This window comes from Mobula birostris, chromosome 7, assembly GCF_030028105.1.
Source record: "Mobula birostris isolate sMobBir1 chromosome 7, sMobBir1.hap1, whole genome shotgun sequence".
Classification (NCBI taxonomy): Eukaryota; Metazoa; Chordata; class Chondrichthyes; order Myliobatiformes; family Myliobatidae; genus Mobula; species Mobula birostris.
Window position 1 is genome coordinate 122,117,026 of NC_092376.1, and position 144,179 is coordinate 122,261,204.

The following is a 144,179-nucleotide window of genomic DNA, read 5'->3' on the forward strand; positions in this document are numbered from 1 at the left end:
AACAGCTACAGCACTACTGACATTGTTGTAGATAAGCCATAATTACTGTAACTAAATATGAATTTATTTCATTAAACACAAGAATGATACTGTCCTCAACCCTGGCTTCCAGATCAGTTTAAAACAGATGACCCACAACTTCAATATTCTTTTTGAGTGACTAATGATTGAAACCCACCACCTAGTTTATAAAATTCATCCATTTCCATCTTTGCATCTGTGCTTGCCTCCATTAGGGAGTTTCAAGATAACAGTTTTCAGTTTGAGACTGCAGTTATACTATCTTACTATAATTCTGTTACTTTTGCAATAGGTAATACCAGTTTTATTGTTCGAGAATTTGTAAATATCGTGCGATCCAACAATCGGCAGTCAGTGTTAGTGAGGCTGAAAAAGATTAGTATTTATCAAAACTGATAGAAAGACTTCAAAGAACTCTTAAATGAGGGTAGATTGATCTGCAATCAAATTCACAGCAGACATGGTTAATATAATTGGATTTACTTCTGATTTTACAGAGCCTTTTACAATGAGATCTACATTTCTTACAATGAATTTCATGAAAAAGGATTCTGTAGCATCCAAGAGGAATGATAGCACTCTGCTACATTAATTTATGATATTGTAATCTGTCAATATTTCATACAATTCAAGTATGGTTTTTACAAGCCAAACTCCAAAACAGATTTGTTGTGCATGAAACTGCTGCCAACTAGTCATTAATGTAGTAAGTATTCAGTACTGTATCACGATCTCAAGAAATGATATGACAACTCTATTTAAAAATTTAAAGCCATGTGCTTAAATTAACCATGTTTGTGAACATTTATAAACATTTTCATAAGTTGCTAAGAATCCTTCAAGTAAATCAGTTTGCTTTTTGTCCCAGGCCTCTACCTATGGTTAATGTTATTGTGAAGCAAGCTGCTATTTGGAATGATGTAGCAATCTCAAGGCTGGATTTGGGAACAACTAACTGCAACACTTACCATTTCATTTTAATTTTATATCCAGATAGATTGAAAATCTGAGTGTTTGGGTCACGGATTTCTCTTTTTCTAGTGGCATAGATGAAAATTTATTACGGGAAGAATGTCAAAGAATATGCATTATGCTTCATCTCTGCTGAAGGCTCATGCACTTTGTATTCCAGGAATCACCTTTTTAGCAGTAACTTCTACTCTTGCTTTATGCCATTTACGAAATTAGCTATATAAATCACTATCGATTCATTGGGAACATTACTTGAGTAAGATTTGCTCTTTTTATATTTTTGACTTGAATGAACTGAACAGTAGAATTATTCTGCATACATTTACAGTACATGATAGGCAGAACATCAAGATATTCCTCACCTCCACCCACTGCAGACGTTCAGTAACATTGATTGAAGTGGGGCAGGAGACCAACCTTATAAATGAGATATTTTGTACAGTTACTGTTCCATTTTATCACTTGATATAAATTGGTCTCCTATTTGCTTTGTTATCTAAATACATACAGCACCTAGAATTCAGTTCCATCAATATTCCTGCAAAAGGCATTGCAACTTAAATGCAAGAAACATTTTAATCTTGAATAATAAACTGCTCTAAAATATACACTGTAATTCTTAATTACTTACAAATGAATAGTTTAACATTGTTATTTTTCCTTGTCTTTCAATATTAGTTTTAATTTTCATTTGCTAATGGAAAATCTAGTATATAGTCGAGAATTGATTTAAGAAAGGCATTTATACCTGACCACAAATATATGCAAAATGTTATGTAGAATAGTCTCCAGTTGGTTGTATATCCTTCCCTGTTCCGGGTTTATTCTCTGAACCCAAAAGTAAATAAGAAGGATCTCTTATTGAGCATGTTGTAAATGATTCTGCTCTTTATTTGGATATAAACAAAGATATGCCTGGCTTCCAACCTGTAACTGAATTACAAGTGAAAATTGATATAAAATCATGAATTATAACTTTTAAATTCTAAATACATAGCAAGGCATGGAAAACAAAAGTAGTGAAAGTAGTAAAAATACACATTTATCTGGAAGATCCAACTGTTGGGGAGTCAGTATCTTGGCAAAAACTGCACCATTAAGACAAAAGAACAGTCAAAGGAACTCCAGGATTATTGAAAAGCACAAGCCAGGAAATGGATACAAGAAAATTTCCAAGGCACTGAATATCCCTTGGAGTACAGTTGTCAATCATCAAAAAATGGAAAGAATATGGCACAACTGTAAATCTGCCTAGAACAGGCTGTCCTCAAAACTGAGAGACCATGCAAGAAGGGGACTAATGAGGGAGGTCACCAAGAGACCTATGACAACTCTAGAGGAGTTACAAGCTTCAGTAGCTGAAATGGGAGAGACCGCACAGACAACAACTGCTGCCGAGGTGCTTCACCAGTCACAGCTATATGGGAGAATGGCAAAGAGAAAGCCACTGTTGAAAAAACTCACTTGAAATCTCACCTAGAGTTCCCAGAAGTATGTGGGAGACTCTGGAGTCAGCTGGAAGGTGGTTCTATAGTCTGATGAAAATAAAATTGAGCTTTTTGGCCATCAGACTAAATGGTATGCACATCATCAAAAACACACCATCCCTATCATGAAGCATGGTGATGCTTCACTGCAGCAGGCTTGTGAAGGTAGAGGGTAAAATTAATGCAGCAAAATACAGGGAAGTCCTGGTGGAAAACCTGATACAGTCTGTAAGAGAACCGGACTTAGGAGATTTGTCTTCCAGCAAGACAATAACCCCAAGCAAAAAGCCAAAGCTGCACATGAATGGCTTAAAAACAACCAAGTTAATATTCTGGAGTGGAGAGTCCAGACCTCAATCCAACTGAGAATTTGTGGCTGGGCTTTAAAAGGGCTGTTCACTCACAATCCCCATGCAATCTCACAGAGCTTGAGCAGTTTGTAAAGAATAGGGGAAAATTGCAGTATCCAGAAGTGCAAAGTTGATAGGGTTCTATCCACACAGCCTCAAGGCTATAATTGCTGCCAAAGGTGCATCTACTAAATACTGACTTGAAGGGGATGAATATTTATGCAATCAATTATTTTGTGTCATTATTTTAATTAATTTAGATCACTTCACAGAGATTTGTGTTCATTTTAACATGGAAGATTCTTTTTCTGTTGGATCAGTGTCAAAAAAGCCCGATTAAATACACCGCAATTCAATGTTGTAAAACAGTAAAACCACTGGAGGGTGGAGAGTACATTTTATAGACACCATATCAGGTAGATAGGATAACAGTTGAGTAAAATAAATTCCTAGAAGATTAATAGCAAGTAAAATCAATTTGCATTCTCCCACATACTACAATTGTTCAGCTACATTTACGTACACCTGGCAGCAAAATATCTTACTGCTAAGGAACCTTTTATCACCTGATCTGGAAATAAAACTACCTTTAATCACTGGAATGAGGACTAAAATTAATATGCAGTATTCATTAGTTCAAAAATACTTTTGCCCCTTCCCCATTCTTTTCCCTACCCCACTTCCAATTGAAAGTTACCAGGGTAAATCAAAACCATTCCAGTTTGAAGTCTATGACTGTAATCTTCTAGGTAAGACACATTTAATGATATCCATAAAAATCAATCTACATTTGATTGGGTAATATACCCTTAAAATCAGCAGGACTACTGTTGTTTTATATCACCTGTCAAAATTTCATGAAATTAGGGTCTGCAGTTTGCATGAAAAGAAATAATAAAGCTTGGCTTCATTATATTTTACCATTTCCTTTTAGTGAATCTTTTTTTCTCTAAAAGTCTGCATTCATCGTTTCAGGAGGATTTAAATGATGTCAATTATTTCTGTAATCTATCAATTTACACAACATTTTATGCTATTTTTAAAGACAAATCTTTTTTGCTAATACGTGAACCAACAGCTTCTATTACCCTAATGATATCTGGTTTGATCAGAAACTGAATGTAAAATTCAAATAGGTTTATGTTACAATACCATTTTATTTAAAATGATGGTTCATTGTGTTATGTTGCAGATTTCAACATTTAATACTGACAAGAAATGGACAAGGTTTCTTGGCCTACATTATTACCCACTATTCTGCAGGAGTGTTCCATTAATAATACTAAAATGATTAAGTATTTTAGTATTCTTCAAATTACAATCAAAGTGAATTTGTAATTTCAGATCTATCACCTGGAAGAAGTCAAATCATAATTTCAGAATTATATGTGCACAAGTCTTATAAATAAAATGACTGTTCTCTTAAAAGTGAACAACTAATGCCCTTCAAATTACTTACAAATTTAATTCAAATACCATAATTTGATTAGTTTAAACAATATACATCTTAATTTAAAGCAATCAAACAATCTTAATAGGTTGAACAAGTTTTTAAAAAGGGAGCAAATTTGGGTTTTTGTCATAATTTGTAGTTTTTTATTCTAATGTTGATTATCTTGCTCAATCCATAATTAGGACTAATTGGCTGATGTGTGAAACAATTGTACAGCGATAAGCCTAACAATTTTTGTGTAACAGTATATAATTCAATGGATCCATATTATCTGAACATTAAGATTCTAAACATTATCTTCCAAAATAGATCCTGTGTATTCTATCACAATTTTGAAAGTTTAGTGCTTTATATACGACACTCATCATAATAACTGATTTAAGATACAAGGTTTATATTTGTTCTACATTATTCAGAACTATAAAGGCCCATATTTTGTCTTCCACCAGCAACTGCACTTGAGCTAACTTCATAGCTGAACTTACCTGTTGCTAGTGCAGAATACTCCATCTTGCTTAGATTGAACTGTCCCAGTCTCGAAAAGGGAGACTTGAATGACAGGGGGACTCAAAGCAGCATGATGGATAAACCCATTTCCATAAGCTCTCTTAAAAATGTCGACTCCTTGCAAAACCTCATCTCTAATTTTGCTGGTTATAAATTCAAAATGAAACATTGAAAACAGATTTTTTGCATTAACACAAAAATTAAAATCAAATAACAAATATTTTAATGCATTAAAATAAGCTTCTCTTTTTAACAGCCTTACCATCCAGGAAGATGCAGCTTCACAAATTGCTCTAGTGGGGAATTTCAGCAGTGCAAGCAATGGCAAATGTAAGTCTTGTTTATATAGGGGTACCAGGAAGACTTAAGATTTGCTGCCGAAGAGACACATGTCAATAGTTCTGAATATTTATCAGCAAAATCTGATCACAAATCTCTTGATTTGTTCATTCTGTTTCAAGTTTTGCATGTAGGCTGAATGCCTAATTATTTTAAATGTGCTGCAAATGTAAGATAATCAGTTGCATCTTAAAAAATTCCTCTACAATCGACCCTAAGGACTATGAGAGAGGCAAGCAGGAACACTAAAATGACCTTCAATAAAACAAGGAAGCTGTATTGGGTACATTTCGAGATTCAATACATAGAAGCAGCATTGGTAATGGTTACCTAGCTAACCAAATGAAATAAATTAATGAAAAATAAATTGCAGACCAGTATTAGTATAAAGCTGAGACATTTACAGTACATTGAAACACTTTAATCATTCAACATTTCACATTACAAATATTTAAAAATTACTGAGCGTTATAAATAGTTGGCATAAAACTTAACAACATTTTTTTACTATCACTTCAACAAACAAGCTGTAAAAAGGGACATTTTTGAGGGGGTACATAAAATAAAATCAAAAAAGGTGAACCAATATTAATAAAAATGAGTTTCCTTTATTTAAAATTGTTAATCACTACAACCTCCCCAAACACAGTGAAAAGCACAAGGAATTCAGCTACAGAGTGTCACCACTGATGGCTGACTTCCAGAAATAACTATTCTTCTTATGAATATTTGCCATACAGTGTTGAATACATAAGCTTTCAATAAAAACTAGACATTTTAAAATATTAAAAAAGCTGCACATCCAAAAAATATTACAACATAAAAAATCTCAATGGTCAAAATGATAAAAAACTAATTATACATTTCAATTTAAAATACCAAAAAATAAAAATGCTGGACAGGATATTGACCCAATTATTATAATGCTGCTGAGAAAAGTAGTCTTTGCTACTTTTTAAAGTAAGGTAACAAAAATAAGCAAACAAGCACATTTTTCCTTTAGTCCATATCTAAAAATAACTTCAATTATTTATATTAGTACAAAGATCATATTCTGAATTTACAAATATCAGTAAGATAAAAGGGAATATAATAACAGTAGAAAATGACATTGTGGACAACATACTAATCTGAATGTTTGCAATTAAAAAAAATCGCATTAAAGGTTTACACTGTAAAGTTTTTTCAGAAGTTAGAAAAAAAGTATTGCACATAACAATATGACATTAACTTTTCACAATTTACCACATTCAAGTCTTCTGTAACTTTGTAAGAAATTCTTAAAATCCAGACACAAAGAATAAATTATCAAGTCCTTCCAATGGCATTCATAAAATCTTTTCCTTCTTGAACCATAAGATCAGATTTAAAATCATGCATTCTGCAGAGGTCTGTTTATGAGGATATATTTGCCATGCTATGGGCAAGTGAGAAATGAAATTTAACCTTTGTAAACAACTTTACAACACACAATAAACAAGTTTTGAATTTTACATATTGTTTTTGTTTGTTCGCATGCATGCTTTTAATAATTTTAACTTTGCACACTATTTAGAACTGAGGTAACTTGATGGCATTTCAAACCAGTTTTTGCCCATTGAAAACAGGTAAATCCAATTTTAAAACCATCAAACACCTAAGAATCCATACGTTCAAGTTTACTGCTAAATTCTTTTGTGTGCATTTTGTATTGTGAGTTGTGGCAGGCCTGCTACTATACCACAAATGCAGGAGCTGAAAGAAAGTCTATATGAATATTTTCACTGAATATTAGCTGTAAATGCAATGTAATATTGGAAGAAACTGGAACCCACATTTAGACTTCAAGGTTTGGGCTGAGATTGCAGTTTGGCCCTAATATCTACTGTATCATTATTCAGATGTGAACAATATTTTTGCTGGAGTTAGGAGGGTTAATACTTCTTATATCTGTTTTTTTGTCTGAATCTGCAGTTTTATCAATAGCATTGCTGATCCCTACCATTCATGATATTTATATTTCATTTTGCCTTCAAATGCTAAAAGGAAACAAAAAGTGAAAATAAAACTGATTGCTTCAACTCATTCTTGTTGCACAATTAAGTTAGCTATATGTGCAAATCTTTGAATAATAAACATAGAAAAATTATTCATCTCTTTAGATTATGAAAAATCGAGGTATTGCAAAAAGAGATGTCATCTGTGAAAAAGTGAGCTTAAAAATATTAACTGTTGGAAAAATCAAGATATATAAAAGTAGTGCACAACAAATGTTGGTATATGTTTTTATAAAAGGAAAACAAAATAAGGGAACAAAAAGCCAGTTAGAGAAATAATGTCCCAAAATGTTCAAAGGCAGATTATGTAAAAAGGGATTTAACTACGAGTAAAAAAGTTATTTTTCAGTGTCAAATTTTAAAAATGTTAGTTCACTACATCTACAAACATTAGAATTGGGCATGAATGGCACAAAAGCACACCAGTTCACCTAGAAAGGATGATAACCAACACTTCCTATAGTTTAAAAATTGCCACTAAGAATTACATTTTTTTTTACTTTAACAGTAAATCCCTGACGAGCTATGGTAAGCACCCTCACAACTCTCTGCTGCTGTTCCTTTATCACTGCTGTGGCAGAACATGGAGATCAAATTTAAATTCTAAATTTGATCTTTTCACAGCAAATGTCTCCATTTTGACTAGGTTTAACTCTTTAAAGCCTTTTACTCCAAAGCAATAGTTACACTGCTCATTATCATTGTGTTACTTGTGGGTCACAAGTCAGCAATCAGCAGTGAATAATCCAGTCTTTGGTTCGCAGGAGTTTGAAGATGCTATGAACTGTATCAGAAAAAAAACAGCAAAAGTGAGGAGAAATAACTTTTCACATATATATTTTTAAAAATTACACACGGAAACATAACCACCTTTGGCTGAATCACGCAATACTTATAAGGAATGAATTCCTTCAATGCAGTCCAGCACCTATATTGCCACTGCAAGGCAGTACCACTTAAAGCCAACCTGCATAGTTTACACTTATAGTGTTGTGACACCACATGCTAACCTATAGAAATACAGAAACATGCACATTGGCACTCTCAAATGAACTTCAGTGTTTCCTTTTTTTCTATGACATTTACATTTTGAAAATGTAACTTTTCTAAACAAAGTTTATAGGCAGAATATAAGTACTGTGGATAGTGGGAAAATGTATGAATATATAGTGCATGCAAAATAGGTGTACAAGTAAACATTCAATCATTCATACTATTCCACATAAAAAATAAAATAAAAAATCTTAGGCAGATGAAGCCATAGCCTGTGCTACACATAGTTGTGTTGTAATGTAGCCTTTTACTTTGTTATTTTCCAATTCCCATTTTTACTGGAAAAGACATGGTATTTTATATTACCATTTAAACAGCAGCAAGGCCTTTATTGTCTCTTGCAATTAAATAGCATTACTAAAAATAAAAAAATATAAATCAAGGCTACATTTGAGGTATTACTTTTGTGTGTCAAAATGGAGAGCAAAAGCTGACACATGACAATATATTAGTAGATCAAGTGGACTTTGTAAATAGCAACATCAAAAAAATAAAGGTATAAAATCTCTTCCAGCAACGAAAATGCCTCTCTACAATTAGATTTGTGTCAATCTCAACAACTTTGGTAAACTTTTAGGGGTAGCAGATCTTCAAATTGTGGTTTTCCTTTTCTGAAATAAGTGCACACTTCAACCATAGCAGCAAACTAAACCCCCTTTTCTAAAATCATTTATTTTGGGGAGGTGAAGAAGGGATATGGGAAAAGCACGAAAAGCATTTACCCCGCATATTTGTTAGTGAAGCCTGTAGTGTGTCAGAAACAACTTTTTAAAACCACACTGATAGGTTTATGTTTGAACAATATTGGGATTTGTATTGTTTCAGGCTATTTTTTCTTATGTGCTCTTCCTGTACTTTAGATTCAACTCAATTGAAACAAAAACACAGAAGGGGCTGCAGTTAAACTTCACATTAATTTTAGTTTCTGTCTATAGAACAATAAAACTGATTCTCTGTTGTCAATTTCATTAACTTAACATTTTTCTCAAATACAAAAGCAAGCTGTGCAAATATGTTTTCCAGAAATACCAATCATACATTCCATTAAGATAAGGATCACATATCCAGTGTTACCACGAGTAATTCAATGTTATGAACAACATTGAAACTGGAGATCAATTTAACTATTTTAAATGAATTTAGAAACTATGTTTTGAAATATGGGATGAGGCAGTAGAAGAATGCACTTATTTATTATTCCTAGCTAGTCTGGTGTCTGCAGCCCTAGAACACACTTATCCTGCCACTAGAATCATATGTGATTATTTGTTAGTTCCAACGGAAAGGAACCTGACGTGGACGGTCTCCTCCTTCTTTGACAAGTGGCTTGTGGAACTCTCTCCCAGCACGAGAATGTATGGCAGCCCAGCAGTATTCACAGTAATACTGCAGACATGTGACATTGGCACAGAAAAACGGAGCAAATTTCCCACCACAACGGGTACCCTGGCATTCATCACATAGCTGATCATCAAGGACATATGGCTTCACTTCCACCTAAAAGTTAACATCAGATTTCCATTAGTAGATTCAGAGATAAATATTAAACAAGTGTAAAACAAGCTTTTAGATTGATGCACATAATGCCTGAAACTGGTATCTGACATCTGCATTTTCTGCTCAACAGTAATATAGGGTGATATTTTACCCAGTTACTTTAATTACATTATTGAAAAATATAAAATGATTATTTAATTTGTACAACAAATATTAACTAATTATTTCTAAACAACACATTATTTCTGAAAGATAGTCACTATTGTATGGAGAAGAACAAACAATATTCAGAACAAATAAAAAACAGAAAATATTTGACATATTTTGTTATTTGCTATTTTCACTGAAGGTGAAATGTAGTTAAAATACCAATAAGCCTCTTTTCTGTCCTGTACCTACCTTAACAGGCAGAGAAGACCAAAGTTAATGTTTAGTTCAAAAGACAAGGATTTATCTGCAAGTCTGCAGTTTGGATAAAACTGAGTCTATCACTACGATTATATTAAATACCAAATTAAATAACTAATAGATAATTAAATAAATAACCAAACAACAACTAAATTAATACTGATTAGCATCTGGAATTGAAAGTAGTAGCTGAACCACAAAAATGTTTATTACTTGTCATTACCACAATCAGGAAGGAGGCAAAGGAGCCTGAAGACCCACTCTTAATTTTCAGGGAAGTTTCTCCCCAGTCATTACATTTCTGAATAGTCCATGAACCCGAGGATACTATTTCATATTTTTTTGCACTATTTATTTTGTAACTTATAGTAAATGTTATCTCTTTTCACTGGACTGCTGCCACAAAACAACAAATTACACATCATATAAGATGGTGATAAAACTGATTCTGATGAAATTGCTGCTATTAAGTTATCACTATTTGTTTCTGACCACTTCTTCTTGGGTTAAATTACATGAAAAATGAAATCAAAGCAAAATCTTTATTCCAAAGAAAAAAAATTGAAAATACAGGGACCAAAACATTTTTTTTCCCTGAAATTAAACTCTTAACTAAATTCTTGGCAAAGGTAACACCAAACCAAACTTTTAATCTTGACTTTGCAGGAATGTAGCTGACCCCTCTGCTTATACTCATGTATATTAACATGGGATATGAAATAGCACAACATAGAAACAGGGAATTTAGCCCACCATGTCTGCAACCAAAATGATGCCAATCTAAACTAATCTCATCTGCCTGCACGTTGTCTTAAAGCCTCTATTCCTTGCCTATTCATGTCTGTCTAAGTACTTAAACATTGCTATGTTATCTACTTCTACCATCTCTACTGGCAGTATATTCTAAAATTCTAAACCATTTTCTGTGTAAAAATAAAGAAATGCTTGCCAGTAAATCTTTAAACTTTCTCCCCTCACCTTAAAGCTATGCCCTCTAGTAGTTGATATTTCCACCCTGGAAAAAATGACTATCTACTCTTCCTGTGTCTCTTATTATCTTATATATTTCTATCAGATTGTTCCTCAGCCTCTAGGACTGCAAGGAAAACAAACCAAGATTATCCAACATATACTTGTAGTTAATGCACTATAAACCAGGCAACATCCTGGAGGATCTCTTCTGTACCCTCTTGTCTTCACATCCTTCTACCTTATCTAATCTCCTCTGTTGTACAGCAAAGATCTAGCTTCCCCAGTTTTTCCTCATAATTGAAACACTCCATCCCAGACTACATTCTAGTGAATCTCCTCTGCACCTTCTCAAGCACTATCACATCCTTCCTACAGTATGGTAATCAGAACTGCACACAATACTCCAACAATTTTATTTACAGTAGCTGCAACATGACTTGCCCAATGCCCTGACAGATGAGAACAAGCATCTTTAACACCCTTTCCACTTGTTGCCACTTTCAGGAAGCTATGAATTATACCCTAAGATCTTTCTGTATATCAGTGTTCATAAGGATCCTGCAGTAGATGTTGCATTGATCTCTCAAAATGCATTACCTCACACTTGTTCAGATTAAACTCCATCTGCCATTACTCTGCCCATATTTTATTTACAAATGATCTATATGCTGATGTATCCTTTGACAACCTTCCTTGCTAGAACAGCTCCACAAAATTATGTCATCTGCACACTTACTAATCAGACTACTTGTATGCAACCAAATGTGAGACAGGATTTTTCCTGCATAAATTCTCTTTTAATATTTTAAAAACATGTTTGGTGATTTTCACTTACCCGTTTATCAATGTCTCCATGCTGTAACTGGACAAAGCGAGCACTGATAGCAGCAATATAGCTTTGTTGATTTGAGAAAGCCACACGGCCTGCACCTTTTGGATATTTTAACTCTGGATCTGTGTCAATGCCAGCATAGCATACTCCGCCATACAGCCTGTCCATGATCATTGCCAGCTCCACTGCAATGCAAGAATCATGACAATAAGATAAGCAGAACAATTACGAAGTGCTAAATGTATTAATACAAAAGAATTTCATCGAAAAATTGTAAAAAAAAAGGGTACAGTCTTACTTGTATTTTTCTTTTCATGAATTGCAGAGATCGCTCTCTCTGTGATTCACTTGTCCATTCGTCCCTCTCCACTGACCTCAGATCTGGCACTTACAAAATGCCTTGTAAAAGTATTCAGCCCCAACTGTTTGTTCACATGAATGACTATTACAACCAGGGATTTTGATCAATTTAACTGATAATTTTTATCCGTTTTTGCCCCGTAGAGCCCAAAAAATGAAAATTTAAAAAATCCAAAACTGAAATGTCAGCAGTTCAAAAGTATTCATCCCCCTTTGCTCAGTACTCTTTTTCAAAAGTCTCTATTAGCTTTGCACAATGTGATGAGAGCAAGATTTTCCCATGCAAAATTGCTCAAACTGTGCTAGGTTAGTTGGGGAACAGCACTGGACAGCAATTTTGAGGTTTTGTCAGGTTAAGGTCAGGATACTGAGTGGGCCACTCAAGGACATCAATTTTCTTTATTTGAAGTCATGGTTGTTCTGGCAGTATATTTTGGGTTGTTGTCCTGCTAAAAAGGCAAACTTCCTCCCCAGTTTAAGCTTTCTGGCAGAGGTTAGCAAGTTTTCATCCAGCATCTCTGTGTATTTAGCAGCATTCATCTTCCCATCGATCCTGACCATGATGCTACCTCCACCGTACTTTAAAGTAGAGATGGTGTTAACTGACTGATATGCAGTATTAAGACTTATGCCACACATACCACTTAGTATTGAGGCCAAAATGTTCCACAAGCTTTCTTCCTAATCTTTATAGTATCTTCTAAGTGATACTTTGCAAAGTCACAGGCAAGGATATGCTTCTTTTCTTTTAGGCAGGGCTTCTTTCTTGCTGCTCTTCCACAAATACCTTTTCTGTGCAAGGCCTTAGAGATTGTGGAGCCAGGAACTTCATCTCCAGTTGCAGCTACTGACTTCTACAGCTCACACAGAATGACTGTTGGCATCACAGTAGCCTCTCTTACAAGTGCTATTCTTTTCTAGCAACTAAGTTTAGAGGAGCAGCCTGACCTAGGCAGCGTGGCCACAGTTTCATATTTTTTCCCAGTTTTTTTTGCAATGGACTGCATTGAGCTCCGAAGTATGTTCAGTGCCTTTGAGGTGGTCCTGTAACTTTTTGCAGATTTCTGCTTCTCTATTATTATATCCATGACTTGTCTTGAATAATCTTTTTGTCTTCACTTTGGTTTGGGTCTGTTGGAAATCTACTATACTGTTGGATCTTACAGAGAGAGGGGTTATTTATTCTTATGAATTTATTGAAAACAGGTGATCCTCCAATTTTCTACATCAACAAATTTGGTAAGTTGGTAAGATAATATACAATATTTCACCTGAGGAAAGTTAGCATAGTAATTACAAAGGGGATGAATACTTCTTCTGCCTCAAAATTTTGGTTTATAATTTTTAAAGAATTGTTGACAGGTTTTGGAATTTTTCTTTTGATTTAACATGATGGATGATGTTTTGTAGATTAGCTCAAAAATCATACTTCAAGATATTTTAAATTTAGAAAATGAGACAGTAAAATGTGAAAATAGTTGTGGAGGCTGAATACCTTTTCAAGGCAATGTATCCCTACAAGTGGAAACTTAACCCGCCCATTCACCTCCTTCATCACCTCCATTCAGGACCCCGAACAGTCCTTCCAGGTGAGGCAACACTTTACATGCAAACCTGTCAGAGTCATCTACTGTATCTGGTGCACCTGGTGAGGCCTCCTATAGACGTAGATTGGGGCCCACTTTGTAGAGCACCTTCACTCCTTCTGCAACACAGAATTTCCCAGTGGCCAACGATTTTAATTCCAATCCCCATTCTGATATGTCAGTCCACGGACTCCTCTACTGCTATGATGAGGCTGCCCTCAGGTTGGAGGAGCAACGTCCCATTGAATGTCTGGGTAGCCCCCAACCTGATGAGAGGAACATTGATTCATTAACTTCCAGTAATTTGCACCCACCCCCTTTCTCTCTTCTTTCGTTTCCCATTTTGGCTCTTCTCATACCTCTTCCTCTTCTCCTCACCTGCCTATCATCTCCCCCACTACCTTTCCCCCTCCTCTTTCTCCCATTATCCACTTTCTTATCAGAATCCTTCTTCAGCCTTTTACCTTTTCTGCCCAACACCTCCCAGTTTCATTCCACTTCCCCGGCATTACCCATCACTTTCTAGCTTGTACTCCTTCCTCTCCCCTCACCTTCTTATTCTGGCTTCGCCCCCCCCCTTCCTTTTCAGTCCTGAAGAAGGGTCTCTGCCCAAAATGTCAATTCTTTATTCCTTTCCATAGATGCTGCCTGACCTGCTGTGCTCCTCCAGCATTTTGTATGTGTTGCTCACAATCTTAGTTTCTAGATTTTTATGAACTAACTGCTGCTTTTTATAGTAGTTATTATCTGAACCCAAAACTGGTCTTGGGAAGAACTAAATTTTTCATGTCAGATCCTGGATAGAGTATTGGCAGGATTTTATAATCTGAAAACTTTACCCTATTTAGCCTGATATCATCCTCCTTAATACAAACATAACCATGATTTTGTAGATGTTATCACACTGAACAAGCATAATAATCCTGGTATGGTAATTCTCTTCCAACAATCCACCGTGTACACCAATTCTAACACCTTTTCTGCCAAGCTAAATGGGAATATAAATGGGCATCCTATCCAATCAGAACTACAATGATAACTTGACTGTTCAATATTTGACAAATGTGGAAAAGGCTGGGGTTTGAACCCAATATATTTGATCCATATAATTTGTGTGGCTCTTTCTTAAAACTAAACGGGGCAGCTATTTTCTCTCTTTATAACACCCACTCTTTCAAATATTTATTCATTTCTCTTTCACTGCAAGTGTCTCAATAGCTATTTAAAAATATCATAAACTCACTCCTCAACTAGTTATAACCATCTTAAATTGATGACCACTCAGCACTGAATCCATATCCACAAATGTTGCAGTCTTTAAGCCACTGGTAATAATTTTACTATCTCCATTATTTCTGATATCATCTTGCTAAATACCCTCTGAACACATTCAACGACCTTAACATTCTTTCTTACAACCCTGCATGCATCTCAGCCATGCACTTGTCTAAATATATCAGATTTATTCTTGTACGTTGTAACACAAATGCTAAAGAAAACACAAAATGCTGAAGTACATTGTATGTTAAGCAAATAAACAGGTCATGAATTCTGTGCAATTGTTTATATTGTACTCCATATGTGGCAACTACAATCTACATCTGATGTTCAGCATATTTTTTATTTCTATTTCTCTCATGAACATTTCTAGTTCCCTTAAACTGTTAGTCGCAATAATAACTTGACTGATCACACCAAGTAAGGAAACAACCCATTTTTCTATTGGATTTATTTGTATATTCATGGCTCCAGATAATGAAATTGGTCATAAACTAAAGAATTCTCTTTACTTCTATCTTCTATTAAAAAAAAACTATAATCTTGTTTTCTCCAAATCATTCCTTTTGAATGAAAACCTGTTCAATCTCTTGCAATAATTATCTTTTTGGTCTTAGTATCCTCTCACCCCAGTGATTTTCTGTTCTCTTCCCTTCCACTGGGCAGAAGATGCACAAGCTGGCAAACATGCTTGAAAAAGGCCAGGTTCAAGGTAGCTTCTGTTGTGTTTGATATTGAGGGATAGTGCAGAGCACACCATGATGCCAACATGTAGGATATTCAACTCAACTTTATTGATCCCCCTGCTTGTACAGTATGTGAACTCCTTTCATGTGGGAGTGGCATAGGAATAACACTATTAACTACCACTACATTTCCTACGTTGTTAGGAAAAACATACTAGGTATGTACTTTTTGTCCATAGAACTGCATTGAAATTATAGTCACTGAAATAGAGTGATTCTGCGCACTTTACCCATAGCATGTAACTTATGCTCCTTACATAAACAAAAAAAAAATTGCCAAAATTAAAACTGTCTTTTTTTACTTTAATAGTCTCCCTCCCTCCTTTCATCAACTCTTTTTTGGTTAAAGAACAGCCTCATTTTGTGAAATACTTTCAACATTACAACACTCTTTAAAAAAGACACTATATTTAATGGAGATCAGAGTAGACTACCTGAACACACTGATGAACTGAGAGGATTACTCTGCCTCTTTAGTCACTTGTCCTAAGCTATCAGGTTATGGCACGTATCTCTGTGGTGCGACAGATAAATGACCCGATCTGGCACAAGTTTCTGGAAGTGTTGGCGTGAATGGAGATTCCTGAGCAGGTGTGCCCACCTCAGGTAAATGGTCCTCATCATAAGGATCAGGCCACTCTATTTCTTCCTCTACCTTCTGTGGACTTTGAAGGCGTACGAGCACATGCCTGTTCCACCTCGATTCCACCTCGTGATATTCTGATCACAAGCGATTGTGGTGCATGCATGTTATTATTCCTTCAGTGAATTGATCTGAAACCCAAACAGCTTTACCACTCCTGAGTGGTGACAAAGCTTTTACTTTGTATCTGAAATCATGCATGCTCCTCATTTTCTCACTCTGTATTGTCTCAAAATTTCTCACTTTGTCCAAGTCCAGTAAGTGAGGTTGGAAAAGGGAAGAAAGAGTGGGCAGGCGTGTTCTCAGTCTCTGGCCCATTGACAGCTCTGATGAGCTGTAGCCATTCACAGCAGGTGTGGAGTGATTAGCTTCGTAGTGATCTTTTGCCTTCAGAATGAGACTCTTAACAGGTTGCACTACTCTTTCCACTTCTCCATTTGCCTATGGGTACCGAAGGTTGCTTGACTGGTGTTTGAACTCAGTCCCCAGCAAATGGTTTAAATTCTGAACAGCTGAATTGTGGACCATTGTCTGACACAAGTGTCTCTAGTATTCCATGGCGAATGAATACAGCTTTCAGGTGCTGTATACCTTCTGCTGAGGATGCAAAGGACAGCTTGGACACCTCAACATTCCATGAGTAGTAATCCACAGTGAGAAGATATGTCTTTTCTCAGCTCGAAAATGTCTGTGCCTACAATTTGCCATGTAAAGTTTGGGAATTCTGTGGGACAGAGAGGTTCAGCATGATTTTTGTGCAGTTTTCTGCATGCTTCATATTGCTTTACATAATTTCCCAGTTGTGTCGTCAGACCAAGACACCACATGGATTGCCTTGTTCTTAGGGAACATTTTTTGATGCCTTAATGTCCTGGGAAGATTTGACTGATGATTCTGGCATGCATAGAAGAAGGAGCGATGAGTCTAGAGTCCTTTAGCAGCAAACCATCAAGAATGGGGAGTGTGTCCCTTGCAAGCCAGTAACATCTGAATTTGTGAACTCCTTCTGGAACAGCTGGCCATCCATGCTCACAGTACTGCATGACCTCGCTGCAGACTTGGTCCTTTTTCAACTCAGTGCGAATTTCGTCCAGTTTACTCTTTGATGCAGGAAAGTGAACACACAACTGAGCTAAGTAGACATCAATATCTTCCATAAGGGCAGAGTCAGTTTCTAACCACTCACTTTTGTATGGCAACCTCAGAAGAATGTCTGGTGTTGTGAAAGATTTGCTGGGGACACGTTAGTCATAACAGTATCGCATAAGCCTCATTCTGAACGTTTGCAAGTGTAGAGGCAAGTAGCTTGTGGTCTGTTTCAAGTTGGAACTTAGTGCCAATCAAGCAGCAGCTGAAGTGTTCACAAGCCTATGAGAGCCAGCATCTCCTTTTCAACTTGGGCGTAACACCGTTCAGTAGGAGTCAGTGCTCTTGATGCACATTTCACTGGTTTCCATATGCCACTGCAGTTTTGCACGAACACTCGCCCTAGGCCAAAGGACGAGGTGTCTGCTAAGACCACGGTTGTTTTGTTTGGATCAAAGAACACCCATATTGGTGGAGAGATAAGCTCTGCTTTAAGTGATGAGAATGACTTTTCTTGTGCTGTGTGCCAGGTCCAAATGTTTCTCTGAGAGAGGAGGTCACGTAGTGGCTTTGTTTTCTCTGCCAAATCTAAAACGAACTTTCCCAGTTGGTATAACATGCCAAGGAAACTGCAGATCTCTGATACATCCGTAGGTTGTTCCTTGTTCCGAACTCCTGTCGGTTTGTCTAAATCTGGTTGCACTCCCTCTAAGGAGAGTTGGTGGCCTACAAACTTTGCCTCCAAATTTGCTAATTTACATTTCTCTTTGTTCAGGATTATTCCAGCCTGTTTCAATTTCTCCAAGGCAGCTTCCACTCTTTCATCATGTTCCACACTTTGACCCTCCAAAGAAGAGTATATTCCATGTGGCAGACTACTCCTTCCAGTCCCTCCAAAATTTGGTTCGTCCTCATCTGAAAGTGTTCAGGGGATAATGACATAACAAAAGGGAGTCTCTTGAAGGCATAGCACCCACATGGCGTGATAAAGATTGTGAGCTTCTGTGACTCAGGAACTAAATGGATCTGCCAGACCCTGAGTTTGCTTCTAGTTTGGTGAAAAACTTTGCTCCACCCAGCATACCCAATGTGTGCACAACAGGGCAGAATAAACTTCTCCCACCTCACTGCACTATTCAGTTTTGTTAGATTAACACAGATCTTCACTGTGTCGTTTGGCTTGGGAACATTCACTCTTGTTATGATGTCAAGCACTCCATTCGCTCAAGTTCAGCTTTGTCTTTGTTCCACAGTGGGACTGATACACGCTCCACTGCGGTCAGAAAGTTGAACGTCACTCCTGACCTCAGTGGGATAAGGTACTTTTCTTTCAGTACCCTCAGGCCTGCGAACAATTTGGGGTACATCTGCCACTAAACATTATTTAGCCAATCCCAGTTTGCATTGAATTTGTCCTGCACTGTTTTGTGCTCCTTTTTCTGAGCATCTGTCAGTCCTAATCCACCAATGATGTCATCTGGTTTGTCACCCACGCAGTATATCAGTGTGCTTACTCGATGCCCTTCTGAACCCTGAGTGAGATTGCGTGCAACCCTAAATCTCTCAAAGTTTCTGAACCATCTCTCAAAGTCCCCTGGCTTAGAAAATCAAAATGTCTCGGGGGCTTAATTAAGTAAGTAGATGTTGGTACTGCAGGTATTCACTCCATTTTCCTGTTTGTTTGAGTCTATTTATTATATTATTTATTTGGACCACAAATGTCTTCTTTTCTCTCCCTGAGAGTTTGACTGATTTCTCTGCTGTGTCTGTGTCTCTGTGCACTTCCCCAGGCTAGTAGCCCACAGATTACTAGAATGCATCCATTTTTGGGAATAGCCTGAAGGCTATACCTAGCAACCCTGGCCAGTACTCAGCTCATGCAGTGCATACAATTAGCAACTAGCATAGGCAGTTTAGGTTGTTAAGTCTCTGGATATTTTTCATAGATATATGCAAGCAAGAACAGCTCACTGTAAATTCTTGCTTGCTGGGAACCTCACTTGGTCTGTAGCACCAATTCATCGATAATCAACCACCTCTGACACCATGTTGTGTTTGATATTGAGGGATAGTGCAGAACACACCAGAATGCCAGCACATAGAATATTCAACTCAACTTTATTGATTCCCCGCTTGTACAGTATGTGAACTCCTCCCATGTGAGGGTGGCTAACTGGCATAGGATTATCACTAACTACAACAACAGTTCTATCCTGCTCTTATCAGGCTCTTCAATGAATCTTCTTGTATTTTATTTGTTTATATATTCAGCTACAGCACAGAATATACTCTTCCTGCCCTTCAAGCCACACAACCCAGCAATCCCTGACTTAACCCTAGCCTAATCGCAGGACAGTTTACAATGACCAATTAACCTACCAACCGGTATATGTTTGGACTGTGGGAGGACATTGGAGCACTGGGAGGAAACCCACAGGGCCACGGGGAAAACATACAAATTCCTTACAGGCAGCGGTGGGAATTGAACTTAGGTCACCTATACTGTAAAGTGACATGCTAACCACTACTCTACAGTATGACAAAGATGAACTCTCTATCTCTGAAAATTACCTCGTTGTGGCCTTGCATCTTATTGTATACATCTGCTGTACTTTCTGGGTATTCTGTTATTGCTTTTCCCATTGAACTATCTTGGTGTACACATGTTTTAAAATATTCTGTTGGAATGGCATGCAAAACAAAGATTTTCCACCTTAGTTTGGTACATGTGATAACAATAAATCAATTACCAATCCTTGTAAATCTTTTTTGCTGTTTTCCCAAAGCTTCTATGCCCGCTTTAATGCATAGTGATTTAAACTATGCACAGTATAATAGTGTAGCCAGTTTTAACCCACGCAAATTTAATGAAACATAGAAGAGTACAGCACAGGAACAGGCCCTTTGACCCACCATGTCCATGTTGAACATGATGCCAAACTAAACTAATCCCATTTGCCTGTACATGATGTTCTTCCATTCCCTGCCTGTTTAGTGTCTGAATAAATGTCTCTTAAACATTGTTATCCTATCACCTTCCACCATCTCACCTGGCAGTGCATTCCAGGAACTAATCCCTACAAGTAGAACAGTCCTTCCAGGTGAGGCAACACTTCATCTGTGAGTCTGTTTGGGTTATCTACTGTATCAATGAGACATAATGTAGACTGGGAGACCACTTCATTGAGCACCCTTGCTCTGTCTGTCACAAAAACCAGGACTTCCTGGTGGCCATTCCCATTCTGACATGTAAATCCATGGCCTCTGAAACTGCCATGATAACGCCATGTTCAGGTTGGGGGAGAACATCTTGTATTCTGCTTGGGTAGTCTCCAACTTGATAGGACGAACATCGACTTATCAAACTTCCGGTAATGTCATTCTTCTCTCCCTTAGCATTTCTCATTCTTGTTTCCCTCTCACACCTTCTCTCCTTATCTGCCCATCACCTTCCTCTGGTGCTCCTCTGCTTCTTTCTTCCATGATCCTCTGTCTTTTTCTATCAAACTCCTCCTTCTCCAGCCCTTTATCTCTTTCACTAATCATCTTCCCAGCTCTTTACTTCACCCCGCCCCCGATTTCACTTATCATCTGCCACCTTGTACTTCTTCCTCCACTCCACCCATCATCTTATTCTGACTTCTTCCCCCTTCCTTTCCAGTCCTGATGAAGGGTCTTGGCCTGAAACACTGACTGTTTATTCCTATCCATAGATGCTGCCTGTCCAGTACACTGTGTGTTTTGTCCCAGGAATCTCTCTCTCTCACACCCACAACCTCTCTCAATCTCTCTAGACCTCTCCCTCCCACTCCATCTCTCAATCTCTCCCTGTGGCAATCGCTTTCTCTCTATCTCCCTAGTCCCTTTCTCTATCTTTCTCACAATCCCTCACTCTCTCTCAATCTCCCTCTCTCTCCACTCACAATCTCTCACTCCCATCTCTGACCCTCTCAATCTCTTTCTCCCCTCTCTCTATCCCCCATCTCAATATCTCTTTCCCTCTCCCAATCTCCCCCTTTCTCAATCACCCTCTCCCTCTTTCAATCTCTATCAATCAGCTTCTCTGCCAAACTCTCTGTCCTCTCTCTTTCTCAAACTCTGCCACACTCTGTCAAACTCTTCCTCTCTCTTTCTCAAACTCTTCTCGCTCTCAAACTTCCTCCCTCTCTCGAACTCTCCCTCTCCCTCAAACTCACTCCGACTCCCTTTCTCAAACTCTCCCTCTCAATTTCTATCAATTTGCTTCTCTCAGTCACCCTCTCCCAATCTCTATTAATCTGCTTATCTCACAATCACACCCTCTCGATGTTTCTCAATCTTTCTCTATATTTCTCTCTCTATCTGTCAATCTCAATCTCTTCCTAGCAATCTCCCCCCTCTCTTTCTCAATCACCATCTCCCAATCTCTCTCTCTATCTCTCCTTTCTGCAGCTTATTTTGATCCCGCACAGTAGTACTCCCACACCAGATGGTGATGCAGCCAGTTAGAATGCTCTCCACAGTACACCTGTAGAAATTTGCAAGACTCTTCGGTGACGTACCAAATCTCCTCAAATTCCTAATGAATTATAGCCACCATCGTGCTTTTTTGTAACTGCATCAATATGTTGGGCCCAGGACAGATCCTCAGAGATGTTGACACCCAGGAACTTAAAATTGCTCACTCTTTCCACTTCTGATCCCACAATGAGGACTGGTGTGTGTTCCCTCGTCTTACCCTTTCTGAAGTCCACAATCAGTTCTCTGGCCTTACTGACATCGAGTGCAAGGTTGTTGCTGTGACACCATTCAGCTAGCTGATACATCTCGTTCCTGTACGCATTCTCGTCACCATCTGAAATTCTGCCAACAATAGTTATTTGACAGAAAATTTATAGATGGCATTTGAACTATGTCAGCAAGGCGGAGATGCTATTTGTAATCCGTACAGATTGTGGTCTTCTGGTTAGGAAGTCGAGGATTCAGTTGCAGAGGGAGATACAAAGGCCCAGATTTTGGAGCTTTTTGAACAGAACTGTAGAAATGATTGTGTTAAAACGCTGAGCTGTAGTCAACAAACAGCATCCTAACAAAGTATTAGTTTTGTCCAGGTGATTCAAGGCCACGTGAAGAGCCAATGTGATTGCTGCAGACCTATTGTGGGTCCAGGTCCTTGCTGAGTCAGGAGTAGGTATTAGGTATAACCAACCTCTCAAATCTCTCACAGCACTTTATCACCGTAGACGTGGATGGTAGTCATTAAGACAGCTCACACTGCTCTTCTTGGGCACTGGTATGATTGTTGCCCTTTTGAAGCAGGTGGGAACTTCTGACTGTAGCAATGCAAGATTGAAAATATCTTTGAGCATACCCACCAGTTGGTTGGCATAGGTTTTAACAGCCCTACCACGTACTCCATCAGGGCCTGTCACCTTGCAAAGCTTCACCCTCTTGAAAGACAATCTAGCTTCGGCCTCTGAGACAGAGATCACAGGGTCACCAGGTGGTGGAAGGATCCTCATAGCTGTAGTTTTATTCTCCCTTTCAAAGTGTGATCAGGTGATCAGACTTTCCACAGTGTAGGTGTGGGATGGCATGGTAAGCGCTCTTGATGGTAGTAAACAGTGGTCCAGGATGTTGGCTTCTCTAGTTTCACAAGTGATATGTTGGTATAATTATTTGGAGACTTTTTCAAGCTGGCCTGGCTAAAATCCCCCAAAATGATGGGGAAGAAATCAGGGTACGTCAATTCATGCCTGCTCCCCTATCTCTCAATCTCTCTCTCCACACCCCCCATCTCTCTCATTCTCTAGTCTCCCTCGCTCTCTCAATCTCCTAATTCTCTCTGTGTAATACAAAACTTGTCTGATAAATCTCTATTCAAGTTTCCCCTCTCACTTTAAAGTAGTGGCATTTGATACCTTCACCCTAGAATATTGACCATCTTTTCTGTCTACACCTCTAATAACTTTATAAAATTCCAATGGTTTATCCCCTCAGTTTCTGATACTCTAGAGAAAACAATCCAAGTTTGCCCAACCTATTTATTGCTTATACTCACTAATTCAGGCAACATCTTCATAAACCTTTTCTGCACCTTCTCCAAAACTCCACATCCTTTTTGTACGCAGCAACCAGAATTCCACACAATACTGCAATTGTGGTCTAGCTAAAGTTTTATACAGCTGCAACATGACTTCCCAGTTTAATACTCAATATTCCAACTGATCAATGCAGGTATGCTATGTACCTTCTTTAACTCCACTTTCAGGGAGCTATGGTGTTTCTTTGTATTTACTGTGAATTCCTGCAAGAAAATGAATCTCAGTGTTGTATATGGTGACATATATGTACTTTGATAACAAATTTACTTTTTGAACTTTGAACAATGGATTTGCACCCCAAGATCCCTCAACACATCAATACATATAAAGGTCCAACCATTTACTGTATACCTTCTTCTTCCATTTGACCTTCCAAAGTGCAACACCAGGTACCTATCTGGACTAAATTCCACCTGCCATTCCTCTGTACAAATTTTTATCTGGTCTACATCCTGCTGAATCCTTTAGAACCATCGTCACTACCCACAACTTTCCCAATTTCTGTGCTATCTAAAGGTTACTAATCAGCCCCCTATACATCACAACCAACTAAGGTCTGAGCACTGATCGTTGCAGAACTTCACTGGTCATTGTCTTCCAGTCAGAATAATACCTCCCTCCCTCACCACAAATATAGACACCTCCTATCTTCTCTGCTCAAGCCAATTTCGAATCAAATCTACCATGCATCAATGGATCCCATGGACCTCAATCCTCTGGATCAAACTACCATCAGGGATGCTGTCAAAAGCTTTACTAAAGTTCACGGTATACAGCATCCACTGCCCTGCCCTCAATCATCTTTGTCACTTCAAAATGACTCAATCACATTTGTGAGACATGAACTCCTATGGACAAACATATATTGACTATTCTTATTAAGTGTCTACTCTTTTCAAGATGCAAGTAGATGCAAGTAAAGGCGGGAGAAGAGAGAGCAGCGCACCGCGTGTGTGCAGCCCTCCAGTGAAAAATGATATCGTATCCGTTAAATAGGGGCCGTGGACAATTCTGATTTGATGGAGATAGCCGTGAAAGCACAGAGGAACATCTGGAGAAATTTCTGAAACACCAGTTCGCAATTCAGAAAAAAAAGATTCCCTTGAAACTTATTTCTTTGGACATGTTTTTAATGTTTTCAATGGCCTTTTTCATCAATTTGCTTTAATTTATTTTGTCCGATTACCAGTTGTAATGTATATTGGTACATTCACCTTTAACGTATTTTATATAAGATGTACAAATAGAGACTGCTTATTTTAATTTGTTGTTTTATTACTTGATAATCTCTTTTTGCTATTTCACGTCATGTATAATGCTGTTGAGGTAATGCAACTTAAAACACCTTTGGAGATCTGCAACTCCTAGGATGATTTTTGTAGAAAGTATACATTACTCTACCATTAATAAAAATAAAAAGCCTGATAATTATTAAATATGATCATTGCTAAGTACCACATTAGTTAGCCTTAACAATGTTGTTAAATTGAATTGATAATTTTAAAACATGATCAAGAAGCATTGATATTTTGTGCAATTTCAACAGTTCTATACTCTCAAAATACATTATAAACATGAATAAAATGTAAAAGAGAAAGTAGTTTTTAATTGAATCCTTTATGAGATCACTAGTTCTAACTAAGAATAGAAACCACTACACATAATTAGTGAACTTTATTGGCATTTTAGCTTACCAGCTCTAAGAGGTCTGGGAACACCACCTACGAAGATAGTCTTCCGTGGATCAAGTGGCTGAGAACCATCCATTACAAAATCACTGTCATTGAGATTCCATGGGCGTATCTGAACCTACATTTAGAATTATGTACACTTAAGACTTCTTGAATTTCAAAAATAAGATAACAAAATATATAGATCTTTTCATATACCCAAATAGTTAGCTGAAGCATTAGAAATTTAAAAAAGGCACCACCTGTGGCATTTGATTACAAGTTAGAATTCAGCTTTTTATATTTTTACTTAAATGATTATTTTTTTTAAACAACAACTTTGTGGTTTTCCTTCTCAACTGTTTTCCTTTCTCTCTGTACTTAGAAATATGAATATAATGTTACTGGAATAAATAGGTGAGCTTATAAAATGTAGAAAGTGACATTGTTTCTCTGTCAAACACAAATAAGATTCCCATGAAAGCTTAATTGCAGATACAAAAAGGGACAAAATTATGTACTTGCAGAGCAGCATAGCTAGAGTTCCTATCCAAGGACACTAAACACAATCTAAGTCTCTTCCTAATTGTTAAGTACAATATATCAAAATTTGATGCTTTGTTATTAGATACACATCTGCTTACTGGTTTATCCTTGATAGTTGGACTTGATACACAAAGATACAGCTTTCCTTCCTCTTCAATGCAAGCATCAATTAAAGCTTGCACAGAACCTTCCTCCTGAAACAGCAGAAACGCATAGCCTGCAAAAGAAGATAAAGAGTAAGTTGATTCATTTCAACTAGTGTAGTTGCTTAGGCACCTTGTATTTTGCACATTATGAGAATACATACTCAGCTGCCACTTTATTAGATACACCTGTACATTAATACACACATCTAATCAGGAAATCACATGGCAGCAACTCAATGCAGAAAAACATGCAGATATGGTCAAGAGGTTCAGTTGTTCAGACCGAATATCAGAATGGGCAAGAAATGTGACCCAAGTAAGTTTGACCGTGGAATGACTGTTGGTGCCAGATGGGGTGGTTTGAGCATCTTAGAAACTGCTGACTTTTTGGGATTTTCATGCACAACGGTCTCTAGAATGATGCACAAAACAAAAAAAATCCAGTGGGTGGAAATGTTTGTTAATGAGAAGGGCCAGAGGAGAATGGTCAGACTGGATCAAGTTGACAGGAAGGTGCCAGAAAAACAAATAACCATGCACACAACAGTGGTGTGCAGAGGAGCAACTCTGAACACACATGTCAAACCTTGAAGCTGATGGGTTACAGCAATAGAAGACCACAGACACACACTTAGTGGCCACTTTATTAGATACAGGAGGTACCTAGCAAAGTGGGCACTGAATATTGATTTTAGATTTTATGCAGTGGTATGATCATTGCTACAAATAATTATTTTACCTTTTTATGAAGAGGCATTTACCATGCTTCATTTTAGCAGAATAAACATCCTTCAAAAATCTAGCAAATTAATAAATGAACATTCTTGAAAAACTTTCAAGATATAAAAATTGAGCTCTGACAGTCATTGCTAGCTATTGAGAGACTGCTAGAAAACCAGAATAATGCTACTTCTCTTTCCGAATGGTTCTGTTAGCAATACATGTTCTAATTATTTTATTTATATTGAAAATAAGCTATTTATTGATTGGTAGACACAAGTCTTTTGTTAAATCTTAAGGCATCAACAATGAAACAATCCTTAAAATTAAAGAAAAAACTTAATTGTCCACAGTGCTACTACAGGGAGGAATAGAGAAAAAAAAGTTTAAGCTGATACTTAGAAGAACTCACAGCATGTACTGTACTTCTGAGTTTCATGATGATCCAGGGAAAAGTAGGGTTATTATGGCAAGAAGGAAAGCAAGGAGACTGATAGATTTTCTTGAAGTGCTGAATGGCTCCCATTCTTGCACTGCATCACATTTTAAATTCACTTACTTATAATGAAATTCTGATGAGGTAGAAGTTCATTCTCCCTGCTGCCTGATTCTGGAAGTAAGTCCTCAGATCCCTGGTTAGCAATAGCTGTGGGTGGTGCTGTAAAGCCAAGGTATGTATTCTACCCCACGATTATACTGTAAATTAAAACCTTGGTGGGAACCATTACAATGAAACTTGGGGAAATCAATTTGCCTATGTGATATATGTACTTGACAATAGGCATTGGGCCCACTGAAATACACAAGGTCATCAGTTACAAATAGCTCCCAGAGATAGTGATAGGGATAGTGATTCATTGGTTAAGTGAAGACAGAATATTCTGTGGATGAGAATGAGACTCCCAGATGACATGTTGCCTCCTAGTTCCAGGGTCAGACATGTCTCAGATCACATCTACAGCATTCTTAAGGTGGAGGGTGAGCAGTCAGAAAACGTAATACACATTGGCACCAATGACAAAGATGGGAAAAGGGTTGAAGTACTGATGAGTGAAAATAGGCAGTTAGAAAGGAAGCAAAGAATCAGGACCTCAATGATAGTAATCTCTGGGTTGCTGCCTGTGCCACATGCCAGTGAGAGCAAATGTAGGAAGATATGGAAGACGAATGTGTGGGTGAAGGGTTGGTGCAGGGGGCAGGATCTATGAATCATGGGGATCTATTTCAGATCTATGAATCACGGGGATCTCTCTGGAGAAGGTACAACAGGATGGGTTACACCAGAACTCAAGACAGGCCAATGTCCTCGTGGTCAGGTTTGCTAGAGCTGTTGGGGAAGGCTTAAATTAGGTTGGTAGTGGGTTGGGAACCAGATAACTATAGGTCAGATGACAGAACAATTGGTGTAAAGGTAGAGAGAGGGTAGAACTGCACAGGGATAAAGGGGAAAACGTGCCTGGAGGTGGAGGAGGTAGGGGATGTCCTTAATGAAAACATTGCTTCAACATTCACCAGAGGGACTTTAGATGAATGTGAGGTCAGTGTAAAACAGGTTAATGGGCTGAACCATGTTGATGTTAAGTAGCGTTGAGAGCTTCTGAAAAACATTAAGATAGATACACTCAGTAGTTACTTTATTAGGTGCTTTCTGTACCTAATAAAATAGCTATTGAGTGTATGTTCTTGGTCTTTTGCTGCTGTAGCCCATCCGCTTCAAGGTTTGATGTGATGCGATTTCAGAGATGCTCTTCTATATACTACTGTTGCAATGCATTGTTATTTTAGTTACTGTAGCCTTCCAGTCAGCTTGAACCAGTCTAGCTATTCACTGGATTTTTTTTTGCTTTTTACACCATTCTCTGCAAACTCTAGAGGCTGTTTTGCGTGAAAATCCCAGGAGATCAGCAATTTCTGAGATACTCAAACCATTCTGTCTGATACCAATAATCATTCTATGGTTAAAGTAACTTAGATCACACTCCTTGCCCATTCTGATGTTTGGTTTGAACAAATGAACCTCTTGGCCATATCTGCATACTTTCATGTACTGAATTGCTGCCACATGATTGGTTAACTAGATATCTGCAATAATGAGCAGGTGTATAAGTGTACTTAATAAAGTGGCCACTGAGGGTGTCACCAAGGATCCCAGCTTACTACAGAAAGCAAGGGGAGAGATTGTTGGGTATTGATGATGCTCTTTGCATCCACCCTAGCTATACGATTCGTACCAGAGGATTTGAGGTTGGCAAATGTTGTTCCATTGTTCAAGAAAGGTAATAGGGATAATCTTGGGAATTATAGACCAGTGAGTTTTCCAACAGCGATGGGAAAATTATTGGAGAGGATTCTTAGGGACAGGATTTATGAGCATTTAGAGAATCATAGTCTTATTAGGTGTAATTAATTTAGCTTCGTGAGGGGCAGATCATGCCTCGCAAGCCTTAACTGAGATATTTGAGATGTCAAAACAATTGAGATTTACCATGACAAAACAAATTGATGGAGAGTAGTAGATGTGGTGTATATGGACTTCAGTAGGCATTTGACAGTTTCCTATGATAGACTCATCCATGAAGTCATGAAGCATGGGATCCCTTGAAATTTGGCAGTGTGGATTTGAAATTGGCTTGCCCACATAAGCAGATAGTGGTAGTAGATTAAGCATATTCTGCATGGAGGTTGGTAACTAGTCATTCGCAGAGATCTGTTCTGGGACCCATGCTTTTTGTGATTTTTATAAATAATTTGGATGAGGAAGTGGAGGGGGTGGGTTAGTAAGTTTGCAGATGACACGAAAGCTGGAGATGTGGGTAGTATAGAAGGTTATCACAGATTGCAGTTGGATATACAGGTAGACAGGATGCAGTGCTAAACTTCGGAAGATTGAACTTGAAGGTAGAATACAAAGTTAATTTCAAGGTACTTACTAGTGTGGAGTAACAGAGAGATCTTGGGGTTCAAGTGCCTACAGAATTTGCTGCAGAGGTTTATAGAATGATTAAGAAGGTGTATGGTGCGTTGGCCTTCATCAGTCAGAGGATCGAGTTCAAGAGCTGCGTGTCATGTTACAGCTCTATAAAACTCTGGTTAGACCATACTTGGAGCACTGTGTTTCGGTCACCTCCTCATAGGAATGATATGGAAGCTTTAGAGGGGGTGCAGTAGAGATTTACCAGGATGCTGCTTGGATTAGAGAACACATCTTATAAGGAAAGGTTGAGCAAGCTAGGGCTTTTCTCTTTGGAGCAAAGGATGAGAGGTGACTTGACAGAGTTGAAAAAAAATTATCGAAGGCATAGAAGGAGTGGACAGAAAGCATCTTTTTTCCCCACAGCAGCAATGGCCAACACCAGAGGATATCTGCCTAAGGTGAATGAAGTAAAGTGTAGGGTGAATGTCAGACATAATTCTTCCCCCCTCCCCCCCTCCAATATGCACAGAACGGTGGCTACCTGGAACGTACTGCTAGGATTGGCAGTAGAGGCCGATATAACAGGGACATTTAAAAGATTCTAAGATAGGCACATGGACGTAAGGAAAATGGAGTGTAGGATGGAAGAGTTAGATTGACCTTGGAGGTTTATAGGGGTCAGCACAACATTGTGGGCTGAAGAGCTCATACTGTGCTGTACCGTTCTATGTCCTAGATAGCTATAAATGTACCTATGAGTTCAGCAAAATCTTGACCAAATGTCCAATTGAATAAGAACTGTTTGACTGATTACTATGTTATCAGTGCACACAAAATTATGCTGAAAAATATTGATTTTTACTTTAAGCCTTTGATTGTATTTGTGATCACTACTGTGCACTCCATCCAAGCACAGAATGAAGGTAAAGCATTTTAGTAAAACTGTTCCTTAAATCTTGTTAACATTGTGACTACTTAAGTATACAAATTTGAAACTCCATTTGTATCATACTCATATAGATCCCAAAGCTGCTGTAAATCAGAATTATAATCCTGGTGGGCTCAGCTGTAATTGCATTTCACTTCCTTTCTTTTGTAATTCAATTCACATCATCAGTATATAATTCATCCTTCTAAACATCCTGTATATCAATAGCAACATTAAGTTTAGTTTTTTCAATTAATATAGATAGATAGATCTTGGTTGGCATGAAACTGGTAGGCCTAAAGATCTGTTTGTACGCTTTATTACTTTTATGCTTCTTAAAATTTTACGGTGCTATCCTCAACATCGTCAATAAGCATACAGCCTGAAAGTAAAATATCAGAAAATATTCTTACGAACTGATATCATGGTAACAAGTTTTTGTCTGCATTTTTTAAATCATCTGTCTATGGCAGTATTTAGACTAAAGCTAATTAAAATTGCTTCTTTTTAATGATGAAAAACTTATTTTTTATAATCATCAGCTCTTTTTCCATTATGCATGCTGAACATTCCAACAATAAATATACTGGACAGTTTTATGTTTTTCTCAGTTAGGTACACCATGAATTGCTATGAAATCAAAAGCAAAATCGCGTGTTAAATACAATCTGGCTTACCTTTTGGTGGAAAATATGACTTGCTCTCTGCTTTGTGAGGCCAATCAACAACCAGGGAACCAAAACGACGAAAACTAGCTGTGATTTCATCTGTTTGAATGAAGTACATTTTCTATCTTACTGTTGATAATTTTGTAGGTTCAAATCAACTATACCCCTCATTTACAAATATGGAAGAAAATCATGCACAGCCTTTGGGCCCAAATTGCCCAGTTGCATACTGTATATGTGAAGATGTTTCTCATGATATAGTTTATATGATATACAGTACTGTGCAGAAGTCTTAGGCACCCTAACTATATATACGTGCCTAAGACTTTTGCACAGTACTGTATACAAATGATATATAAACAGATGCATTGTAGACAGCATCTAAATATCTGTTTACTTTAGCAAGTTAAAAATGATTTTCTTATTTAGTGTTTATAACAAAATGGAGGCCATTCTCATCCTAAGCTTATCATTCTATCATTGAGATTGATACAAATTTTTTGTATATTTAGTTTCAAATTTTGTGCCAACAAAACAATTTTAAAACTACTACCTTACCTTCATCAATATCAGGTGGCAGACCACCAACAAATACTTTGCGGGAATATCGTTCCACTCGTTCACCATTTTGGTGAGGAAAACAATGAGGAGAATTTATGCCACTATGAAGAGTTTGATCACCACGTCCATCATCAAGGAAACCATCTTCAACTGGGAAGAGGGATGAATGACCTGGATGAAATCAAATATTAAACAATTATAAAAATACACAAATATTACTCTTCAAAGAAGTTTTAGTTCAAACTTGTTCATCCAAGAACCTTATTTACTTCTTCTGTGACTGATTTTAATTGCATCCTTTCAATGCAGAACGTTGAAATCTATGTTCACACTGGAACTTTCTCATTCAAGTTTGGAAGTACAGCAAAGTTAAACAAATAGAGATGCAGAATAAAAATAAATTGGCCGACATAACTGGCCATCTGTACCTAAGTAAAGGTTAATATTTGTGTTAAGGATTTAACAGAATCATTTTCAAGTTCTATCGTGTAAAATCCTATGGTTAATGCCACCTGGAAAACATACCGACAGCTGCCTCAGCCATGTCTGCAGTTCAGTCAGCTGTTAAAGACTAACAGTTAATTATTAACAACATTTTAAAATCTTCTAAAATTAAGAAATATCCCTAAACTTCACTGCTTGGAGATTAGCTTTATTTGTTTCATGTACATTGAAGCATATGGTAAAATGCATTGTTTGTGTCAATGACCAACACAGTCCATGGACTGTGTTGGGGCAGCCCAAGAGTGTATCCACGCCTCTGGCACCAACATAGCGTGCCTACAACTCAATAACCCTAACTGTACACCTTTGGAATTTAGCAAGAAACTGAACACCCAGCGGAAGCCCACATGGTCATGGGAAGAACATATAAACTCCATACAGACAGCAGATGGAATCGAACATTGACGAGTGATAACTGGCACTATAAAGAGATTGCCTTAACTTGCTACACTACCATTTTGTTTCCTATTCGTTATAAACTTCACAAGTTTCTAAATGAATAAATATATTTATGAACAGAGAAACAATGATATTTATAAACTAAAACAATTCAAAGGATTACTGAAGTGTAGAAGTTGTGGATGCTATTGAAGATCCTCAGTGGTTTTGGGAGAGGTACCAGGGGTTTTTTTGAAAACAAAAGGGTAAATGGATAATCCTATAGATCAGTTGACCTAATACCAATCGTGGAGAAACTTCAGAATGCTATAAATGAATAAATTAAAGACAAATGGTGTTTGATCAATTTCTCTTAAGTGGTGACAAAGAAAATTAATGAAGCTAACGTCCTGTTTGACATTTTATCATTTGGAGATTTCCAAGCAAATTAATGTCTTGGGTTAAAGGTATATTGGTAATATGGATATAAAATTGGCTTTGTAACACTAAGTCATGGCCAGTGAAAAACGTTTATTTTTCCAGAATAGATGGATATTTACAGAGGTAATTCATCTTGTTTTCACTTAATGACTTGGGCATTTTTTCCCTATTTTTCTTTACAAAACTGCTCAAGCACTGATAGATTGCGTGGGGATTGTGAGTTAACAGCCCTTTTCAAGTCCAGCCACAAATTCACAATTGGGTTGAGGTTTGGACTCTGACTTGGCCACTTCAGGACATTAACTTTGTTACTTTTAAACTATTCCTGTGTAGCTTTGGTTTCATGCTTGGGGTCACTGCCTTGTTGGAAAACAAATCTTCTCCCAAGTCGCAGTTCTCTTGCAGACTGCATCAGGTTTTCCTCCAGGATTTTCCTGTATTTTACTGCATTCATTTTACTCTCTACCTTAACAAATCTATTCCTGTCCCGTTCTCAACCAAGTGTCTGTTATGGCTATGGTATCATAGTTCCATGTACTGATCCATGCTCTTAAGTTCATGGCCCCTACTAGCACCAAAATACCCAGACTTCAATCTTCCTGCTCCATCATGAATATTACATTGCTCCTGCATGTTCTTACTTATCATGACATCCACCTTCCTTTCAATTCCACCACTTCCTGAGCTGGTGCTCTGGTTTCCATCCCCCTGCGAAACTAGTTTAAGTACCCCTCGCTAAATATTCTTCACATAATTCAAGTGTTTTTCTTATTATTTGCCAAAATGGACAAACTTACATCTCTCCACATTATATTCCATTTCCTGGATCTTCATCCTCTTATTCAACCTGCCCATATCCCTTATGTCCTCAGCAAAGCTTACTTTCCTACTTTGTGTTATCAGCACATTATCTCTGACTTAATTTGTTATGCCCTATCATTTCACAAGTCTGTTTCAGCTCTTAGTGTTCATTTCATTTGGTTACTAACTTAAAAACCATACTAATTTCATTCACAAGCCTTCTGGGCCCTGCTGAAGTGAGGCATTCCCAGAGCATGATGCAGCCACCACTATGTTTCATGGTAAGGATGGTGTTTTTGATGATGTGTAGTGTTTGGCTTACACCAGAGTGTTTAGTTTAATGGCCAAAAAGCTCAATTTCATCAGACCATATAACCTTCTTCCAGCTGACTTTGGAGTCTCCCACATGCCTTCTGGCAAACTCTAGCCAAGATTTCATGTGGACTTTCTTTCTGACATTCTCCAATAAAGCTGCCACTGGTGAAGCACCTGGGCAACAGTTGCTGTATGCACAGCCTCATCCATCTCTGCCACTGAAGCTTGTAACACCTCCAGGGTTGTCATAGGTTTCTTGGTGGCCTTCCTCGCAAGTCCCCTGCTTGCACGGTCACTTCCTTTTTGAGGACAGCCTGCTCTAAGCAGATTTACAGCTATGACATATTCTTTCCATTTCTTGATGACTGACTTAACTGTACTCCAAGTGATAATCAGTGTCTTGGAAATTTTCTTGCATCCATCTCCTGACTCGTGCTTTTCAATAACATTTTCGCAGAGTTGCTTGGAGTGTTCTTTTGTCTTCATGGTGTAGTTTCTGCTGGGATACTGACTTACTAGCAGTTGGACCTTCCAGATACAGGTGTATTTTTACTACAATCAATTGAAATGCCTTGACTGCACATAGGTCTCCAAAAAGAGATTTCCATTTAACTAATTTACGTAACTTCTAAAACCAATTGGTTGCACATTAAACAGGGTGAATACTTATGCAAACAATTATTTCTGATTTATATTTGTAATTAAGTTAGATTACTTTGTAGAGATGTGTTTCTACTTTAACATAAAAGAGTCTTTTTCTGTTGATCAATGTAAAAAAAAAAGCCAAATTAAATCTACTGTGATTCAATGTTGTAAAACAATAAAACACAAAAACTTCTGGGGTGGGGGGAGAGAAACACTTTTTAACACTTTTTATAGACCTAGAGTGCTGCGTCTTTTGAAGAACATTAAGGTGGAAAAATCCCTAGGGCCTGATATATTATTGAGAGAGGCAAGAGATGATATTGCCGGGGCCTTGACCAATATCTTCACTTTCTCTTCAGCCAGAGCAAGGTCCCAGAGGACTGACAAGTAGCTAATGTTGTGTCATCATCCAAGAAGGGAAATGGGGATAATCCTGGAAACTACAGACCGGCGAGTCTCACAGCAGTAGTCGAGGTGACCGGAGATTATTCTTAAGGATAGGATTTATAAGCATTTAGAATTTCATAGCATAATTGGAGATAGTCAGCATAACTTTCATTGGGGCAAATTTTGTCTTAAAATCGAGTTTTTAACAGGAGATGACAAAGGTGATTGATGAAGCTAGACGTGTGGATGTTGTCTACATGTATTTTAATAAGGCATTTGACAAGGTCCCTCATGGGAGGCTATCCAGAAGATTAAGATGCATGGACACAGTGAATTGGCTACTTGCATTCAGAATTAGCTTATCATAGAAGATAGAAGGTAGTAATCGATGGAACTTATCCTGGCTGGAGGTCTGTAAACAATTAAGTGACCTTAATGAAAACAGAGAAGGGTGGATAAGTTAGTTTGCAGATGATATGAAGATTCATGGTATTTTGGATAGTGTAGTGGACTGCCAGAGAATATAGATCAATTTCAGATATGGATGGAGAAATGCAGATGGCGTTTAACATGGTCAAATATGAAGAATTGTACTTCGGGAGATCAAATGTAAAGGGATGGTACACTGTTAATAGCAAGAACCTTAACAGTGTGGATGTGCACAATAATCTTGGGGTCCAAGTTCATAACTCCCTAGAGGTGGCCACACAGATAGCTACTGTGGTAAACATGGCATATGGCACACTCAATAGTTGAGAAACTGAGTTCAATAGATGGGAAGTTAAGTTGCAGCTTTATAAAACTACATCTGGCATATTGCATTGAATTCTGGTCCCTCCATTATAGGAAGGAGAGTATTGGAGAGGGTGCAGAAGAGATTTACTAGGATCCTACCTGGATTAGAGAGTATGTGCTATAGAGAGAGGACAGACAAACTTCGGTTTTCTCTGAAGTGAAGATCAAGATTAGAATTGATTGAGGTTTATAAAATGGTATGAGAGGCACCGATCGACAGCCAGTATTTTACCAGGGGGCATGAATTTAAAATAACAGAGGTAAGTTTCAAGGAGATATACTGGGGATGAGGCACCTTTTGATAGAAAATACTGTGGTGCTGCCTGGAATGAGGGTAACTTTTCATATTAAAAAACACAATGGTGGGTACCTGGAATGTGTTGCCAGGGCAGGTGATGGAGCCAAATATGACAAAGGCATTCAAGAAGCTCTTAATTAAGCACACAAGTTTGCAGGATATGGAAGGTTGTGGATATTGTGTAGACAGAAGGGATTAGTTTAGTTGAGCATTTGATTACCAATTTAATTAATTCAGCACAACATCGGGGTTGAAGTGTCTGTTCCTGTGCTGTATTTTTCTATGCTCTATCTAAATATCTGAGTGATGAGAGATTACAGATATCTGAAATGCAGAGGGACCTGGGTGTTCTGATACATGCATCATAAGACTAGTATTCAGATAGAGGAAGCAATGAGGAATGTTAAAAGAATGTAATAATTTATTGCTAGGATAAGTGAATACAAAAGTTGGAAAGTAATACAGTAAGCCCCCGGGTTAAGAACGTCCCGACTTACGGACAACTCGTACTTACGAATGGACTGCTATAAAGCCTATTATATTAAAAATTTGAAAACATTGCATGGCTTCAGCGTTTCGTCGGCTCAAGGAAGGAGATGCTGTCCGCCATTTGAAGTTGGATCACGTTGCCGTTAACACTGTGTTGAGTGTGTAACTTTGTATTTGGCTAAAATTTTTCTTTTATTTACCTGCCCCCAAAGCATAAATTCCATGCAAGTGCTGGTGATGCATCAAAGAAAAGGAAAACGACCATGATTGAAAATAAAGTGGAAACAATAAAGCAATCGGAAAGAGGTGAAACGCCATCGGTCATTGAAAAAGCACTAGGCTACAGTCGGCCAACTATCATAACAATTTTAAAGGATAAAGTGAGAATAGTGGAGCATGTGAAAGGCCCTGCCCTGATGAAAGCTACAATTATTACTAAGCAATGCAGTGGTTTAATTATTGAAATGGAAAGGCTATTGATAATTTGGTTAACGATCGAAATCAGCTTAATATGCCTATTAGCCATACTTCAGTGCAAGAAAAGGCTTGAAGCCTTTTCAATGATTTAAAAGCTGCACGCGCAGCAAGTGAAGGTGATTGTGATGAAGAATTTGTTGCGAGTAGGAGTTGGTTCAATCGTTTCAAAGTGAGGGCAAATTTACATAATATTAAAGTACAAGGTGAAGCAGCGAAAGCTGATGTAAGTGCTGTGAGTGATTTTCCTGAAATGTTGAAAAAAATTATTGAGGAGGGAGGTTATTTGCCAGACCAAATATCTAATGTAGATGAGATTGGCTTATTTTGGAAAAAAAAATGCCAGAAAGGACCTACACTTCAGAAGAGGAAAACAGTGCACCAGGGCATAAGGCATCGAAGGACAGGCTAACGTTATTTGCTAGGGGGTAACGCATCCAGGGATTTCAAGCCTTTGCTTGTGCGTCGCCCCCTAAATCCGAGGGTACTTCACCATATCGTTAATGTATCTCTTCCCGTTATTTGGAAAGCAAATGCAAAGGTTTGGGCATAGGAAAGTAAAATATATACTAAGGCAAACATTTGACTAAATTGACGCTAAATAAGAACCGTATGTACCTGTTCCAACTTACCTACAAATTTGACTTAAAGACAGACTCAGGAACGGATCTCATTTGTAACCCGGGGACTGCCTGTACTTCAAATATATACGGCATTGGAAAACTATTCATAAAATTGTTTTTCTTACTTAAGAAAGGATGTTAATGCATTAAAGCAATTTAGGGACGGTTTACTTGATTAATGCCTGTAATAAGTGCACACTCTTAGGAAGAAAGGTTGGACAGACTTTGCTTGCATCCACTGGGAGTTCAGGAGGACAAGGGGGAACTTGATTAAAAAAAAAGGACTCTGATGGGTCCTGACAGGATGGACATGGAAAAATTCTCTTTTCGGAAAATCTAGAATAAGGGTTCATAGTTTAAAAATAAGGAGGGGCTACCCATTTAAGACAAAACAATTTCTCCTGTGAAAGTCTGAATATTTTTAAGCCAGGGGTTAATCAAGATGGGGAAAAATTATCAGGGGTAGGTGAAAGTGTAAATTTGAGTGTACAACAAGATCAGCTGTGCCCTTATTAAACTTGGAAAAGGGATGAAGTGCTGAGTAGCCTGCTACTGTTCCAAATAAAATCAAAGAAACCCTTTGGTTTCTCATTAAAAACCCTGGGAGAGAAGGATTAACTGCTCCATCAAAGAATCAGCACGGGCATGATGAGGTTTATAACCTTGATCACTTCGAGCTCTCATGTTGTGATAATTTTTTTCAATGCTCCCTAAATCTGAGGACATCGTAACTTTCATAGAATAATTTTAGGAAAAGCAACACTTCCTTAATACTAGGAGAAAAAGAGGAAGTTAACTTAGTGAAATTGCTGGTCAAACTGCTATTAAAGTATGGCAAAACAAGGATAAAATGCAATACACAATTTAGATGTTGATTTTACAATAAAAACTGCCATTATGCTTTAGATACAAAAATAACTCCTTAGGATATAAGCAGTACTGAATGGGTCACTTGCTACTCGAAGGTAGCGATATACTGTATTGTGATGAGAAACTGAAATGAGAATCACTATGTAGGGATAGTATGTAGAAGTGTTTGCTCTTTTCCCCACCTTCCCTAAGCTTCCAAATGTAATCATAGTAAAATATGATACAACCCATTCATTTCATAGAAACATAGAAACATAGAAAATAGGTGCAGGAGTAGGCCATTTGGCCCTTCGAGCCTGCACCGCCATTTATTATGATCATGGCTGATCATCCAACTCAGAACCCCGCCCCAGCCTTCCCTCCATACCCCCTGACCCCCATAGCCACAAGGGCCATATCTAACTCATATTTCATGGTCTCCATGCTGCTTTAAGAACTACCAAACACAATTCCACATTCCAGCTACTACAGCTCTCAGACCATACTGACAGCTTTGAAGATCAGGTAGACTGAGATATGTGTGTGTGGGGGTGGGGTGGGGGGGGGAGAGGAGTGGGTGTGGAGACTTGCAGGCTGTCAAAGCAGTAGTTCTGACTCCAGTAGGCTATGCCAACTGATGGGAGTCAGCCTTCCAAAGGAAGACAATGCTCCTAGCAACTAAGCCGGAACAAGCAGCACTCTATGGAGACAAGTGTTAGTGATTTCAGGGCAACAGAAAATCTGTTCTTTTGTCTCTCATTTTGTTGAACAATCCATTTTCCTCTGAAGCAAAGAACACAAGAAAATACAAGTAGACTCTTCAAGCCTGCCTTACTGATCAATAGGATCATAATTAACCTATCACCACCTTACATATTTATTTAGAGATACAGCATGGAACAGACCCTTCCTGCCCAATGAGCTGCAACGCCCAGCAACCCACCTATTTACCCTACCCTAATCACAGGATAATTTACCATGACCAATTAACTACTAACCGGTACGTCTTTGGAATGTAGGAGGGAAGAAACTGGTGTGTCCGGAGGAAATTCATGAGCTCATAGGAAGGATATACAAACTTCTTAAAGTCGACTTTGGAATTGAACTCTGAATTCTGAAGCCTCAAGCTGTAGTAGGATCACGCTAACTGCTACATTATCATGGTGCCCTGGTATATATCCAGTGATCTGGTTTCCACCATCACTGGGGTGGGAGAATTCCAGAAATTCTCTTCCCTCTGAGAGAAGAAATTTCTATGCACCTCAGTTCTAGATGACCAGCACCTACTTTATAATTATGCCCCCTTGTTTGTGACCCTTCCATTGGTGAAAACATCTCAATATTTACCTTGTCAAGCCCGTTTAGGATATCATTTTATCATTTGTTTAAGGTCACACCTTATTCTTTTTCTAAAGAAATACAAACTCAAATCTGTCTAGTCACTCATGATAGTACATCCTTTATCCTGTGAATTAGCCTGGTGGATAATCCAGTCCTTGTTCAATCCTTGGGGATTGTATCCTTTTTATGCAAGGGAACTGAAGAGCACAGTATATTCCAGGGGTGGTCTCACCAACACTGTAACAAAACCTCCCTACTCTTAAACTCCAACCCATTTGTTATGAACATTAACATACTGTTTGCTTTTGCAAAGCCATAGAACACTGCACAAAGAAACAGGCCTTTCAATCATCTAGTCTGTGCCAAATTATTATTCTATCTAATCCCATCAACTCACACCTAGACCATAGTTCCCCACACACCTCCCATCCATATACTTATCCAAACTTCTTCAAATGTCGCATTATACGTATATACACCACTTCCATGGGCAGCTTATTCCAGTCGCATCATCCTCGAGTGTAGAAGTTTCCCCTCAGGTTCCCCTTAAATATTTCACCTTTTACCCTTAACCTACTGTCCCTAGTTCTAGTCTCATCCAACTTCAGTGGAATGAGCCTGCTTGTATTTAATCCATCTATAATCCTCCTAGTTTTGTATACCTCTATCAACTCTCCCCTCATTTTCCTATGTTCCAACAAATAAAGTCTCAACCTATTCAACCTTTCTGTACAAGTCATCAAGTGCCTGCAATATCCTTGTAAGTTTTCTCCTTACCCTTTCAATTTTATTGCTATCTTTCTTATAGGTAGGTGACCAGAACTGAATATAATATTCCAAATTAGGCCTCACCAACATCTTAAAACAACTTTAACGTAACATCTCAACTCCTGTACTCAAAAAACTTTGATTTATGAAGGTCAATGATCCAAAAGTTCTCTTTATGACCCTATCTACCTGTGATGCCACTTTCAAGGAACTATGGATCTGTATTTCCAGATCCCTTTGTTTTACTGCACTCCTCAGTGCTCTACCATTGATTATGCAAGCCTTACCCTGATTTGTCTTCCCAAAGTGCAAAACCTCACATTTAACTGCATTAAATTTCACCTGTCATTTTATAGCCCTTTTGTTCCAGCTAGTTTGGATCCCACTGTGTGCTTTGAAAGCCTTCATTGCTGTCCACTATGTCCCCAATCTTGGTGCCATCCACAAATTTGTTGATCCATGTTACCACATTATCATCCAGATTGTTGATACAGATAACAATGAACACAGTACACCCCTTCTGCACACCCCTACTGACAGGCCTCTAATCAGAGAGGCAGCCATCTATTTCTCTTGCTAAACTAATGTTGAATCCAATTGACTACTTCATACTGAATGCTAAGCAACTGAACTTTCTAGACCAGCCTCCCATGCGTGACATTGTCAAAGGTCATTGCCAAAAATCCGTCTTTCCTTCAACAGTTGTGTATGTAAAACTCTGCAAGATTGGTTAGTCAAGATCCATCATACATAAAGACACATTAAATGTTATGCACTTTAACTCCAAAAACTAATCATAAGAAAAACACCACAGCTGGGGAAAACATGTCTATTAGCTTTACTTTAGTGAGGTGCACACATACAACATGGATTATGTATAAAAAGAATGCTTAATCAAACTTTACATTTACAATATTACTGAAATATTAAATAAACACCCCTCTCAGCTTAGTTATAAATTCCAACTCAATATAGAATGCATCTCAACTATATATATCAAATATGAAGCAAACTTGGTGAAATTACATCTGGTCAAACTGCTATTAAAGTATGGCAAAATAAGGATAAAATGCAATACACAATTTAGATGTTGCTTTTACAATAAAAACTGCAGCTATGCTTCAGACATTAAAAATAACTTCTCCTTAGGATATGAGCAGCGCTGACAGGGTCACTTGCTATTCGAGAGCAGCAATACACAGCGACCATGTACACTTTGTAAGTTGAAGGTTATGTTTTATTGTTTTACAACAGTGAATCACAGAGGATTTAATTTGGCTTTTTTGAGGCTGATCAACAGAAAAAGACTCTTTCGTGTCAACGTAGAAACAGATCTCCGCAATGAAAATAATTGATTGCATAAGTATTCACCCCCTTTACCGTGACATACCAAATCTTCACTGGTGCAGCCAATTGGTTTTAGAAGTCACATAATTTGTTAAATGGAGATTTGCTTTTGGAGACCAGTGTGCAGTCAAGGTATTTCAATTGAATGAAGTAAAAATAAACCAGTATCTAGAAGGTCCAACTGCTAGCGAGTCAGTATCCTGGCAAAAACTACACCATGAAGACAAAAGAACACTTCAAGCAACTCCGTGAAAAGGTTATTGAAAAGCACAAGTCAGGAGATGGATATAAGAAAATTTCCAAGTCACTGAATATCCCTTGGAGTACAGTTAAGTCAATCATCAAGAAATGGAAAGAATATGGCAGAGATGTAAATCTGCACAGAGCAGGCCATCATCAAAAATCAAGAGACCGTGCAAGGGGACTACTGAAGGAGGCCACCAAGAGACCTATGCCAAATCTGGAGGAGTTACAAGCTTCAGTGGCTGAGATAGGAAACTGTGCATGCAACAACGGCTGCCTGGGTGCTTCACCAGTCGCAGCTTTATGGAAGAGTGGCAAACAGAAAGCCACTGTTGAAAAAAAAGCCCGAATGAAATCTCGGCTAGAGTTTGCCGAAGGCATGTGGGAGACTCTGAAGTCAGCTGGAAGAAGGTTCTATTGTCTGATGAAACCAAATTTTAGCTTTTTGTCCATCAGGATATGCTCTGTTTGGTGTAAGCCAAACACCACACTTCATCAAAAACACACCATTACTACCGTGAAGCATGGTGGTAGCTACATCATGCTGTGAGGATGCTTCACTGTAGCAGGCCCTGAAAAACTTCTGAAGTTAGAGGGTAAAATGAATGCATCAAAATAGAACGAAATCCTGGAGGAAAATCTGATGCTGCCTGTAAAGGAACTGCGAGTTGGAAGAAGATTTGTTTACCAGCAAGACAATGACTCCAAGCATAAAGCTAAAGCTACACAGGAATGGCTTAAAAAACAACAAAGTTAATATCCTGGAGTGGCCAAGTTAAGAGTCCAAACCTCAATCCAATTGAGAATTTGTGGCTAGACTTGAAAAGGCCTGTTCACTCATGATTCTCATGCAATCTGAGAGAGCTTGAGCAATTTTTACAGACGAATGAGGAAAAATTGCAGTGTCCACATGTGCAAAGCTGATAGAGTCCTATCCACACAGAATCAAGGCTGTAATTGTTGCCAAAGGTGCATCCACTAAATACTGATTTGATGAGGATGTGTAATTATGCAATCAATTTTTTTGTGTTTACTAATTGTAATAAATTTAGATCAATTTGTAGAAATTTGTTTTCATTTTGACATGAAAGAGTCTTTTCTGTAGATCAGGGTTAAAAAAATGCAAATACACACACACAAAGAGTGTACTATACAAGTACTTTATAGATATTGACAGAATAATAAACTTCAAAGTATCCCATTCACGCCTAAAAATTTAATTGCTGTGGAGGATTTCTTACTTCTAGGGACGTCTTTCCTGACAAGGGAGGTCCCTCTACTTGACAGGAGCGATTTTCGGCTGTGAAACAATCTTAGGTTCTGGGGCCGCCTCTGTGGTAGCTGTAGTTGACGACTCTGGAGTGGCAGGAAGTGGTTCACCTTTCTTCTCTAACAAATGATTCTGCTCTCAACTTATTGATGTCTCCTCTCCAGATGACATCAGCTGCAATCTTCACTGTGTTCCGTCCTTAAACTTTCCAAGTACCCACTTTTGATCACCTCTAGTCCCTCACCAGGTCTGCTTAACCATAAGTGAAACTTCGATCCTTCTTGTTTGAGGAACCCTCAATTTGTCCTGCCAATGCCTTCAGAAATTGGGTTTGAGGAGATTCATGCATTAGCGCAAGGGATGACCTACAAAGAGCATAGCTGGTGGGCTGTTGGTTATGGAGTGTATTGCACTGTGATATGCAAGGAGGAAATTGGTGAACTTCTAATTCAATGTCAGTGTAGTGTGTTCTGCTGACATTGCTCAAAGTGCATTCTTTAGATTTTGGACAAAGCTTTCCGCCATTTATAGCTGGGTAGTATTACACCTGCACCATGCGTCTTATTCCATTCATTTTTCAGAATGACTGAAACTGTTCGGCAACAAACTGTGGCCCGTTGCTGCTGACTAAGTGTTCTGGAACACCAACCCTCGAGAAAAGGCTTCTCATCACCATCAATGCAGTGTGAGGCTGTAGTGGAGGCTATTGGGAATACTTCTGGCCACTTTGTAGCTGCATCAACAACTTGAGATTTGTGCCCATGAATAGCCCAGCAGAATCTACATGAATCCTCTGCCAGAGCGGTACAGGCTATTCCCACTAAGGGAGAAGCACTGCTCCTGGCATCTTCTGGTCATGTTGGAATGCCAAACAATGCATGGTGAACCTCTCAATCTGCTGATCTATCCCAGGCCACCAGTCAAAGCTTCGAGCCAAAGCTTTCATTTTGATCATACCTCGATGACCAGCGTGTACGTCTCAGCTTGGATAGTACAACTCTCAATCTCCACATAAGCCAAACGCCAAAAATGACAAGTTCATCCCAGTGCTGGTAAATTTGGGGGAACTGAAAATTCTGCTGCAGGTTGCAGCCATTTTGGGTTGCCATGTATACCTGAAGCAGTGTAGGACTTTTCTCATTTCCTTCTGGATCATCTCTGCTGTAACAGGGAGACTTTCAATTTGCATTAGTGAGAAAATGTCAAGAGGAGTGTCTTCTTTTGTAAATTTTTCAGATATTTATTTTTCCAAGGGTAAATGGAACAATCTATCAGCATTTCCATGATTAATAGTCCTCTTGAATTCAATCTTGTAATTGTGTCCCCCAAGAAACAGAGCCCATCTCTGCATTTTTACTGGTGCTGTTAGTGGACCACCCTTCTGTGAACTGAAAATGGACACTAGTTATTGATAATCAGTAATAAGGGTAAACTCTCTCCCATACAAGTACGGGTTGAAACATTTTACACCCCAAACCAGACTCAATGCCTCTGTCAATCCATGTGTAAATTTTCTCTGCAGCAGTAAGGAAACATGATTGCACCTATACCATAAGGCAAGGCGACACAGGCAAGCTTCACTGGACAATGTGGAATGTGCCTGATGTCACCATTTACTTTGCCTTTTGAAAAGCCACCTCACACTACTTTGTCCATTACTACAGATCAGGAAGAAATGGCAATGAGTTCAAGGGGTGAAGCACAGTAGCCAAGTTTGGCAAGAACCTATTAAAGTAATTGACATATCCTAAAAAGGACTGCAACTGTGACACGTCTTGTAGCCTTGGGGCATCCACCAGTGCTTGATTTTTCTTTCAGCAGACTTGTGTAAATCTTGTGTGTCAATGTGTGACCACATTAAGTGATGCTTGGTTTAAAGGATTCGCACTTGTTGCATCATGCTCCAAGCCCATAACCTTCTTCAAAGATTCAAAGTACACTTATTACCAAAGAGTGTATAAATTATATAACCTTGAGATTTGTTTGCTGGCAGTTAACGCTGTCAAGATTTTGAAGATCATCCTCATCGGTATAATGTCATCCAAGTAAATCTGAGTGCCTGGGGTAGCCTTGCAGCACCTGGTCCACAGCTTTCTGCCAGACTGCAGATGCAACTCCAAAAATAAGTCTATTATATTGATAAAGCCCTTTGTGAGTGCTTATGGTGAGAAACACTTTGGACTCTTCTTCAAACTCCATCTATAGGTAGGCCTCAGTTAAGTTCACTTTGCTGAAGCATTTCCCTCCAGAGAGGTTTTCGAAGGTATTCTCTATCCTGGGTAGATAGTATTGATCTATTTTAAGTAAAGGGTTGATGGTGACCTTAAAATGACCACAAATCCTGACAGAACCATCCCTTTTGGCTACCAGGACTACTGGCGTTGCCCGTTGGCTCCACTCAACCTTGGAAAGAACTCCTTCAACCTCCATGCAATCTCGCTCACTCGCTCCTTTACATAGATGGTACAAGGAACCAGATGGGCTTTTTACGAGCATGTGGCATTTTCATTTAACACCATTTTACTCTTGATATGTTTGAGTTTTCCAGTGCCATCTTTGAACACTGCTATGGCATCATCCAGCACCTTTCTTAATTCACTTTCAGTTGATTCTATCGCAGGGAATGTGGAATGCAAATTGTGCATGGATCTTCAATCGTTGTGATTGGCAGAGACAACTACATTTCCTGTTTTTAAATCACATACAAGCCCAATGTAGCTTTTGGCTGTTGTTTTCTCTGTTATGAATGTCATTTCCACAGTACAAGTTCTCAAATGGATATCCACAGGCTTTGGTTCAGTATCTCTGAAATACTGTTCAAAGTCATTTTGTGTAATGACTGAAACAGCTGAGCGAATGTCCAATTCCATCTCAATTAATTTGCCATTCACTTCAGGTGTGAACCATATTGTTTGTCTCATTAGTTTTCACATTGTAAATCCCAAGGCTACCCAGTCCAGTATCATTCTCATTATTATCAGATGTTTCATCAACAGCACGCAGATTAGTGCTCTTGTTGAAACTGCAACTTGACTCTTTTACTTCTGTGTAGTCCATTTATTTTTGTCTGCTCAACATGCTCTTTGTATGTATCCTAATTTATTGTATTTTCTGTAAGTTTCACCTTTAAATCTGCATTGGTCTGGTGCACGCGAGCCCTGCCATAACAGTAACCTAATTTGTGCAGCCAGGCTGGTTTCTATTTAGACTTTACAATTTTGTTCATGCTCACTTTCATTCTGACTGCAATTCACTTGCATCTCTGGCTGCTGATTTTAAAATGAGAGTTGCGCTTCAGTTCAGAGCCATTTTTGAATTTTTTTTTGTTACAGAAACTAAACGATCTCTCAGTGCATCAGCAAGCCCATTATTGAACTGGTAATGCTCAGATAATTGTTTCAATTCAGTCTTACCAGCTGAAATGGAGCCCCTGCCTTTTGATTCTACTTAAGAAACTTAAAAGTGTTCTGCAATCTACAATGTTTTTTGTTCTAAATGTTCCTGCATTACATTCACAATATCATCAGCATTCTAACTTCCAAGTAAACTGTACACTCTTCCATCAATTGTACTCAGCAAAACTGACACTCGTTTCTCATCAGCGATTCCACTTTAAAATGCAGCTCAATTTCCTCAATATACAACAGCCAGTTATGTGTTGTGCAATTGACCATGTCTATCCTTCCACTGTAGCCAGCTATTTCTGCTTTTCTTTATCACTGGGCACTGTATACAACCCATGAATTTCATTTGTATTGTCTTTTTTTTTTACTTGAATGTCTGTCTCCCCTTGTAAAGAAACATGTGCTGTGCTTCTCAGATTCATTTTAAAACAACTTGTTCGCCACTATTACGCTGTGTGACTCAGAAAAACTAATCAAAGGAAAAACATGGGAGCCAGTAAATGTTTACTTAGTTTTACTTTATTTGAAGCGCGCAAATATGACGAGGTGGCATAGAGATGTATGCCATTCACGTATTTCTTACATAAAACCCGTAATGAATTATGTAAACAAAGAATGCTTAATCAAACAATATATTTACAATAGTATTCAAATATTTCTGAAATATTAAATACACAGCATTAAGTATCCCTAATTAGGCCCCATTTATCCAAATGCTTGTACATTCTGTCCTTCAGAATACCTTCCAATAATTTACCCACTACTGCTGTCAGGCTTACTAGTCTAGAATTCCCTGGCTTAGTCTTAGAGCCTTGCTTGAACAGAACAACATTAGATATCTTCAAGTCCTCTGGCATCTAATCTGTGGCTAAAGACATTTTAAATACCTTTGCCAGGGCCCTGCAATTTCTGCACTTATCCACCCCAATTTGCCTCAAGCCAATGAGCACTACTTCTCATGTTCCCTCTTCAGTTCTACAGACTTCATGTCCCACTCTCAAGGAAATGCAGATGCAGAAGTCCACTGAAGAGCTACCCCATCTCTTTCAGCTCCGTGCATAGATGGCTATGCTGATCTTTAAGTGGACCAATTTTGTCCTTGCTATCCTTTTGCTTTTACTTTATCTCTAAAAGGCCTTGGGATTCTCCTTCATCTTGTCAGTCAGACCAACCTCATGGTTTCTTTTAGCCTTCCTGATCATACTCCACAACCTATGGGCTCATTTTCAAGGACTTTACAACTCATGTTATCAACATTATTTTTATCATTGTGCAAATACAAAAAAGAAAAAAAACAATTTTGTTGTATTTTGTGCATTGGTTGTTTGTCTGCCTTGGTTGTGTGCAGTTTTTTCATTGGTTCTATTGTGTTTCTTTGTATTTACTGTGAATGCCCACAAGAAAATTATCTTAGCATTGTATACTGTACACATGTACTGTACTTCATTAACAAACTATGAACTTGATTGCCCTCATGTATTCTTGCATGTCTTGTACTTCTCAAGTACCTCATTTGTTCCTTGCTGCCTACACCTGCCAGACACCTTCTTCCTAACCAAGGCCTCAAAATCTGTCAAAGACCAATTAGCCTTGCCTTTTATTCTAATAGAACATCAAGTCTGTACTCTCAATATTTCACTTTTTCACTGACCAAGCACCCCTTTGCCAGAAAACAACCTGTCCCAATCCACATATCCTTTCTGATACCATCAAAATTGACCTTTCTCTAATTTAGAATCTCAGCCTGAGGTCCTTTCTCTACAATTGTCTTGTAACTAATGGAATTACGATTACTAATTCAAGTGTTCCCTTAAACACACTTCCGGTCCCCAATAGGAGATCCAGTATTGTGCACACTGTAGTTGGAATCTCTTTACATTAAGGATATTTTCCTGAACACATTGGACAAACTATCCCATCGAGCCCTTTTACAGTATCGTAATCCAGGTCAACACATGGAAAGTTAAATTCACCTATTACCACAACCTTATTTGTCTTGCAACTATTTGCTATCTCTACAAAATGGCTCCTCTAAATCCTGCTGACTATTCGGAGGCCTATAATATAATCCCATTAATGTGTCATCTGTTTCTTATTCCTCAGATCCACCCTTATAGCCTCAGTCGACAAGCACACCAGTCTGTCCTGTCTGAGCACGGCTGTGACATTTTCCCTGACTAGTAATGCTACCCCTCCCACTTTAATACTCTCATGTCCAAAACAATGGAACCCCAGAATACTAAGCTGTCAGTCCTGCCCTTTCTGCAACCAAGTAACCTAATGGCTATAATATCATGATTACACATGCTGATTCATGCTCTAAGCTCATCTGCCTTAACTATAATACACCGTGCATTGAAATAGATGCAACTCAGAACATTAGCCCCACCTTACCTACTCCATTAGTTCTTAACTACTTGTTGGACCTGTCTAACTTTGGGATTGACATCTAGAATACCCAGATCCCTCAAAACTGCACACATCTGCATAATAATCCACCCTTGATTCCTCTTACTGACAGTTTAATACTCTCCTCACCATTTAAATCTTTCCAAGGCCTTACCATGCACACCTCGCAGCTCTAAAATCCAGCAAATACCTTATTCCTCTTACTTTCACTTCTTAAGCATTGAATCATCATTGTATTGCACTATGACAGGTACTTATGCATTCAGTACTTGGGTGTTGTTCCCAAATTACATGAGATGCCATCTAGAATTACAAAGTATACAAAACTAGACTGTTTAATCCATGACAATCTCAAATCGACTATATTGCTCCCATAAATCTTTATTCAATCTATTGCTAATGTCCAAGAGTTCTGCTTCAACTATCAACTTCAAAGTCTAATTCCAGTCTCTTCATTCATTATGTGAAAAGATCAATTGCCTATTCTGCATCCTAAATCTTTCATTTCATCTTTAAATTTCTTATTTTAGAAATTTTATTCACTGGAATAAGTTTGTAGCTGAATAAACATACGGTTACTGCTTCAGCAGAGTGGCAGGCCAAAATTCATTTTGATCAAAGGCTTACCACCTCAAAATATGCTTGAGACCCAAGCACCTATGTGTAAAGCTTCAAAACAGACCTTGGACTCTGTTTGTTCAAAGGTCCTTACTTTTACACTATTAGTATTGAGCAAAAATGGATAAATTGTGTGAAAAATCAAAAATAAAACCACTCAGCATACCAGGCAGCTTCAATCAAATTCTCCAACTTTTGGTAACTTGCTCCTTCTTTCTGCCTATTGAAATATGCTATTTGTGCCTGTCTTTATTTTGGCTCAGTTTTTCCCATCCCTTCCCCTTCCCTATTTGGATAATCTGACTTGTTGGCCATGTCACACATTACTATTAGCAGAACATTCCATAGACAAAGTATAATATGGTCCTGACTGCTTTTTAACTGCAACATAGTATTTGGTCTCACTATTCTCCATCACCTATCCATCCCCTCCTCTATTGTCTGATGCTAAAAGCTAACTTCTTTTTTCCATTTCTGAAAGGTTCAAGACCAGCAAAGTTAACTTCTCTTTCCACAGAAGTCAGCTGACCTGCTGAGTGTTACCAGCACTTCCAGAATAATGGTAGTTGCATTGATTACAGAGGCAGGGAGACAGTTACAGGATTTGTGGCAAGAGATGCACAAGGATCAACCTGAGGTGCAATCCCACTATTTTTTTTTAAGATTAGATTATGAAGACACACAGTCCTCTTTTACTGTCATTTAGTAATGCATGCATTAAGAAATGCTACAATATTCCTCCGGTGTGAAACACAGGACAGACCAAGACTGAAAAACTAACAAAAACCACATAATTATAACATATAGTTACGAGTTCAATGCTGACTGGTAACTCCTGTGACACCACTGGTGCCAAACTATATCAACCGCTGCCATTCCTTTGATTCATCAACTGCGTGGAAAAGGGAAGTCTGCTACATGGGCGAGACCTCAGTGAGAAACCATTTGTGTTTGGGGGGGGGGAAGAAATGTTTGTTTAATATGAACTTTAATACCATATTATTTAATTACAGTGCCCATATAAAGTATTCACCCCCTCCCCCAGAAGTTTCATATTTTATTGTTTACAACATTGAATCACAATAGGTTTAATTTGGCTTTTTTGACACTGATCAACAGAAAAAGACTTGTGTCAAAATGAAAACCGATCTCTACAAAGTGATCTAAATTAATTACAAATATAAAACAATAATTGCTTACATAAGTATTCACCTCCCCCCTTAACATGACATCAAGTCATCACTGATACAGCCAATTGGTTTTAGAAGTCACATTAATTGGTTAAATGGAGATCTGTTTTTGGAGACCTGTGTGCAGTCAAGGTGTTTCAATTGATTGTAGTAAAAAATACACAGGTATTTGGAAGGTCCAACTGCTGGTAAAAACTACACCATGAAGCCAAAAGAACACTCAAAACAACTCTGAAAAAGTTATTGAAAAGCACAAGTCAGGAGATGGACATAGACCATTTCCAAGTCACTGAATATCCCTTGGAGTACAGTTAGTCAAGGAATGGTATGGCACAGCTATACAAATCTGCCTAGAGCAGGCTGTCCGCAAAAACTGAGTTACCTTGCATGAAAGGGGCTAGTGAAGGATTCCACCACGAGACCTATGACAACTCTGGATGAGTTACAAGCTTCCATAGCTGAGGTAGGAGAAACTGCCCATACAACAACTGTTGCCTGGGTGTTTACCAGTCACAGCTTTATGGGAGAGTGGTAAAGAGAAAGCCACTGATGCAAAAAACTCACAAGAAATCTTGGTTCAAGTTTGCCAGAAGGCATGTGGGAGACTCTGAAGTCCACTTGAAGAAGGTTCTATGATCTGATGAAACCAAAATTGAGCTTTTTGGTCATCAGATTAAATGCCATGTTTGACATAAACTAAACACCCCACATCATCAAAACACACCATCCCTACCGTGAAGCACAGTAGTGTCCGCATCATGCTGTGGGAATGCTTCACAGCAGCAGGACCTCGAAGGCTTGTGAAGGTAGAGGGTAAAAATGAATGCAGCAAAATACAGAGAAATCTTCGAGGAAAATCTGATGCTGTCTGCAAGAGAACTGCAACTTGGGAGAAGATTTGTTTTCCAGCAAGACAACGACCCCAAGCATAAAGCCAAAGTTACAGAGGAATGGCTTAAAAACAACAAAGTTAATATCTTGGAGTGGCCAACTCAGAGTCCAGATGCCAAGCCAATTGAGAATTTGTGGCTGGACTTGAAAAAGGGCTGTTCACTCATGATTCCCATGCAATCTGACAGAGATTGTGCAGTTTTGTAAAGAAGAATGGGGGGGGGGGGGGAATTGCAGCATCCAGATGTGCAAAGCTGATGGAAACCTATCCATATAGACTCAATGCTATAATTGCTGCCAAAGGTACATCCACTAAATACTGACTTGAAGTGGATGAGTAATTATGCAATCAATTATTTTGTGTTTAATAGTTGTAATAAATTTAAACCAATTTGTAGAAATTTGTTTTCACTTTTCCAAGAAATAGTCTTCTTTAGATCAATGTCAAAACAGCCAAATTAAATCCACTGTGATTCAATTCCGTAAAACAATAAAACATGAAAACTTCCACGGGGTGGGGGGGGGGAATACTTTTTATAGGCATTGTATATTAACTACAACTAAGACATGACCACAGTACAGCCTAACGTGCACTAATATTAAGTGAGGTGGTTCTGGAATACTTTTGTGCCTCTTCCTCCTGCACCCAACAATCTCCCCACAAAAAAAAAAGAAAACACGTGTTTGATCTTGTTTTCCACAAGGATACTAACAAGAATAGAGAATTAAAATTTATACAAATCAAATGTAGAGGCTGTAACTTTGTGTACAATCCCAACAAATCTTTTTATGTGTTCAATTATACATTCGCATCTTTTGAATGCAAATTGATTTGCTATCAATTTTGCTGTTGATACAAAGGTATGAACATTAATGTTGCTTTTGCAATATTTTCTTACTTTTTACTTTAAGACTTTAGATTGTGAAAAATGCTTTCAATGGGAATAATACTGCTCATAGCTCGTATCCTTTAAAAATATGCATTAAGGAAGCAGACAAGCTTGAATACTGAACTAAAACGGGGGGAGAAAAATCAATATATTTGTAAATATTAAACTTAATAAAAAATGAAATCCGCAGTTCCAATTTGGTGAACATTTTCCTGAAGATTGTTAATACAAATGTTAAACAGTATTTGTACTGTTGAAACATGAGATCTGAACAGTGTTTGTGAAAAACTAACATTGACTATTCATACAGCAATGTGAAAGGACCACAGCAAGAACACTTGGTGGAATGCAACAGCGCAAGAGATAAAACTTCCAAAGTTATGTTAATTGAAGGAATAGAGAATAGAACAGTTTTCAGGAAGTAGATATTTTCATACAAAATAGAGAATGCATAAAGGAAATTCTTTGTGTGTCACAATTATACATATCATAAATAGCTGGCAAAATGTTCAGTTTGAATTACAGGCCCACAGATACTCATTTTAACTTCACCTTCCACTCTGCCTCCGACAAGGACTCTATTCCAGTTTCCTAATTTCTCCTGCTCTGTTGCATCTGCTCCAATGAATGGTGCTCCATAATAATGCTTCCAAGATGCTTTCTTTTCTCTCAACTGTGTCACTAAGTTGACAGAATACCCAGCTGCATCTGTTCCATTTTTGCCCCCTCACACCTAAAACTCAGCTATGATATCTTAGACAAGTATGTGTTGTAATTTTGTAAAAAGAGGGTAGGACTTGCAAAGTAGCAGGACCGCAGGGAGTGTTGTAGAACAGTGAGACCTAGGATGTGCAAGTACATCATTCCCTGGAAGTGACAACACTGGCTGAAAGGCTTAAAGCAGCATTTGGCACACTTGCCTTTACTAGTCAGAGCATTGAGTATAGATTTGGGACGTCATATTACAATTGTATAACATGTTGGCAAAATTGTGTCTGAAGCACTGTGCAATTGTGTTAGCTAACTATAGGAAGGATATCATTAGGTTGGAAAGGGTGCTGAAAGAATTCAGGTGGTTGTTGCCAGGGCTGAAGGGTTTAAGTTTAAGGAGAGACTGGAGAGGTTAGGGCCTTTTTCTCTGAAGCATAGAAGGCAGGGGGTTGACTTTCTATAAAATTAGAAGGGGCATAGAAATGTCAGTCTTTTCCTCAGGGTAGAGAAATCTAAAACTAGCAAAGGAAGATTTCAGATGAGGGGAAAATTTTTAAATGAGACTTGAAGGGCAATTTTTTTTCCATATAGAGGTGGTAAGTATATGTTACCAGAGGAAGTGGTAGAGGCAGATGCAATTTGGACATTTGGACAGGTGTTTGGATAGAAAAGGTTTCGAGGAATATGAGCCAAACATAGGCAAATGGAACTAGTCTAAGGTGTGCTGGTCAGCATGTACAGGTTGGGTTTAAGGGCCCCTTTTCTTTGCTGTAAAACTATGACTACGGCAGAATTCTCCTTGCCCCCACTTTCCACTCCACCAGACTCAAAGTGACTGATTATATTTTATTCTCCAATTTCCATTACCCTCAACAAGATTGCAGAGAATAAACTAAAGAGCCATGAATGAAATGGTTCCTTTTGTATGCCTAAAGGGTGGGAATAAAGGGACCACAGCTCCTTAGTTTATTCTCCCCCAAAATACCGACTCTTCTCACAGCAACTTTCCATGCAACATCTGACCTTTTAATCTTTCTTTTCACCATCCAGAGCCAAACACCAGTAATCCACTTGTAATACTTCCAATTTAGTGTACTGCACAAGGTGCTAACCATGTAGCCTCCTCTGTATTAGGGTAGCCATGTATAGCTGACCATTCACAGAACATCTTCATTCCATCTGCAAGGGCGACCCAGAATTTATCGCTATTGTTAAATCTTCAATCTCAGTAACCCCCTCAGTCTTTGGCCTCTCACATTGAATATGGCCATTGAGTGCAAGTTTCTGAAATAGTATCTTATCTTCTGATCCAATACATTCACATCCATTAGGATTCAGCACAAAGTTCAACCATTTCCAAATGCTAGTCTTTCCAGTTACTATCAAAATTTGTCAGATCTCATGAAAGGTCATCAAATTGAATCATTAAATATTTCCTATCTTCATTGTTCTGCTATTTCCAACATTTTTCAGTTTTGTTCCTGTACTGTTTTCAAAAGTATTATAATATTCCAAAACTCCATAAAGCCTTCAAGTTGTGGAACAGTTTATCAGAACATTGAACCAACTATTAAACTTCGTTGGATCCAAATTTGTAACAATATCAAATGAAGTACATACTAAAAAGGATTTTTTTTCTGACTCAGAAGCTCAAAGATTTTGACAGTACAAACAAACTAGGTAGCAGGGTTATTTTATGATTTCCCTCCCCCCCCCACCCCGCCAAATGAGCAGATCTGCTCTAAATTCCTCTCCAATAACTCTAGAAAATTAAAATGTATTATAATATTGAAGTCAATATACTCATGAAATAGAAGTAGAAACCAGCTTCGTGAATCTCAGAAGTTAAAAAGATCGGGTCTACAATTATATGACATATTTACACTGAAAATTAGATTTATTTAAGCAAAATACACTTGTTTGCATAAGAAACTTAAAATACTTATTTGAAGTGATGTGTAAAAAAAAAGTGATTAAATACTAGTCCATTGTTCTGAGATGCAGTACTACGAATACATTACACTAATTTTCATAGTTTTACCTCTCCTTCGCCCATATGTCCTTGCTGCATGTAAACAGAAAGAAAATACTTTTCAATCATAAGAGAAAATGGTGTGGAATAGTTGGTCATGGAAACAATTTAAATTGGATTCAGTTCGCATCTTCAATTGACAAAGGATAGGAAATACCTAATGCTGAAATTTCAAAGCCATTTTATTATGGAACTAAAGGATATGATGCCAAATTATCACCACCTAATTGTGATGACGGGACAAAATGCAGGATAGAGCGTACTAATACAAGATCCTCCTGGTGAGCTCCTGACTGAAAAGTTTTAAAGAATTAGAACACTATTAACCCAATACACAAAGAAAGCATAGTTAGTCAGTTTATCAAAATTTATGGTATTTTATTTGAAAGTATGTTTCTACCAAGATGTTAACTGCTTTGAGCAGGTGCTGTGCACCACCTTTATGATCAGCTGCAGCTTCTGTGATGGAAGGTGCCCTCACAGTTACTAAATTGGAACTAGTCAGATTTTCACTGATGAAAAACTGATACAAATCCAAGTTACTACAGTGTGAAACTTGGATGAATAAGAATAGAAGTGAATTTTTTTTCCAAGCCATCTGCTGCCTTTTTTCCTTCCAAGGTTAAAGTTTGAGAGCTGCTGTTAAAGAAGCCATGGTGAATTGCTGGAAGACATTATAAAGTTTATGACACAGCTGCAGCAACCCTGTTGAGGACAGAGTGGATAATCAAGGCAATAGACAGAGTCCTAATCATGCATATTGCACAGAAAGTCTCAGAAAATTCTCTTACAAACTCTACTTTGGGCAAGTGAAGTGTACAGTATTCAATCATACATCAGACTACATCTTACAAACAAGGGAAAATCTGCAGATGTTGGAAATCCAAGCAACCGACGCAAAATGCTGGAGGAACTCAGCAGGCCAGACAGCATCCATGGAAAAGAATTCAGTTGACATTTCGGGCTGAAACCCTTCAGCAGGACGAAGGGTTTTGGCCTGAAACGTCGACAGTACTCTCCCCCACCCCTTCCCCCCAACAGATGCTGCCTGGCCTGCTGAGTTGCTCCAGCATTGTGTGAGTTACTCAGACTACGTGTTTGTAGGAGTGAAGGAACATGAGAGATTTCAGCCATTTACCATGAAGTACATTGCTCCTGACCTGCTTTGTGCACCCTAACATTTTTTAATACAAAGTACGCACAATTTATCCACAAACATAATTCATGTCAACATCTGTATTTTAAACACCAACTTGAAAACTAACTGCTTAGTCTCAAACAGTCCTGCCCTTAACTGTATATAATCATAAATGAGAAGGTGTTGGGTATAAACTCATGATGCAAAGGCTGCATAGCAAAAGTTTATATCATGCACGAGAACATTACCAGCAATGCATCTTGAGAGCAAAGCGAATGCTTCAAAAACTTCTGCATGGGAGGAAAATTTAAGAATATATTAAGATTTCATAAGGGAAAGTATGCTGGTGTGAAGAGTTTAGGTTACTGTAGTCTTAGTTCATTGATTTTATTAAACAAACACTATCCTGCAATGACAAATATTTAAATATACATATATCTCAACTACCTGCATCTATTAATTTTTATCAAGATATAGTGAACAACTAAACTGGCATGGCATTTGGGGGTTGATGCATTGTTCATACTGTATATTAATCATTCAATTCAAAATAATCAAATGACTTCACAGAAAATTGAATTACAATGTTGGCCTTCCACATATTTAAATACTCAATTGTACCATTTAACCTTTGTGTAAGTAGTTATCGAGACAGTCAGAGCAATATAGCACAGATGCAGTCCCTTTGGCCAATGGGTCCATACATCTCAGTGCCCACTCAGCTAGTCCCAATTTAGTGTTTGGACTTCCCTATCCTGGGAAACACATATTATCCACCTCATCCAAGTTTCTCAATTTTGAACAGTTTACTCTAAGTTCCAAGGAATAAAGACCTAGCCTGGCCAATCTCTCCCGAGAACTCAGGCCCTTTAGTCCTGGCAACATCCTCACATTTTTTTCTACTTTCCAGTTTTCAGATAAAATGCATCTCATTGCATGCAGGAACACTACATTCAGTGACCACTTTATGAGGTATCTCCGATATGCTTGTGGTCTTCTACTGCTACAGCCTATCCACTTTAAGGTTTGATGTGTTGTGCATTCAGAGATGCTCTTCTGCACACCACTGTTGTAACCCGTGGTTATTTGAGTTACTGTCACCTTCCTGTCAATTTGAATCATTCTGACCATTCTTTTCTGACCTCTCACTAACAAGGCATTTTTACCACAGATCTGTTGCTCACTGGATGTTTTTTGCTTTCACACCATTCTCTGCATACTCTAAAAGGAGGGTGTGATGGCACTAGCTGAAGAGATTCATTAAGATGTTGCCTGGAATGGAGCTGGTTAGTTGCAAGGAAAAATGGAAGGAAAAATTAGGTCCATTTTCTTTAGAGCACAGGTGGTCAAGAAGAGACATGATTAAGTTCAAGCTCAAATTCAGTTTATTGTCATTCAGCTGTACACATATCAGACCAAAATGCACAACACAGTTCATATAATTCACACACAAAGTAATATTACCACAAATAAATTAACAAAATATAAGGTGCATTTACAACAAGTTAAAAAGTGAACAGTACAATGCTATGAGGAGGATTATGGATAGAATAGACTACAGGATGATCTCCAACTCCCCCTGATCAGAGGTAAATAAAACTAGAGGATATAGATTTAAGTTAAAGGAAAAGACTTACAGCAGGCACAAAGGGACTGTTCTTCACCCAGAGACAGCAACTACCTAGAATGCACTGCCCAAGTGGTTGAAGCTTGGTTGCTACCAGGTGCTTAAGTAGAGTCTAGACAAGCACTTGAACTGTCTGTCACTACTTAATAAGGGGTCATCAATTCAAGTTGATGAGACAAAATATTTTCTCAGTTTTCAGTCTTTGAGGCACTTCCTCAAACAGTAGGAGAAGCAGAGTCAAAACATTAAGGCAGATATAGATAAGTGGGTCAAAAACAGGAAAGTAGAGTCAAGGTTAAAATAAGATTAGCTATGATCTTACTAAATAAATGTAAGCTCAGGGGTAGGAGAGAAGGAAGGTGCTATTTCATTTCTACATTTATATACTGTACATTTCCATTTCAAGCCTTATCACGTTCTCTTTCTACATTCTTTTTGCCCTCACACCCCTCCAAGGTCAAACAGAAGCCTGTTCAAATCTGAATTTAAAATGCATTTTGAAAACTAAATTGTTCCACATTTGAGCAGCTGGAAGCAAACTGTAGAGTCAGTTTTTGCAATTTCTATTTTAACCACATTTCAACTTCATACTTGGAAAACTAACCAGGAAATGATGAATTATATTCCCAGCTTCCAATCAAGAGTTAATATTTCAGATAACAAATTTACACTGGAAGCCAATGTTAAAACCAGGAAGCTAATAGTTAATACAATCTTTTTAACATCTGATTGTAGGTACATGCATAAGTTTAAGTTTTCCAGACAAATTCACAAATTGGCTAAAATTCTCCAGAATAAGTCAATAGATGAGTTGTTTAATCCCATTATTTAGGTATGCCAAAATACTCCGGAGAAGTACTATGTTTAGATGTGCAGTGGTTAGAAATCACTTCATTATGAAGCATGAAGCTAATAAGTCTGAAGACAAACTCAACTAGGATAAGCTTTTTGTTAAGTAACATTAAATTATTAAAAATAAAGAACAAAATGGTAGTGTTCTGCTGTCAAACTAAATTATAAGAGAATTTTTTTGATAATGTTTATTGTGCTTAATTAATTTTATTTATTGAGATACAACACAGAGTAAGCTCTTTCGGCCCTTTGAGCTGGACCACTCAGCAATCCCTCAACTTAGTCCTGGCCTAATCATGGGACAATTTATAAAGAGCAATTAACCTACCAACCAGAACATCTTTGAACTGTGAGAAGGAACTGGAACACCAGGTCGAAACTCACACAGTCATTAGGAGAATATACAAACTCCATATAGGCAGCGACAGGAAATGAACCTGGGTTGCCTGTACTGTAAAGCGTTGTGTTAACCACTAAGCTACCATGCCAAAAAAAAAGCCAAAATGTATATCTGATGACCACAAGCAAGAATTAATATGAATCTCTTACTTCAATGCAGAACATTAAAAATTAAAATAAAAAAATTAAGTTAGGTTATCAAGATATTTTCTGAGATCTTGTTGCAGAAATTATTGGAGAAAATCAAATTGAGAAAAGAAATACTTCCCTAATACATTTGAGAAACCTAGGAATGGAACCAAATCCTCAAGATCCATCATGCTACAAAGGCCAGAAGTTATTTATCTGACAAAGGGCCACTGCTTAGCTTAAACTTTGCAATAAATTAGCAATAATAGGAAGACTTGTCATTAATGTAAACTGAATTACATTTGTCAGAGAAAACGTTTGCACCATTCCTACACCAGCTTTGCAACAGTTATGCAGCGAGTTTGCATTTCATTGTAATCAATTACCATTAAACAAATTAGCAGAAATTTATTTTATTTTTCTGATTTTGTTTTAAGTAGCTTTACATGCTATTTTGCTTTATTCACCATTATCTAAATTCTTGATTGCTTTTACTTTTCCCTGTCCATGTTATCCTCCAGCTTTGAAGATTTGAGTGCCAAATTAAACACAAGATTTTCAATGTTCGGAGTTACAAAAAACATTAGCAAAATATTATGATTGAATAATATACAGATTATTAACATACCATGTGAACAGCCCAAATAAGGTATTTATCATTAACTATACATAAGGTATAAGTACAGTGCCTATAAAAAGTATTCACCCCTCCCCCGCCACAAGTTTTCATGTTTTACTGTTTTACAACATTGAATCACAGTGGTTTTAATTTGGCTTTTTTGACACTGATCAACATAAAAACTCTTTCATGTCAAAGTGAAAACAGATCTCTACAAAGTCATCTAAATTAATTACAACTATAAAACACAAAGTAATTGATTGCTTAAGTATTCACCCCCTTCAAGTCAGTATTTAGTAAATGCACCTTTGAGTCTGTCTGAATAGGTCTCCATCAGCTTTGCACATCTGGATGCTGCAAATTTCCCCCCATTGTTCTTTACAAAACTACTCAATCTCTGTCAGATTGCATGGGGATCGCGAGAGAACCACCTTTTTCAAGTCCATCCACAAGTTCTCAATTGGATTGAAGTCTGGCCTCTGACTTGGCCACTCCAAGACATTAACTTTGTTGCATTGAAGCCATTCCTGTGTAGCTTTAGCTTTATGCTTGGGGTCATTGTCTTGCTGGAAATCAGTTCTCTTACAGTTGCATCAGGTTTTCCTCCAGGATTTCCCTATAATTTTGCTGTATTCATTCTACCCTCTACCCTCACAAGCCTATGAAGCACCCCCACAGCATGAAGTAGCCACCACCACGTTTCACAGTAGGGATCGTTTGTTTTGATGATGTGGGGTGTTTGGCTTATGCTAAACATAGCACTTAGTCTGATGGCCAAATAACTCAATTTTAGTTTCATCAGACTATAGAACTTTCTTCCAGCCAACCTTAGAGACTCCCACATGCCTTCTGACAAACTCTAGCCAAGATTTCACATGAGTTGTTTTCAACTCTACCACTCTCGCATTAAACTGCAACTGGTGAAGCACCCGGGCAATAGTTGTTGTATGTGAAGTCTCACCCATCTCAGCCACTGAAGCTTGTAACTCCTCCAGAGTTGTCATAGGTCTTTTGGTGGCCTCTTTCAGTAGTCCCCTTCTTGTACAGTCACTCAGTTCTTGGGGATGGGTTGCTCTATGCAGATTTATAGCTGTGCCATATTCTTTCCATTTCTTGATGATTACTGAACTATACTCCAAGGAAGATTCAGTGACTTGGAATATTTCTTATTTTTATTTCCTGACTTGTGCGTTTCAATAACCTTTTTGTGGAGTTGCTTGGAGTAGTCTTTTGACTTCATGGTGTAGCTTTTGCCAGGATACTGACTCACCAGCAGTTGGAACTTCCAGATAGAGGTGTTTGAGTAGTTTTATAAAGAATGGGGAAAGAATGGCAGTGCCCAGATGTGCAAAGCTGATAGAAATCTATCCACGCAGACTCAAGGCTGTAATTATTGGCAAAGGTCATCTACTAAATACCAACTTGAAGGGGGTGAATACTTAAGCAATCAATTATTTTGTGTTTTATATTTGTAATTAATGTAGATCACTCTGTAGAGATCTGTTTTCTCTTTGACACAAGAGTCTTTTTCTGTTGATCAGTGTTTAAAAAAAAGCCAAATTATATCCACTGTGATTCAATGTTGTAAAATAATAAAACAAAAACTTCCAAGGGAGGGTGAATACTTTCTATGGGCACTGTATAACATACTCAAAGATGCCACTACAACGAAAATTAAAACTCATTCACAAAGTGCTTTGCTAATCTCTTTTTGTATTGTACACAACCCTCAAAGATATTTGCTGTAGCAATAAATGTCATTACACTATTGGCAGAGAAAAAAAAGACAGCTTTCAGAAATAGTTTCAGATTCATAAAGTTCTCGAGTCAATTCAGAAATACTGAGACTGCTATAAATAGAATGAAATATGAATTATTTTAACCTACAATGAATTTTTGGGATAAATGATGGTTGACAAAGTTAAATATAAAATAATATTAACAAAGACTACAAAAAAACTTGTGTACTTAGTGATAATTAATTTATAGTTTTAATCAACAAATTAACGTAGTACTCTTAAGTTGCTTTGATTTCATTTCTTGATTAAGTACCGGAAAATCAAGAATGAGGAAGGTTCTAAAAATCTATTAGAATTTATGGTATAATTAGTTAATTATGACATGAACATCCCTTCTGATTTGCTTGCTGATCAATGCAATAAAGACTGCAAAAATTCTGCATTTAAAGATTAATTATTGACCTTGAATTATAATGAAATCCTTTGGTCCCAACTTAATACGTAGAGGTACTAGTCCACTCTGTAGTTAGCTAGTTTTCATCACTTGTAATGAAACAAAAATATATTCAAGATCACTTGTTCATACAAGGTTAAAAAGGTATTGATAATAGATCCTAAATTAACACTTACAGAAAATGAAGGACTGTATTTGCAGGTTTCCTCAGAATAGAACCCACTAGACCAAAAGCATCTACTGCTGGGAGGAAGGATACATTGAATTTCTGGTGTTCTGCACCACAGTAATACAGTGCAAGTTGTGCCTGCAATTCTTCGAAAAAAATAAAGCACCCAATTTTGGTAAAAGGATATATAGCTTGAACATAAATACTCACCATTAATAGGGAGAGGACTGTCTGATCCAGGATGCGCATAGTTTAAACGACCTATCAAAAGGTACAAAAGTTATAAGCAACTACAAAGTCTAAAAAAAATTACCCTTTTCATGCAATTGCTATGTTATATCTATATTCAAGGTCTTAATGATTGCAATTTTGTTAACTTGCAGATTTGTGCAATTCATTATATTTACTTAAGTTACTCAAGTCTTTCAGCATCTTAGTCTACAAGGACTAATTCTGGTGTAGCTGTCATCACTTGTGTCACAGAGAAGGCTAAAATTATGATTCCTAAGCTAACCTATATCGTTAAAAGAACCTGAAGCATATGAACAGCTGTGTTGTTTTAAATGATTATACATTTACATTGGGACTGTTGGTTTCAATTTAAAATATCTCAACTCGTTCACTAAAATTTCTGTACAAACATTTTCATCTCTGAATATGGCCAATATGCAACTGTGACTGACATTACATTAAATCTGTAATCAGTGTGTCAATTTTCTTACTAACACTTTACTTCCCTTTTTGACGTTTAATTTTTGAAGTTGTTCACTGATTCATCACAACCAGTAAACTCAGCTTCTACAAAATTACCCCTCAACATTACCCTACTGGGGAGACTTGCAGTCACATCTTTCACTCACTGATTTCCAGTGATCTACCCTATTTAAGGAACAAATTGAGAAGCTTGGATTATCTACAATCAATAAATGGGATGATAATGTACAAAGCAGTTAGTAAGAGAGGGAATAGATATTAATGTGAGGAAGAATGTTAAATATTGAAAGTGATAAACTGAGCAATATGGTAATGTAGTGGTTAGCACAATCGCTTTACAGCACCAGCAATCACTGATCTGGGTTCAATTCCCACTACTGTTTGTAAGTTTGTACGTTCTCCCTTGGGCGCTCCAGTTTCCTCCCACATTCCAAAGAAACAATTAAATTTTTTGTATTTGATGGTCATCTAAATAAACCAATTCTACTGGAGTCAGATGTAGTGAGGTAACAGGTCTTTCGTCCCAGAGTCCTTGCTGATCAACCATTAATTTACACTAATCCTACATTAATCCTCAATTTTTTGTTCCTCTTACATTGTCATTCCCCCTCCCCCAACCTTTCTCAAGATTCCACAAGTCGTAACCATTTACAATGATCAATAAACTGCAATTCTTTGGGATGTAGAAGGAAACTGCAGCACTCTGAGGAAACAAGCAAGTAAACGCCACTTACTCCAACTTTACACTGTACTACTACATCTTGCATGTGTCTCAGTCAGCCGGTATGACCGAAAAATTGAACTTTTGCTGAAAGATAATATTTTATGGGAGATTGCTCAACCAAAAGCCCGAGAAATCTATTGGGAGTGTTTTCATATTCTTGGCACATCCAAAATTAGTGAGCGTGGTCTCCAAGTTCATTGAATACATGTCATGATAGCAACACACTGGGTGATCAGTTATATTTTCTTTTTGCACTATTGAATTAGCGAGAGGATCAGAAGAAAGCTTGTCCAACGCAACAGTACAAAGACTCTCACCAGAACTGTTTACTTACAACCAACTTCATCCTTCTCTCTGGCAACAAGGCCAAAGCAGGCTGGTTGCAGTCTTAGCGTCATTAAAACTAAATGTAACAGAGTCCTGTTGATAATTGTATCTGAATGAGTACTTAAAAGAGGGGTACATACAAGGTCATAGACATGAACATGAAGAGCCAAGTGAGAGTGCCCTAAGTTATTACATTTCCAGCAAGTATAGACACAAAAGACAGAACCACTGCTTCCTCCAATTTGTATCTGCAGCAGAACAAGGGATTTACTTTTGTTGAGCCTAACTAAACACCTTTGATATTTTTCTGTGCAGTTGCAAGCTAATACCATGGAACAACTATGTCAATTCATGATTGCGCTTACTGAAATTCAATCTTTAAGTAATTATGCCTTCAGAATTGCTATGCAATTTCTGTACTTGTTTTCTTGAAACAGTATTATCTAGGATATTTAATTTCCCCTCTTGCTCACATAAATAGAAGTACGTCACTTGCTGCCTCCCACCCCCAAGCATAATATACCATTCAATGACGGCATGCCCGATCTGTCCAAGGCAGATTTTTCTTCTGTGCCAGTTCTCAAAATGTTCAATTTCCTGATCTTTTAAATAAAAATTAATCTGCTACTTCAAGAACCTACAATGATCTGACCTCCAATTCTAAGGATTCACCAACCTCTGCAAATCCATATGCAGCTCAGTTCTAAATGATAGACTCCTATCTTGCAACTATATCCCCTTATTTGAGACCTTCCCATCAGTGGAAAAATTTCAACATCCGTCCTGTCAAGCCTCCTCTGGATATTATGTTTCATTAAGATCTCTCATTTTTTTCTAACTTCAAAAGAATACAGGTTAAATCCTTTGGCCAGTGGCATTAGGTAGCTCTCTCATCCCTGGAATTATCCTGGTTAATCTGTGTTTGGCCTGCCTTCAATGCCAGTGTACCTTTTCTTAAAGAAGAGGATCAAAACTGTGTACAGCTCACAACATGCTGGAGGAACTCAGCAGGTCAGGCAGCATCCGTGGAAACAATCAGTCAACGTTTCGGGCCGGAACCCTTCGTCAGGACTGAAGAGGGAAGGGGCCGGAGCCCTATAAAGAAGATGGGGGGAGGGTGGGAAGGAGAAGGCTGGTAGGTTCCAAGTGAAAAACCAGTAAGGGGAAAGATAAAGGGGTGGGGGAGGGGAAGCAGGGAGGTGATAGGCAGTAAAGGTGAAGAAGGAATAAGGAAAAACACAATGGGTAGTAGAAGGAGGCGGAACCATGAGGGAGGTGATAGACAGCTGGGGGAGGGGGCAGAGTGAAATAAGAATGGGGGAAGGGAGGGGGAGGGAATTACCAGAAGTTGGAGAATTCTATGTTCATACCAAGGGGCTGGAGAGTACCTAGACGGTATATGAGGTTCCAACTTCCGGTAATTCCCTCCCCCTCCCCCAGCTGCCCATCACCTCCCTCATGGTTCCGCCTCCTTCTACTACCCATTGTGTTTTCCCCTATTCCTTCTTCACCTTTCCTGCCCATCACCTCCCTGCTTCCCCTCCCCCACCCCTTTATCTTTCCCCTTACTGGTTTTTCACCTGAAACCTACCAGCCTTCTCCTTCCCACCCTCCCCCCACCTTCTTTATAGGGCCTCTGCCCCTTCCCTCTTCGGTCCTGACGAAGGGGTCCGGCCCGAAACATTGACCAATTGTTTCCACGGATGCTGCCTGACCTGCTGAGTTCCTCCAGCGTGTTGTGAGTGCTGCTTTGACCCCAGCATCTGCAGAGTATTTTGTGTTTAAAACTGTGCACAGTATTCTAGGTGCACCCATTTCTGTACCCTGTACAACTTTTGCAATAAAAGGTAATTTTTTTTTTATCATGCATAGAGGTCCCTAATTAAGTGATAACCAACTTACTCTTATTTTGCTCATCAGCCTTGGGTCACACATTGTTAAATGTGCAACATTCACAAATTTATCTAACAACTCAGCTTTTTTATATTCTTATAGAAATCAAGCTAATTTGTGAAACATGATCTTTCATAAAATTTCATTGACTTGATAGCATCAAGTTTCTCAATGACTAGACATTCCTGACAACTTCCTAGAACTCTGAATTTGACAAGCTTCAACCAATGGCTCCAAGTACATGCAGCTGCTTCCTTAAAACACTAGTATAGGCTTTTGGGACTTGCCAACTGCCTGCCTTAGTTTTCTCCTTCTCCCCCACCCACCCCCAACCCACCACCACCAAAATACCTTGTCCCTCATGATGGTGATTGTTACAAGTTCTTACATGCTATTTGACATTAGTACTGCAGATAACTTTGGAAAATTTATACTGTCCTCTACAATGGAAGCCAATGCAAAGTTTTGATTTAACTTATCCTTCTATCCCATCATCAATTCTCCAATCTTCTCCTTTAAGGATCTCATACAACTGATTTTGATATTACATGGCAATTCTCTCCCTCCATATTAACAATTTTATCTTTTTTACTGCTGGTTATAAAATTCTCTGGTTTATTATTAGGCCTTGCTAGTTAGTAATATATTCCTTTACCTCCTTGGTTGACCATGGATGGTTCATTTTCCTCTTGGGATAAATTTCAATCAGCACTTTAATTTCATTGTTTAAATATCTGCCAGTGCCAATTCAATCACCAATACTCGAGTGTATTTGGTCCACTCCAAACAACTGCATTCATACCATTGTAAATGCCCATATTTAAGTCAGGGGCATCAATTTACACATGTGTTCACCCTTAAACTTTAAATTTTGTCTCTATTGTGTATTGTGAACACTACTATATGGAGTGGGTGGTAAAGGGCAGGAAATACTTAGCATATATTTTAATAATCTTACCAATTACACATGGCTAAACTCAAAATCTCATTTCTAGTTAGGTTCCATTTCACTTTATTTTCAACAGTACCTTTGATTCACCCAACCATTACAATAACCTATGACAATTGCAGTATGTGCTCATGATATTTCTCCATTTATGTTTTATTCTATTAATTTATATACTTATAAATTAAACCCATGGTCATCCCCCACTTAGTTCTTGAATGGTACCTTCAACAGCATGCACCAACTGATAGTTGTGAACTTTTCAACTGTTTTCCATCTTTGCCAATACAGTTCCTGACTGAGTGCTTCCACAATTCTATCTTGAAAATTCTTCATGGCATGGATTCCCTCAATGCCTATTACTTCCAATCAACTGTAATTCTAAGTTGAAATGCCAAGTTCAGCTGTGTTTGGCAACTCAGCTAGAGAATAGCTTATGGTGAAACAATCTGGTCTTGCATATTACCAGAAGCAATGCAAGCTGATGATTTGTGGATCACTTGAACTTCTTGTCCAATGATGGTCTCTTCACCATTTAATTCACCATACAGACTGAATTGCAAAACAACATAAGCCAGTTTCCCAAGATATAAAAAGCAAATCCAAAAAAAAAATACTTATCACTTCAAATGATCAACCAGGATAAAATACTCCATTTCCAGCTGCAAAATGTGCACCTTCTGAAAGGATTAGTTGGACATTATCATGTCTGAATCAGGCCAGCTGTGGCTTGCAGTCCTGACATTACACAGAACTTCAGATAGTCCCAAGTTAATTTACAAAGCCTCCAGCCACTTCATATGAAAGATTCCATCTGCAGAACAAGGCCATTCTTCACTTTCCAATACCTTCCATGGCTCTAGTTAGGCAACTGGTTTATTGGCATCTCATACTAACCTGCTCATCCAGAACAGGGGTCCCCAACCTTTTTTGCATTGCAGACCTGCCGACCCGGGGGAGGGGAGGGGTGGACAGATTTGCTAACGGACAGGAGTAGCAGTCAAATACGTTGTCTTTACCCAGAGAAAGACTACAATGACCATAAAGCCTTGTGCGGGCACCTGTGTGCGCATGCATGCCTTGCGTATGTGTGTACGTACTGATTTTTTCCTACAAATCATTTTTGGCAATTCTGTTCGGGGGGGGAGGTTAATCACAACTGGAATATAGGTGATAAGTAGCTAATACACTCAATTTCATTTCTAAAAGGGTTTATCTAACGAATTTAATATTAAACACAAAGCGCATATTTTCCTCGCATGAATATAGTGATAAGTCAATTATTAGGGGAGCTTGAAGTAAGTGTTGAACGAACTTCCAGTAGAAGTGGTAGAGGCAGGTTCGATATTATCATTTAAAGAAAAATTGGATAGGTATATGGACAAGAAAGGAATGGAGGGTTATGGGCTGAGGGCAGGTTGGTGGGACTAGGTGAGAGTAGCGTTCAGCCAAGATCCCGTTTCCATGCTGTAATTGTTATATGGTTATAAAAGTCACTTATAAGTCAATAGCATCATAACATTTTAAGTAACGTTTGGATATTAAACATACAGCACATATTTTCCCCGTATGAACATATAAAATCATTGCAACACACCAATATCGCTGAATCAGTGGGAGCCCTGGGCTTGTTTCCCTGCAACAAGACGGTCCTATCGAGGGGTGATGGGAGACAGCGATACTCGAACGGGGTTCCTTAGGTCCAGTCTATTCCGCAATTTAGTTTTCGTTGCATTCATTGCGGAGATATGTTGGAAATGAAAGGAACATTTTCAGTGCTTTCGTGGCTATTTCAGGATATTGAGCCTTGACTATGATCCAGAATGCCGCAGAGACGTTATGTCAAACATACTTTTCAGCCCGCCGTCATCTGCAAGCTCGAGGAGCTAATCTCCTTCCCGCGCTGACATGGATGACGCGCGGGTAATGACCTTGCATGCGTAATGGCTCAACAGTGGGGGTGACAGGGAATGAGGAAAGGTGTAGCTGACTCATATCACCAAATCATATCGTTTCCTCACGGCCCGGTAGCACATGCTTTGCGGCCCGGTGGTTGGGGACTGCTGATCTAGAAGAACCTGATGCGTTCATTTGCATTACTAATCCCACCCCAATAGGGATATCTGGCTTGAAGGAACATTTTATGGGGGCCCCCAGCAATCAGTAACTTGCAACTGAAGAGACATTGGCTCTTTGTGAAGGCAAGTGTGACAAGTCATCTGCTGCATCATTACTTCCATATGGAGCAGTCAGTAGAATAGTTCAAGTGCAACAGAATGATAGCCCTTCATCAGAATCACCATTATCAAAAATTGCCACTAGTGACTTGATCTGTGATGAAGAGTGAAATGCCTGCCAACCAGGAATCAGATAGTCCCAAAAGTGATGGCTAGATCTTCTTTCAATTTGTACATCAATCTCCTCACTGGAGGAAAGGGTGCAGAAAACACATGGTCATGTCACAATTCTGTTACAGCACAAACCTTGTTGCTAAAGATACATTATAGTTATAAATCAATAGACAAGAAAGGCTTCAAAGCCAAGTTCTGCTCAATATTAATTTAAGTGCCCTCTAGCTCTTCACACCCAAGCCAGAAATTCCATTAAGTGTAATAAGGAACTCAATGTGATGTCCAAACTAAGTGAAGCAGCGGAAAGTTAGCATTCAACATAGGCACAACTGTTCCAATTCTCAGACCATTCTCATTGACTCCAAATTTTAAGAGGCAGCTTAAGATTGCATAAATGCACGTCTATTCCATTTTAGCTGGACATTTCTGCCCACGTAATCCACTGAATATGATACCATGCCTTCACTTGTTCTCTTCAGTCACTATGGTAACAAGATTTTAATAACCTATGCAATTAAGGGATATGGGAATAGTGTAGTAGATGACATTGAGGCTGATGATCAGCCATGATCTTGATAAATGAAGTGGGATCAAAAAGCGAAAAGGCCCAATCTTCCTCATTTTAAAATGCTATTAGATACCCCAGGATCTCTTTCATCATTGCATCCATTTCTGAAGGAATGATAATGCTAGCTGATATCTTGGTGTAGGTGTATAATTCCTTGCACACAACTGTCAGGAGAATCCTCTTCTTTAGGGAGGGATATCTGTGCAAGAGCAGGAACCATTGAAAAGAGCAAGTCTTATTCTATGTGAATTTCATTTGGACCAACAAAAAAAAGTGAGGTTTTAGCAGTGTGGCCATTAAGCAGATTGGGACAGAGTTAGGGAGAAAACTGAAGTTTTGGCTCAAGATACTTCAGTAAGAAGAGGCAGTAGCCAAGGTCCCAGAAGTTATTTTGAATCAGCCATTGTGTAAATGGGCCAGTGTAGGAGTCTGAAGTTTGACTCGAGAGGCTTTGGCAAGCAGCCAGTGGTGAGCTGCAGGTAGGCACCAGTAAGGTGTTTTTTTTTTGTTTTTTTTAAAAATATGGTAGTTAACTGAAAGGTTACCAAATTACAACTAATTAAATAAAGTAAGGATGCAGGATCAAGTAATGCAGTTGTATAATATGGGAGCAGGTGGACCATATCTGCAGCAAGTATTGGGTGTTCACACAACTCTGGCTCAAAGCTGATCCACCTGGAATCTGAGCTTCAAACACTGCATGCATCAGGGAGGGGGAAAGAGATACCTGGACATTCTTTCAGGAAGCAGTCATGCCCATTAAATACTGGAGGGATTACGTATTGAGTCAGTGTGGGTGGAAGTAAGAAGCAATCTATTGGTATTCAATAAGCTCCACAATAGCAGCAGACAAACTGAAGTTCAGATTGGGAAGCAGATTCTGGAAAGATAAAGCAAAGATAACTGCCTTTTTTTTTGTCATAGGTAACTTTAACTTCCCTAATATTGATTGGCACTTCTTCCAAGCAAAACATTTAGATGGGGTGGAATTTGTTATGTTGGTCCAGGAAGGATTCCTGATACAGTATGTAGACAGACCAATTAGTGGAGAGGCCATACTGGATCTAATACTAATCAATGAACTGATCATGTGACAAATCTCTTGGCATCTCTGAAACAGAAGAAGAATATCTTTATTGTCATTGTTGTGGAGCAATGAAACACAGTTTAGCAGCTCAACGTTTTGCAGCATGACAGAGAATATATACATAAAATAAACTCTAAAACAGCAACCAGAGCTCCCTAATCTTTACCATAGCCTTGGAGAGGATTAGGAGCAGACAGTATGAGAAAATATTTAATGAAGAGGAAGGCAAATTATGATGCTAGCAGGCAGGAACTTGGGAGTGCAAATTGAGAACATATGTACTCATGGAAATATATATACTCATAAAAATGCACAAGTGAATTGTGGTGGTTGTTAAGAAACACTTGCATGGGGTTCCAGATAGGCTTGTCCTAATGATGCAGGAAAAGGATGGTAGGTTAAAGGAACCATGGTTAACAAAATATCTGCAACATTTAGTCAAGAGTATGAAAAGAAGCACACTTAAGGTTTAGGAAGCAAGGATCAGACAGGGCTCTTGAGAATTGAAGGTAGCCAGATTAAGAATGGAATTAGAAGAGCTAGAAGGGGTCATTGCCTTGGCAAGTAGGATTAAGGAAAATCCAAAGATGCTCTACACATACCTGAAAAGCAGGAAGATGATGAGAGTGAGGGTAGGGCCAATCAGGGATAAAAAGAGGAAACATACTTGAGGAGACGGACCTTCTTAATGAATACTTTCCGTCAGTATTAAACAGCAAGAGTAACCTTGTTGAATGCAAGGCCAGTGTAGAACAGGCCGATATGATGGACATGTCAACATTAAGAAAAGGACATGCTAGAACATTTGAAAACGGGCAAGTTTCCAGTGCCAAACAGGATACACCCCAGGTTAAGATGGAAACTGAGGAGAGAATTGATGTGCCTTCAGTCCTGACAAAGGGTCTCGGCCTGAAACGTCAACTGCACCTCTTCCTAGAGATGCTGCCTGGCCTGCTGCGTTCACCAGCAACTTTTATGTGTGTGCCTTCAGTGTTTATCTTTGCATACTCACTGGCCAACAGAGTAGTGCCAGAGAATAGGAGGGTGGTAAGTTTTATTTCTTTATTCAAGAAAGGTACGAAGAGATAACTCTGGGGATTATGGACCATTAAGTCTAATGCCAGTGGTGGGCAAACTAACAGAGAGGATTTTTAGAGACAAGATGTACGAGCATCTGAATAAGCAAAGTCTGATTAGGGTTAGTCAACATGGCTTTGTGCGGGGCAGTCATGCCTCATGAGCTTGATTGAATTCTTTGAGGAAGTGCCAAAACATTGATGAAGGCAGAGCAGTGGATCAGGATCAGAATCAGGCTTAATATCACTGACACATGCTGTGAAATTCATTAATTTTTCAGCAGCAGTACAATGAAATACATGATAAATAAATAGAGAAAAAACTGAATTATAGCAAGTATATGTCTATTAAATAACTAAGTTAAAGTAGTGCAAAAATTTTTTTTTTAAATGTAGTGAGGTAGTGTTCATGGGCTTAATGTCCATTTAGAAATTGGATAGCAGAGGGAAAGAAGCTGTTTCTGAATCACTCAGTGTGCGCCTTCAGGCTACTGTAGCTCCTTCCAGAAGGTAACAATGAGAATACTGCATGTCCTGGGTGGTGGGAGTCCTTAGGAAGGCAGCATCCATTATTAAGGCACTGCTCCTTGATACTACAGAAGCCAGTACCCATAATGGAGCTGACTAATTTTACAAGTTTCTGCAACTTACTTTGATCTTGTGCAGTGGCCCCTCCTCTTACCAGCTGGTGATACAACCAGTCAGAATGCTCTCCATGGTACATTTGTAGAAGCTTGAGTGTTTTAGTTAAACCAAATTTCTTGAAACTCCAAATGAAATGTAGTCATTGTCTTGTTTTCATAATAACTGCATCAATATGTTGCGTCAAGGTTAGGAACTCAGAGATATTGACATGAAGGAGCTTGAAATTGCTCACTCTCTCCACTTCCGATCCCTCTGAGGATTGGTTTGTGTTCTCTCATCTTATCCTTTCTGAAGTCCACAATCAACTCTTTGGTCTTACTGACATTGAGCGCAAAGTTGTTGCTGTGACACTACCTAACTAGCAGGTATCTCGCTCCTGTAACTCCTTTCGTCACCATCTGACATTCTGCCAACAATGATTGTATCATCAAATTTACAGATGGCATTTGAGCTGTCTAGCCACAGAGTCTCGCATATAGAGACAGTAGAGGAGTGGGCTAAGCACACACTGCTGTGGTGCGGTTGTGTTGACTGTCAGCGAGGTGGAAATGTTATTTCCAATCCAGATTGTCGTCTTCCAGTTAGGAAGTCGTGGATCCAGTTACAGAGGGAGGTACAGAGGCCTAGGTTCTGTAGCTTTCCAGTCAGAACCATAAGAATGATCGTGTTAAATGCTGAGTTATAGTCAATAAACAGCACCTTGAAATAGTTATTGGCATTGTCCAGGTGATCCAAAGCTGGGTGGAGAACCTTTGAGACCACATCTGCTGTAGAACTATTGTGGCAGTAGGTAAATTGCAGTGGGTCCAGGACCGTCCTGAGACTGGTGTTGATTCTAGCCCTGACCATCCTCTCAAAGCATTTCATCACCGTAGATGAGTGCTACTGGACAACAGTCATTAAGGCAGCTCACGCTGCTCTTCTTGGGCACTGGTATAATTGTTGCCCTTTTGAAGCAGGTGGAAACTTCTGACTATAGCAATGAGAGATTGAAGACGTCTTTGAAAACCCATGCCAGTTGATTAGCACAGGTCTTCAGAGTCTTACCGGCTACTCCTTCGGGCCCTGCCACCTTGTGAGGGTTCACTCTGTTAAGAATCCTGCCATTAATCCTGCGTTCTGCCTTCAAATTGTTTTATTCTCCCTTTCAAATTTCAAAGTGAGCATAAAAGGCGTTGAGCAGTGATGCACCACTGACATTCATGATGTTGGGTTTTGCTTTGTAGGAAGTAATGGCCTGCAAACTCTACCAGAGTTGACATTAATCTGATGTCACATATGGATTTTAGTAAGACACATGTATGACAATGTTCCACATGGTAGGCTTACTCAGAAAGCCAGTAGGCATGGGAGCCAAGGCAGTGTGATTTCAGAATTAGCTTGCCCACAGAAGGCCGAGGGTCATAGTAGATGGAGTGTACTCTACTTGGGAGTACGGTAAGTAGTGGTATTCCACAGGGATCTGTTCTACGACCCATGCTTTTTGTGATTTTATAAATGTTTTGGATGAGGAACTGGAAGGGCAGGCTAGTAAGTTTCCAGATGACAGTGGTTGGAGGAGTTGTCTATAGTGTAGATGGTTGCTGTAGGTTAACAACAGGACAATGATAGGATGCAGAGTTGGGTTGTAAAAAGGGCAGATGAAGTTCAACCCAGAAAAGTGTGAAGTGATTTACTTTTGAAGGTCAAATTTGAACGTGGGATTGAAAGCAGTATTCTTGTAGTGTGGAAGAACATCCTGGAATCTTGGTTCAGGTCCACTGACTACAAGAGTCACAAGGTAATATTGCAGATCTATAAAACTTGAAGTATTGTCTTCAGTTCTGGTTGCCTCATTATAGTAAGGATGTTGAAACTTTAGGGAAGGTGCAGAGCAGATTTACCAGGATGTGGCCTGGATTAGACAGCATGTCTTATGACGATAATTTGCGCCTGGGACAAGAAGACATAACTACGAGTGAGGCAGGTAGGGGGATCCAAGAACTAGTGCTGGAGAAGGAGCAGCCTTTGAACTTGCCCAACAGATCTGACACTGTTGCTCAGAGGATGAGAGTGAAGGCTGTAGGAATGATGAGCAACAAATCTATGACACTGGCCCAGGGAGCCATTTCAGAGAGAGGGGAGAAGAAAAAAATTAGTCATAATTTGGAATAGTATAGTCAGGGGAATAGACAATCCTCTTTTGCAAGGATTCAGAGTCTCAAGGGCCGTGTTTGCCAGGTGCCCAGGTTCAGGACATCTCATCTGCAGAGAACTTTGGAGTGGAAGAAGAAAGATCCAGTTGTTGTGGTCTATATGGGTACCAATAACATAGGAAGAACAAGGAAAGAAGTTTTGCTGAGGGAAATTGAGCAGTAAGGGACCAAATTAAACACAGAAACTGAAGGATAATAATCTTTAGATTGTTACCTGAGGCATATGCAAATTGGCACAAGGTTAATAAAATTACAGAACTAAATGTGGGTTTGAATTTGTGGAACGTTGACTAGTCATGAGGAGCAGCCCCAACTGAACTGTGCTGGGACCAGGATCCTAGCAAATCACATAACTAGGGCTATGGATAAGGCTTTTAACTGAATAGCTGGGGGTGGGGGGGGGGTGGTGTGCTGTGTTGAACGGCTGGGAAAAAAGTGGATATAGTAAGGGAAGGAGAGAGCAGGAGAGGTTACTGAAGTCTCCAGAATGAAAAACAACACAGAAGTTTAGCAATGGATAAAAATTTAACTTCCAGCAACAAGGAGACAAAATTGAAAAGGGTGGTGAATACAGGACTGAAAGTGTCATATTTTGATAAACACAGTATATGAAATAAGGCAGATTATCTTGTAGCACAGTTAGAACTTGGCAGGTATGACATATAGTATCACAGAGTTATGGTTCAACAAAGCACAGCTAGGAGCTTAACATTTTAAGGCTACGTTGTTTCAACAGGACCCCACCACTAAACACATCTTTCCCTCTCCACTCCTCTCCGCTTTCCGCAGGGATTGGTCCCTCCACGACTCCATTATCCACACGTCCCTCCCCACGGATCTCCCACCCAGCACTTATCCTTGTAAGAGTAAGCGCTACACCTGTCCCTACACCGCCTCTCTTGCCACCATTCAGGGCCCCAAGCAGTCCTTCCAGGCGAGTCAACACTTCACTTGAGAGTCTGTTGGGGTCATTTATTGCATTCTGTGCTCCCGGTGCGGCCTCCTCTACATCGATGAAACCTGACACAGATTGGGGGACCGCTTCGTCGAGCACTTCTGCTCCGTCCACAACAGACAGGACCTCCCGGTAGCCACCCACTTCAACTCTGCTTCCCATTCCCATTCAGATATGTCCACACATGGCCTCCTCTACTGCCATGATGAGGCTAAACTCAGGTTGGAGAAGCAACACCTCATATACTGTCTAGGTAGTCTCCAACCCCTTGGTATGAACATAGAAGTCTCCAACTTCTGGTAGTTCCCTCCCCCTCCCTTCCTCTATCCTTCTTCACCTTTCCTGCCTATCACCTCCCTGCTTCCCCTCCCCCACCCCTTTGTCTTTCCCCTTACTGGTTTTTCACCTGGAACCTACCAGCCTTCTCCTTCCCACCCTCCTCCCACCTTCTTTATAGGGCCTCTGCCCCTTCCCTCTACAGTCCTGACGAAGGGTTCCGGCCTGAAACGTCGACTCATCATTTCCACTGATGCTGCCCGACCTGCTGAATTCCTCCAGTGTGTTGTGAGTGTTGCTTTGATCCCAGCATCTGCAGATTATTTTGTGTATTAAAAGGACAGGTAGGTGGGCAAAGGGGGTGACTTTGTTGACAAAAATGAAATAAACCCTCAGAAAGAATTGACATAGGATCAGAAGATGTAGAATCTTTGTGGATAGAGTTAAGAAATTGCAAGGCTAAGAAGACCTTGATGGGAATTATATACACGCCTCCAAACCATAGCCAGCCTGTAGGGTACAAATGACAATGGGAGAAAGAAAACAAAACAGAGGGAATATAATATAGCAAGAATTAACAGGAAGCTAGAGGATTGGAAAGCTTTGAAAAAAGAAATCAACAGAAGGCAACTAAAAAGCAATGAGAGAAAAAATGAAATATTAGCCAGATAACATGATACACAATGATTTAAAAATTTTTTTAAAGTTAAATAGAGGCAAGACTGGACATCGGACCACTGGAAAATGATGCTAGAGAGGTAGTGATGGGGAGCAAGGAAATGGCAGACAAACTTAATAGGTATTTTACATCAGTCTTCACTGAGGAAAACACCAGCAACATGTTAGAAAATTCGAGAAACAGGAGTGCAGCCACTAGTACAATAGAGATGGTTTTGAAACAAAGGTATGAATGTAGATAAGTCACCCCTACCAGATGGACTACACCACAGGTTTTGGAATGAGTCAGCTGAAGAGCTGAAGAGAATCATTAGATTCTGCAATGGTTCCAGAGGACTGGAAAATTGCAAATATCACTCCACTCTAAGATAGGAAATTAAAGGCCAGTTAGCCTGACTTCAGTGGTTAGCAAGATAAGAGTCCATTATTAAATATGAGGTTTCTGGGGTACTTGTGTGACTCCAATAAAATAGGCTGAAGTCAGCATGGTTCCCTTAAGAGAAGATCCTGCCTTACAAATCTTGTGGAATTCTTTGAGGAAATAACAGGAAGAATCGACAAAGGAGAGTCAGTAGATGTCGCTTTCTTGGAATTTCAGAAGGCCTTTGACAAGGTGCGACACTCAAGGCTGCTAAACAAGATAAGAGCCTGTGTTATTACAGAAAAGATACTAGCATGAAGAGAAGATTGGCTGACTTGCTGAAGGCAAAAGGTGGGAATAAAGGATGCCTTTTCTGGTTGGCTGTCAGTAACAAGTGATTACTGTGTAGGGAAGCATATGGTCATGCACTTTGGTAGAAGGAATAGAAGTGTAGTGTGTTTTCCTAAAGGGGGGGGGGCAAATTCAGAAATCAGAGGCGCAAAGGGAATTGGGAGTGCTGGTGCAGGATTTCCTAATGGTAATCTAAATTAAACAAGTTAAGTCAGTAGCAAGGATGGTAAGTGCAATGTTAGCATTAATTTCAAGAGGATTCAAATCTAAAAGCACAGTTGCAACGCCGAGGCTTTATAAGCCGTTAGTCACCATTGGGCCCCATATCTAGGAAATGATATACTGCAATTGAAGAGGGTCTAAAGGTGGTTTACTAGAATGATTCCAGGTATGAAAGAGTTAACATACGGGGAGCGTTTGATAGTTCTGGGCCTGTACTCGACGGAGTTTAGAAGCATAAGGGCATGGTTGGGGGGGGAGGCGCAGGAGGAGGGAAGAGAAGAATCTTATTGAAACCTACTGAATATTGAAATATAGTGAATGTGGCAAGGATGTTTCCATTTCTGGGACAGCAAATGACCAGCGAGCACAACCTCAGAGTAGAAGGATGTTCCTTTAGAATGGAGATGGAGGAATTACTTTAGCCCAGGGTGGTGAATCTGTGGAATTCATAAACGGCTATGAGAAAAAGGGTACTGACTGTGGATGATCAGCCATGATCACAGTGAATGGCGGTGCTGGCTCGAGGGGCTGAATGGCCTACTCCTGCACCTATTGTCTATGGAGGATATGTCATTGCTTTAAGTATTCCCAGAGGTTGTTAGGTTCTTAATTAGTAAGGGCATCAAAAGTTTCGAGAAGAATACAGGAGATGCTGTCATGATGATACTGCTAATCATTTGTTATTAAGCACTTTGGAAAATAAATGAATAGTAAATATTCAGAGGGACATGGGCCAAACATATCCCACTTCTTCTGAAGACCCTGACCTGGAGTTACACGCTAACTTCGGTTCTTTGCGGGAATGGGACCCGCTCGTGGGGTCTCACGACTGGCCGCTATTCAATATACCAAGGATGCGGCCTAGAAGACTGGTACACCTTCAGGGTTTCTGGATCTTGTGGCCCTGGAGGTGGGCAGACTGCAGGTCAGCGCTTGAGGTGTGTCGTGGGAATACATGGAAGATTGAAAGCAGCAAGGTGGCTGCCGGTTGTGTGTCCAGAGACCTGAGTTCTTTGGGCACAGAGCTTGGAAAAAGCAACACAACAGACTTTTAAAATTGTAAATCAGCGAGTTGTTTATTATGCCTTCCCTCTCGCTGTGAAACGGGGACACTTCTTTTTCGCTTATTAGGGAGAGAGAACACCTGTGGTATCTCCTTATTGATGCTTTGCTGCATGCTCAAGTGCTCGGTGGGGGTTGCCAATACTTTTTTTTTTGCTGGTGGGGGGTGGGGGGATCATGGCTTTGCTGCTGCTTACGCGTGGGAGGGGGAGCTGGGGGGGAATTTGGGGCTCTAACATTTAACTGTCATTCATTCTTTGGGGAACTCTTCTGTTTTCGTGGATGGTTGTGAAGAAAAAGAATTTCGGGATGTATACATTTGTCTGACATTAAGTGTACCTTTAAAACTCTTGAAACCTTTGAAAAATGCACAAATGGAACTATCTAATATGGACATCTTTCTCAGCAAGGTCCAGTTGGGCAAGCAGGCCATTTCCATACTGTATGATTGTATGACACTTACTCTGTTGAATACTTATTCACAAATACCTATTCTAGTTCAATTTATGAGCTCCTCTTTCGCCTGAAGAATGTAGGCTTGTACCTAACATTACCATTGTATGGACTGGTGCCATAAATGTCTCCATAGCCATCACTTAGATTGTCAAAATAAAAGCTGGGCCCAAAGCTAGTCCTTTCACAACAGTGTTGGCTGTTTAATACAGCTGGCTGCCATGGCAGCTTTCTTTCACGTTCCTGTGCTACACTGTACATTAGTTTTCTGAGAATTTGCAAGGTCCTTATTCCACTGCATTCCTGTAGAACGGAGTTTCACAGAACAACTGGTCATCTCACAACCAATTATCATGTGATCTGCAATAGTATCAATAACCATCGTTACCGTGTGGCCTTTTATGATAAAGATATACTGGCTTTGGTGGCAGTATAGAGGAGATTCACTAGGTTGACTCCAGAGAAGAGACAGTTAGCCTATGAGAAGAGATTGAATAGCTTGGTACTATACTCATGGGAATTCGGAAGAATGAAAAGAGATCTCTTAGAAACAAAATTATGAAGGGATAAATAAGACAGAGGCAGGAAAATTGTTTCCACTGATATGCAACACTCGACTTAGGGACGCAACCCCAAGATTCAGAGGATTGGGGGAACCGCTTTTCCCACTGAGTAGTAAATCTGTGGCATTTTTAGCCCAGAGAAGTTGCAGAGACTTCTTCACTAAATATATTTAAGACACAGTTAGACAGACTCTTGTATAGCAGGGGTATTAAAAGTTATTGGGTAAAGCAGTAGGTGAAGCCAAGTCCACAACCAGATCAGCCATGATCGTAATGAATGGCAGGGGAGGCTTGACAGGCCAGATGGCCTATCCTAGTCCTATTTCTTATGCTCTTATTTTCTTAGCTAACCAAAAACCTCCAATTTCCAAAATTCTGCATGCCTTCAAGCTTGCTGCCAAATATTAAAAGGTATCTCAGTCTGAGGTACACTCCTCTCAACACAACTGTACCAGTCCTTCCTCACATTTTTAAGTCCTTGGGATCTAATTTCCTGAAGTTTCTGTAACCAAAAGACAATACTGCTGACAAAGATTATCATGTTTTCTCATGTAGGCAATGTTACAGTTTCAAAATTATACATCAAGCAAAACTGTCTCAGATACTTAAGTGTCACTCTCATACTGCATTTTCTACATATTACCCATTCTACATATCCTGCTTATGTTGCCTTCCACATTTGATAGCTTCCACTTGTTTCTCATCAGTGAATCCATACAGGGTCCAATCTACGTTCAGCAGCCACTTTATTAGGTACACATGCTCATTGATTTTATTTATTTCATTTAGCGATACAGTGCAGAGTAGGCCTTTCATGCCATTCTGCGCCAGAAAACTCACAATCCTAATTAACTCTAAACTAATCACAAGACAATTTACAATAACCATTTAACCCAGTCATTACAACTTTGGACTGTGGGAGAAAATTAGAGCACCCAGCAGAAACCAATAAATTCTATGGACAGGATGTACAGAAACTCCCTACAGAACAGCACTGGAATTGAACTTTGAAGTCCAGAATGCCTCGAGCTGTAATAGCGTTGCACTAACCACTATGCTATCGTGGCACCCACATCAATGCAATGCAAATAACTAATCAGCCAATCATGTGACAGCAACTCAATGCATAAAAATATGCAAACCTGGTTAAGAGATTCAGTTGTTATTCAGACCAAACTTCAAATGGGGAAGAAATGTGATCTAAGTGACTTTGACTATGGAATGATTATTAGTGCCAGAGGGTGGTTTGAATATCTCAGAAACAGCTGATCTCCTGGGATTTTCACACACAACAGTCTCTAGAGATTACAGAGAATGGGGTGATAGCAAAAGACATCCAGGGAGTAGCAGTACTGTGGCAAAAACACCTTGTTAATAAGAGATGTCAGAGGAGAACGGCAAGACTAGTTCAAGCGGACCGGAAGATTACAGCAATTTAAATAGCCATGCATTACAATAGTGGTGTACAGAAGAGCATCTCTGAACATACATGACAAATCTTGAAATGGATGGGTTACAGCAGCAAACCACGAACATACACTCAGTGGCCACTTTAGGTACAAGAGTGACCTAAAGTGGCCACTGAGTGCAGAAAAATATCCTTGGAGCCCTTTGCCCATCTTTCAGATGAACACATTCAACAAGCATATCCTTTGGTTCTTTGGCTGTATATTCCAAAACTATATAGCTCTCAAAATCTCCAGTGGAAAAATGAGATATACCTTTTCAAGGTATACTGTACCCTCGCACAAAACATGTCGAAATCTATTAACATAAAGGACATTTCCAGTCTAACCCCCAATATTGTTTCCACTTCTCATATAACACTACTTTCTTCTGCTGTCTTTTTCCCTCTGAACATTACCAATATTCTTTACCTTCAAGATTTAAACTCATTCCATATGCAATATTTGTCTTGAATGTTTTTGACATCGTAAACATTATCCATCTGATCCATAGATTTAAGCTATTCAAGTCAACATGGTTTTCCCCAATTTCAGACAGACATTCAAATTGTATTTACCTCATTAAAATATTTTGGATTTAGAGTTACAAATCAACTTCCCATCCCCCAAACCAAGCATGCCATCACTGATAAATAAAAGTGGTAGCAAAAGTGAGTGGGAAGTTGGATATCTGGGAAGATTTTTTAAAATCCAACAAAAGGTAACTAAAAGAGCTACTAGAAAGGAAAAGGTGAAATACGAGGGCAAATTAGCCAATAATATAAAGCAGGGTACTAAAAGGCTTTTTTTCAGTTATCAAAAGAGTAAAGGGAGGTGAGAGTTGATACTGGATCACTGGAAAATTATGCTGGTAGCAATGGGGGACAAAGAAGTGGCAGGTGAACTTAATGGGTACTTTGCATCAGTCTTCATTGTGAAAGACACTAGCAGTGTGCCAAAGGTCTGTCAGTGTCAGGGAGCAGGAGTAAGTGCCGATGATATTACAAAGGAAAAAGTGCTAGGCAGACTGAAAGGTCTAAGTTGGATAAGTCACCCAGACCAGGTGGACTACACTCCAGAGTCCTGAAAGATTGCTGAACAGATAACAGATGCATTGGTCATGATCTTTCAAGAATCACTTGATTCTGGCAAATTGCAGAATAGTCTGGAAAATTGCAAATGTCATTCTACTCTTTAAGAAGGGAGGAAGGCAAATGAGGAAATTATAAGCCAATTAGCCTAACCTCAGTGGTTAAGAAAGTGTTGGAGTCCATTATTAAGGATGAGGTTTTGGGGTACTTGGAGACTAATGATAAAATAAGTCAAAGTCAGCATGGTTTCTGTGAAGGGAAATCTTGCTTGACAAATCCGTTAGAATTCTTCAAGGAAGCAACAAGGAGCGTGGACAAAGGAGAGGCAGAGGATGTCATTTACTTAGATTTTCAGAAAGCATTTGATGAAGTGCCTCATGAGGCTGCTTAACAAGATAAAGCCCTATAGTGTGACAGGAAATATACTGGCTTGGATAGACAAATAGCTGATAGGCAAGAAGCAGCGAGTGGGAATAAAGGGAGCTTTTTCTGGTCAGCTGCCAGTGACTACTGCTGTTCCTCAGGGGTCAGTATTGGGACTGCTACTTTTCACATGGTTTGTCAATGATTTAGATAGTGGAATTGATGGCTTTGTGGCAAAGTTTGCGGATGATATGAAGACAGGTGGGGGGATAGGTAGCTGAGGATGCAATACAATTGCAGCAGGACTTGGACAAATTGGAAGAATGGGCAAAAAGTGGCAGATGGAATACAGTGTTGGGAAATGTATGATAATGCACTTTGGTAAAAGGGACAATAGTGCAGACTTATCTAAAAGGGGAGAAAATCCAAACATCAGAGGAGCAAAGTAGGAGTCCTTGTGTAAGACTCCCAGGTTAATTAACAGATTGAGTCTATGGTAAAGGCGGCAAATACAATGTTGGCATTTGTATCGGGGGAACAGAATATAAAAAAAAAACAAGGACATAATGCTGAGGCTTTATAAGACACTAGTCAGGCTGCACTTAAGAGTACCATTAACAGTTTGGGGCCCCATATCTCAAAGGATGTATTGTCATTGGAGAGAGTCCAGAGGAGGTCTACAAGGAAGATTCCAGGAATGAAGGGGTTAACATATGAAGAGCATATGAAGGTTTGGACCTATACTCACTGGAATTTAGAAGAATGCGTGGGGATCTCATTGAAACCTACTGAATGTTGAAAGAACTAGACAAGGTGAATGTGGAGAGGATATTCCTTCTTATGGGGGTATCAAGAACTAGAGGGCACAGCCTCAAAATTGAGCGGTGACCTTTTAGAATAGAAGCAAGGAGGCATTATTTTAGTCAAAGAGTGGTGAATCTGTGGAATTCTCTGCCACAGACTGTAGTGGAGGCCAAGTCAGTGGGTATATTTAAAGCAGAAGTTGATAAGATTCCTGATTGGGTCAGGGCATCAAGGGATATGGTGAGAGATGTATCAAGGGATATGGTGAGAGGTGTATGGGCTTGAATGGGATTCGAGATCAGCCATGATGAATGATGAAATGGCAGAGTGGACTTAATGGGCTGAATGGTCTAATTCTGTTCCTATGTCTGATGGATTAAAAGTAGGAGCACAGCAGGGGTGGAAAGGAGAAAATTTTGTTCTGTATAACTATTATCAATTTGTCAACAGTGTCATTGCCATATATAATTTATTCTTTCTCTTTTTATGAATGAAACTATTTTTAAAATGTAAATCTTAGCACCATTTGGCTTAATTCAAATCCATATTATTTTGCTTCACATACTTAAGGAGAAAGAAATGTTCTGTACCTTCCAAAACATTATTCTTGTTATGGCAAAAACCTCAATATAAAATTGAAAATGCATTTCAAAGCTTTCACTTACCTTTAAGAGGGTCCTGTTCAGCTCTCATGATGTCAATCAGTGAACTCTCCAATGAGTGCATGTTTAAAGTGTCATATAATCTAGTTCGATCCTGGAAAAAGAAATCATCTTTGTTTAAATTCTGAAAACAAATCATGGTGAAAATTGAAATATTAGTGAACATTAGTTACTTCCAAACTAGCAGTAGGGTTTTTCTCAAATTTATTAAATTTACAATTATGAAATATTCAAATAATGACATTTTCAAAGGCTAAACATTTTAGTAATTGAATTATTACTGCAAGTAAGCAATCCTTTGGAAATGTGAAAGAATTATTTTTCATCTAAAACTGCTGTAAAAACTCAGCTACAATTTAAAAATGTAGAAACAGTTTTCCTTTCAAACTCACTTCAAGAAACAAAGTGCAAGATTTAATGCAGATGAATAGACTTTTTTGTACAAATCATAAAAAAAAGTTCAAGGTTCTGCTTGAAAAATTGTTGAATATGTCATCGAACATTACAAAGTTATACAAAACACTAATCATTCTTCGTTGGCCAGCGTAATTAAGACTACTTCAAAAGATAAAAGCAAAATATGTCAAGTTATAGTTAAAGAATGGCAGAGCAGGTAAACGGAAATGAATAGCCACAATATCCTTAGAGCATTAAAATATCAAGGAAAATGTCACAAGCAGCAATTATGAATCCCAGGTACCTTTTCCAAATTAAAACATAGGTACAGATGGAGAAAGGGAGGACCACATTCCAAATTAGTTTAGAAAACGAATGCCCGGAAGGTACAAAGTTCAATGAAGAAACACTTGAAGAAAAACTACAAAACTCAGTAGAGGGACATTTAATTTTCCAAGCTGTGTTGAAGAAGCCTATCATGAATGAGCACCAAGTTTATTATGAAAAAAAATTTAGCCATGGGATGGATAGTTGAAATGTTAAAATAGGAATGTTTGGTTTCAGTGACTGCTGTGCAGGCACACCTAGACCTCTTCAGACACAAACATTTTCCAAATATATATTAATCACTCATGTTACACTGCATTTATCATGTACTATTTGCCAACATAAATAAGTCACTTTGTCAAGATACATCACATTTACTGATTCTTCATTATCCGATGCTAAAGGTGGCACCTTTGGTGTGTTGGACTCTGGAATGGAGAGCATTTAGCAATCAGATAAGGTTTCATTTTTCTCCTTTTCCTTAGAAGGGCTAGGAATAACAGGACATAGAAACTAGGCCAGTGGTATACTTTTTATGCAGGATGTGAGAGTTCAAAGATCTTCTAACATCCCTGGTGACTAGATCTGCAGTTAGTGTATTCCGTTGCAGCTCTCAGACTGCAGAGCAGTTGGATCTGCAGCAGGACTCACTATTGAGCACTGGTGAGGTGGGGTGGGGGGGGGGAGAAGAAGACAGAAAATGATGTATATACTAACATTAGTGAGCTAGCTGCAACATAACTATAGAAAGAATGATAGATGGCCATCAGGAAGGGCAGCAAGTGTCAGAGCATAATGTTGGAAACATTATTGCTCATTCCTCTCCAAAGCAGGTGCATAATTTTGGACACATTTGGAAGACTGGCCTTTGAGGAAAAAGGCAGGAACAGTCAAATTGTGGCACCACATTTGCACTCCAGGGAAGGGAAAAGTCTTGAGTAGTAGTGGTGGGAATTTCATTACTGAGTAGAACCACCACAATTCTGTAGCCAAGAAAAAAAGACACCAGTATAGTGTGTTGTCTCACTGAGGTTTAGGTTTGTAATATCTTGGATTAGGTACAGAATATTCTGATGGGGGAGGGAGAACAGCCAAAATATGATATTTTTAACAGGCAGAAAGAGTGATGAAGGCCTGCAAAGAGTTCAGAAGGTTATGCAGAAGGTATATGACTCTGATTTTAGGAACATTTTGTGCCATGAGTTTGTTTGATGGAAAGAGGGCAGGACAGATAGACAAAAGCTAAAAAGTGAGTGCAAGGAGAAGAGCTGTACAAGGAGGCCAGATTGTATCTAACCACACAGAGAAATGCTTGGGAGGGCTTAAACTAATATAAAGTGTGCGAAGAATCATAGCAGATGGAGACACCAACTTAAGTGTAAAGGATAAATCAAGTCCAATGGACAAAGCAGACAGATGTAGGGTAGGAAGCAGGCTCATATTAAGTTACTTTTATGCAAGTAACCTCACAGGCAAATCAGATGATCTCTGAGCAGGTGTCTACAAATGAGTTATGAGGAGCGGGTAGACAAATTTAATTGCATCACACCTCAATTTTCAAAACCAACAATACCCAAATCTTGTAAAACATTACACTAAATCCCTAAAAGGCAGCTGCTTCAACAAGTGCAGCAATTACATTTTAGTATTAAAATACACACAAGGATTTTGAGTTAACTACAGTTCAGGTCCAAACATTTAGAAAAAGCTCACACTAAGCTAGCAGTTCAAGCCAGTGTCTTGATGCAGCTTGCATGATGAAAGTTATTCAATAGTAGGACAGCTTGTTTCTCTGGAATCCAGAGAACAACCCATGTAGTCCAAAAACAGTTACATTTAAATCAACCCAGTTAATGCTTTAAAAAAAAAAATAGACAACCATTGCCTTGTTAACTTAAGTTTATTCCTTTGAGATCTCTGCAAAAACTGCTAACCAAATGTAGTTTTCAGTTCCAAACCCAAAATTATATACAACCAAGCACAGGTGCTCCAAAATACAAGCGCTCACATCCAATAGTTTTGCTTACATAAAGATAAGTCATCAAGGTGTGTGCAATGTCTACTGACTGCATTATTGGCATTCAGCCAGCCAAATTAGTTAATGTCTCAATCAATTTTGATAACATTTTCTAATGAATAATATCCAACATGATTTTTAAAGTTTACACTTGTGTGGAACCATAAACACTAACATTAAGACCATCCAACACTCTCATCCTCCAATCTCAGATGAAACTCAAGTATCTAACACAACCTAACATAATTGTATACACAACTTTAAATTTGCATTGCAATGATACAGCAATATCTTGGTCGCATACATTCTACAGGTCAACCTTCACTAATCCGACTACCTGTAATCCGGTTCCTTCGATAACCCGGCACTGATTATGCTTAATGCGATCCTTCTGTAATTTGGCATTTTCACTAATCCGGCACTCCTCAGGTCCCAATGGTGCCGGATTAGTGAAGGTCGACCTGTAATAATTTATAGCTAAAAGTATGAAAGTAGTGTCAAAGCTCTTCTACTACTACCAGTCCGGGTTACTTCTAAAAAAAATGTGCAGTGTTAAAGGAATGCAGATAAGGTTTTCAAGAGCTGGTGACAAGATTGAACACTCACATAACAATGGCAGCATTTTAAAAGTACTTTTTTTGCATTTCTAATACTGCTCTACACACTATTTTGATTAGACCAAAGGAAAACCACAAAAAAAGAAAAGTTCATCTCTTTTTTGGAAAATATTTAAATACCTGCATGAAAAAAATCAATTTTCATTTCCTTTCCACTTTAAATAGTCTATTAATTGAGTAATTTTATCTTGAGTATGATAGACCCTGAAAAAGTACATGGACAGCTCATGAATCTGATAGCAAAAGAGGGAAATAATTGTTGTAGGCCCAGAAATCTCAGTTAAGCATCATTCTCTGAAATTAGAGCCAGATCTTTGAAGACTACATTTCCAAACAACTTCTACAAGAAAGGCTCGTAATAGATTCAAACCTATTTCTGCTAATCATAATTAATGCTACTACTGATTGTTCAAATTTAAATCAACATTAATACTTATGCTTGATAAATACATATTAAAGGATAGAAGACAGATACACTCTTAAAAAATAACCCATCTCCTTGATCAGCAGAGTAGAGTGGCTAGAGGGCAGTGTGCCACGAGATTCCACAGAGCCCAGGATCAGATCCCCTGCTCCTCGTTGCACATGACCAACTTAAATATTGGCTTGCAGTTTAGAACATTACCCATCATCAAAACTGGCAATGTGAATTAGTGCGAAAGACAAAAATCTGGAGTGCAGGAAGACAATGGACTGATATGCAGTCTCAAATGTACTGAATGGAATTTAATTCAAAAAAAGGAGAGGCAATGCATGTAGAAGGCACATACTGTAAGGAGTACAAGACAAATTTCAAGATATTAAGTGTACAGGAACAGAAAAATCTTTTCTTACTGTATCAAATTGGTAAGACGTTTAAAACAGAGATGAGAGGCTTTCCTTCACTGGCAAAGACAAAATAAAAAATAGGGCTGACACGATAGAAAAGCCACCGTTAGCCAACTGCGTATGCAATTCTATTCACCACACAGCAGGAAAAATGACAATAGTACAAGTGTGCTGGGAGTACTTAAAAGGACGATGCCAAACCTTGGCAATTATTAATTAAGAAAGACTTTGTAAACTGGAAAAAGAGAAGAATAAAGGAAGATAATTTTTTTTAATATAAAATTATGACAGCACAAAAGGCAGAAATTATCATGCGTATGGTAAAGCAATTCAAGTGAAGTAGGAGTAACCAAAGTAGCTCAATACTTAGCCTTATGGACTTAATTGGTCAATAGACCATTTCCTGTGATAGAAGTTTCGATGAATCTATGATTAGAGGTTAAAGTGGTCTACGACTATTCCGATGAAATACTTTAATTTAATTGCTTTGAAGCATGGATAGTTATAAAGTCCTTCAGTAATGTTGTAATTCCAGCTAAAAGTCAGATGGGCAAAATGTCAAATCATAACACAAAATCACTCATCTATACTGGATCATTTGTAGATCCATCCAATTAAGTGTACTCTCTCTGCACTCCAACACTCCCAGAGTAACCCTACGGATCATTTTCAATTACTGGTTCTTGCCCATTACTTTTTAAACTGCTCCTGCCACATTTTAGACAGTACATTCCAGATCATAATAACCCACCTTAGTTAGGTCTGCCTGCTCTGAACTTTTATCATTTCAAATTTGTATCCATTTACCAATGCAGCTTTCGCAGAAAACCAGTTTTATAGTACTTTCATGATTTTGAGCATCTCTATTACTTTTTTATACAATCAGCTCCAGCTTTTCTAGTTTCCCCCACAGAACCAAAAGCTCTCATTCCAAGTACCGTTTGAAGTCTCTTTGCACTTCCTCCATAGTCCAGATTCTCTTCCTAAAGTACTGTCAAATTGCTCAATTTTCTTTACTTTCAATAATATCCTTGAAGGCAGCCTTAGCTTTGCAACTCTGATTTTCGAGCTAGAGTCTACCATCAAGACCTTAGTTTTGGCAGGCCATGTAGGATGCATAAACAGACTCTCAAAACAGACACTAATCCAAGCTCTACCTTGGGAAGAAATTACTTGGCTGATAGAGGAAAAAAAAAATCGCAATTGTATTGAAAGCTCATTTGATTCCTGGAATAAGGAGAAACTGGATAAAATAGTGCCGTATTGAATAGAGTCTAGAAACTCAAGAACTCAATAGCTGAATACAGAGAGGCTACTTCTGTTGGGATGTCCAGAACCAAAGGTTCCAGACAATTGATATGGGCATGTATTTAGGACTAAAAAGGGGTCCAGATGAAAGATTTCAGCCTGAAACATTGACTCTATTCCTCTGCATAAATGCTGCCTGACCTGTTGACTTCCTCCAGCATTGTATCTGTTATTCGGGATTTCTAGCATCGGCAGAATCTCTTGCTCAGGACTAAGAAGTGGCGCTTTCTTTACTCAGAGGGTGTCAAATGATGGATTTTCAATGACTGAAAGAACTGAAGGCCAATTTACAATATATTTAACCAAAAAGGTAGATTTCTAGATTATAAAAAGTATCACTGCAGACATCCCACCTCTCCCAGAAGTTCTGGGAGTCTCCTGCATATGAATAGTGGCTCCCTGATGCCCGCAAATTATATACAATATCACGGAAATCAATTTTTTTGAGAGCGAGCGAGAGAGAGAGTGCGTGAGAGCAAGCATGCAAAAGAAAAAGTAAGCGAGAGAGAGCAAGAGAGAAAGCAAGCGAGAGAGAGTGACAGAGCGCGAGAGAGAGAGCGCGAGGGCGCCAGGGCAGAGTATTCCAAAATAAAAAAAAAGAAAATATAAAACGTACATCACCCCAGACTACACTGAAGTGTACCCCTGCCTAATAGGGGTTAAAATAATGACAGTGTTGCTCGCTGCACTGTTTGCAACAGTGACTTTTCTATTGCCCATGGTGGGTTAAGACTGTAAAAGACATGTTGAGGTGAGTTTAACAGGTGTCATTCGTTCATTAGCATAGCTAACGTTATTTAAACTAGCTGGCTAGCTGATAAGGAGCTACTCTATTGCAGACATCCCACCTCTCTCGGAAGTCTCCCGCAAATTGACGGTGCTACCTCCCTGAAATCAGTTTTTGCAGGGTGGGATGTCTGTCACTGGATATGGAAATCAAGCAGGGTTAAGATATAAAAAATAGGGCAGTGACTGTATAGAAAGCAGCATACATGGGATGAATAAACCATTTTTATGTTTCTTATTTATATCTCCAGTAGATAAATGTAATTAACAAGCCTTTATCGACAGCACTACCATCTTTGATATCAATTATTGTTCTAAGACTAACAATCCCTGTCTGTTCCTACCCTTCCCTGCAGTTTAAGTTTTTACCTAACTTTTCCAATGAAAACATCTTGAAGTTAAAATAGTCGCACTGCTTCCATTTCATTACCCAAATATTTCAGCATTTTTTGTAAAAAGATTTTCAGAATCTTTTCTTAAAAAATTGATATTCCTTATCACAATTAGAAATTAAACTGAAATTGTAGTTTAATTGTAGCATCTTTATCCATCAGACCCATGAATAAAGATGCTTTCCAATCCCTATTTGTCCTTAATACTTCATGCCACTTTACATACTGCTGCAATCCATGTGCAGTTTTTTTTTAAAAATGCATTGTGTCATGTTAGGAGTTTCAGATTTTGGAGAACTTTTGCCATGTATTTTGTGAATAACAGTCACCTGAAGGAAATAGTTGCTTAAGGCTGTGGATGACAGACCAATTAAAATGGTGGGTTTATTTTCCTGTCAAGCTTCCCGTGTTGCAACGCTCCACTTAACCAGGCACAAGGATACCATTCTTTTCACAACATTAACAGTAGAAAGGTTCTGAGAAGTCAAGAGGCAAGTCATTCTTATGCTTATACTTAGACCTGCTCCTGTAGGCACATGTGTATAACCAGTCTAGTCTAGTTTCTGGTTAATGGTGATGACAAGTCATTGAACATTATTCCCAAAAAATATTTTCAGATGGCCAAAGGCAAAGTTATCACAGACGTGCATGTAATAATTACATAACAATATATCCACCATTGTTATGAACACAAGACAATGATGTATTGGAAAGTAAAACAAGGAAGATTGATTTTAATATGACATGCTGAATGCTCCAAGAACATAGTTTTTCATATGCACGGAAATCTCATCCTTGATAAAAGTGGATTGGGAGCAGCTACTTTCAATTATGTTTATAGGCAATCAACGGAGGCACTTGGAAGAAATGAATGAGTTTGGGACACCATTTCCATGAAGAGACAGAGGTTTGGGCAAAGAAATAAATACAGCTTATGACAAATTTAAGATTACTTAAAATTCTACAGGAACAGGGAAGGTGAAAGGTAGTATTTAAAGTAATTAGATGGGTAAATAAGAGCACAAAATAGCTCTCGTGGGTAAGATTATGAAAAATACCATAAGTATATTAAAGGCAGAGGGTTGACAGGTAATGATCAGGGTCCATTAGGAACTCTGTGTGGAACTTGAGGACATGGTGTGGGGGGGGGGAAAGAAAAGAAGAGGGAGAAAAGGTCTTAACTGATATTTGTCATCTATATTTACAATGTAAAATGCAATTGAAGAACTCAAGGAGGGAAGGATGGTAGTCGGGTGGTTGGAATTCTAGTCTAGATTGACCTAGAAGGCTTATACATGGATAAATCTCCATTGTCTGATGGGATGCATCCAAGAATGAGGTTGTGTTGGGACCAAAAATTGTTTTAAGCTTCTTTGGCCAGATGACTGGAGGAGGGCAAATATAGGACCTTTATTAAAGGGTAGCAGGAATAAGCTTGATAAATTACAGGACAGTAAGTCTAACATTAGTGGTAGGGGATATTATGGAAAAAAAAGCTGAACATTTGGAAGGATATGCCGTGATTAAGGATAAGCAGCATGGCTTTAAGGAAATACTTCTAAATGATTTGAATTTTGTGAAGAGTAATGATCATTCCCATGAGGATAGAATTGATTGGGGGTCATCTATATGGAATTCATTAAGGTCAATTCCAAAGCCCCACACAGAAAGCTGGCCCAAAAGGGTGACGTTTCATCCCATGAGATCCAGGACAAATTAGTAAATTTAAAAAAAACATTCAGTTGGTGATGGGCAGAGCATTGTTTTTGCAATTGGAAGCCTGTATAATCCCCATGACCTGTACTATGGGGATTAATGCTGGAAGCTTTGCTGTTTGCTATAATGTACTCACAATCTGAATGCAAATGTATGAAATGTGATTAATAAACTTAGATAACTTAAAAATTGGTGAGTTGCTCCTGGTGAATAGTACAACCTTAAACTACAAAATGATGCTAATCATTTAACATGGACAGACAACTTGCAGATGAAAAGTATTCTTGAAAATTGCAAGTCAATAGATTTTGGAAGATCCAATAAGGGTGAGATATACACAATACATGGTAGGATTCCAGCACCACAGGTAAATAAGGAGGTACTCAGAATATGCACCTTCATTAGGCAGCACAGAATGCAAAAGCAGTGGAAATATACAAAACATTAGGTCATTTTGGTTGTCACACTATAGGAAAGATGATTGGATGATTGTACAGAAAGAGGCAGAAGAGATGATATTGGCTAAAATGAAGTGTGTATAAGAGATTAGACAAGCTGAGTTTGATTTTTTAAGAGCAGAGAGGATTAAGGCAGGACTGAATTGCAATATACAAATTTGAGGGACACAGGAAGGAGAAATACTTCCTGCTGCCTTCCCTTAGTAGAAGCAAATATAACCAAAATTTGTAGGTTAGCTGTAGGCTTGAGGGATGGAGGCAGAAGGTAGCCCCAATATTTATTAAGCAATCAGAAGACTATTTGAAATACTATCGGCATGGATGGATACAGGCATTAGCCACAAGTACCAGATCCCTGCCAATATATGATGGGCAAAACAGCTATAGGAACCAGAACAGGACTTTTGGTCCATGAAATCTGTATCAAACATGATGCCGAATTAAACAAACTCTATTCTGCCTGTATGTAATCCATATCCTCCATTCTCTACAAATTCACATTTATCTAAATACCCTTACTGTATCTGCTTCCACCGCTATGCATGAAGCCCATTCCAGGCACCTGCACTGCTCTACATGTGAGTAAAAACAAACTTACATCAAATCTCTTTTACACTTACTGCCTCCCACCTTAAGTGCATGTTCAGAGTGCATGCATTACTAAATGACAATAAAAGAGGACTGCGTGTCCTCATGACCTAATCTAATAACCAAACCTTAAAAGGCTAATTTAACGTTCCCTTTTCAAACTTGTCTTTCTTGTTTTCCCCCATCATGTATTTCTCAACTAATGCATTTCTGTAGAGATTTGCATCTTGACACCTGTGACTACCTACTCAGTTACCCGTTTTAACTTTTACTTTAAGATTTTCCCTTACCATCCTCCTAAATGGCTAAAACAATTTTTAGTGCAATGCAGGCTTCTAGGAACTAAAACGATCCAAATATAATAATGCACAGAATGTTTATAACAGCAACCCAGGTATCTTATAATAGCAAGAGAAAGTTAAAATTACTCTGGCAGAAGCCCACTTTTATACCTTACAAATCTGCTTTGGGCAGGATTTCCAAATGTACAACAAAACTTTAATGTACTCATTAAATGCACTACATGGTGGATTGTGGTTAATTGGGGTTACCATTTATTTGCGACAACTCTTTAAAGCTTAAGTAGCGTCAGTTGTGTGTCTGTATTCAAAAAGCAGTGATTTTTGTCATTGATAGTTGGCAAGAAATAAAACCACAATTCAGAACTGTTCTGCTCATTGCAGTTTCAAGCATTCAGACTTAGAAATTGTAGAAATGGCTGGGAGTGAAAAAGAAACATTTCACTACTTCAAATAGGAATTATGAACAACTGAAGGTACCAATAATCACCTTGAAAGTTACAATACAAATGAATGAAGGTTTGGAGGATGAAATCATCAACAGCATTATCTGGAGACAGTCCATTATCTGCACTGATTTTTAAATTTATTTAGATACAATGCAGAATAGGCCCTTCAAGCCACCCCACCCAGCAATCCCAATTCAATACTAGCCTAATCGTGGGACAATTTAGAATGACCAATCTACCAACTGGTAGGTCTTTGAACTGTGAGAGGAAACTAGAGTACCCGGAGGAAATCTAATTGGACATGGGGTGAGTGTACAATTTCTTACGGGCAGTGGCGGGAATTGAACCCAGGACACTGGTATTGTAAAACGTTGTACTGACCACTGTGCTACCATGCCACCCCATTTCGTTCATTTACAGTCAAAAGGACATGATAAGGATGAATTTCTCCATTGTTAAGTACTAGGAGTTTATACAGTTTTATAGTTTTTTATGATTTGTTACTCAGTTTCTCTTCTTACACCTTTTTAACTATTTCTATGAAGTTTGGCTATTTAGTACAGCCATTTAATTGGGTCAAAATGTACTGGTTCCGATGTGTCCCAATTAACCAATCTACTCTATGCCAGAAGTTCAAGAGTGTCAGGGGACAGAAGTGTGTGAAGTTGCCATTACTTGGGAGGTTTTTGGGAAACTAAGGTCTGAAGATAGCTAGGTCACCTGGCCCAAATAGTATACACCCCAGGATTCTGAAAGAGGTGGGAGATTGTGGAGACATTAGTAATGGTCTTCCTAGAATCACTAGGTACTGGCATAGATCGGGAGGACTAAAATTCCACTCTTCAAGAAAGGAGAGAGGCAGAAGAAAGGAAATTATTGGGCAGTTAATCTGACCTCAAGTGGTTGGGAAGATGTTGGAGTCGATTGTTAAAGATGTGGTTTCGGGGTACAAGGAGGCAGATGATAAAATAGACTGTAGTCAGCATGGTTTCCTCAACAGAAAATCTTAGCCAACAAATCTGTTGGAACTCCTTGAAGAAATAGTAAGCAAGATAGGCAAAGGAGAATCGGCTGATGTGCACTTGGATTTTCAGAGCGACTTTGACAAGGTGCTACAGATGAGGCTGCTTAACAAGTTTAGGGCCCTTATTATTACTGGAAAGATACTAGCATGGGTAAAGCAGTGGCTGATTGACAGGATGCAAAGAGTGGGAATAAAGGGAGCCTTTTTCTGGCTGGCTGCCAGTGACTTGTGGTATTCCACAGGGGTCTGTGTTGGGATTGCTTCTTTTTAACGTTACACGTCAATGACTTGAATGACAGAATTGATGGCTTTGTGGCCAAGTTTGTGGACATTACAAAGACAGGTGGAGGGACAGGTAGTTTTGAGGAAGTGAGAGGTTATCAGAAGGACTTAAGATTAGGAGAATGGGCAAAGTACTGGCAGATGGAATATAGTGTTGGGAAGTGCATGGTCATGCACTTTGGAAGAAATAAACACAGACTATTTTCTAAATGGAGAGAAAATCCAGAAAAAAAATGGGTGCAAAGGAACTTGGGAGTCCTTTTGCAGGATTCCCTAAAGGTTAATTTGCAAGTTGAGTCAGTAGTGAGGAAGGCAAATGTGATGTTAGTATTCATTCCAGGACTAGAATATAAAAGCAAGGATGTAATACTGAGGTTTTATAAAGTGCTGGTGAGGCCTCACTTGGAGTATTGGGCCCCTTATCTTAGAAAGGATATGCTAACATTGGAGAGGGTTCAAAGGAAGTTAATGAAAATGATTATGGGATTGAAAGGCTTGTACATAAAGAGTTTGATGGCTCTGGACCTGTCCTCATTGAAATTCAAAACAATGAAGGGTGACTCAGTGAAATCTACTGAATGTTGAGGGGTCTTGATAGAGAGGTGTGGAGAAGTTGTTTCCTATGGTGGGGGAGTCTAGGACTAGAGAGGACAGGGGCATCCTTTTAGAATGCAGATGAGGGGGAAATTTCTTTTGCCAGAGTGTTGAATCTGTGGAATTAATTACCACAGGTGGCTATGGAGGCCAAGTTATTGACTATTTAAGACAATACTGTTGTTTGGCATCTGTCTGTCACGAAGGACAATGGGTGATCACCATCACAAGCCTGGGCGGAAAGTACGGAGATCCCCAGATGCCCAGTCATCAAGATCGCCCTCTCAGCCTCACCAGTGTAATCCAAATAAAAGCTTTGAAGCAATACATTTGACATCAGCTTGGCTGCGGAAGCTACTGGAAGGATGTTCAATGACACCCAGCCGCCTTAGGGGTTCCACTCCAGATTTGTTACCTGGGTTGACTGCCGTAGCCTTCACCTCTCCCAAGACTGCCCACGAGGCAGTGGGGCTACCTACCTATAGCTGAGGATCTGGGACCATAAGATATAGGGGAAGAATTAGGCCACTAAGTCCATCGCATCTGCTCCACCATTTTATCATGGCTGGTCCAATTTTCCTCTCAGCCACAACCTCCTGCCTTCTTTCTGTATCCCTTCATGCCCTGACCAATCAAGAATCTATCAACCTTTGCTTCAAATATACAGCAGCCTGTGGCAAAGAATTCCACACATTCACCACTCTCTTGCTTAAGAAATTCCTCCTCATCTCCATTCTGAAAGGACACCCTTTTATTCTGAGGCTGTCCCCTCTGGACTTAGACTCTCTTACCATAGGAAACATTTTCTTCATCAAGGCCTTTCACCATTCAATGGGTTTCATTAAGGTCACCCCTCATTCTACTGAATGCAGGCCCAGAGCCATCAAATGCTTTTCATATGACAAGCAATTCAATTCTGAAATCACCTTCTTGAACGTCCTTTGAACCCTCTCCAGTTTCAGCACATCCCTTCTAAGGGGCCAAAACCTGCTCACAGTACTCTAAGTGAGGCCTCACCCGTGCTTTATAAAGTTTCAACATTACACCCTGGCTTTTATATTCTAGTCCACTTATTTAAAGGTAGAGGTTGATAAATTCTTGATTAGTCAGGGCATGAAGGGACACGAGGAGAAGGCAGGGGACTGGGGCTGAGAGGGAAAGTGGATCAACCATGATGAAATAGTGGATTAGACAATGGGTCAAAGGGCCCAATTCTGCTTCTATATCTTTTACAAGTGTCCCCCGCTTTTCGTACGTTCGCTTTACAAAACCTCGCTGTTACGAAAGACCTACATTAGTTACCTGTTTTCACTAACAGAAGGTGTTTTCACTTATCAAAAAAAGGCAGCGCGCGCCCCGAGCAACCAAGTTCCTCCCTCGGAACTGCATTCTAGCCGGCATTGCTTAAACACGTGCCCATGAGCATATGTGCTTTATGTCGATTTATTTTGAGAATCCGTTAGCAAGATGAGTTCTAAGGTATCAGAAAAGCCTAAAAGAGCTTGTAAGGGTGTTACACTTAGCGTAAAACGAGACATAATTAAGCGTTTCGATCGTGGTGAACGAAACAAGGACAAAGTGAGTTTGGCTTGTGGAAGTTGACGAAGATGATGTTGAAGAGGTTTTGGCATCTCATGACCAAGAACTGATAGATGAAGAGCTGATGCAATTGGAAGAGGAAAGGATAACAATCGAAACCGAATGCGGTAGCGAACGGACCGAAAGTAAAGTCGTCCAGGAACTGAACGTGAAGCAACTGCGTGAGCTTTTTGCTGCAATGATCGCAGAAAAGTACAACTTTAATTTTGAAAGGGCACGTATGTATAGGCCATATTTGCAGGATGGTTTGAGTGCTTACAAAGAACTGTATGATATAAAAATGCGTGAGGTTATGCAGTCAAGCATACTGTCGTTTTCCAAGCCTTCCATATCAGCCGCGGTTGACGACGAACCTCGACCTTTGACATTGAGGCAGGCAGAGATAGAAGAAGATGACCTGCCTGCCCTGATGAAAACAGATGACCATGAGATGACACCTCAGTGTCCCACCACTCCAGTAGTTCCAACCTCCGGGCCACAGGCCCGTGGCGTAGACGGTGGGGACCACTGCACCACCCCAACCTCCACGACTCAGCCTAACACACCATCACCAGTGGGCTCGGCGTTGTCTTCCCGATTCGGGTAAGTGATACTACACTGTACATACATTATTTCTACTTTATATAGGCTGTGTATTTTTATGTGTTATTTGGTATGATTTGGCAGCTTCATAGCTTAAAGGTTACTGTAGAGAGTGTTTCTGCCGAGAGCGCTTGCATGAAATTTTCGCTACGGTGGACAGTGCGGCAATGATTGTAGAAAAGTATTTCTACTTTATATATACTGTGTATTTATCATATCATTCCTGCTTTTACTATATGTTACTGTTATTTTAGGTTTTGTGTGTTATTTGGCATGATTTGGTAGGTTTTTTTTGGGTCTGCGAACACTTGCAAAATTTTCCCATATAAATAAATGGTAATTGCTTCTTCACTTTACGACATTTCGGCTTACGAACCGTTTCATAGGAACACTCTACCTTTGGATGGCAGGGGAAACCTGTAGTCTTGTATCAAAATGTTTACCAGTTTATACTATAACACATTTTAGTATATTTAGTGCAATCAATATTTACATGGTACTTGCTCTTCTACTCACCCATATCCATTTCACTGATTCAGAAAGTATACCTCAAGACAACCATTTGATCTATCATTTGCTTCCAATACGGCCTTTTTCCACTGCGTACAAGTCTCTTTTCACATTGCACTTTTAAAAGTACTTTAAAACCCACTTATTCCCAATCTACTTAAGTGGCCTATAATTCCTGAAAGCATTTAATCTTTCACATTTGTCATAGGTTAGGTACCATCAGCAAGTACTCTATGGTTTAAAAATCCTATCAGTTTAATGAGAGTGAAAAAAATCTGTCTAATGAAGAATAATTAATGCATCAAGGAACTCAAATGACAGCCTAGTGGGGAGCCAAAAAACGAACATTTTTGTAAAAAAAGTAACATATACAAAATGCTGCAAGAACAACGGTCATGCAGTATCAATGGAAATGAATAAACAGCCGACATTTCAGGCTCAGACACTTCATCAGGAACATCAACTATTTATTCCTTTCTATTGTTGCTGCCTGACCTGCTGAGTTCCTCCAGCATTTTGTATGTTACTCTAGATTTCCAGTATCCGCAGAACATCTTGTGATTATATTGTACTATACAGTTCCAATAAAATTAAACTCAAATTTGACTATGATTCATTACATCTAAAATTGTAGGCAATTAATATTTACTAAATAACCCATAGCCACTAAAAACTTGCAATCACAATCTATTGTATTCCAAGAAAACATCACAAATGGGCACTGGAAAAAAAGCTATAAAATGATAGCCTATTTCACCTTCTACAGTTACTAGGCCAACTGCCCAATGATTGTGAAATTGCCCATTCTTTTAGAATATCTGCAAAAAGACTTCCACTACTCAGATACAATTTCAGTTCCAACAACCATCTCCCCTACTTATCTCATTGTAATCTATAAAGCCTTTCATTTGCTTTAAATGCTCAGTAGATATATAAAGTCTTCATTCCCAGGCATATGCTTCTATCTCTGTGCTGCAGATTCATTTGGCAATAAAAGGTTAAGTGCACATACAGCATCTGTATTACAATTAAGCAAAAGCTCCATTTTGGTCTGCTGACTTTTCCAACTGGAATGGTTAATACAACCAAACATCACTATTGTACATTATACCTTTTAAAAATGTATTCAGCTCGATTTTACAAATAAACTTACAAATGAAAGCCAAATGACAGTCTCCTACAGCTCTAACTCTGATCTAGCTAAACTTCAGACAGCCGTCGATACCTAAGTCATAGAATATTTTCTATTAGTTTTCATTCCTGCAAATAAACCTGAAAGCAGCCTCTTGAATATCATTTGGAAACTCCATTCCCAACTGAACAATTCTAGTTTAAAAGATTTAGTTCAACGAGTTACTAAATTTTTGAACCATACCTAGTTCCCTTCAAATACTCAAACAACAGGAATACTGCAGATGCTGGAAATTCAAGCAACACACATCAAAGTTGCTGGTGAACGCAGCAGGCCAGGCAGCATCTCTAGGAAGAGGTACAGTCGACGTTTTGGGCCGAGACCTTTCGTCAGGACTAACTGAAGGAAGAGTTAGTAAGAGATTTGAAAGTGGGAGGGGGAGGGGGAGATCCAAAATGATAGGAGAAGACAGGAGGGGGAGGGATGTCCATGATCCTCTCATATACCTTTTGCCAATCACCTGTCCAGCTCTTGGCTCCATCCCTCCCCCCTCCTGTCTTCTCCAATCATTTTGGAACTCCCCCTCCCCCTCCAACTTTCAAATCTCTTATTAACTCTTCCTTCAGTTAGTTCTGATGAAGGGTCTCGGCCTGAAACGTCGACTGTACCTCTTCCTAGAGATGCTGTCTGGCCTGCTGCGTTCACCAGCAACTTTGACGTGTGTCCCTTCAAATACTTGTGCTTTCTTACATTTCAAAATTATCTTGTTTGACACTTTATGTATAAGATCTTAAGATAGGAGCAGTTGTCAAAATCTGGATCTCTTTGCCATAAGCTACACAATAAAAGACCCCCATTAAAGTCTTCATATACAGTTTTACAACAAAAACATTAAGCTGATAGACATGATCCACAGCAGTTATTGGAACATGTGGAATTAATGCTCCAAGGATCTAGATTTTTGAAGTTTCCTCCAACTACAACACCCTTCATGACCAAAAAGCTTGCCTCATTAACTGTCATTTTGACAAAATAATATTGTGGGTAACTGTTTCTTCTGACCATGTTGAGTCTTGCTCAGAAATAATACAAATCATTCTTCTGTAAAAGTCTAATTTATAGCAAATACTTAGGTATTTTTGTTCTTAACTGTTCAATAGTTTAGCTACCTAGATTATGACAACATTGAGACTCAGCCTATTAATGTTTCTATCAGCAGAAATAAAGTACAAGGCTACTGCAACTGAATACTGGCAAAATATACATAAGCTTTCTCGTTCAGAGCAAGTTGTCTTACATTGTAAAAAAAAGTGTTATCTATGAAATTATTCATTTAGTGAGTCCTCCAATTGTTGACTCCAATCATAGCACAATTTCCAAGCAGTCGTGTGCTTGCCTGATTAAGACTCTGAATGTATGTACGGTAGCAATATTCAGTCATCTATTGGCCAGAAGAAATGGTACCATAGTTAAATTATGGCTTGTCTTGTGAGAATAAATGCTCTTATTATTAAAGATAATACCAGGTCAGTGAATATTAAATCCCATTTAAGAATTCAGAGCATTTATTTTGTTATGGCATGCCATAACCAGACTATTGTACTATTTCTTCTGACCAATCGATGACTGAAGATTGCTACCAGGCATTCAAGGCCTTGATCAGGCAAGCACACATCTGCTTGGAAGTTTAAAATGAGATCTGCAGTGTATGACTCTTCTTAAAAGCTAACACTATTCATGTGTTGTTCATTGCTTTGCCAAGTTTAAACAAAAGAACAAAAATTCTTAAAGATGTAACTGGAAAATTACTACCAGAAATCCTGTAATTTTTACATTATCAAAAGGGATAAAATGTTATTATTTTAATGTATTGAGGAAGAGATACTGTATGAAATTGCCAAGAAACCTAAAATGCATTTTATGTCTTTGCGCTCTACTGCTGCCGCAGAACAACATATTTCCTGTCAAGACATTGATAATAAGGCTGATTGAGTATTTATGCAGTTTGATTTATTAATCTCTAACGGACTAAACTTTGAGCTACAACATAAAAATACCAAAAATCACCTACTATCGTCCCAGAAAGAGATTTTGCCCATTGTTTAACAAGTGGAGATAATTTTTCCCTATCTTGAAACCCTGGAAAAGGAATTTCTACACATTAGCTTCCTGCAAGTTGCTACAAAGATCTTTCCAGAATAAACTACAGAGCAATGGAATCAATACATTCCATCATCATTAATCTCACTGTCAAAAACATCCATTGATAAATATTATAATTGCAAGATAACTTGCATAACAATAATTTGATTTCAAGTAGCTTGCTGGAACCGCTCATCTCAAATTTAAGAAAACAGTGAACAATAAAAGAACTGCAGCATCCGAGGGGAAATGATACTGAACACTAAAGCGTTTTGCGGTATTTAAAAGGCAATTATCCATATTAAAATAAAGATGGACTGGTCTTTGCCAAGGTTTTTACCTAATTTGAAATCAGACTCTACAGATGAGCCCAGTCGGACTCTGCGCTTCTCACCTGAAACGGTAAAATATCGTTCCTCAGCATGCTGTCCTCCATCCAAGACTTGGGCTGGAAGGCTGAGCTGGATCTCGAGTACTTGTGCGCCGGGATGTGGTTGCCGGGGAAAGGTTTCTTCATGGGGGAGATGGAGTTGAGGGCTGCCATGCCGCGGCGGTGATCCCGACCTTGGGACCCACCCCAGACACCGACGCCGCCGCCGCCGGAGCTCCAAGACGACGAGGAAGACGAGGAAGGCGACGGGCTTTGGTAGCTGCTCCACGGGGAAGGGGGTTTACTGAGGCTGTTGGCCAAGTGAGGCAGCTGGTTGAAAGCATTTCTGTGCGGGAACGGGCTGGCAGGAGACCTCCGCTGCTGCTGCTGGTGGTGGTGGTGCGGCGGCGGCGGGTGGTGCGGGTGGTGGTGCTGAGACAGGGCCATCTGGGGCGAGAAGCTGCCTCCGAAGCCGGGGCTGACATGGTGGGGGAAATTCTGGAACAGCATCGCCCCGTTGGCGGAGGGAGCAGGGACGCCCTGGTGGAAGAAATTGTCCTCGCTGACGGTAGGAGGAGTCATCGCTGCTGACCAGTTGCTGAAACCGGTCAGGGAGGATGTTGACGAGGTGAGGGACGGCGTCCCGGTCGTGCCGAGCCCCGAGGAAGGAGGGTCGTGGTAGTCAAAGCCGGGCAGGATCGGCGACTCCATCCTCAGCTTCTCCTTGGCGCCGGCGCCCCCGCTCTCCTCCTCGGACTTGGGCGACTCGGAGAGGATGACTACTTCGGGGGCAGCAGCCTGATCCAGCCGGGGGGAGAGCTGCGGCGGCTGGGGCTGGGGCTGGGGCTTGGGTTTCTCTGACAGCAGCAGATCATCTTGCATGGTCTGGATGGCCGAAGCAGGGAAGAGCCAAGCCGAAGTGGAGGCGCTGCAGAAGCTGGCGGCGCTCTGCTGCTGGTGATATCTGACTGGAAAAGCTACCTTACTGTTGGTATTATTGGTCTGAACTAGTAAACCGAACCCGTAATCCCCCATCGAGCGTGACGGCCGCACCACTGCCCCCTCCCTACCCCTCCTGGTTCTCTTCTTAAATATATAAAGAAAATCATAAAAGGGGGGAAAATGTCGCGTCACCGCCCTTTCGGCACCACTTTTTTGCCTCAGAAAATCCAATTAACTGTTTCCAAACCAACAGCTTTTTTCCCCCCTCCTCTTCGACCGGCTTCTCTCACATACCGAGCCCTGGTCTCACATTATAGGTACGTATGTTTATACTAATCAGATCGCCTGCTTTCAACCCCCCCCTTCCCCCGAGGAGAAACTTCTTTCTCGGCCCCCCTCCCCGATCTTTCCTCCCTCCCCCGCCTCACACTCCTCACTCTCCGCTCGCCTGGACCGACAGACTGAGCGCAATGACAAGAGGCGCGAGCTTCTTCCTGTTCGACGGTTTTCAGGCTCCTCCCCCTGCCGGCGCCCCATTCGCCCTCCGCCTGACGCGAAAGGGGGATGAGAGAGAAAAACAACACCGGCTTTCTCTTCCGGTTCGACAGTTTCAAGGTGCCCTCGGCCGGCCCGTTTGCCTGTTTAGGTTGCGTCACAAACGGGAAGTACGCACGTGGGGGCACGCGCTGATTTTGAATGGGAGTTCTAACCGGTCAGTGCGGAAGCGGCCTGTGCCAATGGTTGTGCTGAAGGCGAAGGGTGAGGAGGCAGGGTCTGTCATCTAGTACATTAGCAGAGGATTGTCAAATGACAGGTTCCCCCCGGGCCGGCTGCTCTATTGACCGACAAACACAAAATGTCCCGGCCGTCGATGACTTGGGTCACTTCTTCCGGCATTTGCCTGCTGCTCAAGATTTCCAGCGTCTGCGGAGTCTCTTGTGTTTCCAGCCTTATCTTTGATGCAAATTCACTTTGCGAAAAAAAACACAACGATATTGCTTTGGGGCTGGAAGTGGTCCGCTGATGTCTCTCTTGTGGAGACTTTTATTTGGAAATTGTACTTTCTGCCTTCCTATATGACATGTTGTATCTTGCTTGCACGATCGACATCTTAACTCTTGAATTGATGGATTTTGCGGATGCTTGCATTGTGTAAATATAGATTAAAAGTAACTGGTCAATTACTCGAGGAAATTTACTCAATGTGGTAGGGGTCTTGTCGCTGTCTGAAGGAACAGTGGGAGCAATAAATATTGCCTTCATATTTAAATAATGCTTGTTTGTGTCCGTGTGTGGTTATAGAAGTGTGATCTGCTAGTTTACGCATCTAATGCTGAATGGAAAAACTAAGCTGATACATGCAATGCAATTTGAGGAAGAATGTTGCTGTTTACTAGAATTGGAATTCAATAATTTACTACAAGAATGAGTGATTCTGAAGTGTAAATATATATTTTGATTATTTCTGGCACAGGCGTAATGTGCCAAATGGTATCCTTCTGTGCTGTTTCATCTTGTGTATATTATAATGTGTTAATTTTGCTGAAACCCAATACCCTGCAAACCCCCCTCCCCCCCCCCAGAAATGAAGAATGGCAACTTAGAACCAACCAATCAAGGGTAATGAAAATGGCATAAATCAAAACACCTTAAAAGTCTTTGGAATAAGTAGACATTGCATGTTGATATTCAAGATCAAGCTGCTCTGCAACATTATATGAAATATGCACATGTGCTGAATTATTCCAGTCAATCATCCTCTGCTTCAGAGTTCTATGGATTAACAAGCTGGTTTGGAGCTTGATAATTTTTTCTGTGTATCAGAATACATGTCTCACTTTGCATTATAACTTTACAAAGATTCACAAACAGCAGCTTCCCCCTCTGCCATCTGATTTCTGAATGGGCGTTGAACCCATGAACACTACCTCACTACTTTTTTTATTTCTGTTATTCTGCACTACTTATTTAATTTAAATAGACAATGTACAGTAAATATACTATCATGTATTGCATTGTACTGCTGCCACAAAGACAATGAATTTCACAACATATGCTGGTGATATTAAATCGGATTCTGATTAAATGGTTATATATTTTCAAAGTCAAGTTTGATTGACATTATTTTCATAGCAGACATGAAGAAAGAAAAGCACATTACAAGAAGCATAGATATAAAAGATCCAATTTGGCATTTCTACAAAGAAGGGCATTAACGTTTTATCAGCCAATATTTATTCCTATCTACTTTGTAAGAAAGACCATCTAGTTGTAATTCATTTGTTTTTTTACTGGATTGTACACCAAATTCACTGATTTTTTCTTGCATGAAAAGATTAACAGCAAAATCACTTGACTGAATGTGTGCAGTCCTGGCAACTCTCAAGAAGCTTGACAGCCAGTAGGAGAAAGCAGCCTGCTTTCTTGGCACCCCATGGAACATACTAAACTTTGTTCCCTTGACTGCAGAGTGCAACATCTACCAAATACAATTGCAACAGTATGATCTTTACTACCACAGAGGACAAGGAGAACAAGTGCATGGAACATCACCACCTTCAGGTTCCCCTCGAAGGAACACACCAGCCTAACTTGGAGATTTATCATTAGCCCTTCATTACCGATGTGTTTAAATATTGGAACTTCCTTCATTAAAAGCTTGTAGGAGTACTTTATTGGAGCAATTACAGTGGTTAAAGGCAAAATATCTCATTAGCCTTGGACATCTTTATGACCCTTAGGCTTGGCAGGGTAGACATTGAGATATTTTAACCAATGAAGAGGGAACATAGTTGCAAAATAAAGGGCTACTCATTTAAAACTGAGGTACATTGAAATTTCTTTTTTCAGAGTAATGCATCTGGAAAATTTTCTTTGTTTACCTCCCCTAACTCCCCCCGCCCCAGCCAAGGGTGGCAGATAGATGGGAAGAGCAAAGCCTCTGAAACATTGAGGATTGAGGGTTATGGAGATCTGACATAGAAGATGAGTTGAAGCCAGCATAGATCAGCTATGATATTACTGGATGGTGGGACAGACTCAAGGGGCCTCATCGCTTATTCTTGCTGTTATTTTCTTACATTCTCAAGAGCAATTAAGGGTAGGCAATAGATACTCATTTGTGTAGCAACTCCCATGTTTCAAATATGAACTTTAAAGAGTAGTTCATTGGTTTTGAAGTACTCTGGGACTCCTTGTAATTGAAATAGCATACTTTCTTTTGATGTGTAGCTGAAAGGCTTATTAACCATTAAAAAGATGAATAATGTTCAATTCATTTGCAAAAATGAAAGCTCAAACAGTATACATACAATTCACAATGTTGATGAGTGAAAATGTTCTTGGGGGGTAAAGATGATTAAAATTTTATTCTTTATTTCTAGATGAATTTCTCTGAATTCTTTGTAATGCAAATACAGTTTGATTTATTCATTAATTATAAACCAATGGCCTCAATTATAAAGAGTAACTGTACAAATAGATTCATGGAGTACTAGATTAACAAAAGAAAAACAAGAAATCTGGTGAATTCCTGAGTTTCACGAAAATGACCTGGCCACATTCTAATGGTGCTAATTTTTCATAAAGGGTTATTGATTCTGTTGTTTCTTTTTATTTCTCACATGTGACATATCACCTGACAGAAGGGCAGTTTTTTTGAAGTGTTTTGATGTCGCGTGGCTAATGTACAGAAGGTACTCAAAATATAGGACGTAATAGCATTTTGCATACTTTGGCATTTCTTCTCAAACAACATTTACTGATTTGGGTTAGTATTTATCTAAATGGCCTTTGGAGATGTTAGCACTTAGCTGCTAGACCTTGAGTAGTCTTGATTGTGCAGCAAATCTCTGCCTGCCTCTCAGTTTTGTGTGTTGATAATCATAAGTAATATTCTGACTGGAAGTGACCTACTATACATTCGGTTGGAACAGATAACAGCTTCATGGGCATGAATTCCTTAAATAGTATTTGTGTGATATTTCCATTTTGTAGCTATATCTCCAGACAGATCGCCAATATGAAAACAGTTATAAGAACTTAAACAGAAGCAAGAATAGGCCATTTGATTCCCAGTGCTTATTTAGCATTCAATAAAACCACATACCAAAGTTTGCAAAAAAATTATTTGCAAACTATACACAAGGGGTACATTGATGTCTCAGTAAATTGCTGCTGATATGAAGAAATAAAAGTGCAAAGAAATTCATGGAAAACTTGCAACTTTTTCTTGCTAAATGAAAGAAGATGAAGGTGCAAATTGATAAACGGTAAAGGGATAGTACAGATTAACAATAAAGAGATGGTTTGCTAAAATATTCGGGGTGGCAGGAGGGGTTAAAGATATTAAAATTAAGATTTAGGATAAAACAAGGGTGAAAACTTGTCTTTAACTGGATTTTGAGACTGAACAGCATAGGTGGTGTTCTGAATTGACAAGTTTTCTACTTCAATGTTTGAGTAATTTAGCCATGATAAAAGAATAAGGCCCAGAAGGGATAAAGATCCATGATAAAAGAATAAGGCCCAGAAGGGATAAAGATGTAGGGTAGATTTAGAGTTATGGAGCAGTACGGCACAGAAACAGGCTTATTGGCCCATCTAGTCTGTATTGAGCCATTTAAACTACCTACTCCCATTGACCTGCACCGGGACCATAGCCCTCCATACCCCTACTATCCATGTACCTATCCAAACTTCTCTTAAATGTTGAAATCGAGCTCACGTGCACCACTTGTGCTGGCAGCTCATTCCACATTCTCACGACCCTCTGAGAAAAGAAGTTTTCCCTCATGTCCCCCTTAAACTTCTCACCTTTTCCCCTTAACCCATGACCTCTGATGGTAGTCCCACCCAACCTCAGTGGGAAAACCTGCTTGCATTTACCCTATCTGTACCCCTCAATTTTATATACCTCTATCAAATCTCCACTGTCTTCTACATTCTAAGGAATACAGTCCTAACCTATTCAATCTTTCCTTATAACTCAGGGTCTGTGATTACAAAATCATCAAATAGTTACTACTGAAAGAGGCCAAGGGGCCTAGGAAATCCATATCAATTCTATTAGAGGGCAGTCTAGCTAGTCCCATATTACTGCTCACTTTTCATAGTCCTACAAAATCTTTCTACATTGCTGCTTATTTTTTCCAATCAGAATGTAACAGTCCCCATTTCTGAGCACCCACCTGCTCCCTGTCACTTATTTTGCCAGCCACTCTGTACTGTATTTACTTTCATTCCCACAGTTCACTAAGATTCCAAGTGTTGTATAATCTATTAGCTTGGAACTTGTGCCCGATACAATTCCATATCATTAATAAATATTAAGGAAAGGTTGTTATTGTATTGCTTTTATGAATTAACACAGATTGGTCAGCTGGTTGGAAGGCCTAACTGAAGCTCCAGACCGGGCACTATCCAGAAATAAATTGAGGAAATCCCAATGTGCCAAGGCTAAAAGGCCAGCTCCACAAGAAGCTCATCTGAGATTGCATTTCTGATTTCATTGTATGTAGTGCACAAGGGAACTTAACAAATTTTGTTTAGTTGTGATAGTTTATGCTTCACATCTCAGCTATTCCAATGAAGTTTGTTAAACATTTGTTCTTTGTTCTCAGAAGGATTTGGAGATATTTGTGCATTGCTAGACAATGCCATCCTGTTGTATGGGGGCGGGGGCAGGGGAAGAGTAGAAACTGCAAAATAATATTAAACCAGTTTGAATTCATATATTCTAAATCAGAAACAGTCTTAGCCAGAGCTGTTCTTGGATCAATGGCAAAACTCAGCTACAGCTTTTTATTTTGAAAGGAGCAGTGCAAACTGTAGTATAAAATAAGTTCTCCACATAAAGCAGGTAACTTCTTCAGAAATGGATATTAACATAAAGATTGTGGTACAAAATCATCTTGAAACACAGGTATGTTCACAAGTTTGATTTATTACGGAATTGCTCTGATGGCATTCACTCTGGCTAGCTAACGTACTGGAGCCATAAATAGATTGGTTCACATTTATAAAGTGAGTACCTGAGCCAACAGGAATATTATAACTAACTGAACTACTGGAAAGTTAGAATTTCCACAGTTCAGTATCTGATGAAAATGCACATACACTGGTGACGACTGGAGTTTGCTTAACACTAAAGCTGTCGGTGAATGAATAAATGACTTATAAAACAATTAGATTTTCACATAAATAATTGGCACACTTGAGGTATAAAGTACATCTGGTCCCTGCGAAAACAAACCTGAACAAGATACCATTTACATGAAATGTAAGAGGGGAAAAATAACATCCAGTTGATGACAAAAATAAAGATTAATTTTAAATGTGCTGAAGTTTCTTCTGCTAGGTGAATCTTCTCTTTTAAGTTTATAATCTGAAGGATTGGGACCTCAGTTTCCAGCAAGGGGTTCTAGGTTGTTTTTACTGCAGCTGTTTTAATTCATTGCCTGACAATTAAAGGCTCCACCTTTTAAAATTACCATTGCGTGCAATAGTTCAAAACCCATTCTAGAATATTTACTGGTTCTATATGAATAATGCAATGTTATAAATAAATATTAATAAAAATTCAAGAATTCCTATCTTGCTGCATTTGATTAAGGAAGTGTGCTACATGGTTTATAGATGTGTGCACACATTGTACTCTGATGGGAAATAACACTGCTTTTAAGAAACTAAATTATTGTGCAAAATTGCAATATGCTTCAATTTTTATGGCTCGCTGTTTTACATATGTGCCATTATGTGGAAACAATTTTTACATTTCTACAATTGCTCTATTGTGACAGTATCATCCAATAATTTGTAGCATTTTACCAATTTTAAAATTGCCTCAGTTAAAGCAACAGTACTTCAAATTTTACAAGCAAAGAATGTTTAAGTGGATCAAGACAAACATTCAAGACTGTTATTTCAATTAAGTAGGTGATTTTTGCTTCCATGTTGATTTTCCAGTGGTACTAGAAAGTTTGTGAACCCCGTTGAATTTTCTCTATTTCTGCATAAATATGACGTAAAATATGATCAGATCAGACACAGTCCTAAAACTAGATAAAAAGAACCCAATTAAGTAAATAACACAAAAACATTATACAAACGTTTGCACTTGTTCATTTATTTATTTATTGAGAAAAATGATCCAATATTACATATATTTGTTGGAAAAAGTATGTGAACCTTTGCTTTCAGTAACTCTTGTGACAGCAATAACTTAAACCAACCGTTTCTGGTAACTATTGATCAATCCTGCATATCTGCTTGTAGGAATTTTAGGCCATTCCTCCTTACAAAACTGTTTCAACTCTGGGATGTTGGTGGGCTTCCTTGCATGAACTGCATGCTTTAGTTCCTTCCACAACATTTCTTTAAGATTAAGGTAAGGACTTTGACTCGACCATGCCAAAACACAAATGCTCTTTTTTTTAAACCATTCTGTTGTTGATTTACTTTTGTCTTTCAGATTATTATCTTGTTCCATTATCCAACTAATATTAAGCTTCGAGTGATGGACCTGACATTCTCCTGTAAAATGTCTTGACACAATTTGAATTCATTATTCCCTCAATCATTGCAAGCTAAGCAGACCCTGAGGCAGCAAACAACCCCAAACCATGATCATCCTTCCACCATGCTTCACAGTTGGGATGAGTTTTTGACGTTGGGGGTGAAGTGCCCTTTTTCCTCCAAACGTAGCGATGTTGATTTCTGTCAAAAAGTTCAACTTTTGTCTCATCTGTCCACAGAACAGTGTCCCAGAAGTGTTGTAGAACATCTGGGTGGTCTTTTGCAAACTTGAGAAGTGTAGCAATGTTTTCTTTTGGAGAGTAGTGGTTTCCTCTGTGGTATCCTTCCCTGAGCACCATTCTTATTCAGTATTTTTCTTATAGTGGACACAGGAACAGAGACTTTAGCATGTTCTAGAAACTTCTGAAGGTCTTTTGCTGTTACCCTTGGGTTCTTTTTCACCTCCTTCAGCATTGCACATTGTGCTCTTGGTGTGATCTTTGCAATATGTCAACTCCTAGGGGAGTTGCAACAGTACTGAATTTCTCTTATTGTGGACTAATGAACACTCAGATCTTTAAAAATGCTTTTGAAGCCTTTTCTGGCTTCCTGTATCTCTACAATTCTTCTTCTAAGGTCCTCTGAAAGATGTTTTATTTGGGGCATGGTGCACATAAATAGATCTTTCTTGAGAAGCACAGACTCTGTCAGTAACTTGACCTTGTATGCCTTTTTTATAGGGCAGGGTACCTCAACAACCCACACCTCCAATCCCATCTTATTGATTGGAGCACCCGACCTGAAAAAGCTGTTGTAGAAGGCATTACCCCTTCACATTTTCCAACAAATACATATAATATTGGATCATTTTTCTCAATAAATAAATGAACAAGTATAATGTTTTATGTGTTATTTATTTCATTTTTTTTTCCTTGTTTTAGGACTTCTGTGAAGATTTGATCACATTTTAGGTACAGTAATATTTATGCAGAAAGAGAAAATTTTGCAGGATTCACAAGCTTTCTAGCACCATTGTATGTCTATAAAGCCAGCATTGTGGCTGACTGTTAATTAACTGGTTGTAACTCGCTTGTTCATGTATTCTTGCTATGGTACTTGAAATGAATTTCAGAAGGGCAATTTTCAGTTTGGTCTGCATACTTTTCTGTGAATTATGCAAGGATTTTTCACTGTGGAAGACGAATTACTATTAAAGAAGTATATGGCCTCTCGCAATATTGATAAACGACTAGCAATACCACAAAGTCAATATAAAATTTTCACAAACTATATTTTTTTGAGACATGGAGGCTGCGTGCTATTTTTAGTCTATTGAATAATCTCTAATTACCCTCCACATCTTATCTGCTTTTTCAATACAGGTATAGCGATTTTAGCTAACAGAAGCTCTTAGCCCAGGAGATAAATTACAATTATAATTAAATATAGTCTAAAATAAATGCATTTGTTATTATTTTAAGTGAGTAACCAGTAAATGGTATTATTTGAATCTCAGAATGGCTGATTTTTTTTTAGTTGGGGAAAAGGTACTAAATTCATTAGAGTTCTCGTCTACAGAAGTTCATTGCTTGCCAATTTAATTGCAGTCACCTAATACGAGATATGATACATTGTTTGGACAATTTAAACACTAGCCCAGATAGACGGTGGAAAGACTGTGTCGGGATCAGAGGCAGGAACTGATTTCACGTGCTCTCCCATACTGTTCACTCCTCTCTCCATGTTGCTGAGGCTATGAAGACTGCCCTGGCTGCTGTGCTCCGTGCCCGCTAATATGAACTGTTACCGAGGCTTTGGGCTTACTCCAGGCTGTTCCGGGATTTTGGTTTGGAATGTTGTTGCTTGCTTCTGTTGTTTGCATGATTTGTGTTTTTTTCCCCTCCCCCTTTCTCTGCATATCAGGTGTTGGTATTTATTTTTTTAATTGGGTTCTTTCAGGTTTCTTGCTTTGTGGCTGCCTGTAAGCAAACAAATCTCAAGGATGTACAATTTATACATTCCTTGATAATATAATTTGAAACTTGAAACTTGTGTAACTGTGTAAACATTGATACAATTATTATCATGAATTTTTGGAAAAGAACTGTTAGAAATTCAAGTTAATTATAAATATAAAATTATTTTTGCTATTTTGATATAAATGTATTAACCAGAATAAATAGATCAGATTGTCTTAAATGTCACTGACACTTAATTCTATAATCTGTACTAAGTTTATTACTTTACTGAAGCTGTCTGATTCCTGGTAGATGTTCTTGGTAGAACAAGATTACATATCAATGTAAATTGAGAATTTCTACATTCCTTCTGAGAAGCAGTGTTTTCTGTTGTGAGCAAGCTGATTAGTTCAAGATACCCATTAGCTGGTTTAGGGGTTAATTATAGAAAGGGGAGGAAATAGGAATCATTGTCCTCCGAATCTAACCTTACCGGACTCAGCTGGCTCCTCTCAATCTACCAGCTGCATTTATGCCATGGACAACACTGGGGAGGTTTCAGAACATGGGTAGTACAGCAAATGACAGAGTGACTCTCTTTGTTGATATCCCTTCGCCTCCAGAGCTGTGGCAGCATCTAGTGTGTTCCTGCAAGCTGGGATCTTTGGGTGTCTTGCAGCTAAACCAACACTGGTAAAGCACAGCCATTCATGGGGCCCATGTGGTCAGTTCCTATTAAGGGACAAGTGGGTGTGACTGTGAGTGAGGCAGGTAGGAGGATCCAAGAGGTAGTGCTGTAGGAGCCTCAGACCTCGAGCTTGCCCAGCAGGTCTGAGATTATTGCTTGATGCAAGGATGATAGTGGGGGCTGTTGGAAGGATGAGTAAACAAATCGTGGCATTGTGGTTCAGGGGGCCAATTAAATGGGGGGGGGGTGGGGGAGTGTGAAGGGCAATGAAGTTGTGATTGGGGATAGTATAACCAGGGGATTAGATACACATCTCTATGGCAAGGACTGAGAGCGCCAATGGCTGTGTTGTCTGTCTGGTACCCAGGATCGAGACATCTCGTCTGACCAGCAGAAGAATTTGGAGCATGAGGGGAAGGATCCGGTTGTCATGGTCCATATGGAAACCAACTACATAGGAAAACCAAGGAAAGTGGTCTCCTGAGGGAGCTTGAGCAGCTAGGGACATTAAAACTCCGAACCAAGAAGGTAATAATCTCTGGATTGTTACCCAAGCCATATGCAAATTGGCACAGGGTTAATAAGATCAGAGAGCTAAAATCGTGGCTCAAAGATTGGTATGGGAGAAGTGGGTTTGAATTTGTGGGACGTTGGCACCAGTATTGGGGAGGAAGGGAACTGTTCAGATGGGACATCCTGAAACATGTTGGGACCAGGGTCTTGTAGGGCTGTGAATAGGACCACAATAAACAGTAACATAATGGGAGAAGTATTGATAAGTAAAAAGGAAGGAAGGTGAAAGATGGGTTACTGAAATTTCCAGAATAAAGTATAAGACAAATGGTTTAGAAAAGGATAAAAATTTAGTGAATATAAGATTGTAGGTGTTATATTTCAACGCACACAGCATATGAAATAAGGTAAATGATGTGGCCGTCACAGAGATGTGGTTGAAAGAAGATCACAGCTGTAGAGTTAACATCCAAAGACACACATCATATCAAAAAGACATGACAGGTGGGCAGAGGGGTTGTGGTGGCTTTGTTAGTACAAAATGAAATCAGATTCTTAGATTGAAGTGGCATAGGATCAGAAGATGTTGAATTCTTGTGGGCAGGGTTAAGAAACTCCAAGTTTGCGGATGACACGAAGCTGGACGGCAGTGTTAGCTGTGAGGAGGATGCTAAGAGGATGCAGGGTGACTTGGATAGGTTAGGTGAGTGGGCAAATTCATGGCAAATGCAATTTAATGTGGATAACTGTGAGGTTATCCACTTTGCTGGCAAAAACAGGAAAACAGATTATTATCTGAATGGTGGCCGATTAGGAAAAGGGGAGGTGCAACGAGACCTGGGTGTCATTATACACCAGTCATTGAAAGTGGGCATGCAGGTACAGCAGGCGGTGAAAAAGGCGAATGGTATGCTGGCATTTATAGCGAGAGGATTCGAGTACAGGAGCAGGGAGGTACTACTGCAGTTGTACAAGGCCTTGGTGAGACCACACCTGGAGTATTTTGTGCAGTTTTGGGCCCCTAATCTGAGGAAAGACATCCTTGCCATAAAGGGAGTACAAAGAAGGTTCACCAGATTGATTTCTGGGATGGCAGGACTTTCATATGATGAAAGACTGGATCGACTAGGTTTATACTCTCTGGAATTTAGAAGATTGAGGGGGGATCTTATTGAAATGTATAAAATTCTAAAGGGATTGGACAGGCTAGATGCAGGAAGATTGTTCCCGATGTTGGGGAAGTCCAGAACTAGGGGTCACAGTTTAAGGATAAAGGGGAAGCCCTTTAGGACCGAGATGAGGAAAAACTTCTTCACACAGAGAGTGGTGAATCTGTGGAATTCTCTGCCACAGGAAACAGTTTGAAGGTCAGTTCATTGGCTATATTTAAGAGGGAGTTAGATATGGCCCTCGTGACTAATGGGATCAGGGGGGTATGGAGAGAAGGCAGGTACAGGGTTATGAGTTGGATGATCAGCCATGATCATACTGAATGGCGGTGCAGGCTCGAAGGGCCGAATGGCCTACTCCTGCACCTATTTTCTATGTTTCTAAACTGCAAGGGGAACAGAACCTGATGAGAGTTATATACAGGCCTCTGAGCAGTTGCCAGGATTTGGCATACAAACTCGTGTAGAAAGGGCAATATTGCAAAGGTCCTGATGGTTTTCTGTATGCAGGTTGATTCGGGAAAATCAACCCTAATCAATGCTGGATCCCAAGAGAAGGAATTTGTAGAATGCCTACAATATAGCTTTTAGAGCAGTTTGTGGTCGAGCCCATTAGAGAAAAGGTAATTCTGGATTGGGCGTTGTGTAATGAACCAGATTTGATTAGGAAGCTTAAGATAAATAAACTCTTAGGGTGCAGTGATCATAATATGATAGAATTGACCCTACAGTTTGAGAGAAGGGGAAGCTAAAATCGAATGTATCAGTATTACAGTTAAGTAAAGTTAACTGCAGAGGCGTGTAAGAGGAGCTGGCCAAAATTGATTAAAAGGGGCACTGGCAGGGATGTATTTCTTTATTTATTAGGATACAGCATGAAATAGGCCCTTCTGAACCTTCAAGCTAAACTGCCTAATTTAACCTTGACCTAATTATGGGACAATTGACCTACTAACTGGTACATCCTCGGACTGTGAGAGGAAACTGGGGCATCCAGAGGAAACCCACATATTCCACAGGGAGGATGTACAAACTCTTTACAGCAGATCCTGGGATTGAACTCCAAACTTCAAAACTCCAAGTTGCAATAGTGCTGTGTTAACTGCTACACTACCATGGTGCCCACATGGCTGACATTTTTGGGAGTAATTCAGAAAATGCAGAATTAGTTTATCCCAAAGAAACAGCATTCTAAAGGAAGGATGGGAAGACAAGGGAAATCAAAGCATAAAGACAAAAGAGTGGGCATTCAGTATAGCAAAATTTAAAGGATTGTGAAACTTTTAAAAACCAACAGAAGACAACTAAAAACAAGAGAAAAAATAAAATATAAAGATAAGCTAGTCAATAATATAAAACAAAATGCCAAGAATTTTTCAGACATAGAAGGAGTAAAAGAGAAGCAAGAGTAGATATTGGGCCACTGAAAAATGACACTGGAGAAGTAGTAATGGGGGACAAAGAAACGGCAAACAAACTGAATAAGTATTTTGTGTCAGTCTTCACTGTGGAAGATGTCAGCAGCACGTCGGAAATTTGTGAGTGTCAGGGGGAAGAAGTGACTGTAGTTGCAATTACTAAAAAGAAGGTGTTTGGAATGCTGGAAGGTCTGAAAGTAGATAAGTCTTCTGGGCCAGATGGACTACACCTTGGGATACTGAAAGAGGTAACTGAAGAGATTTTGGAGGTATTCTGGAATCACTAGATTCTGGAATGTTTCTGGAGGCTGGTAAATGACAAATGTTGCTCCACTCTTTAAGAAAGGAGGAAGGCATAAGACATGAAATTGTAGGCTAGTTAGACCGACTTTCGTGGTTGGCAAATGTTGGAGTCCATTATTAAGGATGAGATTCTGGGTACTTAACGGACATGATAATATAGGCTGAAGTCAGCATGGTTTCCTGAAGGGGCATTCTTGCCTAACAAATCTGTTAAAATTCTTTGAGGAACTAACAGGCAGGATAGACAATGGACAGCCTGTGGATGTTGTATACTTGGCCTTTGATAAGGTGCTGAATGTGAGGGTGCTAAACAAGGTAAGAGTTCCTGTATTACAGGAAAAATACTAGCAAGGACAGAAGATTGACTGACTGGCAGAAGACATAGAGTAGAAATAAAGAGATCCTATTCTGGTTGGCTGCCAGTGACAAGCGGTGTGCCACAGGGGTCATTGTCAGGTCTGTTACTTTTCATGTTATATGTTAATAATCTGAATATAGAATTGATGGTTTTGTAGCCAAGTTTGTAGATGATAACAAGATAGATAGAGCAGCAGGTAATGTTGAGGAAGCATGGAGATTGCAGAGGACTTGAACAGCTTAGGAGAATGGGCAAAGAAGTGGCAGATAGAATACAGCATAGGGAAGTATATTGTCCTGCATTTTAGTCAAAGGAATAAAGGCATAAAGTGTTTTCTAAATGTAGAGTGAATTTAGAAATCAGAGGAATAAACTGATTTGGAGTCCTAGTGTAGGATTCCCTGAAGGTTAACTTGCAGGTTGAATTAGTAGTATGGAAGGCAAATGCTGTGTTCACGTTCATTGCAAGAGGACTAAAATATAAAAACAGGGATGTAATGCAGTGACTTTATAAGGCATTGGTCAGAACACATTTGGAGCACTATAAGTGGTCTTGCGTACCATATCTGAGAATTGGAGTATGGTTATGAGAATGATCCAGGGACTGAAGTGGTTAATGTCTGAAGTGCTTGATGGCTCTGTGCCTGCACTGACTGGAGATTGGGAGACTGAGGGGGTGGGGGTAATCTCATTAAAATCTGCCAAATATTGAAAAGCCTAGATAGAGTGGACGTAGAAAGGTTGTTTCAAATAGTGGGAGAGTCTAGAAGCGGAGAGCACAGGCTCAAAATAGAAAAATGTCCCTTAGGAATAGAGATGAGGAGGAATTTCTTTAGTCAGGGAATGGAGAATCTGTGGGGTTCATTGCCACGGCTGGCTGCGGAGGCCAAAGCATTGGATATATTTAAAGCAAGTTTGATACTTTGGCAAACATCATGTGTGGTGGAGAGTATATTGACTGGTTGCCTCACATACTGGCATGGAAACACCAATGACCTTGAATGGAAAATCCCTCAAAAAGTAGTGGATACAGCCTTGTCCATCATGTCCCAGCCCAATTAAGCTCATCTACACAGAGCACTATCGCAGGAAAGCAGCAACGTAGACCCCTGTAACTCAGGTCATGCTCTCTTCTTGCTACTGCCATCAGGAAGAAGGTACAGAAACCTCAGAACTCACGCCACCGGGTTCAGGAACAGTTATCACCCCTCAACCATCAAGGTTTTGAACCAGTGTGGATAGCTTCATTCAACTTCACTTGTCCAATCACTGAACTGTTCCCACAATCTATGGACTCACTTTCAAGAGCTCTTCAGCTCGTATTCTTATTTATTATTATATATTCTCTTTTGTATTTGCATAGTTTGTTGGTTTTCCCACTTTGGTCATTTGTTCATCCTTTTGGATGAGGTCTTTCATTGTTTCTGTTATGGTTCTTGGATGCAATGAGCATGCCCACAAGAAAACAAAGCTCATGGCTGTATGGTGACATATATGTACTTTGATAATAAATTAACTCTGAACTTTCACGTTACAAAATTCACAATATATATGTGTTGCTTCTCAGAGTTATTTGAATGTGTATATCGTTCAAGAAAAATAATTTGAAATGGTACCGCAATGTTATTTTATTGCTGTGATGTAATTTCTTGTGATGTTCTTTGGTTATCGTGGAGCATGAAACAACAGTCATCATGGTCTCCATCAGCTGATGACCAATCAGAATATGCCCATTGGTCCATCACTATACTTCAAGTCATTGAGCCAACAATAAAAATTGAAATCTACTGAATTGTCAATTTGTCATTATCTGCAAAGAACTGTATGTCAGTCACAAAACTAAAGTTTAATAATAACCCATGAAATTTGTTGATAGCATCACAAACATTGATTTGACTTATTGCTGTTGAATTTGTTGGAGAATTTAAATTGATCACAACAGTCAGAAACTGGTTGAGAAATGAATAATAATCCATTGCGGTGTGTGAGATCTCAATCTATATATTAGAATATTTGATAAATTAAATGGTTATGATTTCTTACTATTTCTATATTTTTAAAATTTCAAAAAGAGGTGAAACAGGAGAAACAATTCTTGTCTCAGTGTGAACAATAGGCAAATTGGAAACTCAAAGACGAAAAGATGAATAGGTTCATAGTCTGTCATCAAATTAATTGCCAATACACCATATACCATAGATAAATCTTGTCTTGTGATGCCATGACTATGACTATTCTGTGTTAGAAGCATGGGTAGAAAAATATCTTTCTGTGTATCTTCAGCAAGTTTTTCTCAAGCGATCAAAAGCCCACACTTATGAGGAGTCCTGAAGAAGGGGCTCGGCTAAAACCCTCGACTGCTTATTCATTTCCATAGATGCTGCCTGACCTGCTGAGTTCTTCTAGCATTACACATGTGTTGCTTTTGATTTCCAGCATCTGCAGACTTCCTCATGTTTATGAGAGGCAAGTTGGCAGTTGTTAATTTGGAAACTAATTGAAAGGCTATGACAGTAGAAAGGTAATTTCCACCATTTAAAGAAATAGTACTTAATTTGCAATACATATGTTCTTTTAAAACACAAAGAGCAACAGGAAACATGGACCAGTTATCGATTAGTGAAGAAATGTAAGGGTGCCAGAAAAAGCAGGAAGTCTGAGGAGTGGGGACATTTTGGATACTTGCAATCTCAAGAAAATGACAATGAAAGTTAAAATACATTATTCAGAGTAACTTGGAGCTTCATTCAGTCTGTAAAAGGAAAAATCAGTGTTAAGGACAAAATTGAGTTCCGTAAGGAAATAGAAATATTTACAGTAGGAAATAAGAAAATGCCAGAGGTACTGTCAAGTTGAAGTTTGTTGCCATTCAACAACACACCTGTATACAGCTAAATGGAACATCGTTCCCTGGGGCGAGGGTGCAAAACACAGTACGTATAGTCACGCACAGTGCATATACGAGGAGTGATTGATAAGTTTGTGGCCTAAGGTAGAAGGAGATGAGTTATACAGCTCTCGTTACATGCACGTGCAGTTCAATTCTTTGAGTGATTATGCAGAAAGCTTGAAGTTAATAACTTTTGTGGTATTTCTGTTTCAGATAATTGAAAATTGCAAGTAAGTACTGTCTGAGAAAATGGACAACATCGGCTTTCGTGCAGTCATCCGCTACCTCAGTCTCAAGGGCCTATCACCCAAGGAGGTCCACGAGGACATGGTGGCAATACTAGGGGAGGGTGCCCCTTCTGACAGCATGGTGAGGAAATGGGCTGCTGAATTCAAACATGGCAGAGAAAGCCTGGAAGACAACCCCCGTCTTGGAAGGTCTGTCACCATCACCACACAGGAGACCATTGAGAAGATCCATGACATGACCTTAAGAGATCGATGAATAACACAGCGGTATATTGCCACAGAGCTGGGTATCTCCCAGGAACGTGTCCATGCAGTTATCCACAACGAACTTCAAATGACCAAGGTGTCAGCTCACTGGGTCCGAAACTCCTTGGGCCTGATGAGAAGCGGATTCGGCACAGCATGTCAAGGGACAATCTAGCCATTTTTGAGGCGGATCCTGAGAGATTTTTCCAGCAATTCATAACCATGGGTGAGACTTGGATCCGCCACTTCCAACCAGAGATGAAAGAACAATCAAAACAGTGGAACCACCCAGGATCTCCGGCTCCCAAGAAAGCCAAGTCGGTGATGCCAGCAGGCAAGGTGATGGCCTCCATTTTCTGGGATGCAAAGGGAGTGCTGCTGGTGGACTACCTGGAAAAGGGTCACACTATTACAGGAGCCTACTATGTTAATCTGTTGAGACAGCTATGGGAGAAAATCAAGAAGATTCGGCATGGGAAGCTGACAAGAGGAGTGCTCTTCCACCAGGACAACGCTCCAGCCCACAAATCCACAGTGGCGATGGCTGCCATCCAGGAATACGGATTCAAACTGGTCGAACACCCGCCCTATTCACCAGATTTGGCACCCTCGGACTACTACCTGTTCCCCAAGATGAAGAAGGAGCTAAGTGGTCACCATTTTGACACTGATGATGACGTCATCGCTGCTGTGGACCAGTTTCTGGAGGTCCAAGACGCCAACTTCTACAAAGAGGGGATCCGTATGCTCCACGACTGCTGGACTAAGTGTGTAAATGTAGGAGGGAACTATGTTGAAAAATAAATGTGCTAGGTTTTCTAAAATTGACTCCTTCTACCTTAGGCCACGAACTTGCCAATCACCCCTCGTAGTTGTGTGATTCTGTAATTTTTATTTAAAAGTTTTGTATGTGTATTGATGGAAGAAGTCACAAAAAGATTCCCAGAAATAATGGAGAAGGTGGAGTCCCATTCAAACGAGACATAAATGGGTATCATTAAACCAATATCATGGGAGAAATTAATGATCTGGAAAAACAACCACATCCAAAGATCTGATAATCTGCAATTCAAGGTTTCCAAAGGATTGGCTACAGATAGAGTGAAAGGCTTGGTTAACAGCTTCCAAGTTTCTCCAGATTCTGAAATGGTTCCTATAGATTAAGATTACAAGCATGAATCTATTATTTCCACAGCCCTTAAGTCATGGATTAGATTCATAATAGAGACTGATAGTTTTCTGGATATTAAAGAATTTGAGAGAAGCAAGGATAGGACTATGAAAATATTGATTGAATTTGAAGATTAGCCATCTTACTGAATGGCCTACACTCATTTCCTCTCCTTATGTCTTTACGTTTCTCCAAGTCTTTGAATCAGGCTTGGTTTTTTTTTGAGGAGTTTGTAAGATGTCCAAGGCATAACGCAACTTAAGAGCTGTAAATGAACATTTCAGAACTATCACTTAAATCTAAAACATTCAATACAAATAAAGCTTATAATTAAAAGTTGTCAATGAAACAAAATCTATTTTGTTATCGTAAATAATGATAAATCATTAGCACTGTCTTATTGTAATAACTTGACTATTTTCACTTTCAAAGCATCGTTATCAGTTAGGTTGCACTAAGAAACACATTATTTTTGGTGTATTGCATCATTACATAATTGGCAATTAAGAGAGAACACTTCCCATTCCAAGATGATACTTAAAAATGGAGCTATTCTATGTAAGTTTTTTTAAAAAAAGCCTAAGATTTTTCAAGGGAAATCGAGATTTATTCTCTGTCATGGAATGGGAAGTGTCATAAAATAAACAAGGAGGCTTGGCCTGGGCTACATTTTTCCAGAAGAACAGAAGAGCTTCCACTCTGAAATATGTGGGTATTTAACTCTCACAATGTTGATATATTTACCATTCTTGATGTTCTTTCTATGATAAGCACAGTAGGTGATTAAGAAAGGCTACAGAGGTGTGGAAGGAAATGTATATAGTAAAAAGCATTAGCATACTTATTTTGTCTCAGTAATAGTTATCACAAGATATTGGAACGGGATTAGACTATTTGGCCCATATAGTCTACACCACCTTTCCACCATAAAAGATTTACTATCCCTCTCAACCCCATTCTCCCACCTTTTCTCTGTAACCTTTGATGCCCTGACTAGCCAAGTACCTATCAACCTCTGCTTCAAATATACTCAATGGCTTGGCCTCCGCAGCCATCTGTGGCAATGAATTCCACTGATTTACCAACCTCTGACTAAAGAAATTTCACCACATTTCTGTTCTAAATGCCCGTCCCTATTTTCTGAGGCTTTGTCCTCTGGTCCTAGATTCACCTACTACAGGAAACATCCTGTCCACAGCCACTCTGACTTCGGTTTTCTATCTACAATAGGTTTCAATGAGATTCCCACCCTCCCTCCCCCCCATTCTCTTACACTCAAGCGAGTACAGGCCTAGAGCCATCAAACCCACCTCATATGTCGACCCCTTCATTCCCAGAATCGTTCTTGTGAACCTTCTCTGGGACCTCTCCAATGACAGCACATCTTTTCTTTGACAAGGGGCCCAAAACTGCTCACAATACATCAAATGTGATCTGACCATAGCCTTTGCAATTCATCCTTGCTCTTATAGTCTAGTCCTTTCGAAATGAAAACTAACATTGCATTTTAGCCTTCCTTACCTTCTTTATCATGCATTTTGATTCCTGGATTTAACCAGATACTTAGTAATAAATGTTGTACTGACACTCATAAAGTCATCAGTCCCCTTTATAGGATTATCTAGTAAAGCTGAACCCGACAGAACATAAAAAACATTGAAATTATGATATTGTAGTTCAAAAAATGTCAAGTTCTCCTGATATATGGATCCCAGAATATGAGATTGAGTTGGCATTGATTTTCAATTTTAATCCGTCGTCATGATCAGAACCCATGATATTAAATAATGTGGCCTGGTAAGTGAGTGGTGAAAGCAGTGACACATCTTCAAACTGCTTATTGAAGTTTCCTCATTGATAATTTTTAACCGAAAAACAAAAAGCTGCAGATATTCAGAATATACAAAGATGAAAGTGCTCAGCAGATCAGGCAGCATGCATGGAGACAGGATCAAAGTTAAAGTATTAGGTATAAAAACAGAAAATACTCAGCAAGTCAGGCAATATTTATGATGATGGAATCAATGGTTATGCTCTGGGTATAAAAACAGAAAACATTGAAACGCTCCGCATGTCAGGCGGCATCTGTAGAAAGAGAAACAAGGTCAACTTTCCAAGTAAAGTACTTCACTGAGGTCAAGATTTTTACATTCTGAAAAAGGATCTTCAATCTGAAAGCAACACACATCAAAGTTGCTGGTGAACGCAGCAGGCCAGGCAGTATCTCTAGGAAGAGGTGCAGTTGACGTTTCAGGCCGAGACCCTTCGTCAATCTGAAGCATTGATTCTGGTTCTCTTTCCACAAACACCATGTTGCCCACTGGGTGTTTCCAGCATTTTTATTTCAGATTGCCAACACCTTCAGATATTTGATTTCAGTTACATTTTTAGACCATCCACTTGATATTCTTCAACTCATCATCAAATGTTGATCCTGTTTCTCTCTGCGGATATTTCATGTCTTACTGGCTATCCCCTTCTTTTTTAAACTGTAGTTCTTTGAATTGGGAAAATGGGTAGAATCTCATGAACACATGCATCCTTGGAAGACATTAGGATTTTGACCAAATTTTAATGTGAAATGACAAAAGTTTGCCATGTGGAGAATCTGCTAAAAATTTCAGCTCAAGCTAGTCGTCAATGGCCACTTAAAGCAGTTTTCAAAGAAAGCTCTAATTTACAGATTTGGTTCTAAGATCCATGTGCATTGTTAACACAGTGTCCAACTTCTGGTTTGCTGAAACTTGCCTCAGTAAGTTTAGTTTGTTTTAAGTTAGATGAGGGCAAACAACAAAAGTCTCATCAGCAAACATAAGCAGTCGGGGATCTGATTAGTAGCTGATGAGCTGCTTGTAAGAGTCCATGCAGGATATGACCAGGGTTCTGCAATATTAAAATTATAGAGCACACAATAGGCCCTTCGGCTCTGGCAATACTAACCCCATTTACCAGCAGTTGGTTCATTGCCTACGATGCCTTAATTCTTCCTCTAGATGCTTCCTAAATGAGGTGAGAGTACCCACCTCATCACCTCCTCAAGCAATAAGTTCCAAATTTGAACCATTATCTTCCTCGGGTCCCCTCAAAGCCTCTCACTTATCTCCTTAAACATATGTCCTGTGGTCTTAGATGCCTCTAAATCAGTGAAATGCTTTTGATGATCTACCCATCTGTACTCATAGTTCTGTATAGCAACCATCCGCCTGTTTTACTATAGCGAGGTGGTGTAATACGTATGCCATTCACGTACTTTTGCATATAACCTGTAATGCATTATGTAATCAAAGAATGCTTAATAAAGCAATATATTTACAATATTATGCAAACATTTCTGAAATATTAAATACACAACATGGCCCTCCCTCCCCCGCACATCCTACTCTGCTGCAAAGAAAACATACTCAACCTAAACAGCCTCCTCTCATAACTGAGGAATCCCCAGTGAATGTTCGCTGCATCCTTTGCAGTGGCAATCATGTCTTTTTGATACTGCGCTGACCAAAACTGCACATATTCCGGACGTAGCCTAACCGATATTTTATTAAGTTCTTATACAGTATTTCGTTCCCTGGCAAATGAATACGAGTATTTTGTATGGGTGCTTCATGTGCTGCTGCTATCTGGGATCTGTAAATTTGCTCACTTAAGTGCCTTTGATCCTCAAGGCTCTTTGAGTCCTTCCATCCTTGGCATATTTCCCATCCAAAGGGCATCATCTCACACCAATCAGGTCTGAATTCCACCTGCCATTACTATGTCCAGTTTCCTAGCTGATCGGTATCAATGTCCTGTCTTAAGACATTAAGAGGTGCCCGATGAGGCGGATGATCTGGTAGTTTGCGAGGTTTAGTCTTCCTGTTATTTTGCAGAGCTGTTGTGTTGGGTGGATGATAGTGTAGTGGTTAATGTACTGGTATTATGGCGCCGACAAACAGAGATTGGGGTACAATTCCAGCCGCACTGTGCAGGGAGTTTGTATGTTCTCCCCATGACTGCATGGGTTTCCTCTGGGTGCTCCAGTTTCCTCCCACATTCCAGAGGGGTTGGGTTAGAGTCAGTAAGTTGTGGGTATACTATGTTGGCATCAGAAATATGATGAACTTGCAGGTAGCCCCCAGCTCATATTTAGACTGTGTTGGTCATTGATGCAAATGTTGCATTTCACTGTATGGTGTGTTTCAATGTACATGTGACCAATAATCTGTAATCTTTCATCACATCCACTCAAGGTTTTCATTCCCATCCTGAGAGCTCCTTCTCCACTCTTAGTTGTCAAAGGTCAGGATTACAAAGAGGAATGTTGAATTTTTTTAACATCTTGAATTGTTTCTTGCATTTGCCTGATAACCTCTTCTCTGACAAAGTTGATGTCAAACAAGCAGTGTACAAAGCCTCTGAGGCCGATGGTCTGATTAAAACTTTAGGTGTTGAAATGGATATGGCAGGCACGATAACTATTTATTATTTATACTCCTACATTGACCTGAGCAAATTCCACATAGCTTGGTGATTTAAAGAAGCTTGTCTGTGAAATTGTTACACTTGTTTACTCTTTCCATTACTTATTTCCTTGCATTACAGCTTTACAGACAAATACATGTCAGAGGATACCAAAACTGATGAGAGTGTTCAGTCAGTGTATGGCAACTAATGTATTGAGAATTGGAGAAGAAGCAGAGTGGGGAAAGTGATGAAATAAAAATTACATTCTCAGACATCCCACCCTGCAAAAATTCATTTCAGGGAGGTCTCAACCAGAAGTCTTAACCTCATAGCAGTCTGTGTCAATGAATTTGTTAATTTTACAAGGCATCAGATTCACAAGTGTTTTGTGAGACAGCTGACTTCTGAATTCTGTCTTAATGTGACGCGCCATGCTGAGTGCCCTTTCTACATCACAATTAGAATTTGGCAGCACCAGAAGCAGCTTCATCAACTGGCAGAGCTCTTTGAATCTCAACTGCTCTGTGCTCACAGATTTTACTTTCGACAGCTTCCCCCAGAACTCATCAACTGGCAGACTTTTGTAGTTTGGCACCAGTCCTTCAAGGTTTGTTGAGATATAATCCAGGACTCACCTCAACATATCTTTTACAGTCATTTATCCCACCATGGGCAATAGAAAAGTCACTGTTGCAAACAGTACAGCGAGCAAAACTGTCATTATTTTTGACCCCTATTAGGCAGGGGTACACTTTAGTGTAGACTGGGGTGAAGTACGTTTTATATTTTCTTTTTTTGGAACACTCTGCCATGGCGCTGCAGGACACTAAACTGAACTGATGGACAATGAAAGAGAGAGAGAGAGGTCGACTGTAAAGCTTGCCCACAGAGAAAACTGGTAAGTCTACTTAGCACAAAGAGAGACCAATCAGGATGCCCCCCTCTCTCCCTCCCCGCTCTCTCCCTCTGCACTCCCCTCTCCCCCTCCCCCTCCCCTCCCCCCTCTCCCTCTCTCCCCCTCCCCTCCCCCCTCTCCCTCTCTCCCCCTCTCCCTCCCTCCTTCTCAAACAAAATGATTTCCGGGATATTGTATATAATTTGCGGGCATCAGGGAGCCGCTATCAAAATGCGGGAAGCTCCTGGAACTTCCAGGAGAGGTGGGATGTCTGCATTCTTACTGTGGGGATCTTTGGGAGGATATTTCTGACAGTGACTGGGTAATCATCCCAGGAGTCTTCCAGTGGCCTAGAAAGAACATTGTCTCAGTCCTTGCTCAGTTCTGTTTGAAAGCTCATAGGTGAGTAGTCCTGGGCGGTCCTGAGATTCATTCTCCTGTTTAATCCTCAAAGCAGCAATGAAGTAGACAGGAAAGAATGTAATGGTGACTTTTTATTTCATATAGGCCCTGAGTAAAATTGCATTCAATAATGGAGAGACTGACTCTTGCAGTGATTGATTGGGCAACTGTTCAAATGTATTAAAAAGTAGTTTGGGTATGTGCACATGCACGTACACCAACATACACAGGCCTGGTTCCTGTGGCGACTCAGTGGTCTGATATTTTCCTGGCTCAGAGCCTGCCCAAGTTACATTCTGCTTTAAGATCAGTCTTGTAGCTTCTATGTTAAAGAAATCTGCAGTGGAGATTCAAAATGCTGGTGGGTTTCTGCAACTGCAGCACATGAATCATACTGCAGTGCTTTTGCTGTGTGACTCATACTGCAGTTGTGTGTAATTTTTATTTTACCAAGCATGGTCGTGTAAAAGGTTACACATATTATGTAATTATTTTCCTTTGTGGCCAAAAGGAAACATTCTGATTTTCTAGAATGTTGCGAACAGATGCTATTTATTTATTCTAGACACAGTTCTAATGTAGATTTGGAAGAAGAAAATACAGAAGAGTTATGAATGGACAAAATTTTCTGTATACTATGTGATAATCGAGATGGAAGATGACATGCTGTTAATACAGTGTGACTTCTGGCCAGACAACATTTCATTCTAGCATTCTATGAAGTGAAAAAACATTCATTGGATTGAGTTTGGAAAATTAGCTGACAAGCTCACACTCAAACAATAAACTCTGTGGCTCAGCAAGCCAAAGCCTTGTTGGACTCTCAGTTGAGCGAACATGCTTATCTTGCAGATCCAGCATAACAACCATTGAAAAAGTAGTCTGTTTGGATATTGTAACAGAAAGCTTGCACAAAAGTTTGCTTCAGATCAATATCCTACATCACTGAAAGGATTATACAATTAAACTAATCACTATCTTATCGACATTAATAATAGATGTGATTACTATCAAATACAGCTGGAAGACAGGCAAAGCACAAGAAACCAGGTTTGGTGGTACTGAGAGTCTGTTAGGTTTGTGTGGTTGAATGAGATTTGAGAGATAAAGCTGGTTGCCATGATTAAGTTTACAGATGAAGAATGGATGTTCAACTTATTAGAAGATCGAGTTTGGTTTATGGACAGTGTGAAATGCATGTTCATCAGATAATCACTGGATTAACTAGTCAGCTGGTGACAAATGCTTGGGGAAGGTTTCAATAACAGTGGGGTTGAAAGGAAATCATGCTTTACAGTGACATGCCAATTTGATTACAGCAAATTGTTTTTAGACTAACACAGTAAGGATTGGAATAGGGCTAGAGGTAATTGAAACAGGTGTATGACTGAACACACAAAAGAATGGTTTCAGATTTCTCATTGTTGAATTACTACCATTGTCATTACATGGGCAGAGTTTTAACTCCTGTGAGAGTGGGTGATCAAAAATTATTGGGAATTAAGTTTATGAAAAGTGAAAGTACTTGAAAACTCAACGACTACCTGCCAGCTTCTGCATTCAACCCAGACATACCTGATTGCAAATGGGGAAGTCCTTTGGAATTTCAGTCGAGCGTGCACATGTATTCTGTGCTTCCTGGAACTAGTTAGTGAAAGGAAGGAAAAAAATGTAGAGTCATTGGACAGAAATGAAATCAACCCCACATCTGCTTTCTTGACAGATTGAAAGGCTTCCTTCACTGAGATTATGTTAGGAAGCTAATTAAAAACCTCTGGAGAAGATTTTGCTCGGTTCTTTTCAATTTGGAGGTAACCACTTGATCATTTTACTTATCTCTGTGGCTGCAGCATAATGGGTGCTGATGTGGGAACACTCTAAAAGGGTTAAGAGCAACCGCAAACACTTTGCATGCAGGCAGCTGAAAAAGAGATAGGACATTAGCAGAGAAGTGTGGCTCTCATGAAGTAAGAATTGCCATACAGAGTGTGATGAGGAAAACTTCAGAATCAGGTTAATATTACCAGCATACGTTGTGAAATTTATGGTCTTTGCAGCAGCAATACAGTGTCTAATGCCCTGGTTAAGATTACTACTGCTAGACTGTGAGGTATCTTATTTTAGCAGTTTGCTGTAAAAGGTATGTACTGTGGTAAGAGTGTTTTGGCTTTGGCTAAAGATAAGGGGCCATGTTGTCCAATTTAGGAATGTTGTCTCAGCCAATCAGGAGTGGGATGGCATGGAACTTCTCGAGAGCCATGCAGGAAGAGTTTTCTGAAGGACAGTAGTCTGGTTTGGGGTCTTGTGGTAAACCATGTATATATGTTGTAATTCGGTTACCTGTCTGGACACACCCCTCTGCTGACTGCCCCTGTGGCTCCTCCCACAGAGTCCTGTATAAAGGTGTTCGCCTTGCCCCTCCCCCTCAGTCCGGGGGCAGACACTCACCGTGGAGGTTGTATTGTACAGCGAATAAAAGCCTTTCAGTATTTTACCAAACCTCAGTCTTTTGGAGTAATTGAAGGTGCTTCAGGTCTTTTGGCTGGAGGTGCGGAGAGAAGAGCACCAGGGAAGACACCAGGAGGATCCCATCTGAAGGGGAGAGCTTATTCCAAGGAGTCCTTCACAGGACCGAGGACTCCAAGAAGGGAAGTTCTACCTGTACTTGGCGAGGAGAACTCAGCGCATGAATAAAGCTACTCCCAGATACTACAGAAATAAGTTCCAACATTTATGTGCACATTTAGTCTGGTTTAACTGTAATAGGCCCTTTTATCTTTCTTTATCTTTCTCTGTTAACTGATAAAGTTGAAAATTGGTAAATATACTTTCTTTATAAATTTTATGCTGGTGTACGATCTGTTATCTCTGGGCTACCAACAACTGGGTATGGGCAGTATACATAGCATTCGCTCAGAGCAAGGTTCCTTTAATCTGAACATCCAGACGTTCCTGTTGGGTTGAGCCCCAGATCATACCGATCCTGGATGTGCTTATGAGAGCTGCCCTTCTCACCACTGAGTCACATGACCATCAGCAGAGTCAGCTAACGAGCCAAGTTGGCGTCTGAGCCTCGGTGAGAGAGTTGCAATTGCAATGCATGATAAATATAGAAAAATACACAGAATTACAGTAAGTATATGTATATTAAGTATTGCAAAAACAAATTTTAGAAAAAGTAGTGAGGTAGTGTTCAAGGGTTCAATGCCCAATTGGAAATCAGATGGCAGAAGGGAAGAAGCTGTTCCTGAATCACTGTGTGTGTGCCTTCTGGCTTCTGTACCTCCTTCCTGACTGTAACAATGAGAAAGAGGGCATGTCCTGGGTGGTGGGATCGTGATGATGGAATTGACTTTTCTGAGGCATCACTCTTTGAAGATGTCTTGGATACTACGGAACCTGGAACCCATGATGGAGCTGACTAAGTTTCCAACTCTCTGCGATTTACTTCGATCCTGTGCAGTAGCACCCCTCCACCCCCCGCCCCCGTACCAGATGGTGATGCAGCCAGTCAGAATGCTCTCAATGATACATCTGTAGAAGTTCTTGAGTGTTTTAGGTGACAAACTACATCTCCTCAAATTCCTGATGAAATATAGATGCTGTCTTGCTTTCTTTATAACTGCATCAATATGTTGGGACCAGGTTAGATCCTCAGAAATCTTGGCACCCAGGAACTTGAAATTGCTCACTCTCTCTACTTTTGATCCCCCTATAAGAATTGGTTTGTGTTCCCTCGTCTTACCCTTTCCGAAGTCCACAATCAGTTCTTGGGTCTTACTGATGTTGAGTCCAAGGTTGTTGCTGCGACACAACTCACTGGTATATCTCACTCCTGTGCGCCCTCTCGTCACCATCTGAGATTCTACCAACAATGGTTGTATCATCAACAAAGTTATAGATGGCATTTAAGCTAAAACCTAGCCACAGTCATGGGTATAGAGAGAGTAAAGCAGTGGGCTAAGCGCACATCCCCGAGGTGTGCCCATGTTGATCGTCAGTGAGGGGGAGATGTTACTACCAATCTTCGCAGATTGTGGTCTTCCGGTTACAATTCTTAAAACTGCCAAAACACTTAGCTACAGAAGCTTTGCATCAGATTAAAGTTGCAACATACTGAATTAAGACCTCTTGTACTTTGTACTTGAACTTAAGTAATGGTAGTCAAAGTGACTATATCATTGACTTTTAGTTTGAATAGAAGTGAAGTTCAGGTTATAAAAGATGCATTGTGCATTATGATGCTTTAAGGGATATAACTTGTTTTATCCTTTAAGCAGCAATTGTCTCACATCCTTCTTAAGTGTGCACAAACAGAAGACTGGCACGGTGCCATACATGGAGACACTTGGCTTAATTATTTGGTCCCTGACAAAATAACTGTGTCTCCTGTTTATCTGGTTCCTTCAAAAACAATCTGGCATTTTACATAAAATATGAAGAGACACACTAGGATGCACATCTACATTCTGGCCCCAAAACCTAGCTTTGACTTTGTTCTCAGGTTTACAGGAGGTTCAGCACTGAGTTTGACTCATAACCTCTCTCAACTCATTATATATTGGAAGTTCTTTTTGAAAGAAAGGCTCATGATGAGTAAACAGACAAATATTTCTTTTTTGTTTTTTTTTACCATTAATGGAGCATTAATTTTTTGTTAGAGTTCTGAAGGCATTTGGATAACATACAGTGTAGCACTGTTATTCAGCATTCTGCATCATGAGCTGATGACATGAGTTTAAAGTCCATTATGATTCTTCGTGAATATAAATTCAATAAATTAATCATGTACAGAATACTATATTCGTAGTGGTGACCATGAAACATCAGCCTGAAGTATTGATTCATGAAGGACCTGGTCCTGAAATATTCTCATGGCTACCGTCAGGCAGCAACTGCGGAAACCTGAAGTTCCACAGCACCTTATTCAAGAACATCTATTTCCCTTCAATAATTAAGTTCTTGAACCAGGCTGCACAACCCTAGTCACTACCACAGTATATCAACTCTATTGACCACTTTGCTCTATAATGAACTTCTTTTTGCTCTAATTGTAATCTTCTTTTGTAAAAGTTTGTGTAATTTCCATTTAATTTATATTTTTCTTGTGAATTCACCACTAATTCAGTGTTCCGTGCTGACTCAATGAACTAAAGACATGTTTCTGTACTAGACCTCCCCATGATTTAATGATGTCTCCCGGGAAAGGAACTCTAGTCTTCCTGTGTAGTCCAGCCTATACTTTGGTCCTGACCAGTCACTATGGTCAACTATCCTTGGACTTGGCCTCACCTATGGATGGACAACAAATGCCAGTCATGCCAGCAACATCCAAACTGCAAGTACAATTGAATAAATGGCATACGTAATGAGCTATACTGTAAATTAGCAGGAATAGGTGGTGAATTAAAACATCAAAACTTGCTCAGGCACTGAATGGCTCAGTGTGTCTGATTATAATCTCAACTCTGCATTCCTGCCTGCCCCTAGGTAATGCTTTTTTATTTCCTTGCTATCAAGAATTTATATGCCTCTGCCTTAAAAAAATACTTAAAAGTAGTCTTCCTCTGTTTTTTGGTGAAAGAAGTTCCAAAGACTTGTGATCTTCAGAGAAAATTCACTGCATCTTTGAATTGAAATCAGCCCAATAAATCACAGGTGTATACCTCCCCACCATTGAGAGTATGTACATGAACCACAAGGGATTCAATAGGTGCTCAAAATCTGGAGTAACACCCAGACAAAATGCCGGAGGAACTCAACAGGTCAGGCAGCATCTATGGACATTTTGGATGGAGACCTTTCAGGAGGAAGAAGCCAGAATAAGAATGTGGGGAGAGGGGAAGGAGTACAAGCTGGCAGGTGACAGGTGAAACCAGGAGAGGGGCAAAGTGGATGGGTGGGGGAGGAGAGATGATGTGAGAAGCTGGGAGGGTAGAGGTGGAAGAGATAAAGGGCTGAAGAACAAGAAACCTGACAGGAGAGGAGATTGGAGCATGGGAGAAGGGGCACCAGAGGGAGTTAATGGGCAAGAGAGGAAAAGAGAAAGGGTGTGAAAGGGAGCCAGAATGGGGAATAGAAAAACGAAAAGGGGAGGGGGAAGAAATTACCAGAAATTATGGAAATCGATCTTGATGGTGTCAGGTTGGAGGCTAACCAAGCAGAATATGAGCTATTGCTCCTCCAATCTGAGAATGGCCTCATGAGGCATCAGAGGAGGCCATGTACATGAAGTCCCTACAATTCCAGCCAAACAATCTTCTCATGGTTCCCCTCAGGTAGTAAGTACAGAAGCCTCAAGTCCCACAGCAACATATTCAAGAACAGCTACTGCCCTTCAATGACTCAGTTCTTCAACCAATCTGCACAAACCTAACCAATACCTCAGTATATATACTGTACATTATATGACCATTTTGTACTACAATGGTCTTTTTCGCTTTAATTATGCTCTTTCTTGTATAATTTTGTATAATTTCCATCTAATTTATTTTCTTTTTGCTTGTGAACATGCCTCTGATTCAATGTTCTTGATAGCCTGTGCTGACTTGATGAACCAAAGGTCATGTTTCTTTAATTCATGTTCCTCTCATGTACATTGTGTCTCCAATGCTATGTACCCATGATACTGTGCAAGTAATTGCATGTACTTGTGCATATGACAGTAAATTGGTCTTGACTTGATTAAATGGTTGACACACTTAAACTTTTAAGCTGCGACCCCAGTTCTAAATTCTCATGTATGGGGAAATATCCTCTTCCATTTCTGCCCAGTCAAGACTGCTCACAATTTTGTTTCAATCACATAACTTTTCACTCTTCTGAACACCAGCAGATACAAGCCTAGCCTGTCTAGTGTTTCACTTAAAGGTGACAAGCACATTCCAGGTATCAGTCCAATTAACTTACTCTGAACACATTTGCAGTATATTCTTAAACAAGCAGACTGTAGTGTGCTGTAGGTTTTCTATGTTTCTATGTACACAAAACTCCAGGTCAGAGTTTTTTTTGATAGGACATCCTTGCTTCTGTTTGTAACACCTCTTGCACTAAAGGCCAACTTATCATTTGCCGTCTTAACTGCTTGCTGGATCTGAATATTTCCATTCAGTGACTTAAAGTTCAAAGTAAAATCATTATCAAAATATGTAAATGTGACCTTATGCTACCTTGAGATTCATTTTCTTGCAGGCATTCACAGTAGAACAAGGAAATACAATAGAATCAATAAAAAAATGGCAAAGACTGACAAACAAACAACATGCATAAGAAGATGAGAGAGGGAAAAGGGAAAAAAAATGAGAGCATGAGCTATAGAGTTCTGAAAGTGAGTCCATAGGATGTGGAATCAGTTCAGTGTTGAGGTGAGTGAAGTTATCCACACTGGTTCAGGAGCCTGATGGTTGAAGGGGAATAACTGTTCCTGAACCTGGTGGTTTAGGACCTAAGCTTCCTGTACCTCCTTCCCGATGGTAGCAGCAAGAAGAGAGCATGGCCTGGATGGTGGGTGTCCTTGACAATGGAATCTGCTTTCTTGTACCACTGCTCCTTGTAGATGTGCTCAATGGTGGGGCTGTTATCCAGATTCCTTTGCACATCGATGTTTACTTATCTATCACTAATGCCGTAATACTCTGTCTTTCTGTTTCTCCTATCAAAGTACATAATGTCACATTCATCTATGTTATGATGTATTTGTCAACTCACATAACTTGTGTAAATCTATGAAGGCATTGTTTGCATCCACCTCATGACCACTCGCAGTTTAATTTTGTTGGAAACTTGGAAATATTTATTTAGGTTTTCAGCGTCAGTAGTTTATTTTTTTCTCCATTTTTGTTTGAAGTTTTACATCCAGTTTTCTCACCCAAAATAGATATATTTTGTTAATAGTTCTTCAATGCATGATGAATATTTCCCTCAGTGCCATGTACTTTAAATTTGTAAAGTATTCTCTTATGTGGGACTTCAACGAAAGCCATCAAAAATCTAAATCTCTGATTCTCCCTCATTTATTCGACAGGGTAGAACACGTCCAATGGTCTAATCTTACTCCTCTATCTTATGGTCTCAAGAGCTCTCATGTGTTTATCAATATGATTTCACTTTCAAAATTGATATTGACTTGGTCTCTTCCCATTGATATTTTCCAAGCTCCTTGTTATATATCCCTTATAACAGATTATTACTGATGTCAGGCTGACCAGTCCATAGTATTGCATTTTCTCTCCCCTTTTTTAAAAAATAAATGTGGTGGTCACATTTGGCATCCACTATTCTGCAGGGACCATTGCCTAATTTATAGATGTTTGAAATATGTCAATCAATGTATCCACAATCTCCTTACTATTTCTCTGAAATGCAGATGATCAGTTCCCAGAGATTTATGAGACTTCATGCACAGGAGTACAGTTGCATGTAAAAATTATTCTACACATCTTTGGATTCTGGTTTAGACTGTTATAATAAACAAGAATCCATTTTGTAATTTTTCATTTCAATATCATGGTTTGCTTTGAATACCACAATTAGACCGTAAGACCATATGATGTAGGAGCAGAATTAGGCCATTGGTCATTTTGTAATGGCTGCTCCTTCCCCCTCTCAGTCCCCTTCTCTCCATATCCATTTATGCCCTCACTAATCAAGAAACTATCGATGTCTGCCTTAAGTATACCCAATGACATGGCTTTCAGCCACCTGCGGCAACAAATTCCACACAGTCACTACTCTCTGGCTAAAAAAAAATTCCCCTCATCTCCATTCTAAATGGATGTCCCTCTATTCTGAGGCTGTGTCCACTGGTCTTAGATTCCCCCACCATGGGAAACATCCGCCCCACATCCACTCTATCGAAGCCTTTCAACATTTGATAGGTTTCAATGAAATCTCCCCTCACTCTTCTGAATTTCAGCGAGTACAGGTTCAGGACCATCAAACACTCCTCATATGATAAGCCTTTCAATCCTGGAAACATTTTCATGAACCTGCTTTGAAACCTCTCCAATATCAGCTCATCCTTTCTTAGATACATTCGGATGAATATAGTACTTTCATATAGAGTTTGTGTTTTCTGAGAGGTGACTCAATTAGAATAATAAGCAGTTAACCCATATACCTTGGCGAGATTATAGCATTGACCGTTGGCCAACTTTGAGTTTGTTCAGCTCAGTGGACTGACAAGATACTACAACTGATTAGCCTTAATTTTCCTAGACTGGAAGTGGGAGAAAATGGAGTAGTACTCCATTCCCCATTGCTATACAGCAATCTTGGTTGGAAGTGTTCATGTTCAAACATTGTTTGAGATCATTTTTGGGCTCAGCATTAATGTCCTCATTGGTCAAATACTAAACGACTCACATTATTAAGGATGGGTATGAATAATGGAAACAGGGATAGGAAAGTGGAGAATGCCTCATGCTTGCAAATGTATATGTCAAAGAGTCACGGTCCGAAAAATGTAACCAGGCATTATAACTACAGGGCAAAGCCATGGAAAATATGAGCAATCTCTTGTAAAGAATTATTTTTAGCCTTAGATAGCTTTGATAAATTAATACAAATATCTAATATGAATATTTATTTTTGAGCGGATTTTTTTTTCTAATACCCCTGCATCCAATATGTTGATGATGAAACCTTGAGAGGGAAGGGCCTTCTGTGGTTTCCATCTTACCCTGACATACAAATTTCTAGCCATCTGGGGTTAAATTGTAATTCTTTCCTCCGTACTGCAGCTACAGTACCTTAGTGGAAAAATTACATTTATGACCTTCAATAGTACCAAATGTGTGGCAGAGGTGTTATTCACAAAGTTTCTGCTTGTGATTTAAAGCTCTTGAAAATGTTGCTATGAAGAAAGACTGGTATTAAAACCAAACTGTATACTTAGAAAGCAAAATAATATTGAAAATGGATTCTAACATAAGTATTAAGTTGCTAATTTGTTTTTGCAAGTGGAATTGGTTTAGTGTGATAAAAGTGAAATATCTAAGTGTGTTAAGGATCCTTTGAATTAAAAGTAGTTTTACCCCATAGCTTGGAAAAAGCAATGTGTCACTTTGTTTTGTTGATCCTTAAGCCTGGAGTAACAAAAGAAGCAGGAAGCAAGTGCAAGTCAAGCTTACTGATTTGGATTAAACTTACTGATTAACATTTAAGGATAGATAGTTTTTTTTCCTCAATTTTATTTTGTAAAATAAACATGAACTAATTTACAGGAGGCAGTTTAAATGGTTCAGCATGAACTAGATGGGCTAAAGGGCCTGTTTCTGTGCTGTACTTTTCTATGACTCTAATTATGTTGACCAAGTGTACACACATTTCTTGAGTGTCATAATGCATTATAAAATTTAGAGTAAAATTATTTACTATCTATTAGTTAACATTTTTGTTAAGTGACGAATTGCTGCTATTCAGATAAATGTAAATCACTTCTCTAAATTTAAGGAGACTATTATATTCCCTTCACATGCAGTTTAAACTGTTAAGTGTCTACTGCAGTCTTAATGTAGCTAAGCATTTGCTTCTTGCAAATTCGCTTCAATCATATCGGTGCTTTGGCATAGATTTCTGGTGTGTTCTACTGCAGAGAGGGATGGAGCTGCAGTTACAGAATGAGCACCTTGTTTATCTTCCTGTACGTTTTCGGAAGTGGAAACAATTTCATTACCAGCGAGGCCACAAATTGGTGGGTCACAGAGCAAGGGTAACAGCTTGTACTCTGGCAGCTGGAGCATGAGGCAGAAATCTCATTAAAGTAAGCTGCTTCTATTTTTGCCTTGTGATAGAGCTTTAGAGTCTGATCATTTTCACTAGGTCATTACAAACGCAGTGCTCTCTAACTTGTGCATTATTTCTGAGAAACTGAAAAATATAGTGGGACCTACACCTAAACAATTATATGTATTATTGATGTAACAGAGAGCATTTATTTCTATTCAAGCCGTTGTAAAATGCAGACTAGCAAAATTACAGTGAAAATCTGTTATATTCAACTTGTTATTTTAAATTATTAAAATATTTGAGCAAACATTGACAGTGCTTGAAAAAGATGTTGACTGTTTCACGTAAGGATGACTGTTCTACAACTCCACCAGAAACTACTTGCTAGATTGTCTCTGGATGTAGAAGATGCAGCGTTTGCAAATTTTGCAAATTTAGTACCCATTTTCAAGCATGCAACAAACACTGAAGTTTTGCTATTAAGCAACTGTGTCAGGATTTGTTACCTAGATAGCAGTGATAAATTTTGGATGGAAAACATTTCAAATGGGAAGCAGAGTGCCAGAACAGTTAGTGGACGGGTTCTGAAGAGACGTTGCTCAGACCTCAGATAAAGTCAGGAACCAAAAGTTTGAGCAAGGTACAACTAATGTCCTGAGCTGCATATACTTCAATGCAAGAAGTATTGTCGGAAAGGCGGATGAGCTCAGGATCAACACAATGAATTATTATATCGTAGCCATTAGTAAGACTTGGTTGCAGGAGAGGCAGGACTGGCAGCTCAATATTCTGAGGTTCCATTGTTTTAGACACGACAGAGAGGGAGGGATTAAAGGAGGAGGGGTTGCATTTCTAGTCAGGGAAATGTCACGGCAGTGCTCAGTCAGGACAGACTGGAGAACTCGTCTAGTGATGCATTATGGGTGGAACTGAGTAATAAGAAAGGTATAACCACATCTGTGGGGCTATATTACAGACCACCCAACAGCCAGAGGAACAAATTTGCAGGGACTATTGCAAGAAACAAATGTTGTCATAGTAGGCGATTTTAACTTACCACGTATTGACTAGGAATCCCGTATTGTAAAAAGGACTAGATGGGACAGAATTTGTCAAATGTATTCAGGATAGTTTTCTTAATCAGTACATAGAAGTCCCAACGAGAGAGTATGCGATACTTGATCTGCTATTGGGGAATGGGACAGGGCAGGTGACAGAAGTTTGTGTTTGAGAAGACTTTGCATCTAGTGATCATAATGCCACTAGCTCCAAAGTAGATATGCAGAAAGGTAGGTCTGTTCCAAGGGCTGAAATTCAAAATTGGAGAAAGGCCCATTTTGCTGGTATCAGAAAGGATCTGGCAAGTGTAGATTGGGACAGGTTGTTTTTCGGCAAAAGTGTACTTTGTAAGTGGGAGGCCTTCAAAAGTGAAATTTTGAGAGTACAGAGTTTGTATGTGCCTGTCAGAATAAAAGTTAAAGACAAATAAAAGGTGTAGGGAATGTTGGTTTTAAAGAGATTTTGAGGCTCTGGTTTAAAAAAAAGAGCCGCGTAACAGGCATTGGCAGGTAGGAACAAATGGGGTGCTCATGAAGTGTAAGAAATGCAAGAGAGTGCTTAAGAAAGAAGTCAGGAGGCTAAAAGAAGGCATGAGGTTGCCCTAGCAGACAAACTGAAGGAGAATCCTAGGGATTCTACAGGTATGTTAAGAGCAAAAGGATTGCAAGGGACAAAATTGGTCCTCTGGAAGATCAGAATGGTAATTCATCCATGGAGACAAAACAGATGGGGGAGATTTTAAATAGATTTTTGTATCTGTGTTCAACTCAAGAGACAGACACAAGAATCTATAGAAGTGAGGCAAAGAGGCATCAACTTTGTGGATCCTATACAGATTACAGAGGAGGAGGTGTTTGCTGTCCTGTAGCAAATCAGGGTGGATAAATCCCCAGAGCCTGACAAAGTGTTCCCTTGGACCCTATGGCAGGCAAGTGCAGAAATTGCTGGGGCCCAAGCAGAGATGTTTAAATCATCCTTAGTGACAGGTGAGGTACTAGAGGATTGGAGGATAGCCAATGTTGTTCTGCTGTTCAAGAAATACTCTAAAAATAAACTAAGAAATTATAGGCTGGTGAGCCTGACATCAGTAGTATGAAAATAATTGGAAGGTATTCTGAGGGATCGGATTTATAATTCGTGGATTGATTAAGGTTAGTCAGCATGGTAGGCCAAGTCTAACTAATCTTTGAGAAAGATACCAAGAAATTTGATGTCAAAGCGGTGGATGTTGTCTACATAGACTTTAGTAAGGCACTTGACAAGGTTCCACTGGGGAGGTTGGTCAAAAAGGTTCAGTCGCCCAGCATTCAAGTTGAGGTAGTAAATTGGATTAGACATTGGCTTTGTGGAAGAAGACAGAGAGTGGTAGTGGAGGGCTGCCTCTTTGACCGGAGGTCTGTGACTAGTGGAGTGCCACAGGGATCGATGCTGGGTCCGTTGTGCTGAGGGGATCGGTGCTGGGTCCGTTGTGCTGAGGGGATCGATGCTGGGTCCATTGTGCTGAGGGGATTGGTGCTGGGTCCGTTTTTGTTTGTCATCTATATCAGTGATCTGGGTGATAACGCAGTTAACTGGATCAGCAAATTTGTGGATGACACCAGGATTGGGGGCGTAGTGGACAATGAGGAAGACTATCAGAGCTTGCAGTGGGATCTGGACCAGGTGGAAAAATGGGCTGAAAAATGGCAGATGGAATTTAATGCAAACAAGTGTGAGGTATTGCACTTTGGTAGGACCAACCAGAGTAAGTCCTACACAGTGAACTGAGGAGTGTGGTAGAGCAAAGGGATCTGGGAATACAGGTCCACAATTCGTTGAAACTGGTATCACAGGTAGATAGGGTCCTAAAGAAAACTTTTGACACATTGGCCTACGTAAATCAATATATTGAATACAGGAGATGGATGTTATGTTGAAGTTGTATAAGACATTGGTGAGGCCTAATTTGGAATATTATGTGCAGTTTTGGTCACCTACCTACAGGAGAAATGCAAATAAGATTGAAAGAGTACAGAGAATATTTACAAGGATGTTGCTGGAACTTGAGGAGCTGAGTTTATAAGGAAAGATTGAATAGGTTAAGACAATGTTTCCCAACCTTTTTTAGCCCAGTGCCCCCCTAGAGCACTTCTTCATACTTGCTATCACCCCCTAAAGTACCTTCATACTTGTCAATGCCCCTCTTAGGCACAATATACTTTCTGGCGCCCCTTAGTGTAAAGATATATCTACCATATGCTAACATGAGAAAAATTATCCTGCTTTAAATTTTTATTTACCTTTAAACCTAGCTTACACAGCACCTGTGCAATGTACAGCAGCTTAAATATCAATGTGATCCTTGAACTTGATGGTTTTTAGCAAGAGTTGAAATATCTGGTTCAAGTTGTGACAGCAAATCCTTAAGTCCCCATTCATAACAATGTCTAAGCTGTTTCTGTTTCTTCACTGCACTGAAGCCTCTTTCAGCAAGGTAGGGGAATGAAAATGCAATGAAGAGCAGTTTGGCTCTTCTCCAAAGACCAGGAAACTTTGTATCACACACAAAATGCTGGGGTAACTCAACAGGCCAGGCAACATCTTCTGAAAAGATTACAGTCGACTTTTCAGGCCAAGACCATTTAGCAGGATGGGTGCATGTTACTTGGATTTCCAGCATCTGCAGATTTCTCTTGTTTGTGATAGGAAACTTTGTATGACACATATCACAAAACCTGACATTTTTGAAAAGCATTTTTGCTTCTTCTTCACTCTGAATTTTGCTATTTTCTTCCTGCAAGCTCGCTTCCTGTTCTTCCATCTTGCAAAGAAAATGGTTAATTACCCAGTCTGGTATTTCCAGATCATTCAAATGCTTAAATGATTCTGAAAATCCTTCTTCAGTGATTGCACATGTGAGCAGTACTCTTGAAAATCACCATCTGTGAAAGACAGTGCCATACTTTCTCTGCAGGGAAACTGTGAGAACATTTTTCTCCCAATGTTTGTTCATATATTTCCAATTTTCTGATAAAAGTGGACACTGCACTTTTTGCCTAGATTAACCTGAACTTCTCACCCTGCAGTTTTGTACTTAGAATGTTCATTTTGTCATACAGGTAGGCTAGGTATGCCACATTTCCACGTAGAAGTTCAATCTTGTTTCCCAAGCTCTTGTCGACTTTGAGCAAAAATTCAACTACAGTATCTAAGAGGTCAAAGAAACATTTTAAGCAGCAGCTTTTTGATAAACACACTTCAGTGTGAACGAACAAGCATTCAAATTCTTCATTGTTATCTTGGCATAACTGGCAGAATATTCTGCTATTTAATGGATGAGCTTTAATTTTGTTGATAGCAGATATTACAAGAGACCTGCTTGAAAAATCACTAGCTGAGGTTTTTGGCTACAAGATGTTGAGGATGAATTACACAAGGGATTGCAAACAGACTTGGAATTTTTTTTCATAAATGCCACTAAACCAGCATGGTGACCTGTCATATATGGTGCTCCATCTATTGCACAAGAAATCACATTCCTAATTGGAGCACTTTTATCCTCAATATACATTTTGAGCTTGTCGTAGACTGATTCTCCATTGAACTTTGTTTTTAACTTTTTACAAAAGAGAACCTCTTCATAAACTTTTCCATTTTTTGATAAGCCATACATATGCCATTAGCAATGCCTCATTATCTCACACCATTGATTCATCCAGTTGTATTCCAAATTCTGTTTTTTGTAGCTCTATGCAGAGTTGATATTCAATGTCTTCACTCATTTCATCAACACGATGAGCTACAGAGTTATTACTCAAAGGAATTGATTTTAAAATACTGGTATTTTAAGAACAGTAGTGAGCACTTCTGATACAGCTGGCATTGTTAATCTTTCATCAGTTGTATGAGATTTTCCACACTTTGCT

General features: G+C 39.2%; 1 protein-coding gene across 2 annotated transcripts; it reads right to left on the reverse strand.

The window, feature by feature from the left end:
• Window positions 1–5,528: 5,528 nt before the first annotated feature.
• On the reverse strand, window positions 5,529–104,629 carry cpeb4b (cytoplasmic polyadenylation element binding protein 4b). Of its 2 annotated transcripts, XM_072263695.1 has the most exons (9): window positions 103,354–104,629; window positions 84,917–85,007; window positions 63,312–63,362; window positions 31,860–32,033; window positions 31,311–31,400; window positions 26,024–26,142; window positions 25,404–25,518; window positions 11,931–12,112; window positions 5,529–9,715 (listed from the first exon to the last, which is right to left on the reverse strand). In XM_072263695.1, exons 1-9 carry the CDS (start codon window positions 104,362–104,364, stop codon window positions 9,488–9,490), a joined length of 2,061 nt encoding a protein of 686 aa, XP_072119796.1. In that variant the 5' UTR covers window positions 104,365–104,629; the 3' UTR covers window positions 5,529–9,487. The 2 variants fall into 2 exon arrangements, with proteins under 2 accessions (XP_072119796.1, XP_072119797.1); XM_072263696.1 differs by lacking the exon at window positions 63,312–63,362.
• Window positions 104,630–144,179: the final 39,550 nt, after the last annotated feature.

What these genes read in the sequence shown, in the direction of transcription:
- cpeb4b (XM_072263695.1), bottom strand. Translation starts at nt 104,364, where the DNA reads ATGGGGGATTACGGGTTCGGTTTACTAGTTCAGACCAATAATACCAAC. An exon ending in CAACTATCAAGGATAAACCA is followed by an intron (nt 25,519 to 26,023) that starts GTAAGCAGATGT and finishes TTCTAAATGTAG; the next exon opens with GTTCAGATACGCCCATGGAA. An exon ending in ATGGAGACATTGATAAACGG is followed by an intron (nt 9,716 to 11,930) that starts GTAAGTGAAAAT and finishes GTTAACTTTTAG; the next exon opens with GTGGAAGTGAAGCCATATGT.